This window comes from Anabrus simplex, chromosome 11 (assembly GCF_040414725.1).
Source record: "Anabrus simplex isolate iqAnaSimp1 chromosome 11, ASM4041472v1, whole genome shotgun sequence".
Classification (NCBI taxonomy): domain Eukaryota; kingdom Metazoa; phylum Arthropoda; class Insecta; order Orthoptera; family Tettigoniidae; genus Anabrus; species Anabrus simplex.
The window spans coordinates 84,409,549-84,531,444 of record NC_090275.1 but is presented as its reverse complement, the minus strand read 5'-3'; the positions used below and the strand labels follow the sequence as shown (position 1 = coordinate 84,531,444).

The window sequence follows — 121,896 nt, the reverse complement described above, 5'->3', positions numbered from 1 at the left end:
CTGACCTTTTCCCCTCAGATTTCCATCTTTTCCGCTCTTCTTTCTAACCACATTCAGGGGCAGGTGTTTCCTGACGAAGCTTCTCTTGACCAATGGCTAACAGATTTCTTCCTGTCAAAACCAAAACAGTTCTACAGGCGAGGCATTCAACTGCTAGCTGAACGTTGGCAGGTCATAGAGAGTGGAGGTGAATACGTCACTGAGTGATTGTGAGTTACAGTGCGTGACAGCGACAGTAAAATAAAATAATATAAAATATAAGAACCGCACCAACTTATACATCAATCCAATAATGTTTGTTGTGGGTATCCACAGGATTTTTATCTACATGAGAGGTCAATTATATTATGCTAATAAATAAAATATTAAATGCGAGGAAGGTGCAGTATGGTGCACCGATTATTATCTTTATTTTTCTAAGCAGCTATTGCAGAAGAACATACAGGGACTTCTAGTTCTCAATAAATGGAGCCATTTACATTCTGTTATTTAAATAGTGGTACAATATGTAAAACATTTTCTGTGTAAAATGCATATAATAATACTGCAAGCTTCATGTATAGTAGCCCATTTATATCATATAAGATTTGCATTCAAATTCACAGAGATTTCATGAACACAAACTATCAGTAATACGAGACTGTATTGTTCTACATAAATCCTGGGCAGAGACCACTATAGACAATAGCATCAGTCAGAATTGTTTCATCTATCAATATGAGTACACCAAGCAACAGTCAGATCATCAACAGAATCATTTACAAAAAGACTAGGTAGACTGCTGATAGGGAGTCTACCACCTGGGTGACATTTCTAAATGCAGATCAGTAGTGATTGTTTGATTGACTGACTGATTGAACATCATAACAACCGCTATGTAGGGGCTATCTATGTCCAGTCTCCACTATGAGGCTTTCCACAGCCAAGTCCACGTCAGTTGTTATGTATGGCTGATGAACCCAGGCTGATGCATGTAGAACAGCAGATTCTTTAGAAGTACAATGAGCTATGTTCTCCTTCACACAGCGTTTCACCTCCAATTCTTGTCGATAGGCTTCACTTATTCTGGCAAGAACTTCTCCTGAAATATTGATCAGAAATACAAGAAATACCGGTAAGCTTAAAATTGTCTTTTATTTAGTGTTTTGATGTTTGTCCTTATCTCCTCTTTCTGCTACTCCCTGCACTGATCTGTCAATGTATTTAACCTCCTGTGTTTCATTTTCATGTTCCTATCTTTGTATATTTGATTTGATATATCGCTTTTTCCTTTTCATTACTTATATTAACAATGGTTAAGGTGAGTTTGACGATCTTAGGGACTGGCTGAGCGAGGCTTTGCTTCCATTTACACTTAACAGATTCCAGGTTATATTTAATTATTGCCACAGTAACTGATAGGTTAAACATAATATCAGGTCTGCAGTGGAAGATGAGGCGGTGATGGTGATTATTGTTTAAAGAATACATAAAACTGGGCAACCATCCTCTATTAACACTAATCAGAGGGAAAAATGAAAGATCCAACTCCTTGGCTGAATGGTCAGTGTTGAGGCCTTCAGTTCAGAGGGGCCCAGGTTTGATTCCAGCCCAGGTTGGGGATTTTTAATTGCGTCTGATTAATTCTTCTGACTCGGGGGACTGGATGTTTGTGTTTTGTCTGAACATTCTCTTCTTCATATTCAGAGAGCACACCATACTACCAATTACCAGAGAAACACGCAATAGTAATTGCATCGCTCCACACAGAGTTGGCATCAGGAAGGGCTTCCACATGTATGAAACAGTTCACGCCCGAAACCCCATGTGTGTGGGAAAAGCGGTGGAAGAAAAAGAGGGAAAAATGGAAGGGATTTGACACTAAAAAAAAAAAAAAAGTATCAGCCAAAGAAAGACAAGGAACGTGAAAATGAAAAACTCCCTAGGCCTCGGATGCTCTAATAGCATCGGGGTCGCAAAACAACAAGAGCCGGCCAAGAGAGTTCAGATAGGACAGATGAAACTGAGGAGCCAGCACAATAAGTGGAAGCAATGCCACGACTCAGCTAAGGGCCCCATAGTTGCCAACCTATGATCCCAAGTTAAGAGCAATAGAAAAGGAGATAAGGATCAAAGATGAAAACACAAAAGGAAAAGGACAATCTCATCTTCAAACAGATGAGTGCTCTGCTCATCAATCTCAATTCTTTTGCATCCATTTCTTCTTATACCCTGATGTGCTTGTTTCTGCTTCCCAGCATCAACAGGACAACAGGCACCAACCCTTTGAAGGAAGAAAGGAAGGAGAGGAAAAGATAACAGTAAATGGAAAACCAATAGAAGTCGCGACAAGTTTCAAATGCTTGGGTAGTGTAATCACAGAAGATAACTGAAGATATTGCAAAGAGAGATCAACAAGGAGTGATGATGGTTGTTTTTATTTTTTTTCCAAGTTGCTTTACGTCGCACTGACACCGATAGGTCTTATGGCGACGATGGGACAGGAAAGGGCTAGGAGTGGGAAGGAAGCGTCCATGGCCTTAATTAAGGTACAGCCCCAGAATTTATCTGGTGTGAAAATGGGAAACCACGGAAAAACATCTTCAGGACTGCCGACAGTGGAGTTCAAACCAACTATCTCCCGAATACTGGATACTGGCAGCACTTAAGCGACTGCAGCTATCGAGCGCAGTGTGTTTTTGTTTTAAGAGGAAGTACAACTAGGTAATCATCCTCTCCGAACAATTTACATAGAAAAGAAATTTAAAATAAAAACATAATTATTTATTCTGTACCGGGAGGTACACCTCTAAGCCGCACATTTAAATCTTGCGCCTAAAAGAACTTCTCTACTGGAGAAATTGTGAACTTGAAACTAGACCTACTTCATCCTTTACTCAGAAGATGCCACTACAGTAATTGGATGTAATTTTCTTATTGTGAAGTTTCATGCACTGTATGAAATTCTACGTGTTTTGTTTACCAGTCATCAAGAAGTTTGGACCTTCTTCAACAGAGGTCACTGCTAAAAATCTATCATGCACTCTGGTGCGAAGTGGAAGAACTTTGATTTGAAGAAGTTTTGTATTCATAAGTTAGTTTTTTTACTAAATTATGTTCATTCATTTTTGGTTTGGCAATATTGATATTTTCTTTCTGCAAGTTTTGAATTTAGCCAATCATGAATTTCTGTAATTAATTTTCTGCCTATCACAGGCTTCTTCCTCGATTCTGAGTGTCACTTTTGATGTTGTCCAATAAAATTGAGAGGGTGTAGCTGGTTTATTCGTGAAAGGTCTCGAACTTTCCCCGAGGGTTTATAAACTGCGGATTTTCTCGTCTCTTGGCCATTTCATCGTCGCCTAACTAAGTGTGTGTGTCAAGCAGGAGGCGCCTCTTCCATCAGGCAGCAGTTCTTCAGCAAGGTAATGGCCATCTAACATCTTACTTTTGCTAGCTCCGCAGTTTAACATGAGGGAAAGGTCCAAAACTTTAACTATGTAACCAACTTCTCTAAAATGTAAGTTCTGCCGGCTAATGTAAAAAATTTAATAAAATCTCTAACTGTAACTCGGGGATAGAGAGTGATGTACCCTCTCGAGCTCCCCTTCATACTGGTTTAAGGTGACTATGTTTTGTAACTGGTTTTCTTCCTTTCCGTAATGTCTTAATTTATTCTTATACGAGTCACCTCAGTAGTTAGGGAATAGCCCTTGTTTCATCAGCCTAGTGCCCCTTAGGTAAGAAATCATATCTAGGAGTGCAAGTACTCGCCTCCATTCAATTTGTGTTTCGGGCCATTTACTTAACCTGTTCTTTTCTGCTACAGCCCAATAGGTTGGGTACTAGATACCCCTGTTTCAAATTTTGTAAGTTGTGCCTTGATGGCAAGTAATTCAAATTTTCTGATATTGCCTTGTGTAGGCTTGAGAACTGAGAGCACGTTAGCTCGTTTTCAAATGTTGTAAAAGTGCCTCTGGGAGGCCAGATTTTGTAATTGCTGGAGGTAGGGCTCCATGTATTAGGGGGATTTCTGCCCTTAAGTAAAGTTGTGATCTTTGTAAATTCGAGTGTGTAGCTCAGGAAATGTAAGCGAGGGGCTTGAAGCCCAGGACTTGTAGAATTCAGTTCCTTTTATTTTACTTGACTCATTTCTAACTTGCCTATGGGACCTGTTATACTGTTATTTGTTGATTTTTTTGAAATTCTAAAAAAGAAAAGAAAATATAACCTTTGTTAAAGTTTTAAATTCCATTCTTGACTTTGTAGTAAGACCCATTCACCCCGACACCTTCTTTCACCTCTGCGTCCACGGGGAACCCCGTAACATATTCAATGAAGGAATTTTGAAATTAATTACAAAACTAAAACAAAAATCATTGCATTAAGCCGATAGGGTCACAAATGAATCAAGTTCCCCGAGTAACAGAACACTTGAAATTTACATACCATTGATTAATCGAGGAAATTCAGAAACAGAGTGGACCATTTCTGTTATGTAGGAAGCTTTTTTTTTTGGCTAGTTGTTTTACATCGCACCGACACAGATAGGTCTTACGGCAATGATGGGACAGGAAAGGGCTAGGAGTGGGAAGGAAGCGGCCGTGGCCTTAATTAAGGTACAGCCCCAGCATTTGCCTGGTGTGAAAATGGGAAACCACGGAAAACCATTTTCAGGGCTGCCGACAGTGGGGTTCGAACCTACTATCTCCCGAATACCGGATACTGGCCGCACTTAAGCGACTGCAGCTATCGAGCTCGGTAATGTAGGAAGCATTATAACCGAAGACAATAGAGGCACCAAGGGAAAAAAAAAAGTTCTTGCTAAACAGGCCTTTCAAAATAAAAGGAGTCTTTTAACAAATACCCATATAAGTTTAGAAACAAGAAAGGCTTTTGTAAAATCGTTTGTCTGGAGTTTACTACTTTACAGTAGTGAGAACTGGAATATTGTCCTTTTGTGTTATCATGGTTGTCCCTGTCTCCTCTTCCTGTTCCCTTTGTCCACACTGCGCTGTTCCTGTATTTATCCTATAATGCTTCCTTTTCTAATTCCAGTATTTCTCCCTAATATATCGTACTAAATCAAAGCAAAAAAAAGCATTCTGTCATAGGTCGCACCAGAGTTTAATACCTCTGCCATCTCTTGGTGAATTTTACAGTTAACTGCTGGCACTTTTAGCATGGAGTATTTAGAAAAGATTGCTATGTATCTTAATGTTTAGTGATGTTGGGATCATCATTATCATAACTGGACAGTTCCAGTTTCCCAGGTACTGTCAATGAGCCTCTGCCACATCTTCCTGTCCATATACAACTTGTCATGGAGAACATCACCCACTGTCCATCCTCTGGTAACTGGATCAACCTTGATCATGTCCATCTATCGGGTTTTAGGTCTTCCTGCAGGTCTTTTCCCCTCCACCTGTCTTTCCAAATTTATTCTGGCTGTTCTTGTAGGTTCCATCCTCATCACATGCCCGTACCACCGTAGTCTGGATGTGCCGATTTGGTCTAATAGGGATCTTTATTCCGGCTTCTTTCCTCACCTACTCATTTCTTAACTTGTCCATCTTGGTCTTCTGGATGCTGGATCTAAGAAATTTCATCTCTGATGATTGCAGTCTTGATGAATCTCTTTTTGTGAGGGTGTACGCTTCAATACCATAGGTCAATACTGGTATGAAATAGCTGTTAAACATCATCAGGAATCATGTCATCCCACAAAAGTGTTCGTACCTGTAGGGAGAATTCTGATCCCTTTTGCACTCTGTTTGTAATTTCCTTTCTGACTAAATTATCACGGGAGATTACACTTCCAAGGTCAGGAAAACTATCCACACACTCTAGCTGGTGGTCTCCTAGTTTTACATTTGCTGGACGCCGTTCTCTGTTGACTGCCATCACCACTGTCTTGGTCTCGCTGATGTTGAAGTTACATTCCTGGAACTGGGATTTCATACATTGAGTCTGGTCTGTACTTCTCTTCTGTTTCACCCCAAATTATGATATATTCAGGAAAGTGATGAACATTAGTGGGGACAGTGCACTTCCTTGCTGAACTCCACTCTTGGTCTCAAACCATGATGGCCGTGCGCGTAGAGGCGCGCGGCTGTGAGCTTGCATCCGGGAGATAGTAGGTTCGAATCCCACTATCGGCAGCCCTGAAGATGGTTTTCCGTGGTTTCCCATTTTCACACCAGGCAAATGCTGGGGCTGTACCTTAATTAAGGCCACGGCCGCTTCCTTCCAACTCCTAGGCCTTTCCTATCCCATCGTCGCCATAAGACCTATCTGTGTCGGTGCGACGTAAAGCCGCTAGCAAAAAAAAAAAAAAAAAAAAAAAAAAAAAACCATGATGATCGACCTTCCCCAATTTGTACACAGCTAGTACAGTCCTCATACAACATCTTAATTTTCCTTACCAGTCCTTCAGGCACATTTCTTTCTTTTCCTCAGGCACTCCCAGATCTTATCTCTTATAACACTATCATAGGCGTTTTCTATATCCAGGAATACAATGACCAGGTTCTTGTCATTCTCCCAATATTTTTCCATCAGCATGCGGGTGCTAAAAATTAGATCCATTGTTGATCTGTTACTTCTGAATCCATAGTGCTCCTCCTCTGACTGTGGTTCAATGATGGTTCTCAATCTCCTTTCTCTAGAATTTTTAGCCCATGAGACAGCAGTGTTATTCCTCTATAGTTAGTGGGTTTCCATCTGCTGCCTTTCTTAAACAGAGGAATTATAATGCCCTTGCTCCAATTTGCAGGTATTTGCTGTCTGTCCATACGGCATTTAGTACTCTGTGCAGCCATTGTATACCCTGGATGCCTGCTGCCTTTATCATGTCCGCATTCACTTCATCTGCACCTGAAGATTTTCCTTTAGGCATAGATTTTAAGGCTGTCTCAGTTTCTGTCCAGGTGATGGGAGGTTCTTCATTGTAGGCTTGGATTTCTGGTTCTGTATTTTGTTCTTGAACTGGTCTATTCAGTAGGTGGTTGAAATGGTTCTTCAGGACTTCTCTCATGTCACTTTCTGCCCTAACCAGATTTCCATTTTCATCTTCAAGTGCCTTTATAGTACTCATTGGTTTCCTTTTGATAACACTATACAGTAGTTTCTTATTGCCTCTGCTGTCTTCCTCCAGTTTCTGAGTGAATATATTCCATGCCTAGGTCTTTTCTTCTGTAACTGTTCATTTAACGTCCAGTTTCTTGTTTCGGTATAATTGTTCGGAGGTTTCTGATCTTTGCGTCGTCTCTAGTAAGATCAGGTTTATTTTTCTCCTGATCCCTTTCCTTCTGCGAGAGATTCCTTTACCTGAATACTGCTCTCATTCCTTCATTCCACCAAGTTGTTTCCTTCTCCCTTGTTTTCGTACTTGTCTTTCCACAAACTTCAGTTGCTTCTTTAACCAATGTGTCCCTAGTCTGGTCCATTCTGCCTCTCCATGTTTCCTTTCATCTCTTGGTAAGAGGTTTTTTATCCAGTTCTGATATTCAGTTCTCTTATATGTTTTTTTTTTTCTTTTGTTCTGAAGTTCACATACTTTGATTTTTGGCATTTTCCTGTTCTGTACTTTTGGCATACAAAAGTTTCTCAGGTCCACTACTAATAGACGGTGGTCACTGTCAAGGCTCTCGCTGGGTATTACTATGACATCTGTTACCATTCTGCACCTTTCTTCATCTGAGATGACATAATCAATTACAGTCTTTTGTAGTCCATCCCAATTGCATCATGTTATCTTATGGCTTGGTCTCTTCTTGAACCAACTATTCTTCACCACCAACCCATTCCTCATACAGAAGTCAAGAAGATGTTCACCTCCTATATTTCGTCCACCATATCAATGAGGTCCCATTACGTTCTCATATCCTGTTCTATCTGTCCCAATCTGTGCATTCAGATCTCCTATAATAATTACCTTCTCTTTTCCCCCTCTGGGTGGAGGTGGTAGAATAACACCCACGGTATCCCCTGCCTGTCGTACGAGGCGACTAAAAGGGGCCTCAGGGGCTCTGAACTTTGGAGCTTGGGTTGGCAACCACGGTGTCCTCAGCTGAGTCCTGGCATTGCTTCCACTTCCTTGTGCCAGGCTCCTCACTTTCATCTACCCTATCCAACCTCCTTTGGTCAACTCTTGTTCTTTTCAGACCCCGACGGTATTACGTATGGAGGCCTAGGGAGTCTTTCATTTTCATGCCCTTCATGGCCCTTCTTTTCCTTTGGCCAGTACCTTCATTTTTCGAAGTATCGGAACCCTTCCATTTTTTCTCTCTGATTTAGTTTTATATAGAGGATAGTTGCCCACTTGTACTTCCTCTTGAAACAATAATCATCACCACCACCACCACGATTACTCTCTCTTTACTAATAACTTTTTCCAAATTATCAGGAAACTGGTTCTTATCCTCTTGACAACATCCTATTTGAGGTGCATACACCTGTACCAAAGTTACTTTATCTTTCCCTAAATGCACAGTCACCTTTATTATTCTCTCACTAACATACTGAATGTCAGCGACTCCTCCTAGACCTTTATTCATCATGAAACAAACGCCATTCCTCATCTCTTTGCCATTTCCATGCCAATACAGTGTATACTGTTTTCTTAATTTCTTTATTCCTTTCCCTCCCCATCTAGTTTCACTCAGCCCCAGTATCATTAACTTCCTCCTTTCCATGAGGTCCACTAGTTCTTTACATTTTCCTGTGAGACTGAATAAATTGATGGTCTCAATCCATGTTAGTCTCCTCTGGTATTCTTGCATGTTTGCAAGACCCTGTCTATCATCAGGCCATAAACCATCATCCCAGACATGAGTCGGCTCATGCTGGCGTCTTAATTTAGTTGATCAATGCGTTCCGAGTCTCTTATGTGTTTTGAAAGCAACTACAAATAAGTTCTTTTACTGGCTTGCTAGGCCTAACGTAATTGAGGAATTTTTTTTCAGGGTTTACTCCCTTAACCTTTGAGGATCCCTCCTCAACCCACAAGGCAATGGGTTCCATCTGTACTACCCCCAGAGGAATGGGTTGCCAGCTCCACCATACTGAATCATATTCTCTGCTTTTGCTGCCACTGAGGTCTTCACTCGTTACCCTTAGCTGGGACCCTTTACCAGATGTTACACACCAGGTCAGTGTGCTCTGGGACTCACATAGCACGGGCACCACTCCCTGGACAGGGCTGCCTCTATCTTTGGATAGTAGTTTAAATGCCTTTGGAAATAAGTTAAACCAAATTAAAATAAGCGAGTTAAATCCACCTTTTCAATACAAATTAAATAGTGTTTATTAAATAAACATTTAATGGGACTAGTTTCGGCCTACTTAAAGGTCATCTTCAGCTATATCGCGTGTAAAACAACGTATTTGAAACACAGTTGTTTTAAAGATGGTCTTAAAACATAGAAGTTTGACACTATGGGGAAAAAAAGCTTTTAGAATTTCCTTAAAACACTTCTGTTCACTTAGCTGTGGGAATATATGAGAAGAAGATGAAGTCTTTTAGTATTTTTTGTAGTATTCAAGAACGTAGATATTTGGAAATAAGTGACGCACGTATCGCGGCCAAGTTGCACTCGATGTAAACAGATATGGCGGCACGGTGAGCGCTGGGTTGTGTTGCTGGTAAGGAAATACCGTTATTTGGAGGATGAATGTGGTGGTAGTGATTTTGAAATAGAAATCAAAGGATATGAAGATGAGGAGTGTTAAATGCAGAAAGATGATGGACCTCCGCCAGCAAAGATATCTCAACGAATTAGGCCTAAGCCTGTACAATGGTCTAATAATTGGGATTATATCGCACCTAATCCCTTCCTTTCACCAACTTACTTGTAGGATGAAGTGTGTTGGACTAGTTTCCACCGAACTTTGGAGAGGACTACGTTCAACTTTTGGCAGGCAATACCAGTACACGAAAATGAAGCAACAAAATAAAGAGGATCAAAGGTGGAGACCTAGAAGTATATAATTTGTATTATAGTGAAAATAAAACCTTTCAAAAGTAAATATGCCCTTAGAAATAAAAACAAAATTGTTATATATGAACTATGAGTTAGGTCTCTCCGGTTGTTTAAATTGCCCGCTAAAAATTTTCCAAATCATTTTAATCTGTCAGAATTAATCTTCGTAATTTTGGTTAGTGAAATTTTAATTTTTCTTTGCCACAGTGTTACATGCATCCCTCCTAAAAATTACAGGTATAGAGGAGTAGTAGTTTCATATTTATTACTGTTCAAATGCTGGCTCTACAGATCTGGAGTTGTAAACAGAAAAAAAAAAGATGCCGGGAAAGTTGCATTTGAGTAGCCTCAAAGATCCGAGGGAGAGGGTTAATGCATTAGTTACCATGACGACAGTACCAGAATTATTCTAACACAGGTTGTATTATTATATGACCATGTATGTGTCTATCTGACAAGAGTCTGGGCCAAAGAGGATTATCTTCCTTACCAAACTTCTGAGTGGGCCATGTAATAAACATGGGTGCAGCAGGTGAACAGATATTCTGGAGTTTCTCCAATTTGACCACTGCTTCCAGCTGTTGAGTTATAATCCGGAGAGTAGCCTCTGCCTCACACTGTAACACAGGAAAACTACTGCAATAGCTATCAATAATACAAACTCAAAGAATGCTTACAATAATGAAAGATTACTTAATCATCATCATCATCATCATCATCATCATCATCAATGCCCCACTCCAGTTGCCCGGGTGTGGTTTACAAGCCTCCTCCACTCCTTTCTGTCCTTCCACTTTTCCTGCTCCATTACTTCCACCACATTCAATCCAGCTTCCCTAATGTCCTTTCAAATCTGATCCATCCACCTTCTTCTCGGTCTTCCAACTGGCCTCTTTCCCTTAACTTCTCTTTCCAATTCCCTTCTTGCTAACCGTTCCTTTCCCATTCTTTTTATATGTCTGAACCATCTCAGTCTTACTTTCTGGATCTTCTGTACTAACAGTTCTATATTCAGGTCTTCTCTGATTTTAATATTTAGAATTCTATCTCTTCTTGTCTTTTTAATCAATGTTCTTAGAAATTTCATTTCTACTGCTTGGATCTTACTATCTTGTCTTTTATTAGTTACCAGTGTTTCTAGTCCGTACGTTACAACTGGTATGCAATACTGTTTATATAATGTTAATTTCGTTCTCTTGGGTACTTTGTCATCCCATAAAAGCTCTCTGACTTGATGATAAAATGTTGTACCTTTACTTAGTCTGTTATTAATTTCAGGGTTGATTTCATTACTTCCATTAATAATGCTACCCAGATATGTAAACTGTTCTACATTCTCTAACCGTTCTCCATCTATGTTCACTTGGCTTCTCTTCTTCTCTTTTCCTCAGTGCATGACTACAGTTTTCTTTTTACTAATTACCATTCCGAACTCCTTCAGATTTTCATTCCAAATGTCCAGTCTCCTAAATACTTCCTTTTCTCCCTTTCCCCAAATCACCATATCATCTGCAAATACCAAAGCATTCACTTCATCACTACTGATACTCTGTTTTACGCGTTTTATGATTTCATCCATCAATATAATAAACAATAATGGCAACATTGCACTTCCTTGCTTGAGACCCTTTTTGGTGGTACCTTCCTTTTCAGTAGGCACTCCCATACATGTTTTCTCTTAACTGTATCATAAGCTTTTTCCAAATACGAATATGATTTCCTTGTTCCTTTCCAGATGTTTTTCCATTATCGTTCGCATTGTAAATATTAAGTCTATTGTTGATCTATTTGGCCTAAAGCCATGTTGTTCTTCTTCTGTGTTTCTGTTATATCCCTCAGTCTTTTGTCCATGACTTTTTCCATTATTTTTAGCCCATGTGATAATAGGGTTATACCTCTATAATTTTCACATTTCTTCCTATTTCCATTTTTGAACAGTGGTACAATGCTTCCTTGTTGCCAATCTTCAGGTATCCCTTCATCCTCCCATATGGCATTGAGGGTTCTGTATAGCCACTGTAGCCCAATGCTTTCTGCTGCCTTAATCGTATCAGCATTGAATTCATTTTTTCCACTTGCTTTACCTTTGGTCATTGCTTTCAGTGCCCTTTCAAGTTCCGACCATGTTATCGGGTTCTCTTCTTTTTCTCCATCTATTATTTCCATTTTCTTATCTTCTTCTTCCTCCGAGCAGTCATTCTCATTATAAAGTTTTTCAAATAACTTTGCCATCACCTTCTGAAGACCCTTTTCGTCGTGTACTATGGATCCATCTTCTCTCTCTCTAAATGCCTTGATTTTTTCTTGATTTATTCTTTTCGATTTTATTACTCTGTATAATAGTTTCTGATTTCCTCGACTATCTTGCTCAATTTTGTTGGTAAACTCTCCCCAACATTTCTCCTTTTCTTCCTTGATACTCCTCTTTACTTGTAGTTTCAATCTTTTGTATTCCACATGTAACCTAGCATTTATTATGTGAGGTGCAATAGAACATCAAGCAAATGTGCTGGCCACTTTCTTGAGAGGCTTGATGGCCTAGAGCTATTTTACTTTTATTTAGAGCATGCATTTATTGCTGGGAGTATCCAAGGACACGTTCGGCTCTAAAACGCCTATGGGCGACCTTCTGGGTGTAAGATGACGATGATAATGAGGTAAGGATAGGGTAAAATCTGTTGTCAGCACATAGCCAGGCCAGCTCGTGTAGAATAAGACCAAGGGGGTCTGTTCAAGACTTAACATCCCCACCCAACGGATGAATTACCATCAACAGTGTCATATGCTCTCGCTCTAGAGAGAGGTTTGGGATTGAATCCAGGCTTTTGGGACACAATGTAATGATTAGAAATTTTATACCACTACCTCTCCTACCCTGCTAGCCAACATTCCAATGGCGACATTTTTTTTTTCTTCTTTTCTTTTCCCAGCAACGGAATGCAAACCAGCTAACCATGGTGTCAGACCATAGAAACTTGACATCTTAACAATCATGGTCTCTAGGCACCTTAAAATTAAAATAAACATCACCACGTAACATTTAAAACTGTACAATACCTTTTCTTCATTTCAAAATAGCTATGAGATTTTGCAGCATATGTATTCAGTTATGCGAATTAATGATCCACTATTATACTTATGGATGACTTGTCTTACTGTAATATCTCTTATATTGCATCTTATTACATTTTACTGCAATTATTCATAAGAAGTGCCTAGCTGGTGCTAAGAGGACCTCACTGCTATGTCACTTATTTAATGAAGTGTACGACAATGGCAATATTGCATCTGACTGGCTGAAATCGGCCTTTGTCATGCCCTCTTGAAGAAACCGAGTTGTGAATGTTACATATTCAAAATATGATTGCACTCGGCCACGCTTGTTTACGTTCTGTCATCATTTACAGGAGTACTCTAAGCCTACGATTGCTCAGTTAGTGTGTTGATGAATCCTTGGTGGTATAGTGGTTTCTAGTGTTCTAACATTCCATGGATTTATATTTGCAGTGTTTGTTTGTTCACTTTTCTGTAGTGTTTCACTCTATTGTTTCTGCATTTGCAGCTCTCACTAATTCTTATCTAAAATTTACCTTGTCCTGCCGGTAATACGAGACTCCTGTCATAACCGTACTCTCCACTGATGTGCCCACCTCTGGCCCCACGGTCATCCACCCACTATGATAAATGCACACGCTAATGCTGCCTTGCCAAAGTGCAATCATATTTTGAATAAGTAACACCACACCATCACCCTAATAAGTTATGCACTGAGGCTTCTCGTTCACACCCTTAATGCTAGGTAGAATCTACAGGGAGAAACCCCCAATATGATTTTCAGAATGAGCTTGAAATGCAAGAGTCTCTCTTCAGCATTCAGCTCTTGGTACTGTGCTGCACTATGTTAACTGTAATGTCGCTCTCTGCCTTACTGCCTTTGAAAAAGAGTTTGACAAAGTTTGTGATGAGAAGATGATTGAAGTCCTGAAAATCATAGGCATAGACTAGAAGGACCTGTGATTTATAACCAATCTCTACTAGCAAAAGACAGCCAACGTTAGAGTCGAGGATCGCACGACAGAAGAGGTTGGAATAAAAAGGGGGAGTGAGACCTTTAGTCTTCAATTATTACTCGTAGCAAATCTTTCGAATATCTCTCAATGATAAAGACAAAGGTATCAATATCAATGGAGTTATGATCAACAACATTTGGTGTTGGATAACACCGTGCTGATCAATGATAGACAGGAAAAACTACAGAGGCTACTGGATAACATTGTGACAGCATGTGAGGAGTTCAGGTTGAGGATGAAAGTCAACAAGACCAAGTGGCAGATTAAGGCATGTTGGAGGCAGGAAGAGTCTTCAGAGAGTTACGAAGATGGCTTAACTTGGGTCTTCAGTCAGTGAGGATTGGAACCACTCCTTGTAAGTTAAGTGCTACATTGAAAAAGCAAGAAACACATTCTTCAAGCTCCAATAAAGCCCTCCAAGACCTGGACCTCACAATACGTCTTCTCTGTTGCCGAAACAAACTTTCAGCATTTAAGAAGTGATGCAATCTCTGTAGGCTCCAAATCAGCTGGATAGATTGGATACAAAATGAAGATGTTTTGACGCAAATGAGAATGAAGTGTAAGATTATCAACACCAGCAAGACCTGGAAACTTGTATATTTCAGTCATGTGATACGACACCCTGAGAAGCATGATCTGTTCCATCTCATCCTGCAGGTAACAATATGTGGAAGATGCGGTCTGGGCAGAAGAATCTTGTGGCTGACCAGCCATCAATAGCATGACATAATGAATGTGACTGCCAATGACCACATGGCACTTCAAGAAGACATGATGATTCGTAAGATCAGTTGGTAGGTGTAAAGCCATAGTGAACTAAGCTCCATCTTGGAAAATAATGAATTACGGTCACCACACTATCTAGTGGATGCTTCGCTCAAAATATCCAACTATAAGAGAGATATATTGACGGATGCAGGTTTTATGAGGAATTTCATTTTATTTGAGTTTCACTACTAATCAAGCAGAAAGAACTAATGTTCAAAAGAATGTAGCAAGAAGTAAACTGATTTCCACTGATTTTACACATGAAGTTTCGGATGATAGCAGCCCATCAGATTTATCATCTTGGACAAATGAGTACCCAACAATAAATATAATAATAATGTTATTGTTTCCACGTCCCACTAAGTACATTTGTATGCATTTGTATGGTTTTCCAGAGATGCCACAGTGCCCGAATTTTGTCCCATAAGATTTCTTTCATATGCCAGTAAATCTACCAACATGAGACTGTATTTGAGATACCGGAGTGAGGCAGAATCAAACCTGCTAAGTTGGGTTCAGAAGGCCAGCACTCTACTGGCTGAGTCCAGCAGAGGAGTACAAACTTCTTGAGAGTAGTACATACGTTCCCCCAATTCATTATGAATTTCACAATTCCCTGTCGGGGCATGAAGAAAAATAAAAAGATATTGATGGTAGTGAGCCCTTAGATTCTAATGCTGGGAACAATGCATTTGCTTATAGAAAGATAAGAGCATTGAAAGGAACGCAAAATAGGATAATCACAGTGACAGGTCAGTAACGGAAGAGGGAGAAATAGAAAAGACAAGGGCAATCTCCACATCTTCCTAAACTGCCACCTTCAAACAAATGGATTCTTTTCTGATCAATCCCAGTTCTTCTACATCCATCCCTTCTCAGCCCTCAACAAGCACTTTTCTGCTCGATGTAGATATTGATTCCGATAGGGAACCTGAAATATTTGTTCTGAATGGGTAAATTCATAATTCCAAGATGCTTCTTGGTAGGTGTGCTAGTTACCAACTGATGAGCCCAAATTGGTATACTGGGACGAAACCAGGAATGAGTTAGCTGGAAAATTTATAATGTCCAATAACAGACCCTTTTCTGCTTCCCAACTTCATCAGGAGGCTGGGCTTCAACACTCATTGAAAAAGAACCCGATGGGTCAATTTAACTAAGGGAAAGAGACAAACAGGTGCAAATGAAGTCATATACAGAAGGATAGGAACACAAAAGAGAACAAATACAATAACAGATCAACATGGGAAGAGGGAGAAATAGAAAGGATACAAAAAAAGTACAAGGACAATCTTCACATACACTGCCGTCTTCAAACAAATCGACTGTCTCCTCATCAGTTCCAGTTCCAGCAGATTACAGTAGATGCACTGAAGAGGTTAGGTGGTGGTTGTGATTATTGTTTTAAGGGGAAGTACAACTAGGCAATCATCCTCTATATAACACTAATCAGAGAGAAAAAATGGAAGGGATCCGATACTTAAAAAAATGAAGGTATCAGCCAAAGAAAGCCGAGGGCCATGAAGGGCGTGAAAATGAAACACTCCCTAGGCCTTGAGTGCTCTAATAACATCGGGGTCAGAAAAGAACAAGAGTCGACCAAGGGAGGTCGGATAGGATAGATCAAAGTGAAGAGCCTGGCACAAGTAAGTGGAAGCAATGCCAGGACTGAGCTAAGAGCCCCATGGTCGTCAACCCACACTCCCAAGTTGAGAGCCCCAGGGGCCCTTTTAGTCGCCTCTTACGACAGGCAGGGGATACCGTGGGTGTTATTCTACTGCCCCCATCCACAGGTGGAAGTGAAGAGGTTAGTATGAAAGTCTGCATAAAACCAATGTGTTGACTGATGACCCAAATAACATGCTCAGAGAAAATATGGGTAATGTCCATGTAAGTCAGTTATGCAAAGGAAATATCTGTCACAACTTACCATCATATTGTACGTTTCCTCGAGTAAATCACATTGCTGCTGTAGGCCCTCAGGGTACATTCTGTCTTTCTCTGCTTCACCCTCTACCCTGCAGAAGATAAGAAATTTTAAATCAATCAATCAATCAATCAATCAATCAATCAATCAATAAATACTGATCTGCATTTAGAGTTGTTGCCCAAGTGGCAGATTCCCTATCAATTCTTTATCTAGTCTTTTCTTAAAAGATTTCAAAGGAGTTGGAAATTTATCAAACACCTTCCTTAGTAAATTATTCCAATCCCTAATTCCTCTTTCTATAAAATGATTATCTGCTCCAATATGTCTCTTGAATTCCAAATTTATCTTCATATTATGATCTTTCTTACTTTTAAAACTCCATTCAAACTTATTCATCTACAGTAATTATACTATCCATGTCATCTCCTCACTGATAGCTTGCAACATAGTGCTTAGACAAGCAGCTCACCTACTTACTCCCAAGTCTTCCCAGCCCAAAGCTTACAACATTTTTGCAACACTAAGCTTGTGTCAGAAATCACCCAGAACAAATTGTGCTGCTTTAGTATGGATCTTTTCCAGTTATCTAGTTGGACATGACAGGATCTTGGGTTGGCTTTCCACATCTCCTTCCACATTTTCTTGATCTGGAATGGCTCTGGTGTTTGATAACGTCACCAGTCCAAACTGGCTTCCTGAATTTTAGATGAGAGTTGGATAGGTTACTCAATATTGAATAAACTGGCAGATGTCTGCCTGAAGCCGACGGAATTGTACTTCCTTCATTCATGTGCAGTTGCTTGCCGTCTTCTGAGCTGTGGTGGATGTATATTGGCCAGCACATACAGCCCGGTCACATGTGTTGATCTTACGGTGATTGTTATGATCCTCAAGGTCTTGTTGAGTTGTGAATTGGCACTGCTTACGTGGGCAGTTCTCTACCATAGTGACAAGCAGTAAACAGCAACAGAGAACGACAATACCATTCCTGATGTGTGCAGGAAATTGGATTGGGCACCCCAAGTTATACCTTCCAGCTTTTGGATCATATTGGTCCTCGCCTTATACCAGTGTTTTCCAGGAGCCTTTTGTATGTCAAAAAGTGATCAAAAGTTACTCCCAGATATTTGGGGTGTGGGTTATGTTTTAATCTTTTGCCACAAAATATTACAATTAGTTCTTATCTTTCTTGCTGGTTGCTGAAATGGAAAGCAGTTACCACTGGTTTTGATGGGTTTGGATAAAGCCTCCCGAGTCTAAAGTAACAATCAAGTCTGTTCGTACCCTGTATCAGGGTTTGTTCTCCATCTCGAAGATGTTTTGTTTTTACAGCTACGACAAAGTCATCTGCATCATAAAATTTTCTGAACACAGTTTCTGGAACATCGCTTGTATACAAACTGAACAATAATGGAGCCAGCACAGAATCTTTTGTAGGGCGACCAGACATCCTCTTTTATCCGGACGTCTTCCTTTTTAGACCATGTGCTCTAATAAAATGCCCTCCGTTTTTTAGTGAATCTGCTTATTTTGGGGCATTCTGTTCTACTACTTGTTTTTACAAGTATTCTTCATTAAGCGATGTCATAATATCGTATCAATGTATAGAAATGTAATTATGGATACACAGTACATAAAATTATTCTATTCATGCCTTGTATTATGATAATAGATGCTATTTACCACTCTGTATACTGCTTGTTTTTCTCTCAGCAGTACCCCGTCAGAACACTGCTATATTAATGTGTGATAACTGACGTGCCAAACAGGAGATTGTCTGGATTTGAAGGAAGCCTGTTACAAATGGATGGCGCTGAAAGTAACATTTACTGTGTTGTTGAAGAATATATTCTGTATTTCGCTTTCAAATTGACAATTCCTGAATGAAAGCAGTAATGACCCTGAATATAACAAGTTATCTTGTAGTCAGAAAAGGGCGAAGTTGATTGTAGTTCAGAGTTATTCAAACTTGCAGAATACAATGCATATGCATAAAGAGTATTTTATTGACCTCAGCACATCACCACCATCATCATCATCATCATCATCATCATGAATTCCTCCCCGCAAGCCAGGTAGGATGATTAAAAACAATGTGCCTCCATTTATTACAGTCCTGGTATGCTTCTTTTCTCTCTAGGGCACCCCATGTTTCTCTCCTCTTCTCTAGGTGTTCTCTTATGATCTAACGACCCTTCTAGGGCGTCCAATTGGTCTTCGTCCCGTAACAATCTTTTCAAAATACTACCTTGGTGTTAGAGTCAGCTGCATCCGCTTAACGTGTCCTAGCCACTTCAGCCTTGCAACAATGGACTGATAATAAGAACCGTTTCAAATTAGAATTTGTGAAAATCCTTTTAATGGCACAATATAATCTAAAGGCTATGATCTTTGTTTTCTTCATCAAAGGTGGGATGTTTCCAGTTTGCAGAATATTAGTGAAGAAGTTGGTTAACCATTTTATTGTGGTTGGTCCACAATGAGCCAAACATTCAGGATAAATTCCATCAAATCCTGCAGCTTTACCAAGTTCCATACTTTTTATTGCAGCTTTAGTTTCCCCTTCTTGCAATGGAGTAGAGAATTCAGAATACTGTGGCGCTGCTCTTTTCTTGATGTTCAACTTTAATTTGATATCCTTTTTGGTTTGCCTGTCTTTTGTGTTTTTGGAAACTGATATTAGATGATTAGCAAAATCATTCAGATTGATGGCTGTTTTTTATCTTTTAGTTGCAGGGTTTGAAGAGTCCAATTTCCTAATTATAGACCAGGCCTTCCTGCTAGAATGGGTGTAATCTAGGGATTCCACTGTTCCATGCCAGATCCTTCTTCGATTCTCATCCAAGGATTGGAGGAGACCAGCTGCATTGTCGGAATTAGGATGTTCTTCATATTCTCTTAGTAATTCCTCACTCTCTGAACTCCAGCCAGGGATATACTCCTTACAATATCCTCTAGGGATGCATCGTCTGGCTGCACCTTTTATAACCCCTACAAATCTGCTGTAGTTGTTGTATATTGGTTTGATCCATCTTATATTGGAGTCAGTCTGCTTTGCAAATTCAGTCCAGTTGGGCTTCTTGAAGTTCCACCTCGGTTTAGGATGTGATCGAACAACAGGTATAGAAATCCCAACCTCCAAGAGAACAGGCCTGTGTTGACTATGTGGGAAATCATTGAGCACTGTATGTCGAACCTGATTGTGTGAATTATGAAGCCAATTTGTGAAACAAAGATCTGGGGTGTAGCCTCGAGACCAGCGAGCTGATTAAAAGGTAGGCAGGTCCTTAGCATTAAAAATCAGATTCAAATTTTCAGTTGTCATTCAGTCCACAAGAACTTCACCATTAGAGGCATCCCTGTTATATCCCCAAAGATGATGATGACTGTTGAAATCACAGAGATATATAGTAGAATACTGCAGAGAAGGTATAGGAGGATTAGGCCAAGTAATATCTGGTGGCTTGTACACATTAACTATTGTCAAGTTTTCAATGTTAACTGTAGTAGTAAAAAATGTCATTTTCAGAGTTTACTGATAGTAATTGGTAATTTGTTATATAATTCCTGACATAAGTTGCAAGGCCATAATTTTGATGATCTACAATAGAATTTATGAAACAACCAACAGCTACATTCCTATAGAGCAAGCAGGATTTAGACCCAGAAGAAGTTGTAATGATCAAGTACTGTCTCTCACCAAAAGTATATCGAAAATGGATATGAGAGGAAATCAGTACGCGTGGCTGCCCTTTTGGATCTATGAGCTGCCTATGATACTGCCTGGCAAGAAAGACTCGTTCTAAAATTTTTGAGTGTTATCCCATGTCGTAAACTTACAGCCTTACTTAGCAATATGCTTAGTAACAGGTACTTCCAGATCTACGCTGATAATGACAGACGTAGAGTGTTTAAATTAAACGATGGTTTACCTCAAGGATCAGTCCTCGCCTCCCTTCTTTTCAGTCTGTACGTATACGACTTCCCAGACACATCATCAAGAAAATTCATTTATGCTGATGACATTTGTTTGGTGACTCAGTGCTCCAACTTTTATGATGCTGAAACTACCTTAGCCACTGATCTCGAAGCCTTGGAAGTATACTTCAAGAAATGGTGCCTTCACCTAAATCCTCAAAAAAAGTTACATCTACATTCCACTTAGGCAACACACAGTCTAATTACAAACCAACAATAAAATTCCGAGGTTAAGTGTTGCCGTTCTGCAGTACACCAAAATACTTGGGAATAACACCTAATAGAACTTTGACTTTCAAGCAACATCTCTCAAATGTAGCTGCTAAAGTTAAAACTAGAAATAATATTCTTCAGAAACTTGCTGGTACATCATGGAGAGCCAATACTCATGTTCTAAGACCAACAGCATTAGCCTTTTCATATTCTGTAGCTGAATACTGCTGCTCCTCTTGGATCAATAGTGTTCACACTAAGAAGATTGATGTACAACTCAATCAGGCAATGCTCATAATCACGGGATGCATTCGGAGCACAAACACGCTATGGCTTCCTGTTCTCAGCAATATTCCACCTCCAGCCCTAAGACGATCAGTAGCTCTCCTAAAGGTTTGGAAAAACATTCAGCAGAACCCTCAACTATACATCCATCAAGATATTACAAACACTGAACATCAACAACTGAAATCAAGGAAACCAGTCTTCAGTAGTCAACAAACATCTAGTTGAGAATCCTTCTAAACACGTGCAAGGATTTGATCTTCCAAAGCGACAGTGGAGAATACTCAATCGAATAAGAACTGGACAAGGCAGATGTGGTTATCTATTGTGCAAATGGGGTTGGACTACCTCTGCAGATTGTGATTATGGTGCCTCTTCTCAGTCAATCCACCACATTGTTGCTGACTGCCCAATTCGAGCTTTCAAAGGAACGCTAATGGACATTCACCGCACATCGGATGAAGCAGTTGATTGGGTCAAAAAATTAGACTTAGAGTTGTAGTATTGTAAGGACTTGTGACTACGCACATTTATCCTGAAACTATATATATGTACATACATTCATCATACAATAAATAAATAAATAAATAAATAAATAAATAAATAAATAAATAAATAAATAAATAAATAAATAAATAAATAAATAAATAATCTACAGGAATTTTTACATGTGTGTATTTTAGACATGTCAAAACTCCTAAAAGCAACTGAATCTTCAGAAAAGTACCAGCAAGGCATGTAAATTAGTTTCATTGTTTAATTTTTGTAAGAATTTACTGTAGAATATGGTAATGAATAAGTTTTCTTTATGTATGTGAAAATTAGAATATCATCATCATCATCATCATCATCATCATCATCATCATCATGGTGTGGTTAATAAGCCTCCTCCACTCCTTTCTGTCCTTCCACTTTTCCTGTTCCATTATTTCTGCCACATCCAATCCAGCTTCTCTAATGTCCTTCCAATTGTGATCCATCCACCTTCTTCTCGGTCTTCCAACTGGTTTCTTTCCCTTAATTTCTCTTTCCAACTCCCTTCTTGCTACCCGCCCCATTCTAATTCTTTTTACATGTCCAAACCATCTCAGTCTTGCTTTCTGTATCTTCTGTACTAATAGTTCTACATTTAGCTCTTCTCCAATTTTAATATTTTGAATTCTATCTCTTCTTGTCTTTTTAGAATTAGAACACAAAAGTCTAAATTCAGATTCCCAATGGAGGATTTTTGTGTCCTCTTTTTTTCAGCATTGTCCTTTTAAAATAGTTTTGTCCTCTTTTTTATCCATTAATTTGCATCTCATCACCCTATCCTTGTGGGAGTTCATTCTTGATGATATGAGACTTGCTCACCTTGTCACCCACACAGACTCTAAAACATTGATTTATCAGCATGATAGATAGCAGGGTACCGAGTTTTTATGAGTAGAAATTTGTGACTTATTCAAATATGTTTACATTCTAATCTTTTAGTGCATAAAAATCTTTTCTCTAGTAATAACATTAGACAGATGGAGGAATAACAGTCAGAAAGGCAGCGAAAGAGGAACCCATAACAGCTGGAATAGAAACATCAAGATTACAGTGATAAATGCAGAGAATGAAAGAGATAATATCGACAGGAAGGATGTTTAATACAAGACTAGAAAGAAGACCTAGGAGGCCAAGAAACAGATTGCTGCAAGGAGTTAAGGAGGATGTAGATGCCAGAGGCTCTAATGGAGAAAGATAGAAGGAATCAAAGTGTGGGCAGACAGAAGACAGAGGAGAAAGGCTGAAAACTGTCCAAGATAATCATGATTATAAATAGTGAGGAAAAGAAGTTATAACTAGACAATTACTCAGTGTTCTCCCCAGAAATGTTCATCAATGTGGTGGCAGGAATGAGTAGCCAGGCAGGGTACACTATGTAAAAAAAAAAAAAAGGATAAAATTTCAATTTATCCTCCACTGGGCATTAACAGTAGGCTAATATCAGACAGATAAACATCAACGGCAACATTGAACTATTTTAGTGTTATTATCACGAGCCAGACATAACAGTTCGTTCATAATCATGTAACACCGGGGCTTATCACTCGGTTGCTGTGGAGTGCCATACGGTATGTGGAACAGAGCACTCGCATGTGATTCTACGTTAATGCAGACACCGCTCGCGCGTGACACTATGTGATAGTCCAGCTAAACATTTAAACACCAATGAAATTGATGCAATTACCATGACAAAATGAAGATTTATCATTTGGTCAGCCAAATCAAGAATAACCATAACCTAAAATTTTTAATAAGGATTATTATGGATGAGATCCAGAATGAAAGTAATGGAGGTTGGAGGTTCACGACTAATGTTAACTTCAGATGTCAACAGATACTGAAGCAGGAATTATTCTAAACATGTAGGCTACAATATAGAGCACAGGCACAGAACTAGAAATGAGTATCAAGTTTAAATGAACGGATTCACAGCTCAGAATAATAGAGACAATATTCTTTTCGGTTTAGGCTGCATGAAAATGATGCTTGTTGTTTAAAGGGGCCTAACATCTAAGGTCATCGGCTCCGCTGCATGGATAGAGACGAACTGAAAACTAATGGTTATGTTTCATGAAGATTTTGCTCTGTTTCATCAAAAGTAAACCTGTTGTGATCAGTCATTAAGTTGTCTAGCAATTTGTCTCACTTCACATGGCAGAAACGCAAAAGAATATTGTGTCAATAATCATCATGAATGTAAACAAGACATATTTTAAAAACTGTACAATAATTTCATAAGGCTATTGCTACCCTGGTGCAACCCCTGTAAGGCAGACTCTCCGACGAGGGTGTCGACATCTGCTGTGTACAGGAACTTCATGTTATTGTGGTGGAGGATAGTGTTATGTTTGATTGGTGAGTTCCAGGGATGCTGGGGACAGCACAAGCACCCAATCCCCGAGCCAAGGGAAGTAATCATTCAAGATTAAAATCCACGACTAAGCCGGGAATCGAATCCGGGTTCCTCTGAACTGAAGGCTGATATTCAGCCAGGGAACGAAATATTTTAAGAATTCTACTGTATAAACTAATAATACATACAGTGCATTCGTTTTGAGAGTTACGATATTCTTCACAATATGGGCTCCAATAATTTGTTGTTCATTCCACTTCTGTATTGAATTATAGGTGTCTGCAGCCAAGTCACGAACAACACGTGGATTTCCAGTTAAATTTCCCTGCTGGGCAATCTTCTTGACAGGACTGTCTGAAACTGAGGTAGCAGAAGAAAGAGCTTATAATAAAGCAGAGTTGAATTTAAAATGCATTTTTAAATAAAGAGAAAAGGGTAAAAATTTGATCTGACTCTTTGAAGAAAGGGACAGTAGAGAAAAGCGTAGAGCCATGACAGGCCAGAGAAATTCACAAAATAAAATAGAAACAGAAATAGGGGGTATGCTTAATGTGCCTCTGACTTCTATCAGGTGTTAAGAGAAGCTATAATGTTGGTATTTTTTGTAAAAAGGAATTCTTTAACACGCCAGCAAATCCACTGACAAAGATTTCTGTCATCTAAGTACGTAGAAGTAATTGCCACCCGACTTGCTGCAATTTTATATCACAACCTTGAGGCTGGAGGCAAGAATCTAATCAATAATGCTGCTACCAACCTAACCCAGCCAGGAATTAGAAGGGAAAAAGGGAAAAAGAGAGACTGGACATGAATGATGAAAGAAAGATGCCAAAATATTGCCTAAATGAAATGGAGAATTTTGTTGATTTTTGTTATGATTTGTAGTTTGGAGTATACAAGCATTCAGGTTGTGATATCATCATCATTTTCCAACTCCAGTTTCCCGGGTGTGGTGTACAAGCACTTGCCATCTCTTCCTGTCTGGATACATCTTCTGTTCCAGGACATCTTCCCGTTTGAGACCTCTGATTTCACGGTGTCTATCCACCATTTCCTTGGCCTTCCCCTTGATTTTTTCCCTTAGACCATAAGGTCAAAGTATTTTCTGGCAGGTCTCTCGCTCTTCATTCTCATAATGTGTGCCTACACCACTGAAGTCTATGCTTCTTTATTACACTGGTAATAGGGACCTCAATGCCAGCTACCTTCCTGTTTACTTCATTCCTGATTTTGTCCTTTCGAGTAGTTTGATTCGTAGTTCTAATGAATCTCATTCCTGTTGCCTGAATTCTGCTGTAGTCTTTGTTTAGTACAGAACATATCTCTACATCATATGTGAGAATCGGTATGAAGTAGGTGTGATACAGGGTTGCTTTTGCTTTTTGTGGTGTTTTGCAGTCCAAGAGTAGATTTCTAACTTGATTATAAAAATTTGGTGCTTTGTGTGTCCTGCTGAGTATTTCCTGCTTGACAGTGTTGTCTTTGGAGATTGTGCTTCTGAGGTACTTGAAGTGAGAAACCGATTCTAACTTTTCTCCTTCCAAAGAAAGGTTTGAGTTTGTTCCTTTCCTGTTGATGGTCATTTTCACAGTCTTAGTTTGACATTTTCATCTTACATTTATTGAACATATTGTTCCACTCAGTCAGCTTTTTCTGTACTTCAGCTTTTGTTTTTCCCCACAACAGCACATCATCAGCAAATACCAGAGCATTTGGTCTGCTGTCCATTTTCTTGACAGACTTTATGATCTTGTGCATTACTATCATCATGAACAAGAGTGGTGATAGGGCACTTCCTCGTTGGGCACCTCTCTTTGTCTCAAATTATATCTGAACACAGCTGTAGCAATTCTGGTATAGCATCTTCATTACGAAGACGGATCAAATATAAATGGGAATTTGAATGTACTGCTGCTGTTAGTAAGAATTCAGAGGCGGGGCTTTACCAGGATGTTGGTGGGGGTGTCCGCAGAAGGGGTTTGCACATGCGAACAACGGTGGAGAGCCGGACTGCTTCAGTATGCCATGAGTGAGCAAGAGATGCACACGTCCATTGCGCAACACATCATTATCAAATTTCTTGCAAACGAGGGCACAAACCTTCTGAAATTTTGAGACGGCTCTGCAGACAGTTTGGGGAAGATACACTTTCGCCAACTGGAGTGTATGAGTGGGCTAAAAAAATTTGTGGCAAGAAGAGAAGCTGTGGAAAAAGAACCTCATGAAAGAAGACTGCAGACAACATTGTTGCCATTCGTGACATTATTGTTGAAGATTGGCGAATAAAAATTTTGCAAATTGTTTTAGCCATAGGAATAAGTTACAGAAGTGTTCAAACCATCATCCGAGATGAACTCCATTTCAGAAAATTGTCTGCCAGGTGGGTTCCTCGTCTCCTCAACCAGGAACCAAAGACTTTATGCCAGGAAGTTTGTCAGAGACTCCTGTGTTACTACGAGGAGGAAGGAGAGGATTTCTAGCGTCGTATTGTGACTTGTGATGAAACTTGGGTGCATCATTACATCCCAGAGTCAAAGCAAGCAAGCATGGCATGGCGTCGAAGAGACGAAGGTCAAGGCCAAAACACGTCCATCTGCTGAAAATGTGCTTGCAACTGTTTTCTGTGACTCTGCAGGTGTTTTGCAGGTGGATTTTCTTCAAGAACAAACGACAATTAACACAGCCTATCACTGTCGCCTTTTGGATACAGCAAAAGCTGCGTATCGCAACAAGCGACGCCGGCGACCGATCCGAAACATCATTCTTCTCCACGGCAATGCAGGGCCGCATACTGCCGCTTTAACGCAGGAAAACCTGGAGGAAATTCAGTGGACACCTCTGGAACACACTCCTTACAGTCCAGATTTATCGGCCTACGACTATCATTTGTTTGGACCACTCAAACAAGAGCTAGGAGGACAATGGTTCGATGATGATGTAAGTGTAGAAGAGTTTGTGCGCAACTGGCTCCACACACATCCCTCTTCCTTCTATCAGGAGGCATCAAAAACTTACTAATCCAATGGAGAAAATGTGTATTGAAGGCAGGACAATATGTAGAAAAGTGATCTCTATATGTGTATTTTTTTGGTTGATGCAATAAATTTTAAAAAATAAATCCCGTTTATATTTGATCAGCCCTCGTACTTTGGCACCTTGAGGTCTTCCAGGCCTTTTCAATGTCCAATGTGATGTATCTGTCTAAATTTAGCCATCTTTTCGGTTCCAGCAAGTGTCCCAGAAGTTTACTTGAGGAAGGATACCCGAATCAACGTCCATGGATGGCAATAGACCCATTCTTCATTGCTTGCAAACTGACATCCCTTTGAGTTTTTTTTTTTCTCCCACAAGGCTGTCCACTGCACAACTGATTCCTGGTGTGCCTGACCTGGTTTTGGCAGATTATCACTCACCTATGATGACATTTACAACACCATCTGAACACTGTTCAGTATGACGCACACTCATTCCCATAAGCAACCCTTCATACAACAGTAAATGTCAGCTCCGCTAACATCATCTGCCATCATAAACTGATAACCAAAACTGGGCAATTCTGGACGAATTCATGCCACAACCGTACCTAGACATTTTTCTTCCCATATTAACACTTTCCAATGATACCAGATTTCTTCCAGGCAAATAGCCATCCACTGGTGCAGTGTAAAGTTGGGTTTCTTTGGATGAAGATGCTCCAACTCAAGTCTGTAACCCTATTTAAATGAAAACAATTCACGATTAAGTTTGAGCTTCCACGGTCAACTATCCTAAGTGTGAGGCATCCTAGGGCAAATTAGGATACAAATACAAATATCTTATTGTATTCACACTTAACACCACTGACATTGGGAAATCATTTCATCGCAATGTTTGAGAAAAGTATCCTGTTTTTTCTGATTCTAGATATGGTCACCCTATTTTTAGAGGAAGTAAAACTGAATAACAATCATCTCTTAACACTAATCCCCCTGTGGGTGGGGGCGGTAGAATAGTACCCATGGTATCCCCTGCCTGTCGTAAGAGGCGACTAAAAGGGGCCCCAGGGGCTCTGAACTTTGGAGCGTGGGTTGCGACTACAGGGCCCTTAGCTGAGTCCTGGAATTGCTTCCACTTACTTGTGCCAGGTTCCTCACTTTCATCTATCCTATCCAACCTCTCTTGGTCAAATCTTGTTCTTTTCCGACCCCGACGCCATTAGGTTTGCGAGGGCTAGGGAGTCTTTCATTTTCATGCCCTTCGTGGCCCTCGTCTTACTTTGGTCGATACCTTCATTTTTCGAAGTGTCAGATCCCTTCCATTTTTCCCTCTGATTAGTGTTATATAGAGGATGGTTGCCCAGTTGTACTTCCTCTTAAAACAATAATCACCACCACCACCTCTTAGCGTAGAATACAAATAACATGCGTTTGGTCTTAGTTTATATGGGATACCCTGTACGTAACCTTGGTTCCCTGTGCATGGGACAGTAGAATACATCCACAGTATCCTCGCGTGTCGTAAGAGGCACCTAAAAGAGGTACCGGTAATCCGCTTTCAGGGGCTCTCAGCTTGGGAATGTGTGTTGGCAACCTTGGGTCCCCTAGCTGCGCTGGCATTCCTTTCACTTACTTGTGCCAAGCTCACACTTTCCTCTGTCTTTTCCTGTCTCTGTTGTTCTCCTCCAACCCTAAAGTATTAAATTTGAGAGACTTAGGTTGCCTTTCATTTTGACGCCCTTTCCAGCCCTTCTCCCCCTCCCCCCCCTCATTCTTTGAAGCTTGTAATCTTCTAATAATGAACAGCCATGAAAAACTTTGTACCAACTAGTAGGCCTACAAGAAAAGTGATATGCTTGAATATACACAAGTACGGTATTTTAATAAATAGAAAAAAATAAAGGGGAGGGGGATATGGGTATCTGTGTACTAACGAAAGAAACGTGAATTCACCCAGGTAGGTAATGGATTTTGACAGTGTGGGTTCAATCACCATGACAAAGACAGGAATAGGGGCCTTCTTGTTCCATAGGTAAAGTTCTTAATGAAGAGAACATTATACATACCAATAACTGGAGAGAATTGTGCAGGTCCACCTTCAGGACCTTTTCGGGGTGGAGTTTTGTACATAATGCGATAACTTTTTGAGTTCGAAGACTCGTATTGCAGCTACATAACCTCAATAATGATCACCTGTCACCTGAAATGGGTACCAAGGTGTCAAGAATAGTACTAGAAAGTACAACTTCCAACGTCCATATCCGCACAATGAGCAATATTATCTCCTTTCGCCGACATACAATTACAAACAGTATAGTTCCAAATCAAGCAGCATGGTCGAGAAGGGAGAAAACAAACCGGCAGCTGTCCGTATCCATCTTGGTATCCATGCATAGCAACGAGCAACGAGCAAAGAACATGACAACCAAGCCAAGAGGCACAGTTTCCGAGATTTCAATCTATGAAACACCTGTAAACTGCTTCGTTCGATTCGAATCTCCTCAGGCACTCTTTGGCTCTTGATATATTTTATTTATAACTTTGGTTTGTTAGGGAAGTCAGACACGTGATTATTGCTTCGGTTATTATAGTCGCAAGACACGTTCCCTTCATTGTTATTTTTGAGGTTAACCGTAAACTATTAAAATGACATCGCCCAAAATCGTTGTGATAGGGTCGTGTAATATAGATTTCTCATCGTAAGTAGCAAGATTGTTGTTACAAGAATCGTATTTACAATGCATCCATTTTTAATTTACTTGACTGGTCAAATAAAGACATGCTGATTTTCAGTCTAACCTAGGAAAAAATATGATTCGTAAAACGTTGAAATAGTGCTTTACAGTACATTCCCTATGACTTCCTATCAGCTGTCACTATGTTTTGTCCTTGAGACTTAGATATCCCTTTTACCGCAGACTTATGTTGACATAACAGTAAATATCATGTGATTGTTTACATCTACAGCTATGTACCATTCCTTCCAAAACTTGGTGAGACTCTATATGCAGATAAAATGGTTATAACACATGGAGGGAAAGGAGCAAATCAGTGTGTTGCTGCTGCAAGACTTGGAGCTTCAACAGCATTGATTGGAAGGGTAAGACCTGCTTTCTCGTAAACTCTTGTGCCAGCATCCAGCAGTCTTAGGTGATTCTGTGTTAATTGTTCCTAATTATCAAGTTTGTTCTTTTGTCCTTCGTTGTTGCTGTTTGGTTCATCTGTATGCTGCAGTTCTCAATACTATCCTTTCCTTTGCAATATCAATGTTCATCTCTTCTTTTCCTTGAACTGCCAGAATCCAAACAGCTAAGGCTGGTTTCTAACCCACTTACCAAGAAAGGACTGAATTTTTAAAAAAGGTTAAATTCTCAGATGCTACATGCCACTGCCATTCACTGGAAGCAGCCTATTCCCACCTGTAGTGAAATTTAAACACACAAATCTGAATGAAGACTAACCCATTGTCTCATTTCACTTTACATAAAGACAATAGGCACACTGACAATCTGTTTCTCACAGTCGGCTTGAGTGGCTCAAACAGTTGAGGTGCTGGCCTTCTGACCTCAACTTGGCAGGTTGGATCCCGACTCAGTTCAATGGTATTTGAAGGTGCTCAGATACATCAGCATCGTGTCAGTAGATTTACTGGCACATAAAAAGAACTCATGCAGGACAAAATTCTGGTACCTCGGTGTCTCCGAAAACCATCAGAAGTAGTTAGTGGGATGTAAAAACAGTAACATTATTATTATTATTTTGGTATAAATCCAGATCATTAGCGATGCACCACACATCTTGAACAGAGTCCAAAGGTCACTACTGCACCATTGTGAAGTAAGAGAGGGTCATATTGAACATCTACTGTAATCAAACCATTGGGCGTATTGTTTCCTTCGTTTAGTATTTCATTCTGTTTACAATGTTGTAAGTTAAGGAATACGCAATTGTAGGGCAGCAACATTGCATCTTTGAGTGTATTAAATAATAAAGAACATTACTGCGACCAACAAACGAGAGGAGAAACTATCTGGTGCATTCTTTGATTGACAAGTATGTCTTAATGACAGTGTATTCTTGTACTGTGTGTGCAGTTTAATAAACGAACTGTGGATATTGCCTGTAAGAGATGAGGATAATCCTGTGCGAGTCGAACGAGGAAACTTGTGCATATGCGCAGAGCATTACCTCTGTCTCCATCATACACCCCACTTCCCCTCCCTCCCACCCCTTCTCTTCCCTGAAACATGGTAGCAGCTTGTGTTCTGGAATAGCAAATACGGTGAATTCGTCAACTTGAATCACGTGCCGGGAAGCAACAAAGTAACCTCATTTTCTGAAAAAAAGAAATTTTTCTCTTCCAATCAGATTGCACCATTATTCTTAACAATACAAAGAGCATCCCTGATTTTCTTTGTTGGTATAGTTCTGATACACCCTGTCTAAGTATGAATGCCCAGGTTGGGTCACATAGCTTTTAGCTTGCATTCGGGAGATGGTGGGTTCGAGCCCCACTGTTGCAGTCTTGAAGATGGTTTTCTGTGGTTTCCCATTTTCACACCAGGCTAATGCTGGGACTGTACCGACTCTGCTTTATGTGCAGAAAGGGCCAAAAACTACTCTGTAGTTTTCAACTGCCCAGAATGACAAGATTCATATTTACTAAATTTTAAAATATTTAGCACATTTATCATTAGATAATTTTAAGACCACACCATTTTTTATAAATGTTGACTGCACTGACTTTTATCACCTGCAACCACAATAACCAGCTGGAAAACTTTATTTCACCTCCAGAAGCTTTTTATTTTTTTACAAGTTGCTTTACATCGCTCCGGCACAGACAGGTCTTATGACAATGAGGGGATAGGAAAGGGCTAGAAGTGGGAAGGAAGCGCAGCCTCAGCATTTTCCTGGTGTGAAAATGGGAAACTATCTTCAGGGCTGCCAACAGTGGGGTTTGAAGCCACTCTTGAATGCAAGCTCACAGCCGCACGCCCCTAACCGCATGGCAAACTTGCTCCGTCAGAAGCAATTTTTTATGGGATCAAACTGCTTATAAATTTACTCTTTCCTGACTGAATTTTGTTTTTTAAACCAGTGAATGTTTTGAATGTCTAAAAAAATGGAGGAATTTTAAGAAATTCCTTGCAGACACTGAACAGTGTGCTAAATTGTAGGGCATAAAGTTAAGTAAGGAAATTATATTTTTTAAAGCACAGAAGTGATGGAGCACATAAAGTTAAAAGTTACATTCTTAAAAACATCATTAATTTAGATTAATGTACATGATATCAAAATTACATTAAAACTGCATATCTCTCTTATTGTTCCCTCAATTCTGAGGATTGTGATCTCTGAGGAGGCTAATGGTCAGTTGTCCCCATCTCTTGCGGTCCTTGGCCAGACGTGCTCCACCAAAGATTTCAACCCAGTTATACTCTTGATAATATTCGGCCATTGAGCAGGAACTTGTCCATGATCACTCTTGCTGGGAACATTTCTGAGAATTATCAGTTTTTCTATGCTGTTAAGTCTCATAGTGTGTCCAGAGAATTGTAAAACTCTTTGTTCAGGCCTATATATTGATGATAATCTGATTCTGAGGTTTAGTTGGTTTATAATGGAATCACTGATGCAAAAATGCTGTCCAATGTATGTGTAACATTCTTCGTCAGCACCAAATTTCAGAAGAATCTATTTTCTTCAGGTCTGAAGCAAGAAGAGTCTTCATCTCAGCTCCATGGGGGATAACTGAAAATACCAAACTGGATACTACTCTCATTTTCAGTGGTAACGAGATAGAGTGATCCTTCCATAAGTGGGACAAATTCGTCATTATATTTTTGACTTCGAACCCTACTGTCAGCAGCCCTGAAGATTATAATCATTATAACATTTTAAAGCTATCTTACTAACAGTGCTGATGGTGGTACTTATTATTGTAATCAGTCATAGACAGTCGTATCAGTACACTAAATTTTATTTCAGAACTGGTTTTTGGACTCGAAGGTCCATCATCAGTATTGAAATATTTTTTAAACATTATTTGATTTTACACGAGTGTGATGTCACATTGAGTTTTAAAACAGTTTCACATAAGTTTGATGCTTTCACCCCCATAAGCTTTTCTTTTTTTACAAGTTGCTTTACACTGCTCGGCCACAGACAGGTCTGAACCCGGAAGATGGTTTTCTGTGGTTTCCCATTTTTATACCAGGCAAATGCAATGCTGGGGCTGTACCTTAATTAAGGCCTTGGCCCATTCCTTCCCACTCCTAGGCCTTTCCTACCCCATCGTCGCCGCAAGACCTATCAGTGTCAGTGTGACGTAAAGCAAATTGTAAAAAATACATTTTTGAGCATAGCTATTCTTCTCTTAATCTCGGGAGCACAGCTACCTGAACTGAGGTATAGAATTTTTGAGACGTTCTTCAGTTCTTTGAAGATGTCTGTGCTGGCTAATTTCTCGGCTCTATCAGCAATCCTTATTTTGGTCTTGCTTATGTTCATTTGTTGTCCCATTTGAGCACCGACATTTTGCACATAAGAAATGAGTGAGATCTTCCATTTCCTTCTCATCGCTCGCAATGAGTGCAGTATCGTCCGCATACCGGAGGTTAGATATTTTCTTACTACCAACAGGACATCCACCATCCCATTCCTCAAGTGCAGTTCTCATTATGTACTCACCATAGATACTGAAGAGCACCGGACCCCTTTACTGGATCTTGAAATTCCCAAACATTTTGCCATTTATTTTAAACATAGATGAGTTGGCTTCATACAAATTCCTTATCAGCCAAACCAGATGTGCATTTCCAACAAAACTTGCCACATTTTCTCCCGCTGAACACTGTCAAAGACCTTCTGATAATCTGAAAAGCTGATGATGAGGGGAAGTTGATATCTTCTGCTTTTTTCAAGCAACTGACGAATGTTTATGTTGACGATTATTGTGTGCCTGTCCTCTTGTGCCTTTACCTTGGACAAATCCAGCTTGTTCAGGGGGATCTCTACAGCAAGGAAAGCTTGAAGCCTCTCTTTAAGTATATACAGTATACTAGGATCTTATTTGCATGTGAAATGAGGGCTAAGGTTCTGTAAAAGTGTCACATTTGGCTGTGGAACCCTTCTTGTGCAGAGGGACAAAAATGGATGCAACCCAGTCAGCTGGCCAAATGTCATATCTCCAAATCTTGTTGCAAATGTCTGCGATGATCTGCACACCTATGTCGCCTATCTCTTTCAAGAGCTCGGCTGCTACACCATCTGGGCTAAGTGCTTTACCCAGTTTCAGTAATACCAATATAGTTGGTCCGTTATTGGACATTATAAATTTTCCAGCTAACTTATTCCTGGTTGCCAGCATTTCGCCCCAGTGTGCTAAGTTGGACTCATCAATTGGTAAATAGCACACCTACCGAGACGCATGGTTAGTGCTTACTGTGGAGGCCACTGCATAGGCTACTTGGAACCACCGGCAGTGCCAGTGCACTATGAGAGACTCAGCATACTGGCAACCAGGAATGCTAGTGGCTTTACGTCTTATGGCGACGATGGTATAGGACAGGCCTACGAGTTGGAAGGAAGCGACCGTGGCCTTAATTAAGGTACAGCCCCAACATTTGCCTGGTGTGAAAATGGGAAACCACAGAAAACCATCTTCAGGGCTGTCGATAGTGGGATTCAAATCCACTATCTTCCGGATGCAAGATCACAGCCGCGCCCCTAACCGCACGGCTAACTTACCCGGTCAACCAGGAATGAGTTAGCTGGAAAATTTATTATGTCCAATAACGGACCAACTATATTGATATTATAAATTTACTCATTCGGGACAAATATTTCAGGTTCCCTATGAGAATCAACATCTACATCAGTTTTTATGACGCAATTGCCTGTGTCATCTCTTGAGGTAGGATGTCTGGTTCAATCCGTGCCAGAGGGTCATACGTGGTTGTAATGTTTCTCCCTTGTAGAGATACTCACAGTATTCCTTCCATCTTCTATTTAATATATTCTGAAAGTTGTGGATTTTACTAGCACTGGCATCTTCTGTTGACCACATCTGGGTTAAAATTTATTTGATAATAGCCTAACTTTGCAGTAAAGGTCACATATTTCATAACGATTATTGTGTGCCTCGATTTCTTCACAAATGCTTGTTATGTATTTATGTTTGTCTTGATGACAATTTCCTTAATTTCACAGCACAGTTCAGCATAAGCCTTTGCCGAAGGTATAACCCAGACCTTTTGAGCTGTTTCCGGTGTTCTGTTGTCTGCCATGTGTGGTCACTGATTCAGCATTTGTCTTGGTTGCCATTATACAGTATTATTCCTGGGGCCTTTTCATCATTTCGGAAAAGGCTAGGAAAGCAACAGATAGGGAATCTGCCACCTGGGCGACTGCCCTAAATGCAGATCAGTATTGATTGAAATTGATTGAAAATGTGGACTGTATTTGAGTCTCTTTGAATGTTTTCGAGGACGTGTAGTATTTCCATTCCAAATTTCTTAACACCATCTGGGCTTCCTTCAGGATCTTTCTGTGGCATGGCACACAGTGCATTTTACTGAATCGTAGTTTAAAGGCCATAAATAGCAGTAGATGATCTGTACCACAGTCAGCACCTGGATAGGTTTTAGCATTAATGATAGAAGATCTCCATCACGTTTTGACCAATATAAAGTCTGTTTGTTTCCTATAAAGATCACCAGGTGAATGCCATGTGTAGGTATAACCTTTGAATATGATGTTGAAAATGAGTATTCACAACACATAATTGATGTTCCATACAAAACTGGAGAAGTCCTTCTCTTCTGTAATTTCTTTCACCAATACGAATTTGCAATAATAATAATAATAATAATAATAATAATAATAATAATAATAATAGAGGAAAGGAAGCTGGCACACAGCCAGAAAATAAAAGCTTTCTGGGGCAAGAAGAAACAGAAGACCCATGTAAAGAGTCAAAATGAACCCCATGGTCCTGAGTAGGCCCAGACGGAGGGAAATAAAGAAAGAAAAAAGGTTTTTGTGTCGTCGTCTTCTTCTTCTTCTGCTTCTGCTTCTCTTCAGATGTTGGTTGTCATCAGAGGAATCTAATTCTTATTCTCAGCAAGTCAGAAAAGTGTGGGGGTACTGAGTCTATGCTATTCTTGTAGATTCCATAGCCAAGATATTCTCCTTCTTCCCCTATTTCTCCTTCCTTCAGTATTTCACCTTGTAAGATAAGCTGAAGGAGTCTGTAGTGGTCATTTTGAATGACATGACCAAAGTGTTTTAGTTTTTTTCTTTTTTGATGTCTTACATGACTTGTAGCTCCTTTTTTCAGGTGTTGGAGTATTTCAGTGTTGTGTATTCTATCAACCTATGATATTCTGAGGAGACGTATATAGCAATACCTCTCAAGGATTTACATATTTTGTTGGTATTCTCTGTTAGGGTACAGGTCTCAGCACTGTAAAGTAAGACAGAGAATACATAACACCAAAGTAAAAGGAGACTAAGATTAGTACTGAAGTCCATTTGACAGAGGATTTTACTCATACTCTTGAATGCAGTCCTCGCCTATTCAATCCAGGACCTAATTTCAACAGCATTGTCCCAGCTATGATCAAGTACGCAGCCAAGGTGCTTAAAGCTTTGGACTTGCTCCAGTGATGTGCCAGCTACTGTCAAGTTAACAGGGTGAATGATATGTTTGATTATGACCATTATTTTGATCTTTTTCGTGTCGAATAACTGTTTTTCACTTCATATTAAAATTCTTTTTTGTAGCTGGGTGGTGATTCAACTGGCAAGCATTACTTGAAAGACTTACAGAAAAATGGGGTGAATACAGATTTCTTGACCATATCTGAAGATATTTGTAGTGGAACAGCTGTTATTACTGTTGCCAAGAATGGTAAGTATTTCTTGTGGTCTTTTTTCCTTCTCTCTCATTGGTTATTGTTTAATAACATTGATACAGAGCAAGTTGGCCCTGTGGGTAGGGGCGCAGCTGTAAACTTGCATTCGGGAGATAGTGGGTTAGAACCCCACTGTTGGCAGTCCAGAAGATGGTTTTCCATGGTTTCCCATTCTCACACCAGGCAAATGCTGGGGCAGTACCTTAATTAAGGCCATGGCCGCTTCCTTCCCATTCCTAGGCCTTTCATATTCCCTTGTCGCCATGAGACCTATCTGTGTCGGTGTGAAGTAAAGCAACTTGTAAAAAATAAAGATAATAATAACATTGACCATCCTTTGAGTTCTCATCCTCTTCCTCCTCCTCCTGAGTCATCCATCTTGTGCTATTTTTGCACAGAAGGGGTGCAACCACGTTGGAGTAAATATTCCTATTTTGTGTTTTATTGTATAATAATCATCATCATCATAGTCGAAAAATCAGACCTTCAATTCGAATATGCCATCTTAACATCGAAGGCATCAGTAGAGCAAAATGTGAATGTCTAGCTAAAATTCTGAAAGATCAACAGATTGATGTCATTGCGCTACAAGAAACTCATACAGCCAATGAAATGCAGCTAAGAACAAGAGGCAAGATCCCAGGCTTCAAGTTAGTGGCTCACAATAATCACGAGATGTATGGCTTAGCTACCTATGTGAGAAACAATATTACCAACTACGCAGTAGTCGACTGTAGCTCAAGTGATGACATTTTCACTGTCACAATTAAAATTAATAATCTAACAATAATGAACGTATATAAGCCACCAAACACAAAGTGGCCCACTCCTCCTCTACCATCCTTACAACACCCAACCGTAATCATAGGAGACTTCAACAGTCATCACACATGTTGGGGCTATCAACAAAGTGATCTAAATGGGGAGGCAATTGTTGACTGGATGGATATGGAAAATCTTAAACTAATCTACGATGCTAAAGAGAAAGGAACCTTCTTCTCTGCCCGATGGGGTAAGGAATATACTCCAGATCTTTCCTTCATAACCCAATCCCAAAACTCTCCAAACCAGATACTTCGCTCAGTTCTCAACAATTTCCCTCATAGTCAACACCGGCCTGTCATACTCCGAATTGGCATGTATATTCCTGTCATTCGATCTTATCCGAAACCTAGATGGAACTTTAAAAAAGCTAATTGGAAAAAATTTACAGAACAAACTGATGCAAATATAAGATGGATTAAGCCAACCTTTAATAATTATGACAGATTTGTTGGAGTTATAAAAGGTGCTGCTCGGCGCTGCATTCCAAGAGGATGCCGTAAAGAATATATTCCTGGATGGACTGCAGAGAGCGAGAGCCTTCTTAAAGAATTTGAGGAAAATTGCAACAATGAAACAGCCACAAAACTTATTCAATCACTGAATGACAATAGAAAACAAATCTGGATCGACACTGTGTCATCTCTTGATTTTACCCACTCAAGTAGAAAGGCCTGGTCTCTCATTAGAAAGCTTGACTCATCAAAGCCAGCTGGTGGACAGAAGCTGAGTGTTAACATAAACGATCTAGCCAAACACATGATCTCTATCTCAAAGATCAATAGAGATAAACAAGTTGTAAGGGAAATCCGGTCAGCACTGAAACATAAAAAGCAATTAGCAAAACAACAATCATCCCAATTCTCTTGCCCTTTCTCAAGAGAGGAAACCCTAGAAGGCATAAAGAACATAAAATCCGGGAAAGCAGCCGGTATAGACGACATCTACCCAGAATTCCTACAACATCTTGGACCTGCAACAATCTCTTGGCTCACCAAATTCTTCTCCAATATTTTGGAGACAGGTAACCTTCCTTCATTATTCAAGAAGACCAAAGTAATATCGATCTTGAAACCCAACAAGGACCCTCTGAGAGTGGAAAGCTACAGACCCATTGCACTGCTAAGTGTTACTCTAAAGCTCCTGGAAAGACTAATATACAATAGGATTTCAGAAACCATCAATAATCTCCTTCCCACAGAACAAGCTGGCTTCAGACCTAGAAGAAATTGCGATGACCAAATTTTTGCTTTGACTTCTCATATTGAAAATGGATTTGAGAATCGGAAGATTAGTATGGCTGTCTTCTTAGACTTATCAGCAGCCTATGATACTGTTTGGCGAGAAGGGCTTCTGCTAAAACTTATCTCTGCCATCCCCTGTGTCAAGCTTACAAATCTCATTGGCAATATGATTAGCAACAGAAACTTTCAGATCTTCTCGGATGATGCAGTAAGCAAAATCTACAAACTGAATGATGGACTTCCACAAGGATCTGTTCTGGCACCCTTACTTTTCAACCTCTATACTGCTGACTTACCAGCAACTAAGTCCAGGAAATTTATTTACGCAGATGATATACTACTGGTTAGTCAAACACCAAGTTTTCCAGAAGCTGAACAAATACTTACAGCAGATCTAAAAAAGCTAGACACATATTTCCAAAAATGGTGTCTTCGTCCAAACCTCCAAAAGACTGTTGCATCTGTGTTCCATCTCAGAAATAAATTTGCCAACTACAAGCCTTCAATAACAATCAGAAATCAATCCTTACAGCATTGTCCCTTCCCAAAATATTTAGGAGTCACATTAGACAGATCCCTAACATATAAGCATCATATTAACAACACAGCCGCCAAGATTAAAAGTCGGAATAATATCCTTCAAAAATTAGCCGGCACCTCTTGGGGCGCAAACAACCAAGTGTTGAGATCTACTGCTCTAGCCCTTTGCTATTCAGTTGCCGAATACTGCGCTTCAACTTGGCTGAACAGTGCTCATACTGCGAAGATTGATGCTCAACTAAATCAAGCAATGCGCATTATAACTGGTTGCATTCGCTCTACAAACGTGGCCTGGCTGCCTACACTCAGCAATATTCCACCGCCTTGCTTAAGAAGGTCTGAAGCTCTTCTAAAATTGTGGAAGAAGATCAGCCAGGACTCCAACCTCCCCGTTCATCAAGATATTAATCAATTTGCCCCTCCACGACCTAAGTCTAGATCTCCATCCTGGCGTGTTGCACTTACACTGGAAGAATCTGGGTTCTCCATCACGAACGCCTGGTTACATCAATGGCAACAGTCTTCTGTTCCCAATCAACATCTTGTGACCCTACCTCATGTTCAACCTCCCGGATTCCATCTACCCAGACGTCAATGGAGGACTATAAACAGGATTAGAGTCAATCAAGGAAGATGCGGCTATACTCTTTATAAATGGGGCTGGCAGAAGTCTCCTGGGTGTGATTGTGGAGCTACCTCACAGACCATCCACCATGTAATTGTCGAGTGTCCACAGAGAGCATTTCAAGGTCCTTTGGAGGACATTCATAACGCAACTGAGGAGGCCTTAAAATGGATCAATGGACTTGATTTGGAACTATAGGCTTCTGTTTGTATACATTGTGTATATATTGCATACTTATTTATACAATCTTTCTGTGTACATCATACGATAAATAATAATAATAAATAAATAATCATCATCATCCATTTCCCTTATCCAGCTCCCGCTGGGTTGGAATGTTAATGGCACAATTCCATTTTCCTCTATCCAACGAACATTGTTCAGTCCAGGTTTCTTCTAATTATATTATTCTTATCGTTTTCAAATAAGTTAGCTTAGTCTGGGTCTCCCTCTTGCTCTCCTCCTCTTCCTGTCTGGGTCTCCATTGCTTGCTTCGGCATCCTTCCCTCTTCCATCCTCTTAAAAAGTCCAGACCATCCAAATTCATTCCTCTCCATTCTGTTATAAAGCTTTTCCACTCCGATTTCATGCCTGACGTCCTCATTTCTTACTCTGTCCTTTCTTGTCTTCCCTATCACACTTCTTAAAAATTTTGATTCACTGGCCTGGATTTTATTCTCCTCTTTCTTTGGCAGTGTCCAGGTCACCGCTGCATGTGTTAGCAGGGCCGTATTTAGGCATGAGCCTTATGGGCCCGGGACCAGGGCAGCAAAGTAATGGGGTGGCAAAAATGAAAAGATCTAATGGTTTGAAAATGAGTTTTCAGAATGCGCAAACTTTTGTAGTATTCTAAAGCGAAAGCTCCCAACATGAATAACAGAATTTTTGTTCCGCTTATGCGAAAGCTATCCCATTGGTTCTGCATACATGTACCAAAATGACTTCGGGCTGCAACTTATTCAAACGGGCGGTGAATCATCACTACCTAGAGAAAACCACGTGCTTCTTGTAAACTTTTTGGTGGGACATCCCAGTTTACAATAACTGGCTTCATTGATTCGAAGTATGGAAATCAGCAGTTTATGGAACATGAGAATTTCCACTCTCATCGTGCACTGTGGAAAAGAGAAGCCAAGTGAACATAGATGGAGAACGGTTAGAGATTGTAGAACAGTTTACATATCTGGGTAGCATTATTAATGGAAGTAATGAAATCAACCCTGAAATTAACAACAGACTACCGAGCTCGATAGCTGCAGTCGCTTAAGTGCGGCCAGTATCCAGTATTCGGGAGATGGTAGGTTCGAACCCCACTGTCGGCAGCCCTGAAAATGGTTTTCCGTGGTTTTCCATTTTCACACCAGGCAAATGCTGGGGCTATACCTTAATTAAGGCCACGGCCTCTTCCTTCCCACTCCTAGCCCTTCCCTGTCCCATCGTCGCCGTAAGACCTATCTGTGTCGGTGCGACGTAAAGCAACTAGCAAAAAAAAAAAAAAACAGACTAAGTAAAGGTACAACATTTTATCATCAAGTCAGAGAGCTTTTATAGGATGACATCATTATCTAAAGGCTTTGCCTTGTTGCTGCAACCATTGATCTTTTCTCTCTGCGATCCTTTTCATCTCTCCATAACGTTGGCATCCCATCATCTCAACTACTTCTTCAATGATCTTCTTCCATGGTGTTCCTCTGCCTTTCTTTCCCATCACGTTACCTTCGACAAGTTCTTTATGAAGTCATTATGCCGGAGAATGTGACCAAAAACTGACGCTTTTCTCCTTTTTATTGTTGTTATTAAATGTCTCTGGGTGTTTATTTCTCTAAGCACTGCTACATTAGTTTTCTTCTCAATCCAGCTAGTTCTTCTTCTCATCTTCCTCCATACCCACATTTCCACTGCCTCTAGTTGTTTCACGACCGAGCTCGATAGCTGCAGTCGCTTAAGTGCGGCCAGTATCCAGTATTCGGGAGATAGTAGGTTCGAACCCCACTGTCGGCAGCCCTGAAAATGGTTTTCCGTGGTTTCCCATTTTCACACCAGGCAAATGCTGGGGCTGTACCTCAATTAAGGCCACGGCCGCTTCCTTCCCACTCCTAGCCCTTCCCTGTCCCATCGTCGCCGTAAGACCTATCTGTGTCGGTGCGACGTAAAGCAACTAGCAAAAAAAAAAAAAGTTGTTTCACGTCCTCTTTCAATTTCAAGAAAGTCCATCTTTCTCAGCCATATAGCAGCACACTCCAAAGGAACATTTTGATAAAAAAATTCGTTTGTTCAGTATCTAAGGATTTATTAGTTAAGAGCTGCTTCTTCTCCTCAAAGGCAGGTAGAAATTCAGTAAGGCTTATATTACTTTTATAGCATGATAAGGATGTAATATGTTGGAAATCTTAAGTGGAATACATTGTAGAGGAGAGATGTGTTCACTGCGACAGTTAAGAACCCACCCTCCGTCCCCCAGAACTAATTTTGCTTTTATAACCTAATACAACTTAACACGCGCCATAGTCCATCACCTAACTGCGTTCCAGCATTTCGATTGGGTGAAACACATGGGATATGACGTCACTCGTAGCAATGAAGTAAATGAATTCCGTTATCAACCCGCGCACAAGAAATACACAACTGCCCAGACCAATGGAGGTGTCACGCGGGATACTAAAGGCCTAGGGTCGCTTTGCGGCTTCTAACCTGGGGGCTTATGCCCCCGGACCAATGGTCTAACCAATCCAGACCAATGGCCTAACCAATCCAGACCAATGGCTTTGTCACGAGATTCGTAAATTCAGAAGTAGCGCCGCTGCGCTAGGACTAGTTCTTTATATGATCAGTTGGCAGCTCTGTCCACCGCACGATCACGCCCTTCGCGAGACGTGAGCAAGAGAGAAACAAATGACAGTGCAATCGCGCCTAGATGCGTGCGCTGGAAAATGTAACCTGTTCTGAACTTTTGCCCTTTCTTACACAGGGAAATTCCTCTTTTTATTTCCACAGTGCATCTGTTGTCATCGGTAATAACTGATCTTAAGTAGCAGAACTTGTGCGCCTGTTTTATTAAAATATTTCCAATTCTGAGATGTGCCTCTGGCTTCATTTTAGATTTGCTTACAACCATAACATTAGTTTTATTTACATTAATGTTAAGTTGGAAATCTTTTAAGATGGATGTTAATTTCTTGAGCATGATCTGCATGTTCTCATTATCAGCCAGAAGTGCAATATCATCGGCAAATCTAATACAGTGTACAGTTGTTCCATTTATTTTAATGCCAGGTGTTTTTGATTCAAAAATTTTCATGGCCTCTTCAATGTACAGATTAAATAGAAATGGTGATAAGGAACACCCCTGTCCTGCTCCTTTTCTGATCCTCATCTTGCATACTTTTTCATTACTTTCGATGTTTATTCTTTGATTGATATAGAAGTTTAGTATTGCTTTTCTGTCTTTCCAGTCCAAATGTATGTATGTATGTATGTATGTTGGGTATTCAGCCCGAAGACTGGTTGAATCCTCAACAGGTCCACCATTAGCTGTCATAGATGGCCTCGGCGTCTCTGAAGAGGCGTACTAGGGAAATGAGGAGTGAGGTAGTTTCCCGTTGCTTTCCTCACTGAGCCAGAAGTTGCTATTGCATATCAGTCTGCCAAGCCCACTGAAATGCGTGCACCAACCGACCCTATGAGCGACAATTTCACACCATCCATAGCAGGGACTGGCTGCATAAAGAATGGCATTACTAGCATCACTCATACCTCAGCCACTTTCATATTGTCAAAGCCAAGGATAAGACTGAGACAGGTCAATGAAAGTAACAAATTTAGTATAGCCCATACCAGAAGATATAGTGCACTGTAAACACTACATCTTGCCAGCAAAGACCTTCCAAATTAATATCCTTCATAATTTTGAACAGTCTTTTCTATTCATCTTCCTTCAGCTTTTTTGCAGAGTTTTTCCACAGTTCAGCAGGCAGTTTGTCTGGTCCAGGAACCCTTTTCTCTTTCAGCTGTTGCAGTGCTGTTTCGAATTCACTTTTCACTATGCGAGGACCTAGTTCATCTTGTGAAACCTGCTTTTGTTTTATGATGTACTCATCTACATTGTCAATTTCTTCTCCATTATGATGGGCTATCCCTTGTAAACAAGTATGATTGTCTTCATGAAGAACTTCGTTTTTGTGAGATCTTAAGTGACTGTAGAGGCCAATGCTAGAACCGCAGATCCACATTTTTGACACACATTTGTTCTGTTAGGTACTGGCAGTGTAGTTTGGTTTTTCTTCATGAGCTTACATTGTTTTCTTGCATTGCGCTTGTCAATTTCTGTTCTCCGCCTTTCTTGCTCTAAGCGCTGAGTTCCTTCCCAGACATTGCGATGCCAGACTGTGCGGTTATGTGCCGTAGCTTCCCAGTTGTTAGTTTTCATTTGACACTTTTCCATGATGGTTTTTAGTGCATCTTTGTAACGCTTTTGTGGTCTTCCAAGTTTTTTATGACCATCCTTTAGCTGGGAGTACATAATTTGTTTTGGGAGACAGAATTCAGGCATGCGAACGATGTGGCCTGTCCAGCGAAGTTGGTGCTTGATAATCATGGCCTCAATGCTAGTGGAGTTAGCTTCTTCCAGAACAATGATGTTAGTGCGTCGATCTTGCCATTTCACCCTCAGGATCCTTCTCAGGCAACGTTGATGGTATTTTTCCAGGCATCGTATGTGCCTCCTGTAGGTAGTCCACGTTTCACATCCATATGTAAGAGATGGTATTTTTTTTTTTTTTTTTTTTTTTTTTTTTTTTTTTTTTTTTTTTTTTTTTTGCTAGTTGCTTTACGTCGCACCGACACAGATAGGTCTTATGGCGACGATAAGAGATGGTATAACGGTGGCTTTGTACACATAAAGCTTGGTTTGAGTGCTGATATTATGATTATCAAAGACCCTTACCCGAAGACAACCAAAAGCCATACTAGCACATTTGAGGCGGTGTTGGATCTCATCATCAAGATTTGCATTTGCTGAGAGATGGCTGCCAAGGTAGGAGAAATGTTCTATGTTCTTCAGAACTTTGCCTTGGACTGTGATTGTAGGACATACGGAGGTGGAGTTGGGTGCAGGCTGGTAAAGGATCTGGATGTTAAGGCTTAGGCCAATACTTGTATAAGCTTCATCAAATGCATTTAAGATTGCTTGTAAATCGTGATCAGAGTTTGCAAGAACAACATTGTCATCAGCATACTGAAGTTCAATGATGGATGTAGTGGAAATTTTGGTCTTGGCTCGTAGTCTCCTGAGATTGAATTAACCTCCATCAGTCCTGTATTCAATTAATTGCCTTTTGGTAGTTTCCCATTAACAAAATGAAGTATAGTCCCAACAAATATTGAGAACAGAGTGGGAGCTATCACACAACCTTGCTTCACACCTGCTGTGATTTCAAAATTTTCTCCAGGGTTATTGTTGGTAAGAACTATCCTCCTCCTATGGCGCGACGGCCCGTTTTCGGGTCATGGCCTCCCCAGTTGCTCTCCGCCAAACTTGTCGATCTCGTGCAGCTACTCTCCAATTCCGGATCTTGAGGATATGTGCTGCGTCCTGATGTACACCATCTTCCCATCTGTTACGTGGCCTTCCCACAGGCCTTCCTCCTCCAAAGTCTCCTAAGAATACCTTCTTTGGGATTCGGTGTTCTTCCATCCTAATTAGATGACCTGCCCATTTAAGTCTCTTCATTCGAATGGCATGCGACAGGGGTGCCTCCCCATACAGGGAATATAGTTCATTGTTATATCTAATTCTCCACTCCCCTTGTACGCATATGGGTCCATAAATTCTCCTCAGGATTTTCCTTTCGAAGGAATCTATCTTCTCCACGGCTTTCTTTGGGAGGGTCCACGTATCACTTCCATACATCACTATACTGCGAATGAGGGTTTTGTATAACATAACTTTTAAGCTCTGATTTATATCTCTACTTCTGAAAAGTGGTAGTACTGCAAAGTATGCTCTGTTGGCAGCTTGAATTCTTGCCTGTATTTCCACCATTTCCTCATTCTTGTTGCTCAGATGTACACCAAGATATTTAAATTCATCCACCACCTCCACTTTGGATCCTTCAGGGACAAGTTGGTCATTTGTATACTTCCTTCTCCGAGCCTGCACCATTACCTTCGTCTTCTGTTCATTGATCTTAAGTCCAATCTCTTTGCCTTCCCTATTCAAGTCTTCAAATGTTTCTTTAACTGTCCTTGTTGTTCTTCCCATCAAATTTATGTCATCAGCATATCCAACTAGTTGAGCTGTTTTGTACAGAAGTGTTCCACTGGTGTCCACCCTTAACTTTCTAATCACTGACTCTAGTGCCAGGTTAAATAGAATTGGTGCTAAGCCATCTCCTTGCTTCAATCCCTGATTCACTTCGAAGAAGCTGCCTACTTCAGTCTGAATTTTCACTCCCACCATCGTATTTCTCATAGTCAATTCCACCAGTCGCACCAGCTTTTCTGGTATCTTGAACTCTCTTAATACCTCCATTAATTTATCCCTGTCAATAGAGTCGTATGCTTGTTGAAAGTCGATAAACATCTGTACCACATCTATGCCCCGTTCCCAACACTTCTCCAACACTTGTTTCACAGTAAATATCTGATCAATAGTGGATCTTCCCTTCCGGAACCCTGCCTGGTATTCTCCTAGAATTTCTTCCACCAGGGGTTCTAGTCTCTTCTTCAGAATGGAAGTGAACAGCTTATATACTGTACACAGCAGTGTGATCCCTCTATAATTGCTACATACCAACTTATCCCCTTTCTTGTATATTGGGCATATGATGCCTTTGCGCCAGTCTTCAGGCATTTCTTCTGTATTCCACACACTCACAATTAGATCATATATAGCTTCTTGTAGTGTGGTTCCTCCGTATTTCCACAACTCTGCAGGGATTCCATCGATACCTGGTGCTTTATTGTTTTTCAGTTGCTGTATGGCTTCTATCACTTCTTGCATAGATGGTGCTGTGACTTCTGATTCATTTGTCTCAGTATTCTTCCTTGAGGTAGTTGGTGTTTTCTCTTTCATTTCTACTGGGTTCAGGAGGTGTTGGAAATATTCCTTCCATCTATCTTGGATCCCTTTTTTATCTCCCAAAAGCTGTCCATTTCTGTCCTTACACATGTTTGTTCTTGCCTTGAATCCTTCTTTCACTTCCTTAACTTCTCTGTAAGCCATGTAGCTATTATCTTCTTTAAATTCCTCCACTATTCTAGCCATTTTCTCATTTAATTTTCTTCTCTTCTTTCTTCGACATACATTCCTTACTTCTTTATTCTGGTTTTCAACCTCTTGTTTCTTCACCCTTGTTGGTCTCTCTAGGTATGCTTTATATGCTTTATCCCTTTCTTCTATGGCTTTTTGGCATTCCTCATCAAACCATTCCTTTGTGTTCCTTTTGGGTACAATGTCTAGTGTATCCTTTGCCACGGCCTTAACGCTTTCCTTCAGAGCAGTCCATTTGGTCTCGACCGTTGCTGTTTGGTCCTTATTATATTTCTCTACCAGCACTTCTGCCATTCTTTCCCCGTATCTTTCTGATACTTCCTTATTCTTCAGTTCACAAGTATTGTACTTTTCTATCCTACTCATTCCTTCCTTTCTTGTTTTCATAATGCGGCACCTTAAGATTGCCTTAACTAGAAAGTGGTCGGAGCCACAACTTGTTCCTCTGAATGATCTGACATCCATGATATTGGATGCCCATCTTTTCTCCATTATTACATGGTCTATTTGATTACAGGTCTTTCCATCTGGCGATATCCATGTTTGCTTGTGTACCTCTTTATGAGGGAAACAAGTTGACATCACTTTCATGTTTCTGCTGGTAGCAAGGTCAAGCAATCTCTGTCCATTATCATTAGTAGTGTTATGTAAACTATGGATCCCTATTATTCCTTGATATATCTCCTCCTTCCCAATTTGTGCATTTAGGTCTCCTATTATCATCTTAGCATCGTTCGATGGGATTGAATCTAGCACTCGTTCCAGTTCAGCATAGAACTGATCCTTGACTATCTGTTCCTTGTCTTCCGTTGGTGCATATACATTTACGATTGTTAAGTTGTAGAATCGCATTTTAACACGCAATGTTGCCAATCTTTCATTTACTGCCAAAAACTGTAGTACATCATCTTTAGCTTGTTTTCGTACTATAAATGCTACTCCTCCTTCTTGTGCATTCCTTGGCTTCCCACTACTGAATATTGTGTGGGTTTTGGTGTCCCATATCTCATCCCTTCCTGACCATCTAGTTTCTTGTATGGCTGCTATGTCCACTTTGTTGACTTCTAGTTTCTGCATCAGTACTTTCAGTGCTCCGGCTCGTAGAAGTGTGCGTACATTCCATGTACCAATTGCGTAGTCCATTGCCTTTAGCTTAGCTCGTCGTCTATTAAATCCACCATTCCGAGGCATATTCTGGGGCTTCGCAACAGTTGGTTTTCCGGAGCGAGGTTGTTAGCCTTGCTCCAACCCCCAGCAATCCTGGAGGACCGATGTTTTCTGTTAGGGTTGTCTCCCTTAGCTGATAGGTCCCCATTTAAGCGTCGGGAACTCGCTTTCTGCCCTTACATGACTTAGCCGTGTACCTTAAAGAATGTACCCGTTGCCCAGAGGCCACGGCGTGGACGTGCATGTATCGGACTTGGTGGTAAGAACTATGCCCTTCCTATTATCATGCAGCAATCTAAGAATATTTATGTACTTCTGAGGACAGCCTATTCTTGCTAGGATCTTCCACAGGGCATCTCTTTTAACCGAATCAAAGGCTTTGGCAAGATCTATGAATGCCATGTACAGAGGTAGATGTTGTTCTTTGCATTTCTCCTGCATTTGTCTAGCACAGAAAATCATATCTGTTGTGCTGCGATTGGGTCAAAATCCACACTGAGTTTCAGGTAAGCAGCCTTCAGCAAGAGGTATCCGGTGGTTGGATAGAATTCGAGCAAGTATTTTCCCAGCAATAGACAGAAGGGAAATTTCCACGGTAGTTACCACAGTCAGTTCTGTCTCCTTTTTTTGAAGATCGTAACTATCAGAGCATCTCTGAGATAAGGAGGTATTGTTTCAGTGTTCCATATTTTGACTATGAGCATTAATGTATGTTCAGCAAGAATTCGTCCACCTTCCTTGAAAAATTCAGCAGGAATTCCATCTGATCTGGCAGCTTTATTATTTTTGAGTTGTTTAATAGCATTTTCAACTTCTTGTAAGGAAGGTACTTTGCCAAGGTGATATTTTGTAGGTTTTTCTGGAATTTTCATGATTTCTACTATTTTGATCTCTGGTTCCTTGTTCAGCAGTTCATGGAAATGTTCTTTCCATCATGCATTAATGGAATTGCTGTCTTTTAGAAGAGTAGAGCCATCCCTAGATTTAAGAGGGTTTAATCCTTGAGCTGTTGGGCCATATATGGTTTTTATCATGCTGAAAATAGCTCTAGTGTTGTTAGTTTCGGCTAGATGTTGCATTTCTTGAGACTTCATCATCCACCAACTGTTTTTCAGAACACGGGTTCTCCTCTGAACATCTGCTTTCGCTTCTTGATATTCTCGTTTCTTAGAGAGTGAACTAGGATTGATCTGCCAAGCTTGGTGTGCTGCTCTCTTTTTGTCTATTAGAGTCTGGATTTCTTGGTCATTTTCATCAAACCAGTCTTGGTGTTTGACCCTAAGGAGTCCTACCGATTTTTCACCAGCTGATAGTATTGCAGTCTTTATTGTTGCCCTGTGTTCTTCAGTGCTTTCAGGATATTCATCTGGCAGTTTATCACCCAGGAGTTGTTGAAATTTTGCGTTAGTGCTTTGATCTTTGAGACGGTCTGTATTCATTTTAGGTCTCATAAGTTTTCTCTGTTTCCTTCGCTGCTCTTGGATATGAAGGGTCATCATGGACCGTATAAGTCGGTGGTCTGTGCAGCAGTCGTCGGCACTTGTTAGAGCCTTTGTGATTAACACATTGCATTGGTCTCGGGCGCGTACAATTATGTAATCAATTAGATGCCAGTGTTTTGACCGTGGATGTTGCCATGATGTTTTAAATTTATCCTTTTGTCTGAAGAGGGTATTAGTGATAACTAGATTGTGCTCTGAGCACTTCCTGAGCAGAAGGGTTCCATTAGAGTTGCAATTTCCTACTCCCTCTTTTCCAATTACTTTGGGCCATAGAGTCTCTACCAACAAGCGCATTGAAGTCTCCCAAGCGAATGATTTTGTCAGCTTGGGGTATTCTTGTTAGAAGTGAGTCAAGTTGGCAATAGAATGCTTCTTTTTTATCTTCTTCACAAGTGAGGGTCGGAGCATAGGCACTAATTAATGTAACTCATTGAATGTTGGTGAGCTTGAGGCGTAAGCTCTTGAGTCTTTCATTTAACCCAGAAGGAAGTTCATCAAGGTGAGGGACAAGTTTATTTGCAATGGCAAAACCAACACCATGAATGCGGGGCTCATGAATGCCTTTACCTTTCCAGAAGAAAGTGTATCCGCCTCTTTGTTCTTTAATTTGTCCTTCATCAGGCCTTCTAGTTTCACTCAGTGCTGCAATATCGATGCAATTGCTTTCCTAGAGGATTTACTGTATACTGTATTCAGCAGATGTCTTGCTAATACAAAATTTATCTGTGATTACAAAATCACTGAAAGTGAAAGTTAGGTTAATCTGTTGTCTAAAAACCCAGCGTGGTCTCATTTCATTTTCTTCATTACTGCTACTACCACTGTTGCTAGAGTAAGTAGAGAAGTAGCTGCCAACAGGAAGAGGCTTTAAGTGGAACAGAGCAGCACCCACCTGCTGCATGGACCTAGTTCTCCTCAGCAACGGCTGAGATCCCACAAGAGCTTCCTGAAGACATCTGAGGTGCTTACCGTCTCACCAGAGAAGGCTACAAACAGGAGTGGGAAGATCCAGGGATTTGAAGAAATGGGTGTTCAGCACAAGTGAAAAAAGATGTGAACAAGCCACATGCTTCAGTGCCCTCTGTGCCCAACGTGTTGCACAGGGGATGATCTCCTACAAGCCACTCCAAGTGCATTGGACATTGCAAAATACTGGGCATGTATAAATGAATTCACATGTTATGGTTTGTGTACTTCAAACTGACTTGTACATTAACTGTAAATTTGTATGTTTTAGACTGGAGTATAATAATTTTGAACAAACGAGATTTTAAATTACAAAACATTTGCAGAAATAAACTCCTTAGTTATACTTTGTGATGGGCAACACTCTCGCTTGAGACTCTCGAGACTGACGTCACAGAACTCAAGACTCTAGCAAGAATCTCGAGACTAATTCTCCTGTACTTTGGTCTGTGCAACTTTCCAGTAACTACGAGTGTAAGCTTTATAGTATATCAGCAGTTATAGTGTGAAATAACATTCTCATATGGAAACATGTGTACTGATAAATTTTGTCAAAAGCCTGGAAAGGTACTGCATGTTCAACTATGAACCCCCTTAATGCCATTAACAAAAGTGACAACAGAATGTCAGAATTTTAAACTGTTCACGACTTATTTGAGATGGACATCTTAGCTGAATAACCCTGCATAATTTGTTAATAACTGTAGATAGGATGTACACCTACTTGGATACTTCGCAGTTGTTGTCGACAGGGTAGCTTCTTGTGATGCAGACCGGGCTGGAGGTGTTCTTTGTGACGATACCCCTTTAGCGATATTATGTGTTTTTAAGTGCCAGTGCCTGGTCATTCCAGAAGTATTTCTGCTGACATATTTTACTACTTTTGAATAAACAAAACAGCGGGCTGTGCTATGTGGCATCTCTTCAAAATAACCTACATCCACAACTTACGTTGTGTTTCGGACATCATCTTAAAGATGTCGGGAACAATTAGACACAATTACACATTGCACCATCATATACCGAAGTACCTAATTACGATGCGAATACTCCATAACATTGTAAGGAATTATTTCCTTCGTCACCAAAATATTGGTAAACACAAGCAGTGGTCATATGCTATTGAATGTGGGGTCTGGTAATTATGTACACCTACCTGTTAAAAGAATTGGAGCAAACTCAGAAATTTTAGATTACACGTTCCACTCATGCTTAATGGTGGTTGCATATGCAGCAAGGTGCATCTTGCCCCGTCTCAAGTTTGAATAATGCACACTTCTAGTATCCAGGTAGGTGTACCTGCTGTAGCCGTTAGTTTCTGTACTTAGCCTACTCATTAGTATACTTACTGCTGCATACAAAGCCAGAATGCGTATCCTTTATAATTATATTATACTGCGTCAAAATAGACCTTGGTAGAAATTAAAGAAATGATCGCCCTACTCGCTTGTTGACACGTATTTACGGAATGGAGAAGGCTAATGGTTTGCTATTCACATACTCGGCACAAACAACATTCAGCTTCGTCTGCCTGTAGGCCTACGACATGCTGCTCTCCACACAATGCGGGGACAGTGCTCTCGATATCTCTCGAAATTTTTCGTGAGAAACATTGCCTGCGCTAGTCTCGAGAAATCTCGATACCTCGTCTCAGACTGCCCATCACCACTGTCACTTTCACAATGACTTCTACAAATTGAAAATATGTCAAAAACGAATGACACCATATATCTCAGGGGTTCTCAAAGGATGTGCCGTGAAATTGTTGGATTGTGCCACGAAAAAAATTGCTCGTGTATTCAATATTTAATTAATACTGTTTATTAAAATTACAGAATGGCGTAAGCCTACATGCAGTAAGAACTCAAAAAGTAAGATGCTCTGTTAGTAATATTACCCTATTATTGCAATTAAGTGGGAAATGTCGGCTTGTTTACTTTTGCACCAACTGTTCGATACGGGGAGGAATCGCAGACACACACACCTGTAATTCTTGGTGTACAGAAAGAAGTGCAGGCCAGTGCAAAAAATCCCTGTTCGAACAGATATGTTGTTGAAAACAGTATTAATGAAGATATGGATTGCTCCGATAACACTGAGAACTCTCTTTTCCCTAAATTTCAGCTTCAAAGTTTGATTGGCTTGAAGTTCAGCCAATTATTCTGCCTCTTCTAATGGTATATGTTTTGTGTCCTCAGCAGTAATGGCAAAGGGATTGCAAAACCCGTCGCATTCACTCACTCTGAGGGAAGGAAAACATTCTTGCAGTTTATTCTCCAAAACAGAAAGATGTTCTAAAATCAGACTGAAACAGATGTCGGTATCAACTGTGAGAGGAAGCATTTCAATATCAGTTTTTCAAATTTTAACTTGCACAGTTCAGTTTTTCTTATGAATCCAGTCAGTTTTGTCAGTTGATTTAAGAATATTCTCTTTCTTTCCCTGCATACTGGCATTGAGATTATTCAAATGTCCAAAAATATCAGCTAGGTATGAAACTTTGGAACACCAAGTTTCTAATAATACCAATATAAATGGTCCGTTATTGGACATTATAAATTTTCCAGCTAACTCATTCCTGGCTGCCAGCGTTTCGCCCCCCGTGAGCTAGGCTGGGCTCATCAGTTGGTACCTAGCACACCTACCAAGACGCTGGATAGTGCATACCATGGAGGCCACTGCGTAGGCTAATTGTAGCCACCAGCAGTGCCAATGCACTATGAGAGACATGGTCTCATTATCAAAAATTGATGCCTGCTTGGCCATCAGATGATGTAGATGTTGATTCCCATAGGGAATCAGAAATAATTGTTCCGAATGAGTAAATTTATAATACCAATATAAATGGTCCGTTATTGGACATTATAAATTTTCCAGCTAACTCATTCCTGGCTGCCAGCGTTTTGCCCCCGTGTGCTAGGCTGGGCTCATCAGTTGGTACCTAGCACACCTACCAAGACGCTGGATAGTGCATACCGTGGAGGCCACTGCGTAGGCTAATTGTAGCCACCGGCATTGCCAATGCACTATGCCATTGGTATTATAAATTTACTCATTCGGAACAATTATTTCTGATTCCCTATGGGAATCAACATCTACATCATCTGATGGCTAAGCAGGCATCAATTTTTGATAATGAGACCATGTCTCTCATAGTGCATTGGCACTGCCGGTGGCTACTGCTCTGTAGCGTTCGTAATTCCCCTAAAGCAGGCATAGTTACTTGTACGTTGGGGTGTGCCGCTATACTCACCATAGCGAAACAGTGTGCCACGAACGAAAAAAGTTTGCACCTGGAATATCTGTTTCACAACACTATATGTAACCTATAATTTGACACATTTTTGAACTTTTTGCCTGTCAATTTAAACGCTTTATGAAACACACATTTGTAAAATTGTCATAAAAATCTACGAACTTGTAAGATTTTATGAAACACAAAATTGTCAAAATGTAAACCTGTCTGACAATTTCCTGTCACCTGCAAAATTGTAACTTTTATAAAATAGGACCAAGGCTGTATTCTTTTTGCTCTTATTATTCATAGTTTACATGGATCAATTACTGAAAGGTATAAAATGGCAGGGAAAAATTCAGCAGGGTGGAAATAATGTTTGACCTATAGTATGCCAACAACTTTGTCTTGGTGGCAGACTTTGCTGAAAACCTGCAATCTAATGTCTTGGAGCTTGAAAAGAGGTTCATTGAGTATGATATGAAAATTAGTATTTCCAAGATGAAAGTGATATCAGTTAGGAAGAAACATGAGAGGATTAAATGTTGCTTAGGAAATAGCCGGATTATTTCACTGTTACGTGTTCTCCCAGGACTTAAAAAAAAAAATATCTGAAGCCATCTCTTTTCAGTTTCAACTCATTTAGTTAACTGTTAGGCTCTTCAGTCTGCCGAAACCAGCTTTGAGTAAATCAGTTTATAAACTACCTGCAAAAAAAAAAAAAAAAACTTATTTAATATAGAATGACACGTTTCGTTCTTGAAAAAACATCATCAGATTTTACCAGATCACACTCAAATATTTAGAAATAAATATTTCTGTTTAAATACTTAGGAACTTGTAACCTGGTACTTATCTTAATAATGTTAACATGATGCTTTCGTGGCCCTTACCTGTAGACATGATATGGGTTTTTGGGCGTATGCTGTGTCAAGAAAACAAGATGAAACTCTCTACGTTTTGCAGAGAACTTAGCTCCGCGTCTTCAGAAGAAAATTCATCTTATAAGCAGTAAATGATTGCCCTTATGGATGGATAGGTGTACTTTCATAACAACGGGATATCCTTATCTTTATTGTAACAAAAGAAAATTATTCTTTCAGTGATATGGCATTGACAGGCACATCAACAATTAATCAATTTTATTTTCATCAATACTGTGATATTTTTCTTGTATTGCATATTTTATTATGATCCATGATGGGACTATTAATAGACAATGACTTCTTTCATCCTCTTTTTGTTGACACAAGTGCAGTTTTGAAATCATTTTAAGTGTCCTTAATCCTGTGACCTACTGATTTTATTCAAATCCACTTGACTATTTATCAAATGTCTGATGTGTGAATTTTAATATGTACACAGATGTATTTTATTTATTTATATTTGTAGCCTTAACTCTGGAGGTTTAATGCTCCCCGGCCCATTTCATTTATGACATCACAATGTCCTAATGCTAATTTTATTAATAGTGGAGGATGACCCGTATGTACGGTTGAAACTAGTACTGTTTGAGAATAAATTGTATTGATTACGTGGACAAATAAAAAGTAAGAAAATCTCGACTGTTCACAAGGAAGACTTCTGCAATAAGAACGGTTTGAGTTTAAGAACGCTTAACCATTGGTTGCTGTTGGTATCAGTGGTGTGCGGTGAACACATTTGTTACCCCAGCTGAAAAAAAAAATCGCTACCCCACAACTCTCTCTAAAGCCAATATTATTTTATAAACTCGCTTATAACTAAGTGGAAATATAACAACCAAACAGATCATGCAATAAATAAATAAAAATAAATAAATAAATCAATAAAATAAATAAGACAATTAAGGTATTACAGAGCTTATGTAATTATCACACACTTGAATAAGAATATTTTCAACCACATACTCCCACATATTTCCATATTGATATTGAGGGCAGTGACAGCACCATCATAACTTAAGCTACAGCATATTTTAAACAATGTGTTTACAGTTTCACCTGCTGACACAGTCATATTTTTCACAGAAAAATACTGGGACAAACATTTTGTTTTTTAACTTAAAAAGCATGAACTGAACGAGAAAAATTTAGAGGGTATTTTACCGTCGCTGAAGTTTTACAGTTTCACTCACTTACTGAGCGTAGGTACAGCAATGACAAATGAGGGAAAATATTCCTCACGACGAACACGACTGTTGTATTGACGAAGAATGCCACAAAACTCGCAAAAACTTCACCTATAATCCAAGAGGAATTCACAATATACTGTAACAGTAAATGTGGTACTTTGGCGAGCACGAGAAACGCAGGGCGTGTACCAATTTGTTGAAGTGCATACAGAGGGAAAGGGTGTGTTTAGAAGAAAATCTTTCAAATTTTTTTCTGAATTTATTAATAAGTTCGAAACCATGTCACCTCTGTACAGCAGATATAGTAGAAGTATTCCCCGTCCTAGGGCTGGCGACGTCCTTGGATTCCGGCAGCTCCTCTCCCTTCCATACCAGTGGACCACCATTTGTCCCTCGATGGAAGTTCTAGAAGATCCATTCGACGACTAGAAGATCCATACGGTGCTAATGAAGGGCGTTGAGACAGACCACGTAAATGACGAACATGAATGAACACCGTTACGCCTTGGGGCGAGTTAATGCAAAAAACTGCTTCTGCACAGATGAGAGAAAGGTTTATCACTGGTTTTAACAAGGTTCATGACACGTGAGAATGTATGTTTGAAGGTCTATCACACGGTAGAAATCTACCCCGTGTTAAATCCTCAGTCAATTGAAATGAAAAAGAAAGTCATTAAACTTGAATGAGTATATAAGTTTAACATTCATAAAATGAAAGTCCACTCGAAACTTATCGTCGAATTTCAAAATAGTCACTTAAAGTTTGTGGCACTTGGCATAATGTGAAGTTATGCCACACGACTTAGTTGTTACTTTGAAGCACCATTCAATGTAATCAATTGCACTGAAAAAAAATAAGGATGTTTCACTCGTGAATTCAGACTTGTTCACGCATTGGTAATGACGTAAACAAAAAAAACCCCGAAATTAATCGTGCATCAATAGTCCTCGGTTCGACTGTTCATAGAGTCGAAACGCACAGCTGAATGTTCGTAGAATTGAAATGTAGAGTTCACACACGCAGTCTACAGTTCATTACCTACAAATATTTACACAGTTCATGAAATGGTAAATTAATGACGTAGTCATGCTTGCAATTCGAGTAATTCTGAATTAAAGCACAGTCTCGTTAACTTGAAGTATTCAGTACTTTATAAGGAGCAAACTGTTCCAAATCCTGTCCACAACATTAAACTTTAAATTACGAGTACTTGAAAAATATTCACAAGTCTTAGACACTCGTGTAGAATAAACAGTCACTTGATGATGTTCAGATGAAGCACAATTTATATCACGCCCCGTTGGAGCAGAAGTTTATCATTCACAGTTGAAAGAAACTCGTTCAAGTTCATACTCGTCGCGATTGAGTTAAAGTCCACGGACTCGAAGTATGACGGCGCTTCACGCTATATCGCGGTCCTCGCGAACCGACTGCACGAATTCCATTGCCATGTGTGCACATACACACGCTGGTCACACATTGCTCTGCTAAGGGAAACAGTACTGTATTTATATCCGATCCGTGCCTTCACATCTCGTTCCATAACTTCGTTGTCTCATGTCGGATTTACGTGAAACTTTGCAGGAACGTAGATAAAGGATCTGGCTGCACGATGATATGGTTAAATTTGTCTAATTATTATTATGGGGAAAGTTATTATCCATAGAAGCTCGAGGAACATTCCTCACCAGTCTAGGCTCTGTGTGTAGCGGTGTGGCAGGCGTGTGACGTCACTCGGTCTACGTCACACGCACACAGCTGTTGCTCGCTGTTCAGTCAGTCTTTCGCTGCCAGGCCAGAGCGTAACGCGTAAGTTTTAAATTTTCATTACGGGGACTTAGTTTCGTACCGCCGTTACCGGCACAATACCATCATTACAGGCAAACCCACTCGTACAGAGTAATAAAATAAAAAATTCTTGTACTTCATGCTTGGCACTGTGTTCATGCTGGGCAACAGAAATATTGTTCCATGTGCATCGATATACATACTCTACACATATCATCAGTGAATCGCTTCCAAAAACTTTATGCATGCCAAAATCCAAAAATAAAATAAATACTTTTATTACAATTGATTTCATAAAATGGGTATTTTTATTAACAATACTATGTGCAAGTTGCTATACTCTGGCATGATTCGCAGAACACTTCGAGTGTTAACTATTACAACTAACATGTAGGCTACTGAAACTAGCTGCTCCCTCGCCGTAACACGCTGTGAATCTTGAGTCATCTCGAGTGAGGCCTACAGCTATCACCCCACCTCCCCAAGAGAAGGAAGCTTAAAGTATACATGTCAACCAAGGGACTTGAATTTTGCTGGGGCAGCTCCCTTTTTTCTTAGCAAAGAAACCTGGCTCGCTGGAGAGACCTGGACTGCGGTAAAGTGAATGGGTTATCGAGACAGCTGTACTTGCCTTGTCTTAGCTGTTTGCAGTTGTTTTAACTTGATAAAGAAATGTTCTAAGGAATAATAAGAAAATCTAATCACAGGGGTTCAGTGCACGCTACTGGTTGGTGTGCTCATTTGTCACCAGATGGCTCACTGTAGGCCAGCACAGCGCTAGCATCTCAAGCGGGAGCTGACAACACCATTAAGCTCCGGTTAAGATATTCCATCACACCATGTGTGAGTGAGAGTAATAGAGAGGTCATCACATGAAACAGGGATGAATGTGGTGGAAGAAATAAATAGAGAAAAATAAAATAAAGTGCATTGAAAGACATCCAGGATCGAACAGAACAGAGGAATGGAAAGAAAGTGTGTGGAGAAAACCTGAGAATGATAAATGCGAGACGGTGTGGGATGGGGTACAGGTATAAACATGTTAAGAAAGCATGACACTTAACAGTCACAATTATATGGTTGGGGACTTGATGTTTCATTTCAAACTTCTCGGAAGAACTTCCTTCAGAGAATTGACCCACTAGAAACACAAACTTAATAACATCACACAACGTTTTGGAAACAAGTTGCAAGTCAAGATATAGGTTTTTACTTCAACGAAAAGTCTGTACATGGTCATCAGCTTCCATTTACAACCTGGAAGACACTGAACCACCTAAGAACCAAGGTTTCAGAGTGCTGAAGCAAAATGACAAAGCGCTTCTGATGCAGAATGTGACTGTGGGAAAATCCAGACTCCAGAAAAATTTCCTTGGTTGTCTTACGATGGGTTTCACATGCACTCAGGAAGGCCTAAATTTAGCCTCTGCAACAAAAATCAGTGGGGTGCAGGAACAGCTAAATGTATGGGAGGAAGTTGTGTCATCTTATGGAGTGAACTTCTCAGCCCAAAAGAGTGAAATGACCGGGCGAGTTGGCTGTGCGGTTAGGAGTGCGCAGTTGTGAGCTTGCATCCGGGAGACAGTGGGTTCAAATCCCACTGTCGGCAACCCAGAAGATGGTTTTCCGTGGTTCCCCATTTTCACACCAGGCAAATGCTGGGGGTGTACCTTAATTAAGGCCATGGCCACTTCCTTCCCATTCCTAGGCCCTTCCTATCCCATCGTCACCATAAGACCTATCTGTGTCGGTGCGACGTGAAGCAAAACAGCAAAAAAAAAAAGAGTGAAATGCTGGTAACGACATGAAACAAGAACCGAATGTACAATGGCATGACATAAGAAGGAGAGCAGTTTAAAAGAGCTGAAAGCTTTAAATACCTGGGAAGTGTAATTGAAGGAAGTGGAGCAAACAAGATGGAAATCAATGAAAGAGAAGACGTGCAAATGGATTCTTTAAGGGTGTGGGAGGAATGATATGGAACAGGGACTTACCACAGGGATGTGAAGGAATTATTACATCATCATCAGTTTACTCATCGCTGAGTCTCAAACTCATTTCTTCACTTCATTAGTAACTGCATCCTTAACGAGATTTTCCCATCCTGAGCGGTCTTCATCTCTTCTTAAGATATTGTGAAGAGGTAGACCGGTGATCTTCTTTGCTTGGTCTAACCATCTACTTGTTGTTCCACCTCTTGGTCTGGTGCCTTCAATTTTGCCTTGCAGAATGATCTTTTCTAAAATGTTCCCTTCTCTCCTCAAAATGTGTCCCAGGAACTGGAGTTAACTTTCACTAACGCGGAAAGATAAAAGTTTTGTGATGCTCAGTTCTTCTATAATGGAGGCATTTGTTCTTCTTTTTGTTCATGGTATACAGAGCATTCTCCACCAACACCACATCTCAAAGGCATCTATTCGGTTGTTGTCACTAGCCTTCACAGTCCAGGTCTCACAACTGTACAGGAAAACAGAAAACATCAGTGATTCCACCAATCTTATTTTCGCTGTTTTGGACAATGCCCGGTTCTGCCAGATCTTTGTAAGTTTAACCATTGCAGTACGACCTAAGACAATCCGTAGTTTTATTTCTTTACCACTCTGATACATCTACTACCAACTTGGCACCTGAGGTGAGTCCTTCATTTCGCTAATATTTCGCGAATTTTTATTCCTTCCGATTTTCATATAACTTTAAATAGCATTTTATTTCTTATAGGTTCCGACTTGGATCAGGATCTTTCCAAATCATTTATGTATCCATAACTTACAACACAAGATCTTCAAGTACCACCTTAGCAAGAACCTCAATTACTATATCTCAAAATAATGTAAACCATTTCAGAATACAAATCGACATATTGAACTGTTCAATGGACATTCTAACTATCAACATCAATACATAGTGAAAAAATTAACTCGTCTATTTCTGCTTGCATTGAACATTAATATAATTCTTCCATTCTTAAGTCCAAGTTGAAGCTCCAATCGAATTTTATTGTACATATTTTATGTGGAACACCATTCGACTAAATGTTTGTTTACCTTTTTAATGTGTCAAACATGGCTACGTAACTTCAATGAATTGACTGGTCAAAAAGTTAAAATATTACAGATTTAAGCCTACAATCAAATTTCACTATAGGCCCTAATTATATATTACAAGAACAAAATTTCTTTTAACAAATTAACCTTTTAATTAGAAATATCAAGGTGTACACCTCATAGAATAATGACCATTCCCATTTTACTTACCTTTTATGTGTGTATATATATATACTATTTTAACCATATAATGTATATTTTAATCCACCATTGTAATTACACCATAAGAATCATGATCTATACTTGTCTTTGTTTAATTATTCTCGGCTGATGATGACAGGGAATCTGTCGAAACCGGTACCGAATATACAAAAGTTGTGATGTTTTAACTGTAATGTAAAACTTTCACACAATATATAGTATTGAAAAGGTGGAACTTATTGTCCTTTCTTTGATGTTTATCACAATTTCCCGTGTTACTGATTATGGAGCGCGGATATACACAATCATTCACCAACTCCAGATCTTTCAGGCATCCTATTATTTGGATTGGGATTTAACTTTGTCGGTTGACAACCATTAGTTTGGTATTTTTCATGTTAATTTCTAGACCAAAATCCGAACTAACGATTATCACTCTAAAGAGCAATTCATCAAGTTCTTGTCCACTTCCTGCAATGAATGTAGTATCATCAGCGAAGCGTAAATTGTTGACTTTCCTACCACCGATTGAAATTCCAGTATCCCAGCCATCCAGTGCTCTTCTCATTACATACTCTGCGTAGATGTTGTATAGTTGGGGTGACAATATGCAGCCTTGCCTGACTCCGTCACATTGAAAAATACTGAACATTCACCATCCACCGTTACGGTTGCATTATGACTATTATATGGACCTTTCAATAATGATGTTAAGTGTTTTGGGACTCCACATTCATTGAGCGCTTCCCACAACTTGTCCCACTTGACACAGTTGAAGGCCTTTTTGTAACAGAGGAAACAAATATAGGCAGGACACAGAACTCACAGCATTTTTCAATTATCTGCCTCATGTTTGTTATTGTCTCTCGTATACTTTTACCTGCCACAAAACCTGCTTGTTCAGCAGAAATCTGAGATTGCAAGAAAGTTTTTTGTTGTATACAAGGAACTTTGTATACAGTAACACAACATAAAGTTTATTGCTTCAGTAGTTTTATACAGTATTTACAAGAAATATAATAAAACTTGTCTTGAAGCTTGATTGATTGCACGCAGTTAATGCTGTTATTAAATGATAGACTGAAAGTCTGTGGCACAAATATATATTTACAAAGAGAGAGTCCTATGTACACATTCACACCTACCTTGAGGAGATAGTCTATTCCACTGGGAAATGTCCTTGGATAGTCGAAAACTATCTGCTGTGGGATAACAAGCGTAACTTGTAGGGAGAGTCGCGTTAGTATAATGCTAGTATTGGACTTAGACTTGCAAGGAACTTGCACCAATATCTTAATTCGCAAAATGCTAAGATAGTCGTCGGAGCACTGGTGAGGACTTGAGAGTGTAGCAGGATGCTTGACTCGGGGCTCGACATGGCTACGGGAATCAGGGAAGTTGAGGCAATGTCCAGAGGTGAGACCTCACAACCAGCAATCAGTCCACCTGTCCAAGACACATTTTTAAGAGGAATGCCTCCGTGTTTGACTTGCGGTATGGTCTGGTCGTTGGACACTGGGGTAGTCCTCGGTAAGGCAAGGAACGTCGCTCCTTATATAGCGCTGGCTGACGTCACAAACGAGCATGCCAGGCGCAGTGCAGTCCTCTCGTAGGCTCTGGAAACATCGGTGATGCGGCGGGTTGCGGAGCTTATAGGCGCGGAGGACACACACAACATTTTTAGTCATTGATTCATTATGTACAGCAGGAATTTGCTAGCATGTGACATTAATGCTATGGTGCGGTAATTAGTACAGTCCCTAACTGACCCTCTTTTGTGAAGGAATTATCTACAAGACTTATTTTGTGCCAATTTTGACATATGGATCAGAAATATGGGTGATGAACGAGAGGGATCAAAGTGGAATAAAAGCAGTGGAAATGAAGTTTCAAAGGTGTTCAGTAGGTTTAATGAGAATGGACAGAGTAAGAAACGAGAGAGTTTGGGAAATGGTAAATGAGATACCCCTACGGGAAAGGATGGAAGAATCAAGGCTGCAGTGGTATGGACATGTTAAGAGAATGGGAGAAGAGAGGATACCAAGAAAGATGTTAGAAATGTACTTGAAGGGAAGGAGACCAAGAGGAAGTCCGAGGGACAGATGGCTGATCAACACAAGAAGGCAGAACTGGATGACAATGACAGAAGAGAAGTGGTAGATAGACAGAAAATGATGGAGAGTCTTATGTTCCAAGCAGGCCCAGTCTGTGGTTGGAAACTGCTCTAGATGATGATGATGATGATGATGATGATCAGTCAGAGCAACAGAATTCTGGAAAGGAAAGATCTGATTTGATCATTGCTCTCCCATATACAGAAGAGGAGTTTCACAAACTGTCTTTGCTTGTTACTTACTGACCAACCGATTGATTTTTTTTTAGCACCTTTTCTCTCAGAGAAGATTGCAAAACAGATTATCATGTCGGAATATAATAACAGAGAAACATTACTAGAATTCTGTACAGTTTACCAAAAGATGGCAATAAAGAAAGATGATGTTGATGATATTTATTTATTTATTTATCGTGTTAGAAGTACAAAGTAAGAGAGACAAAAATTAAACAAGGAAATTTTAATCATTGGTTGACCAAAAATTGGCCACGACAAGCGCATTTGGAGTTGCCCTCATTAGATCTTTAATGGTACAAGTGGTTGGAGAAGATGGACACAGTAGAAGATGCTCGTTAGTCTGCTTAGTACCACACTTGCAGTAAACTGTCTCCACAGGAAGACCCCATTTCTGTAGGTTGGTCTTGCATCTCGTGGTACTGGAGCGTAATCGATTGAGAGCCTTCCATGTTGTCCACTTTTCAGAATGTCCAGGAGGAACTTCTTCCTTTGGAACAATCCATTCTCTCAAATGTTGACATTTTTCCCGCCACATTGAGATTCTTGCTTGTTGTGGGGTTCCTTTAAGAGCTTCAGTGGTTGTCAAGAAGCTCTTTCTTGATTTCAACCTAGGATGTGCTGGTTGACAGACATGCAAAGGATGGACTTCCATAGTCATAGCCTTGCTTTTCTCATGCCTAGCAGCAATCTCACGTCAGATTTCAGGTGGTGCTATACCAACGAGACAGTGGAGTTTATCTATGGGAGTAGGTCTTAAACAACCTGTGATAATACGGCAGGTGTCATTTAGTGCTACATCTATGTTTTTGGCATGGCTGGACTTATGCCACACGGAGCATGCAGTGGAGTAGCACAGTGCTAGCGTGCTTGTTCTCACAGTGCAAGGGTGAGCTCCCCAGGTGGTGCCTCGAAGTTTCCGCACTATGTTGTTTCTGGCAGACACTTTTTGTTTCACGTATAGGCAATGTTTCTTATATGTAAACGTACGGTCCAAAATCATTCCCAGATATTTTGGAGTCGAACAGTGTTGAAGAGGGATTCCTTCCCAGGTGATTTGTAAGGTTTTAGCTACTTTTTTGTTATTGAGATGAAATACACAGCTATGAGTTTTGGCAGGATTTGGCTTCAAGTCATTTTCATTGTAGTAGTTGGTAAATTCTTTCAGAGCTTTGGATAAAGTCTGTTGTACCTTTTCAAAACAGTTGGCCTGAGCAGTGACTGCACGATCATCAGCATAGATAAAACTCTGAGTACCTTCAGGTAGAGGCTGATCGTTAGTATAGATGTTGAATAACAGTGGTGCAAGCACACTGCCTTGCGGTAACCCATTCTTCTGCGTTCTCCATCTGCTTCTTTTTCCGTGAAATTCCACAAAGAATCTTCGGTTTTGGATAATATTTTTAATGTTGCACATTAGATGGAAGTCTTTGGTGATGTCATACAATTTTGTTAGAAGAAGCCGATGGTTGACTGTGTCATAAGCTGCAGAAAGATCAATGAAGACAGCGCCTGTAATGAGCCGATTCTCAAAGCAATCCTCAATATGCTGTGTCAAGTTTAATACCTGTGATGTGCAACTTTTTCCTTCTCGGAATCCAGCTTGCTGTGGTATAAGAGACGACTCCACCTTTCCTGTCAGTCGCTCAAGAATGAGCCTCTCCAGGACCTTGTACAGGTGACAGAGCAAGGGAACAGGCCTATAGCTTTTGGGATCCAGCCGATCTTTGCCTGGTTTAGGGAGAGCAATGACTCTAGCCTTCCGCCAGATTTTGGGAATCTTGCATTCTTGGACACAGATATTCATTAATTCCAGTAGCCAACGCCTCGTAACAGGACCAAAATTTTTGATCTGCTCTACTCAAATGTCGTCTAGTCCAGCTGCTTTTCCCAATTTGCACTTCCTCAGTGCTGATTCCAGTTCAGCTTCAGTAAATGGTGGAGATAGTATGTTGCTCTGTTGGTTTGGCTTCCGTGTTATTGGTTTCTTATCTAGCGTTCTAGATCGGGTTGATTTTCCATTTACTAGCAACTGATGGGCAATTTGATCTGCCTTTATATTAGCATATGTGGTGGCTTGGGTATTGTCATTATTGAGACGACGTAAAAGTCTCCAGGCCTTCTGACTGCTCTTGCTCATGTCACAATCTGTCATTAATTTTATCCACTCATCCCTTTTAGTCAGTGATACTGAGGAAAGAACGCTTTGGGCAAGGATTGATGTTTCTTCGCTAAAAGGATCAAGTTCATATTTCGTGTAATATTCTTCTAGCAAAGCGGCCGTTTCAGGTTTAATGCCTTTGATAAAACTGGTTCTGCAACCTCTTGGAATTGATGCCCTTGAAGAAAATTGGACGATGTCAACAAACTTGTCGTACTCTTCAGGAACAGGAGCGATGCTCAGAATCTTCTCATCCAGTATGCTAGAAAATCTTGCCCAGTTAGCCTTCTTAAAGTTGTATTTTGCCTAAAACGGACTTCTTGAGGTCTTATTGGTGGCAAAATTTGGCACATGATGGGCCTATGTTGTGTGTTTGGAATTGGTGGACATTCTGCTTTGGTGCATGTATGCATAATGCTTTCACTAACAAAAAGGAGGTCTGGATTGTAGCCTTGTCCCCATCTTCCACTGTTAAAAGAAGGAGAGAGTTTGCTATCATGGATGAGGGCGAGTTGAAAATTTTCAGCCCACAAGAGAACTGTCTCACCATTTTTGTCCTCATGTGCATAACCCCATACATGACTGTGACTGTTGAAATCACCTATAACAATGGAGGCTTTACTTTTATCAAAATTGTGGGGTGGAATGAAGGAAAATTCTGCTGCAGGTGGTTTATAGACTGAGGTGATTACACAGTTACTTAGTTCAACGGTGATAATTTCAATATTGTTTTCATCTGACTGGCAAGCACTTCTGACTTCTAAATTCGGCTTCACAAAAACGGCACTTCCATACAGAGCATGTGGTCTTTCGGCGATCAGTTTCATGCCAGGAACAAAAGGGCGTTTCTGCTTCATATCTCTGTGTGTTTCCTGAACACATAGAACATCACACTGCTTGTCGCGACAAAGTTCATACAAAAGTTGTTCTTTACAAGATGTTATGCCTTCAATGTTAACAGAAATGACTGTTAAGGTTGGTTCTGAAAAGAACTGTTTGTTGGATCTCATATTAAATAACTCTGTTACTTCTGGTGTGAGAGAATCAGCCGTCTAGGAAGAGTCCTAGTCCGTTGCCCAGGAGACACCCGGATGTATAACAATATCGCATGCAAATACATCCTACTGGGAGGTTTCTCTCGTGTCTCCCGATGATGATGATGATGATGATGATGATGATGATGATGCTTGTTTTGTAAAGGGGTCTTCAGTCCAGTAAAGGAAAGAAAAACTTGCAAATACAGTAGAGAAGTAAGAGATATGGTTACCAGGTATATACAAGAATTAAGGTGATGAGAATTTTTTAATTTTTTTCTTCTTTTTTTTTACAGTTTTGCCTTACATACAGATAAGTCTTGCAGCGATGATGGGATAGGAAAGGGCTAGGAGTGTGGAGGAAATGACCATGGCTTTAATTAAGGTACAGTCCCAGCATTTGCTTGGTGTGAAAATGGGGAAACCGCAGAAAACCATCTTCAGGGATGTCGACAGTGGGGTTCGAACCCACTATCTCCCATATGGAAGCCTAGAGCTGCGCACCCCCTAACCACATGGCCATCTTGCCCGATATTATTTGCTGTCTGTAGAGAAACAATCTGTTAAGAGTTTGTTGACAGACGAGGCACTTACAATAATATATATTGATTGTGAATAAAAATAGAGTAAAAGGACTTGTCATAATTGTCAAGCTAATAAACAAGGAGTGAATTGCACCAGGAAAGAGAAAGTTTTATTACATTATAATAAATGTGTGACGAAGTAAAATAAAAGATCATAAAATAGCCACTATAGTAAATGATGAAGGATAAGATATGTGTTTATTCTGGAATATAGGACTAAAAAATTCTGATAGTGTAATAATAATAATAATAATAATAATAATAATAATAATAATAATAATAATAATAATAATAATAATTGTACTGGGAGGTACACCCCAATGCCACACATTTAAATCTAGTGGCTAAAAGAACTCTTCTATTGGTTTTTTAAAATTTAATTTCGTGTGGCTATTTCTAGCCGAGTGCAGCCCTTGTATGGCAGACCCTCCGATGAGGGTGGGCGGCATCTGCCGTGTGTAGGTAACTGCGTGTTATTGTGGTGGAGGATAGTGTTATGTGTGGTATGTGAGTTGCAGGGATGTTGGGGACAGCACAGACACCCAGACCCCGGGCCATTGGAATTAACCAATGAAGGTTAAAATCCCCGACCCGGCCGGGAATCGAACCCGGGACCCTCTGAACCGAAGGCCAGTACGCTGACCATTCAGCCAACGAGTTGGACTCTTCTATTGGTGAAACAGTGAAACTGAAACTACACCAACTTATAAATTTGCTCAGAAGATGTCACCACTAAAATATGATGTAATTTTGTTATTGTGAAGTTTCCTGAACTGACTGAATTTTTACTTGTTTTGTTTGCCATTCATCAAGAAGTTTGGACATTTTCCACAGATGACACTACAAAAGCTATGATCATGCACCCTGGTGCGAAGTGAAAGAACCTTTGTTTTAAAGAAGTTTTGTATTCATAAGTTTTTTTTTTACTGATTGATGTTCATTTATTTTTGGGTTGGCAATATTTCCTTTTTCTTTCTGCCAGTTTTGAATCCAGCCAATCCCTAATTTCTGTACTTAATTTTCTACCAATCACTTCTTCTTCTTCTTCTTCTTCTTCTTCTTCTTCTTCTTCTTCTTCTTCTTCTCCTCCTCCTCCTCCTTCTTCTTCTTCTTCTTCTTCTTCGATTTTGAGTGTAACTTTTAAATTAACCAATAAATTGAGAGGATGTGGCTGGTTTATTCATGAAAGATCTCGAACCTTCCCTGAGGGTTTATAAACTGCGGCTTTGCACGTCTCTTGGCCAATTGATCGTCATCTTACCGAGTGTGTGTGTCAAAGCAGGAGGCGTGCGGCCACTTCATCAGCTGCTAGAACTTCGACAAGGTAGTGGCCACATAACATCTTTCTTTCTTTCTTGCTAGCTCCGCAGTTTAACCCGAGGGAAAGGTCCGAATCATCAACTATGTAACCTACTTTTCTAAAAATGTAACTTCTGCCGGCTAATGTAAAAACTTCATAATATCTTTAACTGTAAATCGGGGATAGAGAGTGATATACCCTCTCGAGCTCCTCTTCATCTTACTTTGAGGTGCCACGTTTTGTTTATGCAATGTATTAAAGTTATTTCCATGCGTGCTACCTCAGTAGTTTGGGAATAGCCCCTGTTTCGTTGGCCATGCGCCCTATAGGTTTTAAAATGTTTTTTGGGAGCTCAGTCTTCGACTCCATTCAAATTGTACTCGGGCCGTTTATTTAACCTGTTCTTTTTCACTAAGGCCCTGTAGGTTGGGTACTAGATACCTCTGTATGATAAGATTTCTATTTGTAAATAGTGTCGTGTAAGGCCAGAGATTATTAGAGTTTCATGCTATGTTGCCTTGAGTAGGCTTAAAAAACTGTGAGCACCTTAGCTCTTTTTCAAGTGTTGTAAAAGTGCCTCTGGGAAGCCTGACATTGTAATTTAAGAAGCAAGTGCTCCATGTATTAGGGGATTTCTGCCCTTGTATAAATTTGTGCTCTTTTGTAAATTTGAGCTAGGAGCTCAGGAAAAGTAAAGTGAGGGCTTAAAGCCCACGATCTGTGTATATCTCCAATCTTGTCATTCCTGGACTGGTTTAATGGTTGCTACTTGTACCTGTAAAATTGTTAAATTTTGTGTTTTGAAAATATAACCTTCAGTTTACGTTTTAAATTCAATTCTTGACATTGTAGTTAGACCCATTCACCCCGGCACCTTCTTTCACCTCTGTGTTCCACAAATACCCCGGAACAATAATAATAATAATAATAATAATAATAATAATAATAATAATAATAATAATAATAATAATAATAATAATTGACATTCCGTTTTACTCTAGGCCTGCTAGATGGCAGTGTAAACCAAATCTCTCTTGGGCATCTATGGCTAATTTTTAATTAATTTTTTGGGGCAAACACTAAATGTGTTTCATGCCAATATCATACGACATGGAATGTCAAATAGACATTTTTCCTGCCCTTAAAAAATCTGACTACCTCCACCAGGTTTGTACCCACTATCTTGGGATCCAGAGGCCGACACTCATGCATGGAGGAAGCTATAAAATGAGTATAAAAGCACCACTTAGATCTAATTATAGTGTTGTAAAAGTAGAAATAGTTATTATTATAAAAATACATTTAGTAAAATAATTTATTTTTGTTTGTTGGCTTTCAGTTTTAAATTTTCTTTTTCTTGTAGTTTGTGATGTTTTTCTTATTTTAGTTATTTAGCTTTGGTATTTTATCATTTATCAGTGCTGTAAACTGTTTAAGATGATGATGACTTTATCATTATTGTAGAAATTTCTTTTTTTTTTTTTTTTTTCTTGATTGAAATAAGTATTTGTTTTTCCTTCCAGATCATTGTGATCATCTGCAAGTGTAGTCAGATGTCTGCATTTGAGAAATAAATACATTTATATCTTGTCAGTCTATTCTACTTTCTTACTTACTAGTTGCAGCATGTTTTATTATGCATGTGTTGCACTTTTTGTTCATACTTCCGTTTTAATATTTGCAGGTGACAATAATATAGTCATTGTACCTGGAGCCAATAGTAAAGTGTGTAAGGATGACATTTCTAAAGCTACCTCTTTCATCATGAATGCAGATGTGGTTGTGTTCCAATTTGAAACACCGATTGCTGCCACTGTGGAGGCTCTTCAGCTTCTACAAAAGGGAAAAGGTAAATTGAATTTTCTCATTATTGTTCATTCATATGATTTCATAAAGATTCTCTCTTCCCTTTTCTGTGCTGTAGAAAGGTGTCTAGTGTTTATGGTCTGACAGTGGTGTGCCAGTTCGTGCCCAAATGTTTTAACAGATTTTCACCATCAGATAGTTGGCTGATATGGCAAGAGAGGGTTGATGATGTAAAATTCCTAATTACTAGATTCCCTTGCAAAAGTCTTTTTTATTTATACAACTTGCTTTATGTCACACCAACAATGCCAAAAGTCTGGGTGGAGGTTATATGAACTGTTGATAGTGAATTTTCCATCAAATGGAGATGTTAAGCTTTTAGCAGAATGTTCTGTACACAGTTTCTCATGGCACAGTGTCGTTCCAGAACAGCTCACAACAGCAAACTTCAATGAACTCCGCACAGCCGCAAGGCGGACTCAATCTCAATGAATAACTCATTACAGACTTGGTAACCGTCTTGTAGTACTTACTTTCACTCATGATTGACGCATTCAAGACTGACTGGCACGCGCCAGTTGTGCTCTTTATAAAGGTTCATAGAACATTCTAGTAGTTTCCACTTTCTAGATCAATCTGGGCACTCCATTGTCTTCATGATGGCCATTTAGTCACTGCGAGTCATGCAGTAGTTCCTCTCAGCCTTGGATTATTTCTTGCTGTAGTACACTCTCACCTTTTCCTGTTCGTCCTGCATCTATGACAGGACCCCGCTAATCCCCACATTACTGGCGTCAGTGTTGAAGACGAACTTCTCTCCAGCCTTGGAATAACCAAAGATAGGTGCTGAGCACAGGGACTCCTTGAGTGACTGGAATGTGGCCTCTGCCTGCTATTGGAACTGCCTCTTCTTTTCTGTGAGCTGCATGAGTGGCTTTGAGGTGTTGGCGAAAATGGCAGTGAACTTCCTGTAGTAATTATGCAGGCTGAGAATATCCCTCAAATCCTGCTTGTCTATCGGTGCAGGCCAGTCTCTTAGCAACTTCTAGCTTTTCTGGGTCAGTAGCTACTCCCTCTGATGAAACAATGTGGCCTAGGTAACATACCACCTGCTGGAATAGTTGACATTTCCCGGGGTTCAGTTTTAGTTGAGAACCTCGTAGTTTCTTGAACATTGGAACGTGTGTCCTACCTCTGAAGTCTTCTTAGTAGACCAGGTAGGTGTCTTGTATGACCCCTCACAGCATGGACTCTATCAGTCGTTCAAAAGTTGCAGGTACATTACACGGTCCGAAGGGCATAACAATGAACTGTTATCATCCCTGGCCAATACCATGCCATCTTCTCCTTGCTGTGCCTTGGTGTTGAGAATCTCTGGACTCCAGAAAAGATGTCCAAGGCATCTTTAATTCAGAGTAATGGAAGCGATTTTTCTTGGTCACATCAGTCATCTTCCTGTAATAATCAATGCAGAAGTGGTGCTCACTGTTCTTCTTCCTTACCAGCATTACAGGGAATGACCATGTACTTTTGGCTTCTTTGATCACCGCACACTGCATCATCTGGTCAATCGCTGTCTTTTTATTCAGAGGTGCCTGATGAGGTAATTGACGGATAGAAATCATGTCGCCGGTGTTAATGCGATGGACCACCCTGTCAGTCCTCCAGTAGTCACCGTGCGTTATCATGAAGATGTCCTGTAACGCCATGATCAGTTGCTGAAGTTTCTCAAATTGGTCTGCCTCTAGATGTCTTTAGAGTTTGTTGTCCGCTTCCCTAGTTTCAGGCACCTGTTTGTTCTCATTGTCTGCAGGAACCACACAATTGACCGGTTCATAAGTTCCAAGCTCTGTCCTGCTGGAATCCTTTGACCGTCGGATGTTGCATTGAGAAATCTAGCAGCACAAGAGTCCTGGCCAGGTCAAGTCCGCATACGGTGGCTGTCAGTTCACGTTTCACTACTCCGCTGTCCTTCTCCAGAGACCTATCCAGTCGTGCCGTCATCATCATCTCACTAAGAGCCAGTATCCCTTCCTCATTCGGTAGCATTGCCCTCGCTACTCAGAAATGTGTTCTGGGACATTGGAGCATAACTTTTTATTACAAATTAAATACCGGTACATCATAATTTATCCATATTGACTTTGAGATAGGCTATTCTGACAGGTGAAAATCCTCAAGTCTTTTATTTTAGAGCATAAAATTGTGATGATCTAGCCATAGCACACATCGTCCCATTTCAGCCATTGCTTGTAAGTTCAAAGTATAAAACGTTCATAGATGACCTCATTGGTGACATCAATGACGAAGTCCTAAACCCAATGACTTCTCCATCCCAGCGCAAGTCAAGTAATGCTTCCGGGACAGGGATGGCATCTCCTGAAGCTGTCCATAGCATTCAGGGTGGTTTGGCTCCTTCTCTACCTGACGTTTGGTGATGTCTGGCCTAGTGATGGTGAGTGCCACTCTTCATGTTTATTGTGACGTGGCAAAGCCTTATCATTGAGCCACCTGTTCACAATCAGCTATGATCGCTCCTCTCGGTGGCTAAGTTCAGTGTGAAGTGAGGGGATGGTAAGGCGGCACCGACAAGCCTCCTTTCTTGTCATTTCTGTCATGATTGTAAGAAATATTTATCGAACTTTGAAAAAAATTGGACTGTGGGAAGAAGTACCGTATGTTATCTTTGTATGTTCATATGTTTATGTGTATTTAAAATTAATTTTTTTGTATGCAAGTTTAAAAGGAAAAATTTTAATTATTTTAGGGTATTGGTTTTTGGCGATTTTATGTAATAAATCATGTTTCCCAAAAACATAGGGTCTTTATAACTTTTTAGACACAGTGTAGTTGCATGTGTAATTATCATCATTATCATCATTTCTTCGCTCCTGCTAGGCGGGTGCGGTTGTGCACGAGCCTCCTCCAGTGTGTCCTGTCCGTCCACGGATATTGTCTATATATGCGACGCCAGTTAACATCTCTGATTTCAAGGTTCTTGAAAATCTGCTTCCCCCGAATACCACAAGGTCTTCCTGTTGGTCTCTTTTCAAGAACACTGCGGTCTTAATATGCTAGAGAAGTCCTATGGGGATCCATTCTTTTCACGTTACCATATCATTGCAATCTCTTCACTTCGAGTCTCTCCAACAAGTTTCTTTCCAATTCAAGTTGTTGTCCATGAACCTACTATGCTGGCGTAGCAGGGGGAGAGGTGGTACTCCCATGTGGCGCGTCCCAGGTGGCGGATAGGGGGGTCCTAACCGGCTTGCCGGCGGACTTTAGGAAAATAAAATACCTCTTGCGGACCAAACCAACAACCCCCTGTGGGTGGCGGACGCAGACGAAGAATACACACGTGGTATCCCCTGCATGTCGTAAGAGGCGACTGAAAGGGGCGATGTACTAGAACCATGACACTACTTGTGATTAGTACCACCATGTGGGGAACACCATGGGTTGCTTTTACTTGTGCGTAGTACCACTATCTTAGGTACAAAATAGGTTTGTGATTAGTAACACGTTAGGAGTGACACCATGGTTCTGGCTTGCCTATGATTAGTACCCACTATATGAGGAACACCCCAGGATAGTGCTAGTCCCTGTGGTTATTACACATATGTGATGAACACCATAGGTTTGCGTTCCCTGAAAATGGCGCCGCAATGTGTGAAACGCCGTAGGTCTTGCATAAAACTAATTTCATGTTTCTTGCCCATATTGAACTTACTAATATTAGTTACAATTTCTTGTTATTATATCCACCTATTCAATACATATGTATTGTATAGGTGGATAGGTGAATAGATGGATATAATAAGAAATTCCTCCCCTGTGAACCATGTGACCTTGCTGCTGTTGGGAGGCTTGCGTGTCCCAATGAAGCACTTAGCCGAACCGCAGGTGCAACCATATCGGATGGGTATCTGTTGAGAGACCAGACTAAGGAATGGTTCATCGAAAGGGGGATAGCAGCCTTTCGGAAGTTGCAAGGGCGGCAATCTAGATGATTGACTGATATGGCCTTGTAATAATACTCAACAAGGCTTAGCTGTATTGATACTGCTACACAGCTGAAAGCATTGGGAAACTACAGCCGTAACTAACTCCCGAGGACATGCAGTTCTCTCTGTATGAATGATGTACTGATGATGGCTTCCTCCCGGGTAAAATATTCCGGAGGTAATCTAGTCCCCTATTCGGATCTCTGGTTGGGGACTACACGAGAAAGGGCGATCATCAGGAAGATGGATACTGACATTCTGCGAGTCGGAGGGTGGAATGTTAGAAGTTTGAATCATTGTGGTAGGTTGGAGAATCTGAAAAGGGAGATGGATAGGCTAAAGTTAGATGTAGTTGGTATAAGTGAAGTACGTTGGCAGGAAGAACAGGATTTTTGGTCAGACGACTACCGAATTATCAACACAAAATCAAACAGAAGAAGTGCAGGACTTGAATAATGAATAAGAATAGGGCAGCGGGTAAGTTACTACGACCAGCATAGTGAAAGAATTATTGTCGTCCAGATAGACACCAAACCAATGCCCACCACAATAGTGCAGATCTATATGCCTACTAGCTCAGCGGTTGATGAGGAAATCGAAAGAACATATGAAGAGATAGAAGATTTAATACAATATTTAAAAGGTGACAAGAATCTAATTGTAGGAGACTGCAATGCAGTGGTAGGCCAAGGAAGAGAAGGTAATACAGTAGGAGAATTCGGATTGGGACAAAGGAACGAAAGAGGAAGTCGGCTGGTTGAATTCTGCACTGATAGTCCTTGCCAATACTTGGTTCAAACACCACAAACGACGGCTTTATACTTGGACGAGACCTGGAGACACTGGAAGGTATTAAAAATAGACTTCATTATGATTAGGCAGAGATTCAGAAACCAGGTGCTTGATTGCAAACCTTTCCCAGGAGCAGACGTGGACTCTGACCACAACTTGTTAGTCATGAAATGCCATCTGAAGCTGAAGAAATTGAAGAAAGGAAAGAATGCAAAAAGATGGGATCTAGATAAGTTGAAAGAAAATACTGTGAGGGATTGTTTCAAGGAAAATGTTGCAAAAGGACTAAATGAAAAGGCTGAAGGGAACACAATAGAGGAAGAGCGGATAGTCATGAAAAATGAAGTCAGCTGGGCTGCTGAAGAAATGTTAGGAAGGAAGAAAAGATCAACTAAGAATCAGTGGATAACTCAGGAGATACTAGACCTGAATGATGAATGACAAAAATGCAAGAATGCTAGAAATGAAGAGGGGAGTAAAGAATACAGGCGATTAAAGAATGAAGTGGATAGTGGATAGAAAGTGCAAGGTAGCTAAGGAAGACTGACTGAAGGAGAAGTGCAAAGATGTCGAAGGTTGTATGGTCCTAGGAAAGGTAGATGCTACATACAGAAAAATCAAAGAGACCTGTGGAGAAGGAAAATCTAGGTGTATGAATATTAAAGAGCTCAGATGGAAAGCCACTTCTAGAGAAAGAAGACAGAGCAGAAAGATGGCAGGAACATATCCAACAGTTGTATCAAGGTATAGACGTAGATAATTTGGTTCTGAAACAAGAGGAGGCTGTTGATATTGATGAAATGGGAGACCCAATTTTGAGGTCAGAGTTTGACAGAGCTGTAAGTGACCTAAATAGGAACAAGGCACCTGGAATTAATGACATTCCCTTTGAATTACTGACTGCCTTAGGAGAAACCACCATGGCAAAGTTATTCCATTTAGTGTGTAAAATGTATAAGACAGGAGAAGTCCCATCCAATTTTCGGCATAATGTTGTTATACCTATTCCCCAAAAAAGCCAGTGCCAACAGGTGTGAAAACTACCGCAACATTAGTTTAGTATCTCATGCCTGCAAAATTTTAACACATATTAATTACAGAAGAATGGAAAAACAAGTTGAAGCTGAGTTGGGAGAAAAACAGTTTGGCTTCAGAAGAAATGTAGGAACACATGAAGCAATCTTGACTTTACGTCTGATCTTAGAGGATCGAATCAAGAAGGACAAGCCCACGTGCGTGGCATTTGTAGATCTAGAAAAGGCATTTGATAATGTTGATTGAACCAAGCTATTTTAGATTCTGAAGGTGATTGGCATCAGATACCGAGAATGAAGAATTATCTACAATCTGTATAAAAATCAGTCTGCAATAATAAGAATCGATGGCTTTGAAAAAGAAGCAGCAATCCAGAAAGGAGTGAGGCAAGACTGCAGTTTTCCCCCTCTCCTTTTCCGTGTTTACATAGAACAGACAGTAAAGGAAATCAGAGAGGAATTTGGAAAGGGTTTCACAATCCAATGAAAGGAAATCAAAACCTTGAGATTTGCCGCTGGTATTGTTATTTTATCTGAGACTGCAGAAGATCTCAAGAAGCTGCTGAATGGTATGGACGAAGTCTTGTGTAAGGAGTAAAAGATGAAAATAAATAAGTCCAAAACAAAAGTAATGGAGTGCAGTCGAACGAAGGCAGGTGATGCAGGAAATATTAAATTAGGAAATGAAGTCTTAAAGGAAGTAGATGAATATTGTTACTTGGGTAGTAAAATAACTAACGATGGCAGAAGTAAGGAGGACATAAAATGCAGATTAGCACAAGCAAGGAAGAGCTTTCTTAAGAAAAGAAATTTGCTCACTTTAAACATTGATGTAGGAATTAGAAGAATGTTTTTGAAGACTTTCCTGTGGAGCATGGCATTTTATGGAAGTGGAATATGGACAATAACTAGCTCAGAAAGAAAGAGAATAGAAGGTTTTGAAATGTGGGGTTACAGAAGAATGCTGAAGGTGAGATGGATAGATCGAATCACAAATGAGATACTGAATCGAATTGGCAAGAGGAGATCGATTTGGCTAAATTTGACAAGAAGAAGAGATAGAACGATAGGACACATCTTAAAACACCCAGGACTTGTTCAGTTGGTTTTTGATGGAAGTGTAGGTGGTAAGAACGGCAGGAGTAGACCAAGGTATGAATATGACAAGCAGATTAGAGCAGATGTAGGATGCAGTAGGTACGTAGAAATGACAAGGTTAGCACAGGATAAGGTGGCATGGACGGGTGCATCAAACCAGTCTATGGACTGATGACTCAGACAACAATAAGAAACTGTAACTAACACCATAGGTCTGTTTTACATGTGCGAATTTCATTATTTGTGAGTAGTACCATAATGTTTGGAATACCGCGTGTCTACACTACTTGTGATTATTACCTCAACATGACAAATAGCATGGTTCTACTTTCCTATCGATAAGTACCATTATGAGAGGCCGATAACTTGGATTTTGGACTCCTTTAGACTACAAGCATCATCGATTCAATATTATGCTATAGACGCAGCCCTTTGGTCAGTAATACTATTGTTTTACGTCAGTTTCTGTGAATGTGAGGCATTGCGGGTCGGATCCACTGATTTTTTAAAATTCATATCCATCCATTTATTCTTCGTCCTCATGTTTTGAATTCTGGTCAGTGGAGGATTTTGGACTTTTCATTTGTCATTACATTTCATCTCATTTTCGTACCATTAGGGCCCGATGACCTAGATGTTAGACCCCTTTAAACAACAAGCATCAAGTTGTTGTTGGATATCCACATCCCTTATGTTATCCATTTTTGTTTTTTGTAGACAAGAACAGAGGAACTTAATTTCTGTTGCGTGTTTGTTGATCCAGTAAGTGTTGCTGTTTCCAGACCATGTGTTATTATAGGTACCAGAATGATATATTTTGTACAAGTTGATCTTCAAAATCAATGGAAATATTTCATCCCAAAGTATTTGACGTACAGCGTGATTGAATGTGGAAGCTTTCTGTATTCTGTTGCTAATCTCTTGATATATGGTATTCTTGGAGGTCAGACCACTACCTAAGTACTGGAAATTGTCTACAATATCCATCTCCTGATCTCCAATAATAATAATAATTTTTTTTTTTTTTTACGGTGAAGTGTAGGAAATCTTTCATAAGACACTTGGTGAGGCTCCTCACTCCACAAGCGTGTGAGATTCCTACTTACTAAAACCCACACACCCTTTTCCAATGACGTACATCTCCGCCCCGGAACCGCTCTCGCATTACTTCAGGGTGGTGTCGTGCTAATTTCTCAGGTTTCTTCTTCCTTTATTTCTCCTTACTGTCATTCATGAGCATTCATATCGCTCTTTTTCTGATGCAGGATGCCTTCTACATATACTGCTACCTGATCCGAAGATTCTTGGTTTCGTAACATCACCTGCACAATAGTTTCTGGAGTCAACTCTCCTTGCTCAGTATGTAAACATCTTCTCTGAGTTGACCAGTGATAGCATACAAAAAATGTGTGAAATACATCGTCTACATCATTGCAGTAAATACACGCCGAGTCTCTCGCTCTACCTACTCTATGTAGAAATTTCCGGAAGTATCCGTGACCCGTTAATAGTTGCATAATGTAAAAGTTAACCTCGTCATGAGCTCGGGCAACCCAATCAGCTAGATGTGGTGTCAGCCGCTTAGTCCATTTTACTCGAGGATCTTCCTCCCATCTTTGCTAGCACTGCTCCATTCGTTGCCTATAAGCTAGCTCCTTAGCACGCTTCTTTCTGAGCTCCCCTTGAGTTCACCAGACTTCCTGTCTCTCTAAGGCAAGTAAATCAATCGGTGCTACCGCTGCTACCGTAAGAACCGCAGGTGCGGATACTGTGCGATATGCACTTGTAATACGCAAAGCTGATCTCCGCTGTACTGCAGCTATCCTTCGCTGATATTTTTCAAACTTCAGAGATTCATCCCAGACTTCAGCACCATATAGAAGTGTTGAGAGGACTATCGACATCAGAAGTCGTCGTTTGCTAGACTTCGGACCTTTAACGTTGCTCATTAATCTACTCAGCGCAATTTTGTTTTCACTGCCTTATCTGTCACCTGCTTGATATGATCCCAAAAAGTAAGTTTGGTATCAAGTGTCATACTTTTAGATGTTTCAAGTTCTGTTTGTCCAATATACAGTGGAATGACGGTCGTTATCCTTTTTCTTGTCAAGAGAATGATCTCTGTTTTATGATCTGCGAATTGTAATCTGTGATTTGCCATCCAATCTTTCACCCGTCGCATCACTTGATTTAACTTAAACTGAGCCAACTCCAAATTTCGAGCTACTATCAAAACAGCTATATCATCAGCATAGCCCACTAGCATTGTGTCTTCCGACATCTCTAACCTCAACAATCCATCATACACAATGTTCCACAGATTTGGGCCAAGGATGGACCCTTGTGCTGCACCAGCTGTGAGCTGTTTCACTCTCTGCCCATTTCTGTGTGATATACTTGAGTATGATCTTTTAAATAATTTCTCATTATTCGCATGAGATACTCGGGTAGTTTGAAAGTATTTTGGAGCGCTTCCAATATGTCATTCCACCTTATCAAGCTGAAAGCGTTCTTAACATCCAGAGTCACAAGGAGTGTCACTTTTCGAGAATGTTGAATACCCATTTGTGCACGTTTTGCTGTATTCAACACTTCCCATACTGCATCGATTGTCGAATGTCCTCCTTAGAAACCATGTTGATGATCTGAGAGGTCCCAGCTAGTTCAACTGCCGAAAGTATTCTTGGCTGCAAAAGTTTCTCTAATCCTTTACCAGCAGTATCCAGCATACATAAAGGCTTATAGCCCCCAGATTTCCCTTTGCTTATTCAAAGTAGAGGAGCTGTTTTCCAGCAAACACTAAAAAAATCCCCAATAGCAGGCAGCTATTGTATGTTTTCAGCAGTACTTGTGGACTGCTATCAGCTTTAGTATCTCTGCTGGAATACTATCTGGTCCTGGGGCCTTTTTATTTCTAAGGTACCTAAACGCTCTCATCAATTCTTCTTGTGTAAAAAGTGGTACATCATCTGTGAAGTCATCATCATCATCATCATCATCATCATCATCAGACCTCTCAGGATGATCTGGGAATAATGTATCTACAATATCCTTCGTTGCATTTGAGTCCATGGTCGGGTTCGAGAAACTTCCAAGTTTCTTCATAACGATCTTGTATCCCAAACCCCATGGATTGTCATCCATTTCTTTAGCCATTTTCCACCATTTGTTGACTGTACTCTTTTTGATAGCATTTCTCAGTTCTTTCTTCGCTGACTTATACTCAGCTGTGAGTGAGGTGTCTTGGCTGACTCGTGCTCTCTGTGACTTCCATCTAAGTTGCAGACAACATCTTCTCTAATCAGCAATTTCTTTGGTCCACCAATACACTGAATGCTTCTTGTTTCATAATGTGTTACGAGTCATGGACAGATCACATGCTCTCCAAATAAGCTGCATGGTGAGTTCAACAAGTTTCTCAGTTGCTTCTTTCCCTTTAAAACAACAGATTTGTTCTATTATACTATCCATTTCATTTCTTAAGATAGCAAGAAATTTTTCTCTGTCCATACTTTCTGTATTCCATCGTGTTAGTTTATATGATGTAATATTCATCTGTGAAGTTTCAGGAAGAAGACGAAAAGCAATATACTGGTGATCACTTCCTGTGTATTCTTCAATCACCCGCCAGTCATTGATTTTCGACACAATGTCCTCAGATACAAAAGTCACGTCCGGTATGGTTCCCCTACAGCCCGGTCGTCGAAAGGTTGGCACATTTCCAATATTAGCGACCATCAAAGCCAACCTAGTGGCCATCTCATAGTTCGACGCCCTCTAGAGTCATACTGTGACATACCCCACTCTAGTGCTTGTGCATTGTAATCACCAACCACGATTAAACCGTTGTCAAAACCTTCTAATACATCCTCTAGGCCATCCAGCTTAGCCTGAAATTCAAATACTAACTCATTTGGCGTAAAGTAACAGCTCACTAAAGTATATCTACCAGTGTGGGCCCAAACAAAACCGTCTTCGCATCCTTGGTTTGATACTGGGCATCTACCCAAATCTGGTATCCAAATTGTAGCTGTCCTGCAATTATCCATGAACCATCCTGGGTGGTCTCTGTCTTTATAAGGTTCACTAAGAAGAAATACGTCTACTCCTATCTCAAAGGTCATCTGCGTCAAAAGATCATTGGCAGTTGTACTCCTATGCATATTTGCCTGAATAACCTTCATCATTTACTACTAGTTTTAGCCTTTTCAAGACCTTTACGAAACGCTGTGCAGGCTCTTGAGCCAAGAACATGACTTTGATTAGCTTCGTCGACGTTAATGTCTTTGCAAATTATGCACCTCGGATTTGCTTTGCAACCTGCCACCCTATGCCCGGCTTCTCCGCTCTTAAAGCAAAGTTTGCTTCTATCTGCACTTTTGCAGTTTCGTGCATGGTGCCCATATGAAAGACATCGAAAGCAGCGAGATACCATGATCCTTTTTCGAATTCTACAATCCAAGCATCCTATTTTAATTTTACAAATTTCTAAAAGTTTCTGAACCTGCCCTCTGCTGTTCAGATTATTAATTGAGACTGTCAGTTCTCCTTCGAAATTCTGAAGATCCTGTCTTACAGCTTTCTCTACATCTAAAGCAGTGGTGATACTATCCATGTCCCGAATTTCCAATGTAGTGCGGGGAGTCATAGTCTTCACGTTGCCATTCGTTCCAAGGATATCTCTTAAAGATTTATTAAAGTTGTCCCTGTTCTCGCTTTGTGTGGCTTTATTAAAAGCAAGAAGAAACCCCAGTCTGAGTTTTACGAATAGATCGAATGCTCACACCGCTGTCTTCCAGTTTTATTTTACTCCGAATACTCTTCAAAACATCTGCAATAGTCTTGCCGTTTGTTGGTTTGATAAGGACAGCATCTGAATGATCCCTTGGTTTTAAATGGGTCCGTTTATCTTGTTTTTTCCCTCTATCAATGACCTCCATTCTGTCAAAATCCACCCCATCTGTTAAAGGTTGAATATCTTTAACCTCCATTTCCTTCTTCTTGTTTTTTTTTCTTGTTGGAACCCATTTCTCCTCATCATTCTCCTTCCCGTTCGTCACTAATGGTGTCATAGGCAATTCATTTATCTCTACGGTTGTTCATTCCTGTTTTAGATTTTCCCTAGCTCTCATCTAGGATATCCCGCATGCTGCTCCAGCATCGAGAGCTTTCTCCAATTTTTGTAATCTATTCTGGATTTCCATCTTAAGATTCTTAAGCGGAATAGCTAGAATGCTTTTCACCAATGCCCTAGCAATCTCAAGATGTTCCTCCTCTTTACGCTGTTCGTCCATTATCATTTCCTCACTCCTCCCATTAGGTACGTGCGTCATATCCTGTGTTCCAAAACTGGCACATTCGAATACGTTTGCACTCCTATTCTGACATGAAAGAGAGATCTCTACCAGATCTCTCTGAACTTCTGCCTCTGTCATCATGCAAGAAAGGAAGCTAATGGGCCGTGACTCAGCCGCGGCGGCGAAGGATCCTGTCTTTAATGTCATATGTTCCTTGAAAGCAACTTATAACCTATAATCCTAAATGATCAAACACTTATCTACAATTAATTTGTCTACAAGTCGACGAGATGATTTGATAAAGTTGTAAATCAATACTACGGGTACTAGAAGGATATTCTAGCTTAACTTCTAGTGACGCATATCATTAATTACTTACGAATAAATCATAAGAAGCACGCACAGATATTCACCCATCTTTCCATCATGCAAGAATATTATAATAATAATAATAATAATAATAATAATAATAATAATAACCCTTGTCCTATTTCTCTATGGGATCAGGCAAGACTGGGATAAATCTTCGTAGCAAATTTTTAGAACCGTATGTCCTTCTGTCAATCTCATCACAAGAGATGAAATTAATGATGTAATATGTGATAGAAGGAAGGGAGAGATTGAAACCTGGTGTCAGCACATAGCCTACTTCTGTCGAATAGCACCAAGGTGTCTGCTCAAGTCATAATATTCATCCATCAAATAAATCACTGTCATTATCGCCATATGTCCTCACTTCATATCAACATTGCAGAGAGATTTGGAATTAAATCCAGGCTTTTGGCATGCAATCTAGTGATTAGAATTTGTATTCCACCACCTCTCATATCCTGCCAACCAACATCCTAATGGTGAAATTTTTTCGACCAACGGGACTCAAGCCCACATTGAAAGACCATATAGACTGGATACTTTAATAATCATGGCCACCAGGCAGGCTATCATCATCATCATCGTCGTCGTCGTCATCATCATCATTATTATTATTATTATTAGTATTATTATCGTAACAAATGAATTATGCATGAAGTTGAGAAAGTGAATTACCTATTATTTTTCCAGGGAAATCTATTGTGAATGCAGCACCAGCTTTAGCAAACCCAGATGGAGATGTTTTTAAACTTTCAGATATCTTCTGTGTCAATGAAACAGAGGTGAGTGCATACTGTCTTGTTTACAATGGAAATAAACTTGAAACTCTTTCTCAGGCATCCAGAAGGCCTTGGGTTCAATTCCCCGTCAGGTGCTTGAAAAATGTAAAAACGAGATTTTCACTTCTGCAGAGGCACTTGGCCCTGAGGTTGACTCGGCCTACACCGAAAAAAAGAAGTACCAGGTTAAATCCTGGGGCCAAAGGCACCCGAGGATAGAGTTTGGTTTCATTTGATTTAAATACAGCATGGCCGGCGACTCTAATGAATAAATCCTACGACACATTAAAGCGATAAGGACAAATACCGATTTAAAATATTGCAAACAACTCTAAAACAAAAGAGACCACAGCAAATAAGTTATTGAAAAATAAAGGATTATTTATTATTAGTTATTGGCTTTATGTCCCACTAACTACTTTTACGGTTTTCAGAGGCGCCGAGGTGCCGGAATTTAGTCCTGCAGGAGTTCTTTTACGTGCCAGTAAATCACAAGGCTGACATATTTAAGCACCTTCAAATACTACCGGACTGAGCCAGGATCAAACCTGCCAAGTTGGAGTCAGAAGACCAGAGCCTCAACCGTCTGAGCCAATCAGCCCGGCAAAAATAAAATAAAATAATAATAATTATTATTATTGTAACAAATGAATTATGCATGAAGTTGAGAAAGTGAAATATTGCAAACAGCTCTAAAACAAAAGAGACCACAGCAAATAAATTATTGAAAAATAAAGGATTATTTATTATTAGTTATTGGCTTTATGTCCCACTGACTACTTTTACGGTTTTCGGAGGAGCCGAGGTGCCAGAATTTAGTCCTGCAGGAGTTCTTTTACATGCCAGTAAATCACAAGGCTGACGTAAAAGTAAAAGAGAAAAAAGTGCTGACCAAGGTTGGACTTGAACTCGAAACCTTCAGTTCCACGTCAATGCGCTAGCAACTATGCCACAGAAGCAAATCAGAAATATATATGCGGGAACAGGACTACAAAAGTTTGAAGATAGATTTTTAACGTTAAATTTTGAACAAAATAAAGCCCATTGGCAAAATCACTCAAACAGCGCTAAAATATATTTTTTAATGTAGGGCGAATCCTCAAAATTTGAACACTTTTCTAGAAAACCACATGGCGACCTCCCCATGTTAATTGTGAGGTTACAAATTGTAGTGGAAGTATTTACCTCCCTCTCCTCCAAGGTTTATATTATGATGGCTTTGCTTTGGACGACGACACTGGATGTGACAGTACAACAAGAGGAATGGTTAGTATTTCCAGCAGCAGCTGAATGATGCTGCTGTATGACAGCATGGCACACTACAAGGCAACGTAACCAGAGTAGCTGGACTGTCACCGTCAGTGAATATTCCAGACCTGACTAGCGTACTTGTAATATTTGCTTAGTGCATTAAACAAAAGGAAGAAAATTTAAAAGCATGTCATAAATTTAGAAACGTTAAAGCACATTGTAACATCAAAATTAAAACAATGTTAGGATATACGACATCAAAGATCAGAATGTGGGAAACGGCAGGATCCCTACGAGGCAGTGGAAGGAAGGTCTTTCAGGGCTGAAACTTCAAATAAAGGTAATTTTCCTAAGAGTCTAGTTTATTGTGAGGAAAAACATGGTTCAAAATTCAAATAAAACAAACAAAACTTACGGAACATCAGAACAGAGTGACATAACATAAGGGTTATTTAAGATTTACAAAACAAATGTACAAACATCCTTCTCAGCCATGCAGGGGTGGAGAATGGCACCTTGGTGTTAATAGTAACAACTTACAACTTATTTTACATTGAACAGAGGGCTAATCCCCATACCTATTAAATAGAAAATACATAAAAGAATAGTTGAAGCATTTAGTTTACATTACAAGGAACCAGATAAACAAATGATGACGAAGTTACATACTTCATAGTAAGAAAAGGGGAAGCAAACTGTTAAGGGGGTAGTTTCTTGAGAAAAGTTAGCTTTACAGTTTATATTAAAAGGTTAGAAAAGACACTTTCCTCATCACAATTTAGAACACATTAAAAACTTGGCCGATAGACCTCAGTGGGGAAAACATCTGCACGCTGAAATTAATTAAAGTTACTTTACCATTATTACAAAAAACTAAGCCCAAAAAGAAAGCAAGTGCTTACCCAAGAAATGCTGAACTCTCTCACGTGAGTGGGAACTGGTCATGGACCATGACCATTCTCTATGAGAACCAGATCAGAAAGGCGACTTGCTAATGTGGGTATGCTCGTAAGATGGAAAACAGAAAATAACTCATCAAAATTAATATCCAATGAAATGAAATGAAATGGTGTATGGCTTTTAGTGCCGGGAGTGTCCGAAGACATGTTCGACTCGCCAGGTGCAGGTCTTTCGAGTTGACTCCCGTAGGTGACCTGCGCGTCGTGATGAGGATGAAATGGTGATGAAGACAACACATACACCCAGCCCCCGTGCCATTGGAATTAACCAATTAAGGTTAAAATCCCCGACCCGGCCGGGAATCGAACCCGGGACCCTCTGAACCGAAGGCCAGTATGCTGACTCAGCCAACGAGTCGGACAATATCCAATCAAAGTGCAGGATTAACACATGATTTTTATTTTGATGAATCCAAATAATCATCTTTCTTTCTGATGCTTTGAAAATTAAAATGTTCTGAAAGATGCAGTATGATGCAACTGGATGCAACTCCTAAACACAGCCATGTACAATAGGGAGTTACAAAATTTTTCCATCAAATAAAATTTTAAACAAATAGGGGTTACATAAATGAATTTCTAAAAGAAAATAAATATTTCTGATAGCCTAATTTTTCCACTATTACAGTGCTAGACTAATTTGAGATTGCTCTATCACCAGGCTTGTGTCAATGTCATACACCTGTCAATGTCATATGTTATGTACACATGGTATGAGACCCTCTTAGACTGATTCTGATGGTTCGGTCAGCTTCTGCTTCGAACACTAGCGCTGTGCCGCGTCCGGGGAGCCATCTGGTGATGAATGAACGTACCATTTCCACTTCTGTTATAATGTCTAAATTTCAAAAGGTCCTTTTTTTAGGAATCCTTTCTTGTGGACAGTTGAGATTTTCTTCTGATGACGCAGAGGACAGTTCTCTGCAAAACAAAGAATTTCACCTTATTTTCTTGACACGGCATAAGCCTAAAAGCCTATACACTATCCCGTCTATAAGTATAGGCCGTGAAAGCATCAATGGCAACAAATTCCACATGAACACTGAGGAGAGGTTTGGAGTTGAATCCAGGCTTTAGGCATGCAATCTAGTGATTAGAAATTATGCACCACCACCTTTTCTACCCTGCCAAACAACATTCTGATGATTTTTTTTTTTTCCCAATGGGTCTTGAACCAGCTAACCACAGCATCACACCATGTAGACTTGACGTCTTTACAGTCATGGCCATGCACGTAAGCGTCTACACAATACAGCATTACTACCAACCTACTGATATGAGAGTGCTGCCGCCTACGGACATTATACATAAAAACTCGCTCTTTTCAAATATTTATGTTAGACAGGAAACTATCACAGAAGCTACAGAAAAAAATCAGTCTCATTCTTTGTTGATCAGCCTTCGTATTACATATGTGCGTACTGTTACCAGAGAATATTAGACAGTAGACAAAATTCTTCTTCTTCTTCTTCTTCTTCTTACTGGTGCAATCTTGGCTCACCATTTTGGATGGTCTTGGGCATCATGTAGTTTCAAGTCTAGGGTCTTCATATCAGCATTCACTGTGTCATGCCAGCACTGCTTTGGACGTCTGTGTGGTTGTTGCCCATTAATTTCATAGATGTGGGTGAAATTGGTAACTGTTCCAGTTGCAGCACGCAGGATATCACCATACCATTGGAGACATTTTTCCCATTCCTTCTCAGTGATGGGTGCAATGCCCATTTGCTGGCAGACAGGTGTCATTTTTGACGTGATGCAGGAGTGTGATGCCCATCGACCAAGGGAGTATACACATTTCCATGGTGTGTAATTGGTACTCTGTAGCTTTGTCAGCTGGTCGACATTCAACACCGTGTGAAGCAACAGGATATATGCGGTATATTTTGGATTTCAGATGTAGTGGCAGCCTTCTATCACAGAGTATGTCTGTGACTTCCCTCTACCTCGTCCATGCTGCCTTTATCCTACTTCACACTTCATCAAGTATCCCACCATATGTCTGTAGGCGAGATCCTAGATACGTGAAGTGTACGGTCTTCGTTAAGGTCTCTCCATCAACTTAAATTGAGCTGATGCTTGGGATGGTTTCCAAACTACTCTGAAAATATGCCAAACATAGGAACATGAAAAGGAACACAGGTCAAAGACAGGGACAGTTGAGTGAGGGAGGAGGGAGCAAAAGAACAAGGACAATCTCTACATCTTCAAATAAGTGTGTTCTCTCCTTTTCAGTCCCAGTTCTCCTACATTTGTTGGGTTTCGTGATGTGATATAAGAATCATGTAATTATAATACTCACAGCAATTATAATAAGAAGTATTTCTTATCCACCTATTCAATACAAATCACCTTTATTGGTGTTTACATTTTCATGCAGTTAATTCTAGAACTGTGGAATGTCTCCCAGGGAGACGGAGTGCTCTTTCATCAAGTGCGATCGTCTCTCTGAAAGACGGTCTCCGAATTCAAACTTAGGTTTATTGTAAATTACCAGATGGCATTATTGTCAAGTCATGCTGGTTCTAGATAGTTTTATCTTTCATTTTCAAATCCTTTGAGAAACAAATGAAGGTCATTGGCCATTATTTGGCTGCAGAAGTGGAGGTACTTTCAATGTGACATTGAAGTTACAATGAGCAAAATGGCAGCCAATGCAGTGATTTTTTTTCTAATTCCTTTTCAATTACTATGATTATTATTTTCTCAAATTTCCCTAGTCCTCCTTCATAGATATGGTATTTTATAACGACTAGTGGCTGGGTAAATTGTAAATGCAAAGCCCAGTAAACAATAAAAGAAGAACAGAAATAATTGAAAACTGGTTGTTGAATAATGAAAAAGAAACTTTGAACTTCGCAGATATCATGATTTTGAGACAAATTATTTGTGAATTTATTTATTTTTTAGTGCAGGAAAGTCAGTATTTTGTATTAAATATCTTTAAATGATTAATTCAATAAAATAATAATAATAATCGTATGGCCTCAGCTACCATGTGCAGACATTTCAATTTGACGCCATCTGGCTGTCTGCTCGTCAATTTCGACGTTCCGTTTTACTCTAGGCCCCCACTAGATGGCAGACCGAATAAACCGAAACTCTCTTGGGCGTCTATGGCTGAGATTTAATGAATTTTGTCGGGTAAACACCAAATGTGTCACCAGAGATCTTTTACATGCCGACATCGCACGACATGGAGTGTCTAATGGACTTTTTTCCGCCCTTCAAAAATCCGACTACCTCTGCCGGGTTTGAACTCGCTATCTTGGGATCCAGAGGCCGACACTCTACCGCTGATCCACAGAGGCAGCTTATTAATTCAATAATGACAATGAATTCTTTATATTTATCAAAATTGTATAGATAAGTCTTTCAGCTTTAAATTGATGTGTAATGAGGTTAAATTACGATTACAATATGCTTTCAAGGCACTCTTCTTTTTTATTCTGTGTGTTGTAGAAAATTATTGCAGCATTTAACAGATAAACCTGAAGCAGTTCTTTGGTTAAGAATATGTGTATTACCATTATGAATAACGTCTTTGAAGCAAAAATATATCTGAGTATTTATATTATTTTATTATAGGCCGAGATCCTGACAGGTGTAAGAGTTAGCTCCATTGATGCGGCAGAGACGGTTGTCTACAAGTTAAGAGAAAAAGGCTGTAAGGTTGTGGTTATAACTTTGGGGGCTCAAGGTGTTGTTTTTGCGACTAAAGAGGAACCAACTCCTGTGCATGTTCCCGCCAAGCAAGTCACTGCCGTTGATACAACTGTAAGTGCAAATCTTGTGTAGCTGTTTCTTTTGCATGATCATATTCCCAAACTCTCTGTCAACTTGGGATATGCTTTTTAACCCATTCACTTACAGTCACAGATACAACCATTATGAATATTTAAATTAGAAATGCAGTACCGTAGTGATTGATTTATTTTGACTGAGATTTTCCAATTTATTACTATGTTCACAGCTACTGTTACCCAAAGATCATTTCTCCAGTGTATATGCTGCTTTATAAAATTGGACATCTAGTTCATACAATGCCCTGTTTCATTTTGTACCATGATTTTGGAGTGATGATATACACTGCCAGCCAAAAGTTTCCAGACAAGCGTTGAACTGTTAAAGAATGGATTGAGATTAAAAGAAAACAACATGCCTATGCAAGGTATTGACAAATATATATTCTGAAACTAATGTTTTACAATAAAACTACGTTTTTACATTACATCTGAGCAAGAAATAAAATAATATGTACAAATTTACTCCCACAGATCATTTGAACACATCAAACTCTCTTCTCATCAAAGAAACCCCCTTTGCTGCAAGTACACTTTTAACTATTCTCAACGGGCTGAGTGGCTCTAGACGGTTGAGGCGCTGGCTTTCCGGCCCCAAAATGGCAGATTCAGTACTGGCTCAGTCCAGTGATATTCGAAGGTGCTCAAAAATGTCAGCTTCATGTTGGTAGATTTACTGGCACGTAAAAGAACTCCTGTAGGACTAAATTCCAGCACCTCGGTGTCTCCAAAAACTGTAAAAAAAGTGGAACATAAAGCAAATCACATTATTGTTAACTATTCTCGGCATTATAAGCTATAAATTTCATTTTAATTTTTCCTATTGAAGTGCAATTACAAGAAATAAATTGACCTTTTCAATACAATATATCAAGTTTCAGCCACTTAGTGGCCATCTTCAGCCAAATAAAATTAAACAGATTATGTGATAACTAAAACATATGTATACCAGACAAAGACAATGTTGCAGGAATAATTATAACATTAAAATACATACAAGGCATGTTTTTTAAGTAAGTACCGTTCGTATATTCCACCGGTGCAGCGCTGCGGTCGGCATTCCATGCATGCGTGCTATGTACCTGCATCTATTGGCAAGGCTGAGACGCCATTACGGCAATACAATTAAAATTGAAATAATTGATAAGGAGATTCCACCTATTCAATACCAAAGAATAAGAAATGTAGTGAATTACATTCTCATTTCATAATAATTAGAAATGGTACCGGTTTCGACCCTAGTCCAGGTCATCATCAGCCGATTAAGAAATGGAAAACAATGCATAGGATCAGTAGAAGAGGCAATATGAAAAGGAAATGAACAGGGGTAAGACACTGTAAAACTTAGAAGAAGTAAAATACAAGTCATTCAAAAGAAAAACAGTGCGCAATTCTCTTAGCGGCAGCAAGGCACACGTAGCGCTAGGCAAAGTCCCACAATGATTACGAATAGCGGAGAACTGTTCAAAGCCAGTTATTTAAACACTGTCAGGCATAAAGTCACATCACAATCGAACACATACGAAGGTCCATATTCATGTAGGAGTTGAAGACGAGCAGATTCATTGAAGCAACTTGCCAGCTCCCGGTGATCAGCGCCATTTTACTTTGGCGTTTGAAACCACAGTGCCTGATATTGAATGTGTTCGCGCTGAAATGTTGAAAACAGGTGGTGAGAAAATGGCTTTCGCAATTCAAGAAATCGTACAGAACATTTGTAATACTGAGAAAATTCCAGAAGTCATGAAATGTGCACTAATTCACCCACTCCACAAGAAAGGGGATAAATCAGATATAAACAATTACAGAGGGATTTCCTTACTATCAAACTTCTACAAAATTTTCTCTAAAGCCCTGTCGAATAGATTAGAAAAACAAACTGACCACCTTATTGGAGAATATCAGGCAGGGTTTCGAAAAGATCATGCCCAGAACAAATCTTAAACCTAAAAACTATTTTACAAATTCGTAAAACAAAACAAACAATAATTACCTTTGTTGACTTCAAAAGAGCTTCTGATTCAATGGACCAACAGGCTCTATTCAACATACTTGAGGAATTTCAAGTCTACATAAAAACAGGGGAATTGATCAAGCAAACCCTAACAGGCACAACAATGAAAGTTAAATTTTTAGGAGAAATTTCAGAGCCATTCGAAATTACAACAGGGGTTAGACAAGGCGATGGGTTATCACCACTACTATTCAATCTAGTTCTGGTAAAAGTGGTCCGAGAATGGAAAAATGAAACTAAAGGGATCAATATTGGTAGGCTTCACAAAAACGAAATTCACCTTGATTGCTTCGCCTTTGCAGATGACTTAGCAATCTTCTCCAACAAACAAGGAGCACTCCAATCCATAGAAAAACTTCATGAAAAGACAAAAGTATATGGAAGATACAAAATCAGGATTTAACAACCATCCTGTAATCACTAGAAATGGGAAAATCTCTCAAATAGATAAATCCAAATACCTAGGCAAAATTATACAACTAAACAGGATAATCAGCAAGCAAACAAAGAAAGAATTACAAAAAGCATACAAAATTGTCTAGAGCAGATGCAACAAAAAGTCTATATCCCAAAACGCAAATTATGACATTGCAACACAGTTGTCAAACCAGAAGCCCTTTATGCATCAAAAAGTCTGATAATTGATGGCAGATCACAAATAAAGAACATCGAAAAACAAAAGAGGAAAATTCTCAGGACCTAAATACGAAAATTGTATTTGGATGAAAAGGAAATCATAGGAAATCTATGAAGTAACAGAAAAAATCACAGACACTATTAGACTCAGAAGATTAAAATTCTATGGTCACCTCATCAGGATGGATAACAATACGCTAACAAAGAAAAGACTACATTTTGCAGTATCTCTAAAAAATCACAACTGACTTACAGAAATAAACAAAGATTTTCAGGAAATTGGTGTAAATGAAGAAATCTTGCAAGACAGAAAAAATTCAGAAATCTCATAAGCAAACACAAATTTGCTGATCAACTTAAAAGACAAGCTACAGGATGGACGGTAGAACGCAAAAAGAAGCACAGCGAAAGGATGAAGAGATTTTGGGAAGACAAGAGGAAATGTTGTGCTAAATAAGTACATACACGCTCCTTAGTTGGCATAACGATTTAAAAAGAAAAGTAATAATAATAATTTTATTGTTTTAATGTCCCACTAACTACTTTTCCAGTATTCAGAGGTGCCGAGGTGCCGGAATTTTGTCTCGCAGGAGTTCTTTTACATGCCAGTAAAGCTACCAACATGAGGCTGATGTATTTCAACACCTTCAAATACTACCGGACTGAGCCAGGGTCAAACCTGCCAAGTTACAGTCAGTATAGACTGTAAATTGAATGACATATTACATTGCATAAGCAATAATTTTATGGTCAGTCTTGTATTGATGGAAATGACTTACTTTTTATAAACTTAAGTTTATTCTCAACCTAATCAATACATAGTTTTACTCTCAGACAGTACTAGTTTCGACTGTACATAGCAGTCATCCTCAGCTATCTTCTTCTTCTTCTTCTTCTTCTTTTATGACCACATAGGATCACTTTAGTCAGTCCGTCGTTCAGGTCTCTTTGAAGGGATTGTTCGGGCTTTGCGGTCCTCCCAGTACTTCTTCAGACGCTCCGATCTTCGTGCCCTTTCCTCAGTTGAAAATGTGCGTGTTGTTGGTTTGTTTTGTGTAAGGGTAAAGCGGAGGTTTGTATTCTTGAGTTTTGTATTCAATTTTATCTTATTTTTGGTGTCTTCTGTTGTAAGGCCTATTTCCTTCAGATCCTCTCTTACTTCTCTGATCCATTTACATCCTGTTGTGGTATTTTTTGAGACGAGATTGTGTTGTACTAGTTGTTTCAGAAGTCTCGAGTCCTGCATCCTCATGATATGTCCAAAGAATCCCAGTCTCCTCTTACGCATAGTATCTGTAATTGGTTCTAGCTCTTTGTACACGACTTTGTTAGGTATTAACCGCCACTGTCCATCTTTCTGATATTTTTTGTTGATACAGGTTCTTCCAATCCTCCTTTCAATTTTCTGAAGTCTGTCAGTCTTTGATTGTTTATTCAGGTAAAAGAGTGTTTCTGCTGCATATGTAGCTTCCGGTTTTATAACTGTGTTGTAGTGTTTTATTTTTGTATTTATTGATAGACATTTCTTTTTGTAGATATCCCATGTTAATTTTTGTGCTTTAGCTAATCTATTTGTTCTTACTTGGATTGAGATTTTTTCATTTAAGTTATGTGTTATTACTTCTCCAAGATATTTAAACTGAGTTACTATTTTGATTTTATTACCATTTATGGTGACTTCTTTTAGCTGTGTTGGTTTTTGGGGCATAATTTCTGTTTTTTCAAATGATATTTTGAGGCCAATTTTATTTGCAATGTTTTGAAGTTCTGATATCTGGGTTTTTGCTTCTTTTATGTCCACTGCTAGTAATGCTAAATCGTCAGCAAAACCCAGGCAATTTGTTTTGATTTTTCGGCCAATCTTTATTTTGGGGGGACATTTTCTAAACCATTCCCTCATTACCATTTCTAGAGCACAGTTAAATAATAGTGGTGAGAGCCCATCTCCCTGCCGTAGTCCAGTTTTAATTTCAAATGTCTCTGATGTTTCACCCCTAAACTTCACTTTTGACTTGGTATTGGTGAGAGTCAATTTTATCATGTTTATTAATTTGGGGTGTAGTCCAAGGTGTCTTAAAATTTTAAACAGAGATTCTCTATGGATGCAATCATAAGCTTTCTTGAAATCTACAAATGTTATCACCATATCTCTGTTTCTTCTCCTGTTATAGTCCATTATCAACTTAAGACTCATGATCTGATCAGGACAGCTCCTCCAGGGTCTGAAACCTCCTTGATATTCTCCTAGTTCTTTCTCAAGTTGTAAACTTATCCTATTAAGGATGATTATTGAAAATATTTTGTATGTTATATCTAGGAGAGAGATTCCCCTGTAGTTATTAGGGTCGGTTTTGTCCCCTTTTTTGTGCAGAGGATGAATGAGGGCTGTTGTCCAGTGTTCTGGTAGTTCTTCTTTAATCCAGATAGAGACAAGTTGTTGATGGAGGGCAACTTTTGCTGAGTTTCCTGCATATTTCCAGATTTCCGCAAAGGTCTGATCTTCTCCTGGCGCTTTGTAGTTTTTTAATTTATTCAGAGCCTGGTAGACTTCCTTTATTGTGGGGGGATTGATGTTTTCTGGTGATGTTTTTATCGGGGTGTTGGTGTCCAAATGAAGGAGTTCTGTAGGTTCCTCACAATTTAAAAGCTTGTTGAAATGTTTAGCCAGAATTTCTGCATTGTCTTTATTGTTATGGGCCAGCTTACCATCTTCATCCTTCATCAGTAGGGTCGGGGGTTCATATTTTTGGAGCTGCTTTCTGAAGGTTTTGTAGTAGTCCCTTGATTTAGTTTTACTGAACTGTTCTTCAATTAACTGCAGGGTGTCCTTATGATGTTGTCTTTTTATTCTTCTTAAGACTTGGGTAGTTTCTTTTCTCTGTTTTACTAGCTTTTGATAGGATATTTCTGTCTTTTGGGACTGATGTAATAGCCATGCCTGATGTCTTTTCTCCACTGTTTCATCACATTCACTGTTCCACCATTGGTGTTTTTTACGTGGTTTAATTGGAGCTAGGTCTTCTGCAATTTGTTTAAGGTTGTGTACTAAGTCTTCAAGTTTGTCTGTGATTTTTATTTTTTCAGTTGCTTTCTGGTAATTTTTGTTGTTGATTAGCTGGGTAGGATCTATTTTTCTTTTAGTTTTAAGGGCTTGCTTTTGTTGTCTCCTCTGGGGAGTGAGTTTAATTTTAATTTTAACTACGTAGTGATCTGAACCTGTGTCTATTCCTCGGAGGACTTTGACGTTATAGATCTCTTTGTGGTGGTATTTGTCCATGCAGACGTGGTCCAGTTGCCATTCTCCTTTAGTGTAGTCAGGGTGTTTCCATGTTTTGAGTTTTTGAGGTTTCCTCTTAAAACATGTAGATTTTGAGATTAAATTATGGTTTCTACACAGGTCAACTAGTCTCTCTCCATTTTTATTTGTTTTCTTGTGTGCTGGCCATTTTCCGATGATGTCACGGTATTTTCTTTCTCTGCCTAGTTGAGCGTTGAAGTCGCCTATTAATAATTTTATATGGTGTTTGGGGATGTTATCTATGGTCTGGTCCAATAGGTATCTATCTATATAAATAAAAATGAATCCTTAAATGTGTTGCTAAGCGCAAAACTCAGGAATGGCTAGACCAATTCGGCTAATTCTTTTTTTTCTTTTTTCAAATATTCATCGAAGTCCGCGTAAGATTTTTACAAAGAGAAAAATTGGAAAAAAATACCAGGAAAAATGTAAAAGCCCCATTTCTCTTTTTCCATTCAAACTGTTCGTCTCTCTTTCCTTCTCCCACATTTGCGCTTAGCGCTGTCCTCTAATCCAGCGCATTTGCCAAATATCCGTAAATCTCAATGTTATCAGTTAAAAAAATGGGTGAATATTGGATTATGTACAAAATTTCAAGCCACATTTGATGCCATTAACAAAAAAATGGTTTAGAAAATAATTTAGTATGAAAATGTTAATATAATGGAATGATACCTCAAATGCAAAATCTTCATTGCATAGAACTTATCATATCAAAACTCCTATTTTATATTCACTATATTTGTAATTTTTTCACTGCTAGTAAAGGAACATTTCAGCTCGACGTAGATAAGTTTGTTTTTAAATTTAAATTATTAAGAACATGCTCAATTTGTGTTTCTTTTCAGTCATGTTCAGAGATTTTTATGTGCAGGCACGAAAAAGTCAGTCGCTGGCCAACTTCTTTGCTATTGAATTTGCATGGGGGGGTCAAAGCGAGGTAAATGGTCTTCAGATACGGAAGTTATATTTAAAACAAACCCCAAGTTCTTATCTAGCTTAGTTCTCAGTTTGTGACAGGAAGAATGTCTCCTTGGGTTTTGGTTTCGTGCATACGCTCTCCAGACAGTCGCATGCAGTGTTGTGTTTTGTTATAGTTGGAGATCTTTGTCTACCCTGATTCTTTTTAAATCTTCGCTTTTCAACAAACAGGTTCATCGATTTCTTTATTTTGTGTGTGTTTCCATATACAGTGTACTCGTTTCAAAACTCATGCCGCCTATAAGACGCGAGCGGAGCAACTTCGGTCAAAGAACTCGAAATGCTACAAGCCAGGCTAATTTTCAGTCTAATCGGACTGCACAACAACGTGAAGAGCGAAATGAAACTGAAAGGATTTGGATATCACAAACCCGTGCAGCGCATCGTTCAGCTAATAATCTTCCAAGTTTGAATCGAGCTGCTTTCAGTTACGATGTTTCAATTGACTACAGTACCTACCAGTGCATTGCTATTGGATCTATGAACTCTGCCAAAATTGTAAGGCATTGAAATACAAAAATGACGCCGCTCGATTGTGTTGCGCAAGTGGCAAAGTGAAATTAGTGCCATTTATTCCACCACCAGATCCATTGAATTGTACTCATTGGTTTCAGGAACGGGAACAGATTCCATACATTTCCTTACAAATATCCAAAAATATAACAACTGCTTTCAAATGACTTCATTTGGAGAAAACAAATGTACTTCGGGACAATTTCATGCCAACTTTCAAGGTAACATATAACAAACAGATTTATCCCCCATATTGCTTTATTTTAACATATAACAAACAGACTTATCCCCCACATTGCTTTGTTTATTTTATTTTATAGTTTTTGTGACAAGTATAATAAACCTGTCCTCTTTAATTAACAGATAAAAGGCCAAATATATCACAGAACAGGTTCACTGTTGCTGGTGTTAGATGGCGACTACAAATTCCTGCAAATATATTTCATGGGCAATTCAATACAAGGAATTCATCTGCGGTGTGCACATAGAGGTTCAGTGAAGAGGTCTATTGTAGAACAATTACAAACTTTCTTTCATCAACACAATCAGTTGATTACATTGTTCAAAACTGCACTGGATCTCATGCCATCTGATAATCACAAAATTGTAATCAGAGCTGATAAAACTCCTGTGGGCCAACATGCAAGACGTTTCAATGCGCCAACAATTCATGAAGTTGCCATTGTTATAGTTGGAGAAAATTCGGAAGCCTGTGATATTGTTTTACATCTCCGGAATGATCAGTTATGGCTAGAAAACATTACTGAACAACTTGATCGAAGCAACCATTACAACGGGGAAGCATAAAGGAGAAGACGTTTTGATACCACGCATCCTTATGATTCCGACTGACATACCATTTGAATTTAAACGACTGCAGTTTCCAGTGCGGCTCGCTTTTGCTATGACCACCATAAATAAATCCCAGGGGCAGTCATTGAGTGTTTGCGGCATTAATCTTGAAAACTCACGTTTCTCGCATGCCTAATTGTATGTTGCCTATTCCCATGTTGGAAAACTATCAACTTTGTTTGTTTATGCGCCAGGTTATCAAACAAAATATATCGTGTACCTTAAAGCTTTACAATGAAACATATCTTCATAGTGTTGATTGGAATCAGTGTTTTCTGTGATAGTTATTTCCTTCGAAGAAAGAGGAGTAAATTTTGCCACATTATCTTCACGCCATCAACTTATCAAGTTACTTTATTTGCAACGGGGGATAATTATGGCTTTGTGAGGGATTTGAAGACCTGCTGAACAGTTCCCATCTACGTTACAGTCAATCAAGGTTATTTCTGGGTAGTGATATGCTGTGACCTATTTGAGCATTTCCTTATTCACAATCAAGATATTAATATTGCAGGTAATGAAAACACGTTTCTCGTAGTTTGTTAGTAATTTTTTGTAGCAGTAGAAAATTAACTCATTTGATGTTGATAATGCAGTCATTTGCATTATTCTGATTTTTGCGTGCTGTCCAGATTGAATTTGAGTTCGTTCCATTGTCTTTTATTTTTGACAGAACAACGTCTCGTTGAAGGTTAGGTCAAATGTTCCACCTTTACAATACTAAGATTCTTTATTAACTAAATATTTACATGATTTTTAATTATATCGGGACATGTTTCGTCTACCTTGTAGACATCATCAGCCATAAAAACTTTTGAGAAAAAGCTACAAGGACAAGGACAAAGTAACACATTAAAATAATTCGGGTAACCGAATATGTCATTTAAAATGGTGAAGAATTCAGAACTGTTTTGAGCACAGCACTTAAGAATATCGTTGACATTAAAATTAAAATTGTCCACATGGGATGATACAGTAAAAACTTGCGTTAAAATTCTTCTTTTTTGTGTGATGTGTTAATATATAATATTCTGTTATGTCGTGAAGGCTTGATAATGAATTGCACAATGTTCATTCCAATAGGATAATAACGATGTATAAGAAATACAGCGAGCATATGTTAAAGCCGTCTTATTGGTGTAGTATTGGCATTTCCTGTTGAGAAGTTAGGTGGAAAATTTGAACGTGATGACGTAATGTGGAATGTGCAGTAGAGGGCCCTAGAATAAGAAAGATAGCTGTTGTTAGTGTTAAAATAGGCAAGTTTTTGTGTCTTGAGATGTAAAGTAATGAAAATGAGAAGTGCGGCACATCTGATTACTTACGTTCTCGCCTGTCTGACAGCGACTAGTTCAGTGTGGAAGCCTGTGGTTGACTGAGAGCGAACTATGGAGGTCGTGTGTGAAGGGAGCCGCCATGAGGGGAAATTAGGGGAAGGTTAGGATCAGTAGGCGGGAAGCCGTCACATGGAAGCTTGTTATTGGATTTGTTAAAGTAAGAACTATTGAGCAATGCCTCAAAAATTACGTTCGCAGTTTCGGAAATTTCATTTAAATTGTGAAAAGGATTGCATTTATGATCTATATTAATATAGATGTTTTCTAAAACATTAAGTAAAGTGCTTTTATTATGAAAATAAAGAATTTTTAAGTCCTGTTCTATGGAAGTGAAGGAATGATTGGATTCTGTCATGTGAGTACTCATGGCGGAGTACCTTCTATGTTTAGCGGCGTTGATATGTTCCTTATATCTATATATCTATATATATCTACATGTTCCTTATATGCTTTCTTGAAGAAATGTTTACATAATGGACTCATTCCAAATTTTTTGAAGTTCAATCAAAATAAGAACAACAGTTCTTATTGGCACAGAAAAACCCAATCTAGGTCTAATTCATTATGGATCAGGAATGAAATTAAGTTTCTACACAGGAAAAAATCTTTACTTAACACAAAGTTATATGAAGCACATCTGTTTACTTCGTCCTCCCTAACCCCTCTAGAATGGGATTCTTTTCAGAAATTCGCTCTTACGAAGATAGAGAATGTAATTGTCAAAAAACAGGCCACTTTAGACAACAAATTCAACTCACTTTTGCGTAATAATAGTCACAATAAAAACTTCTTTCCATACAATAGGCACATCAACGATTCCGACTCGGAAGACGTGAAGTTCCATGATCCGGTTATAAATCTTTCTAATGCCCAACTTAGCGCTTCGGATATCGAAATTTTAGAGAAGGGCCCTAAATTCAACTGGCCTACTGCTTTTAAGTTGAAAGATGCCATTACTATCACTGCCGAAACTGAAAACGCCATACAAAAACTACCAATTGACAGCCAAACAGAAATCAGACTTAATATTCGCAAAAAAAATTCTAATTTAATTAAAGTCAGCAAATCTACAGCTCCTTTATTTCCCAAAAAAGCCATAGACTCGTTAAAAAAGAAGATTAACGAAAATGATCTAATAGTTACAAAAGCGGACAAAGGCAATGCCACAGTTATTATGAACAAAGAAACTTACGTGCAAAAAACTGAAACCTTCTTTTCTGATAACTCTTTTAAACTGATAAAAAAAGATCCTACTAACAATATCCAAAAAAACTTAAAACAATTATTGAAACAAACGTCCTTTATTCTTACTGAACATGATTCTCAAAAACTCATTAATATGAATCCCAGTATCCCCACAGCTAAAGCATTGCCTAAAGTCCACAAAATAGATATTCCCATAAGACCCATAGTTAACTACAGGAACAGCCCGACTTACAAAACTTCCAAATTTATTCATAATTTCTTGAAGAAATACTACAAATTTGAAAATCCCAACTCCATCAAGAATTCTATAGAATTTTGTAATTTGACAAAAAACCTAGAATTACAGCCGCAACAAAAAATGTACTCATTTGACATTAAAAACATGTATTCCAATATACCAGTCAAGAAAACTTTAAAGATCATCAAGGATAATTTTCTAAAACACAGAAAATTAAGCATACAAGAAATAGAAGAATTTTTAAATATTTTAGAATTTGTAACTTCCAACAACTATTTCACTTTTAATGGGAAAATTTATAAGCAGGATAGTCTTCGTATGGGCTCCCGAGCTTCAGGAATAATGGCAGAAATTTATTTAGACCACTTGGAAAATTCCAAAATTCTTAACAAAATTAAAGGTATCGTATTCTGGAGACGCTTTGTTGATGATACATTTACTTTAATAGATCACAACGTCTCCAACGGTGATATCGTTCTTGAACAGTTGAATGCAGTTGATCCATGGATCAAGTTTACTTCCGAAGCAGAAGTCAATAATTCATTAAACTTCTTAGATGTCACTATTAACAATAGCTCCAACAAATTCTCTTATACCATATTTAGGAAGCCCACCCAAACTATTAATACTATTCGACAAGACTCAACGCATCCGGAATCTCAAAAAAGAGCAACATTTTATAGTTTAATCCACAGAGCTTTTCACGTCCCTTTATCAAATGCTAATCGTAAAAAAAACTTGAATTTATCCGCTTAATAGCGAGTAAAAATGGTTTTAGCAGGCATTTCATTGACAGGATAATCAATAAAGTTACTAACAAATCCAGTTCAACTTTACTTAGAGAAACAAAAAGAAAAACAGACAAATATGCCACTTTCACTTATACAAATAGTAAGATTTATGATATCACCAACACCCTCAAGAAACATAAGATCAACATTGCTTTTAAAACAGTCAACAATAATACTAATCTTTTTTACAACCAACATAAAATTAACAACACTACGAATAAATATAATAGGTCAGGCGTTTATAAGTTAAAGTGTAACCAATGTTCCGCGAGCTACATTGGGCAAACCGGAAGAGGCTTTTCAGTTAGATATAAGGAACATATCAACGCCGCTAAACATAGAAGGTACTCCGCCATGAGTACTCACATGACAGAATCCAATCATTCCTTCACTTCCATAGAACAGGACTTAAAAATTCTTTATTTTCATAATAAAAGCACTTTACTTAATGTTTTAGAAAACATCTATATTAATATAGATCATAAATGCAATCCTTTTCACAATTTAAATGAAATTTCCGAAACTGCGAACGTAATTTTTGAGGCATTGCTCAATAGTTCTTACTTTAACAAATCCAATAACAAGCTTCCATGTGACGGCTTCCCGCCTACTGATCCTAACCTTCCCCTAATTTCCCCTCATGGTGGCTCCCTTCACACACGACCTCCATAGTTCGCTCTCAGTCAACCACAGGCTTCCACACTGAACTAGTCGCTGTCAGACAGGCGAGAACGTAAGTAATCAGATGTGCCGCACTTCTCATTTTCATTACTTTACATCTCAAGACACAAAAACTTGCCTATTTTAACACTAACAACAGCTATCTTTCTTATTCTAGGGCCCTCTACTGCACATTCCACATTACGTCATCACGTTCAAATTTTCCACCTAACTTCTCAACAGGAAATGCCAATACTACACCAATAAGACGGCTTTAACATATGCTCGCTGTATTTCTTATACATCGTTATTATCCTATTGGAATGAACATTGTGCAATTCATTATCAAGCCTTCACGACATAACAGAATATTATATATTAACACATCACACAAAAAAGAAGAATTTTAACGCAAGTTTTTACTGTATCATCCCATGTGGACAATTTTAATTTTAATGTCAACGATATTCTTAAGTGCTGTGCTCAAAACAGTTCTGAATTCTTCACCATTTTAAATGACATATTCGGTTACCCGAATTATTTTAATGTGTTACTTTGTCCTTGTCCTTGTAGCTTTTTCTCAAAAGTTTTTATGGCTGATGATGTCTACAAGGTAGACGAAACATGTCCCGATATAATTAAAAATCATGTAAATATTTAGTTAATAAAGAATCTTAGTATTGTAAAGGTGGAACATTTGACCTAACCTTCAACGTATACTCACGACAATACGGGCTTTATAATGAAGTTTATTTTATGTAATAAGAACGTCTGTCGGGTTAGCTAGTTCATCATGAAAATTGGAATTAGCAGGACATAGTGTCGTTATAAACAAAAGAGGTATCTATTAGCTTGACCATGATGGCCACCAATGGTCTGTATTGACTTAATTACTGTTATTATGTCAAGGTACGCGTTGTCAATATAATTCAAAATCTAGTACATATATACTAAACCATCAAATACATAAATATGTAAGTACATGTTTCGAGAATTAAAATTCTCTTATTCATCTTACAGTTTAAAATCACATGAATGTGAAAGACCTTATTTAAAACTTTTTTATGTCCTAACAAAATACTGGATAAAAACAACAATACAATAACAACATTAAAAATTCAAACATGAATATCATTCATGTTATGTCCAAAGTCCTGTAAACAGTTTGTGTATGGTACTAAAATTGAGCTAGATGACAATTATGTAATGTTATTGAGGTATGTCATCTTTATGACCTTCATAGTCCCATCACCCTTCATGGGTCCCAAGTTGTTGTAGTTAGTAAAGTTCAAACAGTATGGGTCTGCTTACCAAAACAATACCTTGACACACAATAACATTAGATAAATGTCAACCAGCTCAATTTTAGTACCATATAAAAAAAATTTGTACAGGACTTTGGACATAACATGAAAGATATACATGTTTGATCTTTTAATGTTGTTATTGTATTGTTGTTTTTATCCAGTATTTTGTTGGGACATAAAATAATTTAAAAAAAGGTCTTTTACATACACGTGATTTTAATTTATAAGCTGATTAAGATAATTTTAATTCTTGAAACATGTACTTACAGTATATATATTTATGTACTTGATGATGTAGTATATACACTAGATTTTCAATTGTATTGACAAAGCAGACCTTCAGATCAAAATTAAGATGTATGGCTTTTCAGGCGTTTGCTCTATTAACCAGCATTTCGTCTTAGGTCTGACACTAGGCTCTTCAGAGTGGGATGTGTCAGACCCTACCCACTGATGCTGGGGTGTATGCAGGTGAACTTATCAGAAGCCTTTTATTAGGCACAGTCTGATAACTGCATACGGGAGATAAGACTCTACAATGGAATTAATGCCCGCCTAGCAATTCCAAATGGAAATTCTAAGTTCCCATGGAGGGAATTAGATATTTTTCCACCAATAGAGCATATCAAAATCAGATCAAAATTAAGATGTATGGCTTTTCAGGCGTTTGCTCTATTAACCAGCATTTCGTCTTAGGTCTGACACTAGGCTCTTCAGAGTGGGATGTGTCAGACCCTACCCACTAATGCTGGGGTGTATGCAGGTGAACTTATCAGAAGCCTTTTATTAGGCACAGTCTGATAACTGCATACGGGAGATAAGACTCCACAATGGAATTAATGCCCGCCTAGCAATTCCAAATGGAAATTCTAAGTCTGTGGCCCTGAGGGCTTAAGTTTAATGCCCTTCTCACAACTGAAGAACTGTTTTTGCGTGGCACGTGGCCATACCATAACAAACGATTCTCTCGTATTTTCTCAGGGATTGGGGCCACAGCAAATGTCATCTGAACATCCTCATTTCTGATGTTGTCCAGTCTAGTGAGTCCTATTGGCCAGTGAAGAGTCTTTATTTCCATGACATAGCTGTTGTTCGTGTCTCCTTGTGACTAGCCAGCATTCAGTTCCATACAGTGCCACTGGTCTAATGATGGTGCGGTAGATTTTGGATTTCAAATACATTGGCACCCTCCAGTCAAAAAGGACTGCTGTGACTTGGTGCCACTTCATCCAGGCAGCATTGATTCTGCTTTGAACATCTGGGAGCTATCCCATATAAATATTCTTGACAGGAGTTGGACTCTGCAGACTGTTACAGTTTTATTTAAAGCAGTATGAACTTGTTTTACATGAGTGTAGTTTCACCTGACTAATACAACATATTCTTTCAGTGTAGAAACACAAAGCAAGAGTAGATGTGCAGAGAATGCTTGTCTGTGCCCCTCCCCCACGTTACCAGTAAGTTTGCGGATGGTAATGTTCGAGGTGTAGTGTCTCTGCAGTGGGCTGTGAACGAGAGGATGCAGTCCAGTTTTACTCCCACATATTTCAGAGCATCACAGTGGGACAGATATTGGCCTCTTCAGTTTATGTTTAGCTTTCTCTTTCTAATGTGGAATGCAGGCTTCGGTTTTTCAGGGTTAGTGTTCAGATGGTTTGTATTGTAATACACAGCTACACAGCTCTACTGAAAATTTCCTTTCCACTTTCTCAAAGGTTTTGGCTTGAATAGGAATGGCTGTATTGTCTGCATAAATAAATGCTTTTGTAACAGGACTAATCAGTTGTACTTTTAGTGTTGGTAGTGCTACTGATAATAGTGGAAGAACCAGTTTGAGTGGCTTAGCCGATTGAGGTTCTGGCCTTCTGACCCCAACTTGGCAGGTTCGATCCTAGCTCAGTCCATTGTGTTGGAGGGTGTTCAAATACATCAGCCTTGTGTTGGTAGATTTAACTGGCATGTAAAAGAACTCCTGCAGGACTAAATTCCGAGACATCGGTGTCTCTGAAAACCGTAAAAGTATTTAGTAGGACGTAAAGCCCATTACATTATTATTATTATCAGAAGAGATATTAGTAATGCAGTTCTTCTAGCGATGAGGTACTGGTCCAATATCCAATCCCCTTATTTTTATCCAGATTAGGGACTGGCAATTCTCAATCACTCATTCACACTATATATTTCCTGTCTGCTGCATCACCCCATTCTTCTCATATCTTTCTGGATGTGAACCTATTCCGGTGACCACCTTCTTTCTGATACACCACACCATACTTCCTTGGTCATGGTGTTCTCTTGCTTTCTCATGATATACCCTGCCCATCCCAAACTCCTGCTCGCAACATCTGTCACAATATCAAGGTCTGTAAACTTTTCTTTATCTCCTAGTTATGCTCGAGTCTCATTTCCTCCTCCTCATATGTTGGTCCAAGTATCCTCCGCAATACTTGGTTTTCTTTCTTCCTTTTTATTCAGAATCCAATCCTCTGCCCATTATTGGACATACTGTTGTTTTATATGTGCATATTTTGGTGTGGTGAGACAACAGTTTGGCTCCCATCCACTTCTTTCAAGCATGGAGACTTCTGTTTCTTGGATTTAATCTGCTCAGCATCTCTGTTTCATCTGGCGGTTTTTTTTTTTTTTAAAAAAAAGGTTATCAGTACTCGAAAGTTGGTTCATTCATGTTCGTTTACCGAGCGAGTTGGCTATGCGATTAGGAGCGCACAGCTCTGAATTGTAAGCCATGGCTGCTTCCTTCCCACTCCTAGCCCTGTCCTATCCCATGGTCGCCATAAGACCTATCTGTGTTTGTGCAACGTAAGACCAATTATAAAAATCTTTGTTTTGAAAGTTGTGGTTTCCAATGCATAGTACATCCTCACTGCTCTGCTGTCAGTGTGCTTCCTCTCTACTGATTCTCATTAACATTATCTTTGCATAATTTTTTTGGCCTGTCTCTCTTTCTAGCTTGTCTAGTTCTTCTCAAATTATTTCTGTGTTATCAGCAAAACCCAAGACATAAATTGTAGTAGTAACTACTATGCTAAATTTATCCCCGATGTAGCCACTGTTCTTACACCCTTGTACCAGCTTCTTAGAAAAGATGCAGATTTTCACTGGAATTTAGCTTGTCAAAAATCTTTTGAATTAATCAAAGAAAAATTAGTTTTGGCTAAGGTACTAGCACATTACAACCCTGATTTACCAATCAAGTTGTCATGTGACGCGTCACCTTACGGCATTGCGAGTGTTTTTAGTAGAAAAGATGGTACTGAGAGACCAATTTCTTTCGCAAGTAGAGTCTTCAACTCAGCTGAAAGAAACTACTCTCAAATTGATAAAGAAGCCTTGAGCATTGTGTATGGTATAAAGAAGTTCAATCAGTATGTATGGGGAAGACATTTTACTCTGTGTACAGGTCACAAGCCACTTCTAACCATTTTTGGTCCAAAAAATGGTTTACCAACCTTTGCAGCAGGTAGATTGCAACGCTACGCATTGTTTCTGTCAGGTTATGACTATGACATTCAGTATGTTAAATATCAATGCTATGGCAATGCAGATGGCTTATCTAGGCTACCTTTATCAGCCAATCATTTTGAGGACGTTGATGTTAGTTTAGAGTATAGGTAGTTATTTACAATGCATAATGGAATCTGATGTTCCCATAAACTTTAACGATATACGTATTGAGACCCAAAAAGACCAGGAGTTAAACAAAATCCTAGGCTATGTGTTATACGGTTGGCCTACTACGCCAGATCCAACTTTAAGAAACTTTGTTAAAAGGCAAGCTGAGCTAACTGTAAAACAAGGAATTTTGATGTGGGGCTACGGAGTCGTAATTCCAAGGTCCTTGAGAAAGTCCTCGTTAAATAAATTACACAGTGGACACCTTGGAGTAGTTAAAATGAAATCATTAGCTAGATCGTATTTATGGTGGTCTTCAATTGAGGAGTTGGATGCAATAACAGCGTAAGTAGACTTACGTTATTTTGACAAACAGAAGCTTGAAGTTTATAAATGTTCTGAGTTAAAAGTAATATTAAGAATCAACATGAATTTCATTTAGGGACATTTAAAAGAGCCAGGAAATGTATTTCCCAAAGAATTTTATTGATCTGTTAGCTAATAAGAAAGACAGAGTTATTTAAAGTTTCATTTTATACGCTGTTATTGCATGAAGAGCAGGAATATTATATTTTGCCATACACCGGTATTGATCAGGGAGTTAGGAAAGCATGATCGACCACTATAGAGGAACAGAAGTGGCAGTTTATCCCACCTCAGTTCTCCAAAATGTCTAAACTTACCAAAATTAAGAACAGATTCCTAAAAAAAAAATTAACTAAGAAATGTAAAACCATTAAGTTTATTCTTTATTTAATATTCACCTTTTTCGTTCATTTGCGTGAAGGGTCGAGAGGATTTTGTTACAGCACTCTCTCCAACTATGGTATTAGGCTACGGTAATTGCCCCCCCCCCCCCCCCCAACAAATAGTTGAAATGTTATAAAATTAGTAACATTCCTTTCTGAACAACTTTTATTCCTATATTCATTTACAAAATGATTCTCTAAACCTAAAAGAAAAGAAAAGGAATAAAAAACAGATCACAAAGTATATAATTGGTATTTAGACATTGTGAGTCTTACTTGTTTGAAATACTCAAATGCATCATTGATCAAAATCAGGATGATTCATCTTCACATGCTGCATTAGCAGACTCTAGGGAATCATTACACACAGACATGACTTTCACATACCCCTCAATATTCAGTTTTTAAGTATTTCATCAGTGAAATAACATCAACCATTTTGTCTGCTTTTACACTACACTTTCTTACATCATGTAGCCTCAAATCATTAAAACTGAGAAAGCTATCATTCCTCTTTAAGAAGATAAATGGCACATAGGAGTGTAGGCCTATGACTCTGATACAACACCATTTTGGTAATAAAGTCACACAAACTTCTGTATCATGAAATTGTTGCTTTTAGCAGAGGGCATTCTTAGAAACATAGGTCAAAGTGCTGATACCCAGTCTTTTATTAAATGTGACGCCACAAAACCTTCTCTTCCACTCGGTGACATCTTCTCCAGCCAGAGAACTGGCGGCAACTGAACGTGCCACTCGTGAAGCATGCATCATGCAATAACAGCGTAGCGCATGGTACCAGTTTTAGTGAGCTCCTGACCTCTAGCGGCATCCTAGCGAACTAAGACCTGGACTGGGTTGTAGTGAAGGGACCAGGAAATCTGAAAACAGTATTCATGCAATAACAGCGTAAGTAGACTTACGCTGTTATTGCATCTAGCTCCTCAATTGATAAGGACATCGAACTCTGATTTGCTGCAATGCTTCTTCCAGTGCCATGTTAAATGGTTAAATAGCAGTGGTGAAATATCACCTTGTTTTATGCCAGTGTTTACTGAAAAATATGAAGAGAGTGGTGGAGTTAACATTGTTTGCAAAAATGGAAGAAGTCAAATATTACTAAAATTCTGTAATTTAACGTCATTTAAATCGCAGTAATCATAAGAATACAGAAAGCCACGAAACTCTGTGTAGTACTTATGACCTTTTTGCTGTTCCCAGGGAGCCGGAGATGTCTTCATTGGAGCGATGGCGTATTACCTTGCATATTACCCTGATATGTCACTGAAGGAAAACATTAGAAGGTGTTGCGAGATTGCAGCAGTGACTATTCAGACTGCCGGTGCTCAACCCAGTTTTCCTCATCGGCGAGATCTACCAAACAATCTGTTCCAATAAGGCACTCTCTCTCGGATAGTAAGAATGATCTCTTTTGTTGATGGTTTGTATATTCAACTACGAATCACACTCTCATGAAGAATGAATATGCTTTTGAGGTACTCTCACAACCATGAACTAGTCACATATTTCAGTATTGAGAAGTTAAGCAGATGAATGGAGTTCATACATTGTCAGCTCAGCCTTAGCAATACACAGTTTGTTGACAGCTATTGTTTATCATTTCAGATACTAGCAGTTTCTTGATCTGATGAGTCCAAAAGTTAATTATTTAATAGGCCTATTTCAAATCATTTTGTATGTGATTTTTGTGAACTTATCACCAACTTGATCTTGAACAGCTTCCAGCCTTTGGCCGGTTTTCGTGCTGGGTCAAAGTTTTACAACTGCATTCCCTTGGTGATGCCAACCCCATTTGGGATCTAAATAGCCGCTCCTATCCTGGAGAACAGATGCCCTTATAGCCATCTCTAACCTAAGATACATGTGCTACCTGATGAGTTTCAAAGGTATTTCCTCCTTAGAGGAGCCATCAGCCTCCCAAGAGGGCTCCTCCGCTTAAAACTGTTGGCCTTCTGAGGGTGTCAGGTTATTTCCTGCATATCCACACTTGACATTGAAATGCTGGCGTATGGTCTATTTACCATTGCAGGGTCATATGGCCAGACCAGATATGAACTTACACTGTTTGAACGAAAGTATCAGGACACTAGTCAAAACTGTCCTCTTAAGTGTTCCCAAGATATGCTGTCCAATAGTGGACATTAATACGAGGTGGACCCTCCCCATCCTTGGCCTTTATTGCAGCTTCAACTCCGCAGGAAAGTCTGTCTACTAGGTGTTAGAATGTCCTCCTGCAGCACTTTATCAAGTATAGTTAGTGCCTGGAGCAAAATAACAGTTGTAGTTCATCCCATAAGTGTTTCATAGGATTACCGGGCGAGTTGGCCGTGCGCGTAGAGGCGCGCGGCTGTGAGCTTGCATCCGGGAGATAGTAGGTTCGAATCCCATTATCGGCAGCCCTGAAAATGGTTTTCCGTGGTTTCCCATTTTCACACCAGGCAAATGCTGGGGCTGTACCTTAATTAAGGCCATGGCCGCTTCCTTTCAACTCCTAGGCCTTTCCTATCCCATCGTCGCCGTAAGACCTATCTGTGTCGGCGCGACGTAAAGCCCCTAGCAAAAAAAAAAATGTTTCATAGGATTGAGGTCAAGCCCTAGGCTGGCTAGTCCATTTCCAGATACTTGTTCATAATTCCAATATAATTGGTTCATTACTGAAATTTATACATTTTTCAGCTAACTCATTCTTGGTTGCCAGCGTTTTTCCCCAGTGTACCAATTTGGGCTCATCATTCAGTAACTAGCTGGAAAATTTATAACTTCCAATAATGGACCAATGGAATTATGAATTTACTCATTCAGGACAGTATTTCAAGTTCCCTATGGGATCAAAATCTGTATCATCTGATGGCCTAGCAGGCATCAAGTTTGGTAAAAGAGACCAAGTCTGCACAGTGCATTGGCTGTGCCTGAGGCTCCAAGTAGGCTGTGCAGTGGCCTCCACTACATGCACTAGTCATGCATCTTGGTAGGTGTGTTAGTTACCAACTGATGGTCAAAAATTGGTACACTGGGGTGAATACTGACAACCAAGAATGAGCTAGCTGGAAAATTTATAATGTCCATTAATGGACCAGTTATATTGGAATTATGAATTTACTCATTCTGGACAAACATTTCAAATTCCCATGCGAATCAAAATCTGTATCATAAATAATTATTCTCCACAAACCACTCGTGAACAGATCCCACTTTACAGTATGGCAAGGAGCGTTATCATGCTGAAATACAAGGCGATCATCTCTGAACTGGTCTTCTACTACAGACAACATGCAGCTTATCAAAATTTCCTTATATCCATTCATCTTTAAGGTGTTCTGTAGTATTACAAGAAGATCAAGTCCCTTCCATGAAATTACCCTCACATTTTCACTCCACCTCTGCTAAATTTCACTGATGGCACTGTACAGCCTACCCCATCTGACACCATGTCATATAGCGCGATTCATTACTCTAAATCATACTTCTCTAGTTGTCCACGGACAAGTGGCGGCGCACCACTGAACACAACCTTTAGCGTTCACCAGCTTATAGTCTGTGATGCTAGTTGCACAATTAGTGCCATTGCAGAATACATGGGTGATATTAATATGCATTGTCAAGCTGGTAATTTTTCATCAATGGAGTGAACCTCAAATGTGTTTTGAAATACTGTAATCCTGTTATTCACAGTATCTCATTTTCTCCTTTCCTTTCTCCTCAATATTTTGGAAGAAAAGCATGTTGATGTATTAGTTACAACCATGTTATGGATTGATGAAAGAAGATAGGTTTTTTCAGCACACCACCTGGTAAAGAGGTGTCTTTTGAAGCACTCTCTTTTCAGATAAAAGGGTAATAGTGACTATATTTTGGTATATGAGTGGTGTTTTATAAAGCATAGAGCCAACAGACTATACAGACCAAAAAATTATTTATAAGAACTATTCGTAAGGATACTTAATCACTACTTTTGTACAAGTGTAAATATTTCTTAAGATTTCATCATTTGCTCAATGTTTTGAACACATTTTACCTGGTTAATTTGGAATGAAAGGGTAATGATTTGATCTCCACTCTCAACCCACCAACATCTTAAATGAGCTTGAAAGTACAGGAACCAACTGGTGATCAAAAATTGGTACACTGGGGTGAAACATTTGTAACTAAGAATGAGCTAGCTGGAAAATTTATAATGTCCAATAATGAACCAATTATATTGGAATTATGAATTTACTCATTCAGGATAAATATTTCAAATTCCCTGTGGGAATCAAAATCGGTATCATAAATACTAATTCTCCACAAACCACTCATGAACAGACCCCACTTTACACTTCTAAAACTCCCAAGCATTAGTAAAGCAAGCAAGCAAGCTTGTCGTTTTACGTGACTATTGATCTTGTAATCATACAGTAGCTACAGTACCTCCAGTAGTAGGTGGAATTCAAATCATAGGAATATGACTTTTCATTTTAAAATTCCCACAAACATTGGCCAGGATTTGAACTGTGGCTCCCTTAGTGACAGTGCAGCAACGAAGTCACTCAGATATCGCACCCAACCCAAGCATTAGTCATAGAAAACCCCACACTCCCTTTCTCTCAGGTCAATCCTTTGTAAGGGCTTGGTGACTTCATACTGTAATCCTGTTGACAACCTTCCTCTAGCAGTCTTTGTTTCAGGCATGGCGGTGGCTCATCCTGGTCAGTCTCTGATCAGGTCCATCCTCTGGATCTTCAGCTGTCGACTTTATCCAGTATCAAAGTAGGTTAGTTTACCCAGTATGACAAATCTTTCCATTGTGTCTGGTCTTCTAACAGTATGATCAAAGGCTGATAAAATCAGTCTTGCTTTGATGTCTAGGAATTTCTGGATTCAAATCTCACTTGCTTTGGCCAGGATTTGAACCGCAGCTGCCTTGGTGAGAAGCCAGCCTCATGAGGGTCCATTTGTTCAGTGTGCTGTCCAAGGTATTTGGAGTAATTTCCTGCAGCACCATATTTCTCCAGCTGTCAGTCATCTTCATTGTCCAAGTTTCTGCTACAATTAAATTAATGTTATTTGTTTTACATCCCACTAACTACTTTTAGGGTTTTCAGAGACGCCAAGGTGCCGGAATTTTGTCCCGCAGGAGTTCTTTTACTTGCCCGTAAATCTACCGACATAAGGTTCACGTTTTTGAGTACCTTCAAATACCACCGGACTGAGCCAGGATTGAACCTGCCAAGTTGGGGTTAGAAGGCCAGCGCCTCAACCGTCTGAGCTGCTCAGCCCAGCTGTTTCTGCTACATAATCGTAATTGGAAAGATTAGAATTTGCTCAAAGATGGGTTTCTCTTTGGTAGTGATGGAACCTGGAGAGTAGGAAATGTTATGAGTACAGTAGTAAAAGCAGTTAGTTCAGTGTGTGAAGCTTACTCTGGCACTTGTTCCCAGAATCTTAACTTTGTCCTTCCTTTATCCAGGTCATATTCCCACACACTATAAACAGATAGTTCTTTGAACAGTGCTTCAGTAAAACCCTGTCCACAGAGGAAACAAAGAATAGGAGATCACCACTTTCTCCTCAGTCAAGGTCTCCTGACCAGATACAAATGCTTCCTTCCCAGTGTGGTTTAGACAGCAAAAAAGTTGTTGAAACCCATGAACATAGGACAGACACAGAAGGATAAGAAAAAGAGCCCAACGGGTTGATATGAATTGTGGAAAGGAATGCCACCTGCTAGATTTCAGTGGCATTTCTTCTGCTGGGAAACAAGCACCCAACTAAAGGCTCTGTTCAAAGCCGTTGCCGCCCAACATTCAGCATCGAGTTGTTGGCTGTACGGTCTACTCCATTCTATCTCTGTTTACAACTTTATTCATTACTAGTGCTCAGATGTTTTGAAAAGGCATACTCAGGCATGCCAACTCCCCTGATTTAAGCGGGAGACTCCCTATTTTTGGTCCTTCCTCCCTCTCTTCTGATTGCAGAGACTTATCTCCCAATTTTGAGAGCAGATTTAGTATTCCTGCATTTTTTGACAATCCAAGGAATTTCCTCATTTTTTAAGTAGCTGGAGAGAACTGATGTTCAGTGGGCACTGGCAAGGCAGATGTAATCAGCTGGTGGTGTTCTTAAATATGACAGAACTAACGTGTTACCTTTTGTTTGATCATTTCCACATAGCAATGCTGACTGTGAGACTATTTTTTTAGCAAATTTACAAGGACAAAATCCCAATTCAGATCAAAGCTTCCCAAAAAAAGAATTCTGGAAAAAATGTTAACGTTAAAACCTGTTCAACAAGGCCAGTGCTTTGAGCATAAATCTAGTTCAGATATTTATGAGGAGGCCTAAGGCAGTTATAATGAAGAATCATGTGTTCTAAAGCTCAGAATCGTGCAGTATTTCAGTATTTATAAAAAAAAAAAAAAAAAAAAGAGAGAGAAATGATGTAACTGAATCCGCTTGATACCGTGCTTCAAATCCTGGTCACTGCATGTGAGGTTTGTGCTGGACAAAGCGGAAGCAGGACAGGTTTTTCTCCTGGTACTCAAGTTTTCCCTGTCAATTTAATTCCAGCAACACTCTCCATTAACTTTTCATTTCATCTATCAGTCATTTATCACTGCCCCAGAGGAGTGCAACAGGCTTCGGCAGCTGGCACATTTCCTATCCTCGCCGCTAGATGGAGCTTCATTCATTCCATTCCTGACCCGGTCGAATGACTGGAAACAGGCTGTGGATTTTCATTTTCATGTAATTGAATAGTATAATGTGTTAAATATTTTTCAGAGTTATGTCATCAATGAGGCTAGAGAAATAAATTTCATTTTATGGTTCGTATTGAACTTTGATTAAACCAAATTAAAATAATAAGCGAGTTAAATCCACCTTTTCAAGACAAATTAAATAGTGTTTATTGAATAAATATTTAATGGGACTAGTTTCAACGTATTTAAAGGTCATCTTCAGCCATATCGCGTGTAGAACAACGTATTTGAAACACAGTGGTTTTAAAGATGGTCTTAAAACATAGAAGTTTGAGACTATGAAAAAAAAATTTTTAGAATGTTTTTCAAATATGTTGTTCTACACCCAATATGGCTGAAGATGACCGTTAAATATTTATTTATTAAACACTATTTAATTTGTATTGAAAAGGTGGATTTAACTCACTTATAATTTTAATTTGGTTTCATCAATGAGGCGTCATAAAATATCGGGATATGCCACAAGAAAATCTCTCGATTTTTGGCTTTTGAAAGTTGGCATGTCTGCATACTGTATTTTGAGGGTAATTGGCATTATTGCATATTCTAAATATAACAGCATATAAGTTTGAAGGATAATTTTATTTATCTCGAACAACATCAGTTTTGGCTGTGTTTTACATCCCCTTCCAGCAGGTAAAACACCCTATTTTCAACTCTGAGTTATGGCACTTTCACTGAGCAATTTGGCTGTGCAAGCTATGAACTTGCATTCAATAGATGGTGGACTCGAATCCCACCGTCAGCAGCCCTGAAGATGGTCTTCTGTGGTTTCCCATTTCCACACCAGGCAAATGCTACGGCTGTGCCTTAATTAAGGCCACGACTGCTACCTTCCCAGTCCTAGCCCTTTCCCATTCTTACATCGCTGAAAATTTTCGATGCATTGGTGAGGTAAACCACTAGCAAATAAAAAATAATGGAACTTTCCTTTTGCTACCTACAATACGAGCTGCCAGCTTGGTCAAAAGGGACGGAGTGGGACTTATCTGCGAGCCTTTAAGTACATCAGAGGATCAGTCACGTCAGGAGTCTCTTCAGTTAGTGTATTACTTCTTTTCCTTTAGTAGTTTGCATCTCTATTTTAAGCATTCCTTATCTGAAAATGCATAAAGAAAAGTGCAGCAGGAGATATTTTTAAAATCAGTGGGTATGGGGTAATAATGGCTATTCAACTGTCAAATTTGTTCAAAGAAATTGAAATTTGAAAACAAAACCACCATATAAATACTGTCCAAAGATGTTAGTTGATGCAGAAAGCCTATAAACTCATTTTGACTGATGATAGATCTAATTGGATAGACTTCTGGTTGCTTATTTTGATGCAACTTTATGGAATGAAGGATTCATGTAAATAGATGAGGAAAATTATGTGATTTTAAGTGCATATTTCTTTAATTGTTGTGCATATTTTCCACATTTTTATTGCATAACTGCATGCATGTTTTAAGCATTTTTAGTGCATAAAAGTCTGAGCCGTATTCATCACCCCCTCCCCCCCCCCCCCACTACTAATATTGACCTGTTGGGCTTCTTTCCTCCCTCTGTTTGTCCTGCATTCCCAGTTTTTAACCTCATATATTCACATTTATCTGTTTTGTTGGCACACCCCCTTACACAAGTGATACCAAAATGGTGTCCGGCTAGTGACACCATGGGGTAAGCGTATCACAACAAGGAAGCAACAAAAACACAAAAAATAAAATTAAAATAAATGTGGAAGAGTGAATATTTAGCACAAGGGACCCATTTCCCAAGGAACAAAGTGTGGGATCAACAAGGGAACCAGAACAAGCATCTACATGAAAACTTTGTACATCCTTTTAAAAAAACTATACTATAATTAATTCGAAAATTACTACAAACTATTACATCTTTAGCAGCAATTAACTGGATGAAATAAATTAATTTTGTCTAGTTTAAAAAAATATCTTAAGTTTCAAGTGAATGAAAATAAATACATAGGGCTAAGTCATATCTACGATTCTTTTTTTTAAGAGAAAGATAGTTTTGGTTAAATTTAGTGCTTTGTAAATAAGAATGAATAATTTATAAATTCTAAGGTAAGGTTTTTAACATAAATATACTATCTCTTAATATAAATAAATAACTAATTTAGGTAAATAGTACAAAATTTAAGAAAATATAAATTCTTTCTTGAACAAAATACTAACCCTAGCAATCTAACTAATAAAGGAGCTCCTTGAATAAACCTAAAATATTTTATTTTGCATGCTATCTACACTTAAAAAAATAAATTGTCTAAGGACCATTCTTAATGGAGGGTTCACTACACCGAATGCGTAGCAGAAAATGATAAATGCAAAACGCCCCGCACAAATCAATCACCAAGACATCACTGACCAAAAATATCAGTCGCATAGCATACCCCAGAGATAGAACCGAATAGCATAGTAAAATTTAGCATTACCAATATAAAACCACAAACAGAAAGAAACGAGAAGTCATCGTTTATATGCCATACACTTCAAGAGAGAACCGGTCAGGTAATACAAAATGTTAGTGATCACATACTCAAAAACACACTCATAAGATAGCAACAACAACAATGAAATCTGTACACAACGGCATCCAGAGGCAGACTCTCCACGCGATAAGATAATAATAATAACAATACAACAGTTACATAATGACCAGGAAGAGATAAAAACAGATAACCAACAATGGCAACCGATATGGTTCGAGGTGATAAGGCCACTCAACAAAGCAAGAATGATGAACGTATAAAGCCCTCCATTAACAATGTCCTTACATACTACAGAAACACTACTCGTAAAATGAATAATACAGAAATTTGTTGTCACCAAATAGCCCAAAATATACTTACCTACCTTAAATTACTTTATAATAATTATTATTATTTGGGAAAATTAGTGTCAACAGAGATTGCTCGGTGCATAATTCAAAATATACAGTTGGAGAGGAGAAACTAACTCGTAATAAAATAAAGAAAATAAATAGAACAAGATGTCACAATAAAATGTAACGTAAAACACCGGCAGAATTTACAAGTATGGGCAGCGATAAATCAAATGAAAACACTAGCATGAAGGGAACATCACAAGAAACACACACCAAGTTAGCAGAAATGAAATAAATAATATGAAAAATAAAACGGGAAAAGACCAAAACACACCAAGGGTTTAACGGACGTCACAATGCACATACTACGGCTCCAAAATGCAAGTCCACATGACGAAAATGAACGGACATAAATTACGTCTCACAAAATAAGCACCTCAAACTACGATGCACATACGAAATTTAAAAAAATCATATCCACAAATAAAGAGAGGTGGTACTTACAGAAATGAAGAACACAAAATTACCAAATAATCCATTAATGAATTAAGCACTATCAACCACAAGGTAACACTACACTTTAAAACAAATACCTCACCATATTCATCTTATACACTAATGTTATATACATTATTTACAATTCGCAATCCCTGAAAGGGATACAGAATGTTTTTCACCCAATGCCTGAAGTAGGCATATTCAATACGCCAGCTGGCCTGATAGACCCAGTTCTCCGCATCATGCTCCCGCGAGTTTGAAATGCAGACAGCCGACAGCCGTTTCCAAGCGCCCAGCACGATTCCACAGTTTTTGCAAGTTATGCGCTATCTGTCTAACAGCGTTCAAACTCACCACAAGTTCCACAGTGCGCGCATAGATGGCGTTAACGTACACATTTCAGGCAGTTGAATACACTGTGTTACCAACATAGGAGTGTCAAATGCGCCATACAAATGGTCCAACAACACACACGAAAAGTCCAAATATATTATACAGATATACGAAGACGTACACCGTCAGATTTCAAGTTTATTTATTAATTGTAACGCCACATCGTCCCTTTTTCTGTGTTACCCACCTTTCTTTTTATTCTATAATCTGGTTCTATGATTAAATGGTTTGTGTCCCTGTCTTTGGTCCAAAGGGTCACAGGTAGGATCCTCAGCTTGGTTGGGATTTTAACCTTCATTGGTTAATTTTGATGGCTCAGTGACTGAGTATTTATGCCGTACTCAACATTAGAATTCATCGTAGGTAGGAACGCATCCTCACAAATGTGCAGGTGTTTATAGGCAACAGTTTGAAAGACCTGCACCAGGCCTCTCTGGAGGCAATACACCATTATTATTCATCCTACTCTTCCCACATCAAGACCGAGATCGGTCAAGATGGCCTTTCACTGTATGATATTGTTCTGATTACTTTCCTTAGTGAACCAGAAAGCTCTGTTGCAGTACTGAGATTAAGGAGCTAGGTTCTGAATGCATGTAATAGCAGTGCTTGGGAGGCAAACAGAAGTGTAACAAGCTGTGGTGAACGACAACATGGCCCTTTCATACTAAACTTCTTACATCTGTAAAGAAATGTAGTGTTTAGAATAGTGTATTTGCATTCATACAGTAAGCTGCAAAACAAACAGTACTGAAATTACAAACATGCTCTGAATATCAAGTACTGTTTTGATATAGAAAAAAGTAATGCAAGTTTTTCAACAATACTCCTTTTTACATGTAAGCCTGTACCTTAAACTACTCCTCAACGTAAGTTCTAAGCATATTAAGGCACTTATATCTTGAAACCAGCTTCTGGAATACCATCCTCATAGCAATCTGCCACCTGATGTGCCAGCCACTGTAGCATGGTTGCTTTTAGGTCATCATCGTTGTAGTGCTGACCTCCTTAATTGCTTTTTTCAAGTGCAGGAACAACTGGTAGTCACTAGGTGCTAGGTCAGGACTATACAGAGGATGATCAAATTGTTCCTAACCAAATGATGCGATGGGATTTCGGGTTCGATTAGCCGTGTGAGGTCGCGCAGTGTCATGAGGCGAAAGAATCCCCCTTGTGAGCATGCCAGGACATTTGATTTCGATTGCATGACGGAGGATACGTAAGGTCTCCCAACAAGTCTTGGCATTTATTGTGTCGCCCCACTGCAAAAAATTCACAAGAAACACACCTGTCTATACCAAGACATAGTGCATATGAGTTTACAAGCTGAAATTGTTTGCTTGCACTTCACTTTCTTGGGTGAAGTTGAGTGTCTCCATTCCTTACATTGTGTTTTTATTCCGCTGTAATATAAGCCACCCATGTTTTGTCGCCGGTGACAGTTCGGCTTAGGAACGCACCACTCACTGCTCAAAAAAGTCAAAGCACTGCCTACGCGCTTGGTTTTGTGCACCTCTGTCAGCATCCTTGGTACCCAGCTTAAGCACACCTTCAATAATCTAAGCATCCTGACACAATTTCATAAAGAGCACTCTGTAAAATTTCAGGCAACTCACAACTTAATAACAAAATCGTAAAGTGTCCATTTTCTTGAACCTTTGCATCAACTTTTTGCTCCAAGTCTTCAGTAATGACAGCCGGTTGCCCACTATACTTCTCTTCCTGGACATTAGTGCGGCCATCTTGAAATGCTCTAACCCATTTTCTTTTTTTAAAATTTGCTTCATTGTTAAAAGAAGTAAAGAACACAATGGTTCCACCAGATTTTTTTACTTCTTTTAACAGTGTATAACATTGGTACGTAAAATGCAGGTGATTGCTTCATGTCACACTGGCACAGATAGGTCTTATGGCGACGGTGGGTTAGGAAAATCTTAGGCGTGGGAATGAAGCGCCGTGGCGTTAATTAAGGTACAGCTCAAGCATTTGCCTGGTGTGGAAATGGAAAACCACCTTCAGGGCTGCTGACAGTGGGGCTCGAACCCACTATCTCCCAGATGCAAGCTCACAGCTGTGCACCCCTAACCACACGGCCAACTCGCCTGCTAACCCATTTCCTGGCCATTCCTTCGCTCATAGTGTGTTCTCCATACACTTTGCTAATCTGCTGATGAATTTCAACGGCTTTCACATCTTTGCATTTAGAAAATGAATCACAACGTGTACTTCACACTCGACCGTTAATTGTCAGAAGCATTTTCAGTATGCACAAGCAAACGTAAATACGGGCAGATGTTTCTTTAATGGCATTTGTGGCTGAGTGCACACGCTCTGAACAATGACCGAAGCACTGCAGTGGCCATATTTAAAAATGGTGCTTACTTAAAAAACATGCTTCGTACATCAGTATAACATGTAAGATGGCGATGACACAGATGTAACTGCGTTGGTACAACATGCGTTTAAAATGTGCATCCTCCCATCTCATACATTGTTCATAATGGTCCTGTAGATTGTTCAACATGTTGACAAATACACGTTACCAGAGAATACAAAAAATGACTATATCTTCTCCCATAATTTGGGAACATTCCTAGATAGGTCATCTGACTGGAAAGGTCTGAGTTTTCAACATGTTTGAAATTTCAGTACTGTTTGTTTTGCCATTTCCGGTATTTCTCTTTTTATATTTTATTATGCAGTACATTAAAAGGATATACACTATCGGATCAAACATGTTTGGACTCCTACTCAAACCTGTCCTCTTAAGTGGTCTTTGAATATAATGCCCATTAGTGAACATAAGTATGTGCCGGGCTCACACTTGGCCTTTATTACAGCTCCAGCTCTGCTGGGAGGAGACTGTCTACCAGGTATCCAGGGGAAAGACAGACCATTCTTCCTACAGCGCTGTACCTGGCATATTTAGTGATGACAGTTGTTCACTTGTAGCAAAGATCTTTGAGAGGATATTAGAGGGAAGGTTGAGGATGAAAATTGAAAAGGAAATGGTAGAAGAGCAATATAGATTTAGAAGGAATAGTTCAACTTTTGATCTAATTTTTGCATTAAGGAACAT

At 39.3% G+C, this 121,896-nt stretch overlaps 2 protein-coding genes across 5 annotated transcripts; one reads left to right on the top strand and one right to left on the bottom strand.

Moving 5' to 3' along the window:
- Positions 1-376: 376 nt before the first annotated feature.
- LOC136883214 (cyclin-dependent kinase 2-interacting protein) lies at positions 377-29,472 on the bottom strand. Of its 2 annotated transcripts, none has more exons than XM_068229746.1 (6): positions 29,430-29,472; positions 29,138-29,271; positions 24,285-24,456; positions 16,734-16,821; positions 10,453-10,579; positions 377-1,081 (listed from the first exon to the last, which is right to left on the bottom strand). In XM_068229746.1, exons 2-6 carry the CDS (start codon positions 29,199-29,201, stop codon positions 885-887), a joined length of 648 nt encoding a protein of 215 aa, XP_068085847.1. In that variant the 5' UTR covers positions 29,202-29,271; positions 29,430-29,472; the 3' UTR covers positions 377-884. The 2 variants fall into 2 exon arrangements, with proteins under 2 accessions (XP_068085847.1, XP_068085846.1); XM_068229745.1 differs by having other exon boundaries at positions 29,372-29,468.
- A 166-nt stretch (positions 29,473-29,638) lies between these two features.
- On the top strand, positions 29,639-109,855 carry LOC136883213 (ribokinase). Of its 3 annotated transcripts, none has more exons than XM_067155411.2 (7): positions 29,639-29,770; positions 30,039-30,171; positions 36,861-36,987; positions 70,620-70,784; positions 84,029-84,120; positions 89,916-90,104; positions 109,567-109,855. In XM_067155411.2, the coding sequence occupies exons 1-7, from the start codon at positions 29,718-29,720 to the stop codon at positions 109,741-109,743; spliced, it is 936 nt and encodes a 311-aa protein (XP_067011512.2). In that variant the 5' UTR covers positions 29,639-29,717; the 3' UTR covers positions 109,744-109,855. The 3 variants fall into 3 exon arrangements, with proteins under 3 accessions (XP_067011512.2, XP_067011513.2, XP_067011514.2); XM_067155412.2 differs by lacking the exon at positions 109,567-109,855 and adding an exon at positions 90,301-90,900; XM_067155413.2 differs by lacking the exon at positions 89,916-90,104.
- Positions 109,856-121,896: the final 12,041 nt, after the last annotated feature.

Excerpts from the sequence above, each read along its gene's own strand:
- LOC136883213 (XM_067155411.2), top strand. The coding sequence starts at position 29,718 with ATGACATCGCCCAAAATCGTTGTGATAGGGTCGTGTAATATAGATTTC. Across the intron at positions 30,172-36,860 it reads CAACAGCATTGATTGGAAGG|CTGGGTGGTGATTCAACTGG; the intron begins GTAAGACCTGCT and ends TCTTTTTTGTAG. Across the intron at positions 36,988-70,619 it reads TATTACTGTTGCCAAGAATG|GTGACAATAATATAGTCATT; the intron begins GTAAGTATTTCT and ends TAATATTTGCAG.
- LOC136883214 (XM_068229746.1), bottom strand. The coding sequence starts at position 29,201 with ATGTACAAAACTCCACCCCGAAAAGGTCCTGAAGGTGGACCTGCACAA. Across the intron at positions 10,580-16,733 it reads AGGAAACGTACAATATGATG|TGTGAGGCAGAGGCTACTCT; the intron begins GTAAGTTGTGAC and ends CCTGTGTTACAG. Across the intron at positions 1,082-10,452 it reads ATGGCCCACTCAGAAGTTTG|GAGAAGTTCTTGCCAGAATA; the intron begins GTAAGGAAGATA and ends TCAATATTTCAG.